General features: G+C 46.8%; 1 protein-coding gene and 1 non-coding gene across 2 annotated transcripts; both read left to right on the top strand.

Moving 5' to 3' along the window:
- Positions 1 to 25541: 25541 nt before the first annotated feature.
- On the top strand, positions 25542 to 25646 carry LOC121103289. The gene has a single exon (XR_005835447.1). It is a non-coding gene; the product is annotated as a U6 spliceosomal RNA (small nuclear RNA).
- A 5893-nt stretch (positions 25647 to 31539) lies between these two features.
- ZNF236 (zinc finger protein 236) lies at positions 31540 to 139041 on the top strand. The gene is made up of 31 exons (XM_040632431.1): positions 31540 to 31685; positions 46486 to 46628; positions 47878 to 48042; positions 57082 to 57260; positions 59550 to 59674; positions 59974 to 60146; positions 62286 to 62429; positions 64925 to 65128; positions 66001 to 66229; positions 78561 to 78833; positions 80046 to 80249; positions 91145 to 91286; positions 91905 to 92165; positions 94789 to 95036; positions 96053 to 96154; positions 96569 to 96720; positions 98091 to 98194; positions 101781 to 101932; positions 103482 to 103694; positions 106041 to 106323; positions 108983 to 109086; positions 110820 to 111185; positions 111935 to 112080; positions 112175 to 112415; positions 112770 to 112949; positions 121349 to 121536; positions 128026 to 128157; positions 130145 to 130336; positions 131374 to 131503; positions 133743 to 133919; positions 134564 to 139041. Exons 1-31 carry the CDS (start codon positions 31631 to 31633, stop codon positions 134686 to 134688), a joined length of 5532 nt encoding a protein of 1843 aa, XP_040488365.1. The 5' UTR covers positions 31540 to 31630; the 3' UTR covers positions 134689 to 139041.
- Positions 139042 to 143450: the final 4409 nt, after the last annotated feature.

The following is a 143450-nucleotide window of genomic DNA, read 5'->3' as shown; positions in this document are numbered from 1 at the left end:
CAGCTCGTTGACCGCGTCCTTGTTGCCTGGTTCACATGCATGTCTTTGATTCTTTTCTGATTAAAACTTAGACACTTTCATTACAGAACATTTAGAGAATACAGAAAGCATCAAGAATAAAATCAGGGGTGCCTGGGTGGCTCAGTTGGTTCAGTGTCTGACTCTTGATTTCAGCTCAGGTTATGATCTCAGGGTCCTGAGATTGAGCCCCACGTCGGGCTCTGCGCTGGTCATGGAGCCTGTTTAAGATTCTCTCTCTCTCTCTCTGCCACTCCACGGCCTCTAAAAATAAATAAATGAATAAAATCAAAATCCATGAAAGACGGTTACCCAGAGGAGACCAGCAGCATGGATGTGACTTTTCAGAACAGCAGGCTGGGCAGCCGGAGGGTCCAGGAGGTCCTTCTGTCCTCTGACACCCTCCGAGGGCCTGCTTCCTGACCTCTTTCTCTCCACTCCATGGCTGGGTGTCCGAGGCATCGCCTCTGCTGCTTCTCCACATTCAAGTACAGGAGGAAAGCGCTGTCCTCTGCTCCATCCCAAAGGGCTGCTCACTTCTGCCCCCAGGCGGGATCGTCCAGCCCACCAACTTAGGGGAGCCCTGACTCAGGGTAATTGTCATGACGGCCGTTTTAAAATCCCAAAAGCTACCTTGATTTCAAAAAATGCCCTGTAAATTCTTAGTTTTAAGATCATTCCATTAGAGTAAGGCACAACAGAAATGAGAAAAATGTTCTAATTCTACTTTTTTAAAGGTATTTAGTCAAAATAACTTCGTCTTCTCGACAGTCTTTCAGATCTTGTGTAATACCCGGGGCCGCGCTTTCGTGAGCGTCCCATGTTAATTGTGGACTGATTGAGATTTTTAAAAAGACTTTATCTGGAAATGCCAGGAGCAGCACTCCTGCCAAAGTGTTGTTTGTTTACTGAAAGTGTTGTGTGGTGTGGATTAAGACCTTCACATGGTGAAGGAATGTGAAGTAGGTCTCTTGCTTTATTGTCCAGCCTGGTTTCTTGCTGCCTGTTTCTCAGAATGAAGCTGTCGGTCTCCGTGTAATGCCAGTTCAACCTCGACTTCGAAAAGCTCTGCTATAAATACTTCTGGAGTTCTAGTAGGATCTTCTCTTCTATTTCTTTCTTTTTGCACTTGAAATAGATGTTAGGCCTTCCTATAAAAAGAACATTTTTAATCTCCAAGCATCGCACGTAGTGATCGTCCTCAAGTCTTACTTCAGAGAGTGCCTGGCTGTGGGAGGGAGCTATCTTCTCACTACACAGTGTGTAGGACATGCCAACCGACATCCTCTGGGGTGCACTCTTTTCTGTGGTGGCAGAAGGGGGGCAAATATCGTTAGTTTATCAAAGAAACTGAATCTTATCCATCCATCAGATGAGATTAGGGAATGAGGGTCAAAGGTGTGGATCTGACGAGACTTACCAGTGTCCCCAGCTACTCCTTTATTTGCCTTTGCCGTCCCTGGGGTGGCAGGGGGTGGGGGCTGCTCCTATACAGGGTCCCTCTTCTCCCCACGGCTGCAAGTCTTCCCAAGGAGGAGGATACTGCAAGGTGCGCTCTGCACCCACCCAGGGGGGTGAGGGTCAGTGTAGGGCTCCCAGTTTGTCAGGGACCAGGAGTACTGGCCAGAAGCCCTAGGAAGCCTCAGTGCCCATTGTCTGGACAACCTGGGGGGATATGGGGGCCTGCAGCTGGTGTTAGCAGGGCCTGGGAAGAGCTGCAGGCTGGCCAGACATTGGACTGACAGCATCAAGACACCTTCTAGAAAGGTAGACAACTGCTCTAGAAACTACGCCCCTGAGGGAAGGCTCTCCAGTCACTCTCTGCCTTAGTCAAGGCCACCCGATCATGACCTGGCCTAGTGAGGGGAGTTGGGCCTGGCATAGCAGAAGCTGACCCAATTGTTGGTGCCTTGAAGGACCACACAGTGGTGGCAGCTGCATCCAGTTTCTAGAAGCTTCACAGTGTGAGCCATGGGGCTTGTGCTGTAAGCAGTATCTTCGCATGTTCCCTTCTCTGGATGTGACTCCCAGCATCTCAGGAAACAAGCCAGGTCTTGATTCTCATACTGGCAATGGAGCAAGACATGTACCCCATCTAAACCCTGGGCGGTTACTTCAGCCCCTAAATGCCGGTAGCACTGGTGACTGCAGAGCCCACTCGCATTTTCATTAGCGGTCGTCTTGACGACAATAAAATACACACGCGTACAAATTACTATGGCAACCACTGTGAAGTGTATAGTTCAGGGGCATTACATTCACGTGAATGTGCAGCCGTCCCCGACATCCATCTCTAGAACTTTTTCATTACCCCAAACTGAAATTCTTGCTATCTTGTTTTATGAATAATTTCTTCTGTTCTGCGTCTTGCCAAATATACGGTAAATCTCTTGAGAACAGGACAGAGTGTTCACAGGGCCCAGCACGTGTCCCATTTGCAGTGGGAGCTCCAGGGAATATTTGATGGCTGTAGTGTGCGTCTGTATGGAAGTCTGCTTAGCTCTCAGCTTTTCAGCCTCCTCAGCCACAGAATCCCGTGTGTTCCACTTGACTACAGCTCCCAGGCTGTAGCAGACCGGTTCAGCGCTGGGCCCCTGACCAACAAGGACCAGTTATGGTCACTCTTCAAGGCCTCAATTTGGGACAGTTTAACTTATTTCAGTATGTGTTGGGAAATGTAACACTGAACTGAAAAACTATGGAATCCCCAAACTTGCAGACAGATGAGACTCTGAGATGAGATAAAAGAGAAAAAAAGAATGTACATGTGAGAGAATGTGTGTGTGAGAATGGGTATGTGAGAATGTGCTTGAGAGTCTGTTAGCAAATGTGTGTGAAATAAAATGTGTGAGTGTGTGTAAAAAAATGCATATTTATAAGAGTGTGAGGGTGTGAGAATGTGTGTGAGAACTCTGTTTAAAAGGGAATTGTGAGTGTGAGGGTGTGTATAAGAGAATGTATATGTGAGATAGTGTGTATCAGTATGTGTGAGTGGAAGTATGAAATATTTGTGAGAGAATGCATGTATGAGAGGGCGTGTGTGTGAGATAATGTGGACTGTGCATGTGACACAGTGGTTGTGAGAGTATGTGAGAGAATATCTGTGAAACAGAATCATGTGTTGAATCGTGTGAGAATGTTGTGAGAAGATGTGAGATACTATCTGCGTGAGAATGTGTGAGAGAATGAGAGTGTATATGGTAACATGTGAAATAGGTTGTGAGTGTGTATGCAAGAATGTCCATGAGAATGTAGGAGAGAGTTGTGAGAGAGATAGGATATGTGTGTAAGGGTGTGTGTGAAAGTGGTTTTAAGAGTGTGTGAATGTGAGAATTGTGTGAGTGTATGTGTTGAAATATGTGAGAGAATGCATGTGTGAAAAAGTATGAGTATAAATGTGAGGATGTGTGAGAATACTGTGTGAGAGTGAGTATACTGTGTGATTATGGAAGACAATGTGAAAGTGAAAATCTGTGAGTGTGTATTTGAAAGAATGTGTGTGTTAGAGTGTGTGTGATAGAGTACAAGAATGTGTGTTAGAGGATGAGAGTGTGCAGGCAAGTGTGTGAGGGAGTGGTTGTAATTATGTGAGGGAACAAATGTGTGTGAGAGAGAACGTGTTAAAGTGAAAATATGTGAGTGTGTAAGAGGATGCATATGAAAGTTGTGTGTGAGAATGTCAGTGTGAGAGTGTTGAGAATGTGAGTGTGGGAGAGTGGGCTGTAAGTGGTTGTGAGTTTGAGTGTGTTTGAATGTGAGATTGTGAGGGAGAACACGTGTGAGTGAATGTGTGTAAGAATGTACATGTGAATGTGAGAATGTGTGAGTGTATATGAGAGTGAGTTTGTATGTGAACCAAGTGTGGCAATTAGACATTTCTTCTGATATTAACCCACTATTTCTTAATATCATCCCTTTTCACAGTTATTTTTTGTTTTTCCCATGATTTTGACTCTTTGTTCTTCCATTTTGCCAGAGCACATCTCTGGGAGCCTTGCAGACATCAGGAGACTGGCGTGTTCAAACGCCTGCTCTGTCACGCCCAACAGCAGTTCACTTAGACATCTAGTACTAGATGTGATTGTTTTCCCTCGGAATTTGCACACTGGTCCGTTTTTGTCTTGGAGAAGTCCAATGCCATTTTGATTTCTGAACTTTCTAAAAGTGGCCTGTGTTTTTTCCTTTCTCCTTCCTCTGGGGAAATCCAGGGATCCTGCCTTTATTGGGACCGTTCTTAAATTGCATGGGATCAGGACTCGATGAACGTTCATTCATTGGGTAGATACTTGGGTTCTTTCAATGTGGAAATTCATGTCCTTCAATTTGAGGAAATTTCCTGGGGTTATCTTTTTTTAAGATTTTATTTATTTATTTGAGAGAGAAGTGAGAGAGAGAACACGATTAGGGGTAGAGGGAGAGGGACAAGCAGACTTCCTGCTGAGCTTGGAGCCCACATGGGGCTTGATCCCAGGACCCCGAGATCGTAACCTGAGCCCAAGGCAGATACTTAATCGACTTAGCCACCCAGATGTCTCTCCTGGGGTTTTTTTGTTGTTGTTATTTCCTCCTCCATGGTGTTTTGGGTTTTTGGGGTTTTTTTGAACTTCCATTTATCAGCAGTTGGACACCTTGAATTTATCTTCTAATTTTATCTTCTATTTTTATGTCTATTTCCTTAGTCTACTTTCTGGGAGATTTCTTCAGTTATATCTTTAATATTTCTATTGAGTTACTTTGTTTCTGTTTTCATATATTAATTTTGAAGAACTCTTTTTTATTCTTCCATGTTTCTTTTCTACAGCAGCTTGCTCACGTGCGTGGATAAAACACTTTCTCTTACCTTTGCAAGGACATTAAGGATAGAAATATTTTGGGAAGTTTTCTTTGGCTCCCCGCACTGTCTTTTCTTCTCTCTGAGTTCTTTTGCTCTGTTTGTTTTGTCTCCGCTGGAACATTTCCCCAAACGTGTGGCCATGTTTAGTTGTTTAGTTGTCCATGTTAACACGCGTAAGCCACGAGTGGACAGTGAGTTAAAGCTGGCTGGGAGTTCTGTGGTTGACTGCTGGTTCTCAGTCTAGAGCAGCAGTCAGCAAACCTTTTCTGTAAACGAGCAGACAGCTCATATTTTACGCTTTGGGGCCCATAGAGTTTCTGTTGCAACCACTCCACACTCGCTCTGCTGTTGTGGTGTGTTGTTAACGCCAAAGAAACCACAGACAACACGAAAATGAATATGTATGGCTGTGTTCCAATAAAACTTTATTTAGAAAAGTGAGCAGTGGGCAGGTTTGCCAACTCCTGGCATGGTGCCTCCCCCGTGCCCTCAGCGATCCCTAGAGTCCTTGAGAGCAGAGCCTCCCTGAACCGGTTTCTCCAGTCTTCGGTGTGGGTGTGGGTGTGCTTGGTTAAGTAGCTGCCAGTACACACAAGCTGAGGGAGCAGAACTGGGAGTTCCTGTAAATACCAAGCCTGTTTGCAGGTTTCCCCTTCAACCCTGCTTCCAGAACCAGACGGTGCTTCCAGATCCATCAGCCCGCTTCTGGGCAGCTCCTGGGAAGCTAATGTGGCAAAAGCTTCCTCCAGTCGCTAAGGCGTGTGCCACTCGTTCATCTACTATCCATCTCCCCAAATTGTATTACCAATTTACCACGTCTATTTTCTTTTTTCTTATGAGTTTATAACTTTTTTCCCTTGATTTTGGTATGACTTCAGGAGGATGCCACAATATCACGTGTGTCCAATCTGCCATGTTTAAAGAACATCCTCCCGGGAAGTCTTGCCATGTTGACAAAGGTCATGGGGAGAATGAGGTCAGGGGAAGAAAAACCTAAAAAGAAAACAAAATGGGAAAGAAGAGAGGATGAAGACCAGGAAGTCAAACATTTGAGTTTGGGTTTTTTTCCACTAAACACAGAGCAGGGAAATGTGAAAGCCTCTTTTAGTTGAGTCTTCATTCTCTCAACATTAAAAAAAAAAATAACCAGGAAAAAATAAAATAATAAATAGCACCGAGAGGTACATTTTGCCTTAGAGACTGGAGCTGAAACACAGAGAGTTTTCTGCAACTCCCCTTCTCCATGTTTGCATTCAGAGGAAGCCAAAAAAATCGTACTAAACATGAAATATGACTTTCAGAGACCATTACTTCTGACAATAGTATTATTTCTGACAATATTGCAGCCTTTTTTTTCTTCCCCAGGAAATTTTAAGGCGGGAGTCACACTGAGATCAGATGTGAAGTAATCATTGCTTCAGGATGACATAGGTGTTAATCCCCGCGGTCATCTGCCAAGGTGTCCTGTTATTGCAGCCATGCAGAGGGAGCGCAGGGCTGCTATCTGAGAGGCTCCCGAATCGGGATGTAATGTCATTGTGACTAATTCTATGCAGATAAAATGGCATGGGGCTCTCTCAGGATTAAATAATTGAATCTTGAAGTGCTGTTCTTTAGAGAAAGAAGAGAAAATAGTAATATTCCCAAAACGAAAGCATCTCATCACGCCACCCCCACCTTCTGTCTTTCATCCATCACATGTACATGGAGGTGTGCGCACACACACATGCGTGCACATGCACACACGCACATGCATACACATGCACACACACCCGCGCAGGTGCCCACGCATACACATGCACACATACATGCACATGCAGGTGCACACATGTACACATGTACGTGCACGCGCACACAGGTGCCCGCACACGTGCACACATGTACACACACATGCCCTCATACAGGTGCACGAGCATGCACATGCGCACATGCACACAGATGCAGGTGCACACATGCACACATGCACACACATGCACTCACACACAGGTGCACGAGCATACACATCCACACATGCAGGTGCACACATGTACACATGTAGGTGCACGCACACACAGGTGCCCGCACACGTGCACACATGTGCACACATGTACACACACATGCGCTCATACGGGTGCAAGAGCATACACATGCGCACATGCACACAGATGCAGGTGCACACATGCACACATGTACACATGCACACACATGCGCTCATACAGGTGCAAGAGCATACACATGCACACGCACACAGATGCAGGTGCACACATGTACACATGTAGGTGCACGCACACACAGGTGCCCGCACACGTACACACATGTACACACATGTACACACATGCGCTCATACAGGTGCATGAGTATACACATGCGCACATGCACACACATGCAGGTGCACACATGTACACATGTACGTGCACGCACACACAGGTGCCCACACACATGCAAACACAGGCAGGTGTGCATGCATACCCCCAGACTTAATGTTTTTCCCTTGTACAGAGTTCTGTTACCTGATTGATAGTTCAACTAACTTAGAATTTTAATGCACCTGAATGTTGACTATGGAGAAGTGTTGGAGGTAGGTTCCCTGGACCTGATGATGAACTTCACAATGTAAGGTGACGGAGGGTGAGTGAGAAGAGCTGTAGGAAGGTCCGCCACTGCATGGTCCCTCCTGTGGTGGCACACTATCACCATTCCTTGGGTGTGAGCTAGGGAGTTCAGCTTGACCTCGGGGTTTTAAAGGCAGAGATAAGCTCGTTAAATCCCAAATCCAGACCCTAACCCCACTCCCTATTTATTAGATGAGCTCACTGCAAATGGAAGGTTAGCAGTTTGCTCAAGGTCACCCGAGAAAGTGATGGAGCCAGCACCCGAGCCCAGGCGCAGTGGGTCAGGAGTCCAGTCATGTCTAATGCGGCTGCAGGCGCAGGGGCACCAAGAAGTCTCAGCCTCCCCCAGGGATGAGAGTGAAAGCGGCAGGGGGAGGGGGAGCATCCAGTGGTGCTGAGCTGATGCCTCCTAGGACCCGAAGACCTAAGTAGCAGGGCCTGGCCGCAGGCTCTTCATCTGAGCCCTTAAACAGGTGCGTGTCCTTGGAAAGCCACCTGACCTTCTGGGTCTGCGGCCTCGTCTGCAACGTGAGGAGGGTGGGCCACGTAATCTCTCAGGCTCCTTCTGACTCTCAAATTCTGTAATTCAGACGCTTGTTGTCTACAGACTTGGTTGTGATCTGTTGTTCACTGAAACTATTTTCTATAAAAAAGAACAAGCTTCTGTTGTAAGAAAGAAAACCCTGTCAGAGGCCAAGCTATGTAAGTTCCAGGGATGTTTCCACTTTGCTTTCACGAATACACTTAGTATCATGTCTGATTTCAGCAGCTCCCGGAACTGCTGGTCTCCTGCCTTCAGCCCTGCGCGGAGTCCTCAGCAGGTCCTGTAAACCCTATGGCCCTCGGCCCTAAACATCCAGAAAATGCCTGCATCTGCCCACCCCCACGACCACGGCTCTGGGCCCAACCACCTGCAGGCCCTGCCACCGCTGGCCCATGCCTCCACACCTGCCCCTCTAAGCCACAGGGCAGGGCAGCCGCGGTGAGGGCCTAGCGCATCAGCCGATCACGGTCCTGACTTGCCCACCGGCACACAGACGTCCTGAGGCACAGTTTCCCCTGGTCCTCACAACGCCGGACCCTCCTCTTCATCGGACGTCAGCTTCGCCGTCTCCTTCTGTTTCAGTTCTCCGGTGCTTGCCCCGCGAAGCACTGCTCATGCTTGCTTGTTTGGGGGCTTGCTTCTGCTCCGTCTCTGCCCACAGAATGTCAGCTGCGAGGTGGCGGGGTCGTGGCTGCTTGCTCACTAGCTTCTCCCAGCCTCTGGAGTCACGCTGGCTCCAGTAGGTACTCGGCGTGTGAGCGCGTGACAGCTGGCCAGGGAGCGGAGCTGGGACAGTGCAGATTCCCTGCCGCAAGCCCTTTACTCTCAGAGCTCCGAGCTTATTACCTGTGGATTCACCTTCAAGCGTTAGGTAAAAGAAGATAGGCGGAATTGATTTTCATAGTTAAGAATTCACAAAAGATACCTACTTGTTATTACGTTTACATTTCTTTCCATCTTGTTCTAAGTTGTGTATTATCCATCAACCAGCTGATGCTACTAACAGCCAAATGAAGTGCAGTTTGTGTTTTCTCCATCATCTCGTGTAATTCCTGTGGGATCATGAGCATCTCTGAGCAGAGCACCTCTGTCCTCTGTCCAAGGATGACATAGCACCATAGCACCAGCGGGTCCACCTGCCCAGCAGACCCCCCCCCCCCTCCACGTTTTCCGCTGTCCTGGCATCCGCGTATCAAACAGCTACTCGCCTGCACAGGAACAGAGTCAAGTAGGAGGCACCTCACATTGGGTGCAGGCGACAACAGCACAGGCCAGCGGAGGGGCTGGGGGCAGGGACTGAGGGCGCCCGGCGTGGCCGAGACTGAAGGTCCAGGGCGGCATGAACCTGGACGGGAATCTGCTCACACAAGGCAGGATATCCCCACAGCCCACGTGTTCGCGGCACAGCAGGGGCTGGACACCGGGGAACTCGTGGAAGCCAAAGCAGCATCTGTTTATTCTAAACCCCAGAAAAGCTGCGTCCGAAAGCCAGGGATCTCACAGACAAAGGGAGACATCGGCAAGTGCCCGGGATCCCGCTGGGGAAGACAGCAGATCAATACAAGTGACGGTGAATAGCTGAGTTCTGGTCCTCTCTGCGGCTGTTGAACCTTGAAGGGAGACGAGATGGAATGTGCGGATTCACCTGGAGCCGGACAGATGCCGAAGCCCAGGGGTGCCTGCCGCATCCGAGTTCTGGAGTGGCAGCAGGCCGCCAAATGCTCCTGAGGTGCCAGTAGTGGATCGGAAAGGTCAGCGTGAGTCCTAATCTATTAAAGGGGAGGGAGTGATGCGTGGAATCTTGGGTCGTGTACAGAGCCTCGTTCTTTCAGTGTGTTCTGGGGACAGCACACAGTCAGTGTCTCCTGGCTTGACTGTTTTATGTTTGTCTTACCTTTGGAAGGTTCTGGAGAAGTGCTGCCCCTCGCCGTCCCCCACGTGCACCCCGGCCTTGTCCCGCACCCCGCACCGCAGAGCCCCTCCCACCGCAGCCGGCACCCGGATGTCTGCTGCAGAGACAGCCTCTCACTCAGGGCTCGGTCAGCGTAACTGCAGAAAACCGTCTTCTTTCCTCTTTCGCTCAGTGACTTGGTGGAAACCAGAGGAAAGAGTAAACTGGAGACTGTATTTTGACACAATGGGGAGGAAGGAGCAGCCCACGGAGGACAGTGGCATGGTGTCCAGCCCTGTCCACAGGCTTCCACCCAGAATGCAGTTTGGGGAGTGGGGGTTGCGTGTTTATTGCGTCAGTAGCTTGGAATCTCTCCCCCAGTTATAAATATACCTCATTTTTACTTGAAAAATAACAAATATTTTATCCAAATATCTCTTTAATAGGATGTTATATACTGATTTGGAAAGAAATGAAAGTTTCTGGCTTTCTCTTTTAAAAGGGGTCATACGCTGGCATCCAAGGAGGGCGAGATACTTTCACCTGCACTTCTAACCTTCCTTTCTCTCGTGTTCTGTTCCGTGTTGAGTCTGCCCTCCCCTTCCCTCGGCGGCCTGGGCCTCCTGCTGATTATTAACGGAGACTACAGGTAAATATGTGGGAAAAGACACCTTTGAGGCATCTTGATATCTGCACAAAGTCTGACTTGAGGAAGATGGGTGATTCATCGATGTGGTTACTGTGCACAAATTGTTTTTTTCTGGACGTAACACTGGTACATTGTCTTCAGACTCCAAGAGGAAATCGCTTGTGATATGTGGATGAAAATAGAGAACAGGCTTCTAACCAGGACATCATGAGAGCTCGTGACGAATTTAAATCTATGCACAATAGAGCTCATTCACACTTCAGGGCAATTGAAATGTCAAATAATTCTTAGAACATAATGTGTGGCTTGTTAATCCCTGCAGAAGTCTTCATGCTCTTTGTGGGCTGCAGAAGACGGACTTGGAGCAGGGTGGAGTGGGATAGGGACACTCGTCCAGAGCCCCTGCCTCCGGCGTGTGCCCTGCGGCACCCAGAGCAAGCACTTGCCAGTGCGTTTCTGGAGCAGGGGGGAGAAGAGAAGTGGGGCCCAGCATCGTCACAGGTTAGAAACGTTCTACCAAGTTTACCATTGGAGGAGACAACGAAGTTCGAATGAATTGCTAACTAATCACTTAGCCATGTTCCTAGGGATTAATACATAAAATACTCTTATGGACGAATAAGAAAAAGGCCACTCGTGACTCCACTCCAAAAGGAGACTGTCAGAGATCTGAACAAGTATTCACAGAAGAGTTGACAAGGCCGGCGAACAAATGGAAAACACCCAGATTCACAGGCTGCTAAAGAAACGCAAAACAAAAATATGGTAAAACATGCCTTTTGGGCTCCAAAGAGCATAGGTTTCCCCCCTAAGTGATAATGCCCAGTGATACTGACAGTCTGGGAAGGGGGCCGCTGTGGGGTGCTGGCAGGGGCAGGCGTGGGCCCACTGTCTAGAGTGGGCTCCTCGCGGCCACAGATGCAATCCGCTCCAGCAGCGTCGCAGCCGAGCTCGTGCGGTTTACCCCCAGGAGGAGCGGGGTGCGAGCATGTGGCTGCAGCCCCATCACCGTGCTTTCCACAAGATGAGGACCTAGAAAGAACCCAAGTATCAGGGGCGCCTGGGGGGCTCAGTCAGTGAAGCATCTGTCTTCGGCACAGGTCATGAGCTTGGGGTCCTGGGATCGAGTCCCACATTAGGGCTCCCTGCTCAGTGGGGAGCCTGCTTCTCCTCTACCCCTCTGGCTGCTCATGCTCTCTCTCTCTCTCAAAAATAAAATCTTTTAAGAAAAAGAACCCAAGTAGTAGACGACAGGCAGGCCGCAGAAGCAGCTGGCCGTTCTTGCTTCCCTGTTCCTCCCACGGTGATAGGACATGGTCATGTTTATATTTATTTTTTCTTTTTGGATTCGTGTGCACCAAGTTGAAATCATTGGAATCCTGGGTTCGTGAAAAATTGTCAAGGTCTGCCTATGAGTGGGTGTGTTGGTGAATTTGTGTCTCTGTAACCACATCATCAGTGCCCGCAAGCCCCTCTCGGTCAGCACGAACATGAGAAGCTTGACAATAACCCCTCCTGGCTGAGGGCACTCGGGCTTATTCTCTCGCTGGTGCTTCTCTTTATGTTGTATCAGGTTATATACGTGTGTGTGTGTGTGTGTGTGTGTGTGTATTCCAGGAGGTAGATTTCTAGATGATTTTTACTTTGCAGAAACAGTAGCATGCTGTATGTCGTGTCTGAAATCTCTCTTACATATAGCTGTAATTGTTTCGTTTTGAGTACTTCTACTTTGTGATTATATAATAATTAATATGTTAATTCACGTTCCTGTCGATGAGTGTGTGAAAAGTTTCCAGGTTTTCTCTCCTGAGAACAGGGCTGCTGTTTGAGAATGCGTGCGACAGTCCCATATACGTCCACAGGTGTACGTTTGCCGGTTTTGTCTGTGGTTAGTTTTCTGGGGCTGTCGTAATGGGGTGGGGTCAGACAGCAGGACCCCTTCACTCACCGGCTGGAGGGCAGAAGCCTGAAGTCAAAGCAGGGCTGCGTTCTAGGGGAGGGATCCTCCCTTGCCTATCTCAGCTTCTGGTGGTCCCTGGCGATCCATGCTCCCATTTATATTACATGTTTGGGATGACAAAATTTTAGAAATGAAAAACAGATTAGTGGTTGTCGGGGGTTAAATATGCAGGTAGGGAAGGTAGGTGGACTATAGGACAGACTGTCGATGTTTATAACAGCAACGTCCACAATAGCCAGACTATGGAAAGAGCCCAGATGTCCATCGAGAGACGAATGGATAAAGAAGATGTGGTGTATATACAACAGAATATTACTCAGTTATCAAGAAGAATAAAATCTTGCCATTTGCAATGATGTGGATGGAATTAGTACTATGCTAATTGAAACAAGTCAATCGGAGAAAGACAATTATCATATGATCTCACTGATATGTGGAATTTAAGAAACAAAACAAACGAACATAGGGGAAGGGGAAAAAAACAGAAAGAGGGAGGCAAACCATAAGAGACTCTTAACTATGGAGAACAAACTGAGGGTTGCTGGAGAGAGGTGGGTGGGTGATGGGGTGGTTGGGGGATGGGCATTAAGGAGGGCACTTGTGATGAGCACTGGGTGTTGTGTAAGACTGATGGATCACTAAAATCTATACCTGAAAACAAATTTACCTTATATGTCAACTAACTAGATTTTAAATAAAAAATTGAAATTAAGGAAAAGGCTGTAACGGGACTCTTCAGTGTCCTGACCGCGGTTGGTGGCTACACAAGCTGTAAGGTGGTAAATTGAGCAGAACTTTGCACACACCCCACGTGTAAGTAACACGGAGCCTTGCGTATTCTGGTTGTGATACTCTCTCATTTGTCAAAGTATTAGCATCCAGGATTAAAAAGTGAATTTTTTACCCCAATGTTTGTTAATATCTTTTTGGAAGAATTGTTTGCGGTTAACTCTAAGTAAGCAAACAAGCAAGCTTGGCCCCTCCCACGGGGGTGCTGCACAGACTTGCTCATTAACAAGCAGCCGGAACAAATACTCACTACGCAGCATGTGGAGCGCCTGCTCTTGTGACTCTTAATTAGGGTCTCGTACTCACTACCCCTTCATTGTGCCTCTGCCCACGGCTCTTCAGTAGGTGTGGCATTTCCCTCAAGATGACCAGCGACGTGTCTGTGAAATTCAGCTGCCCGGGACAACTGCCCATGGAGATGAGGACCCCTCTGGGGACCCCAAGTTCAGTAAGATGCCCTCGAGCCAAATATACCCACCAGACTTGGCGGCAGTCCGTCCAACCACTGTTTTCCAGTGCAGCAGTAAATGCACCTGAACTTCACCTTGTTCACACAAATCTTTATTTCTTTTTTTTTTTAAGATTTTATTTATTTATTTGACAGAGAGACAGCCAGCGAGAGAGGGAACACAAGCAAGGGGAGTGGGAGAGGAAGAAGCAGGCTCCCAGCGGAGGAGCCTGATGTGGGGCTCAATCCCATAACGCCAGGATCACGCCCTGAGCCGAAGGCAGACGCTTAACGACTGCACCACCCAGGCGCCCCCAAATCTTTTATTTCTGATGTGCCTCCACGTTACATCAACATAGTGCCACGTGGAAGTGCAGGGGGGTCTTCAGGTGTTCCTGGTCCCCTCCCACTGGTGACTCAGGGCCATGTGGGTTCTAGGATGGTCTAGAACCAGGAATGTGCCTGGAAGACACAGCTTGGTGAGATGGGGAAGGAACACACTTACTGTCTGTGTCCTATGTTGAAGGCTATGTGAGCATTTCCCACGGGTGATTAAATGCATTCTCTCGATTGCATGAGCCCAGCTATTAGCCCTCGATTTCCAGCTGAAGAAATAAAGTCTTAGAGTGGCCATGCACCTTGCCCACAATCACACAGAGCTAGTAAGTGGCTGAGCCCATCTGCATACGGGTATAAACTAGGTGTCCTGAACGCTGGGTCAGTGTTGGCAGCCTCTTCCTGTGGCTGCTTTCTGAAGCACGGAGCAGCCCCAGCAGCCCCTGAATCATCATGCTCCCCCTGGCAGAGTCCCCAGGGCTGCCTTTTTCAGTGGGCTTGTCTCCTTCCTCTGCAGTCAGTGCTGTTGGGCTCCTGTCCTGCTCCTTCTCCTATTTGGTGAGATTGCTGGGTGCAGAGAAGTAACATTGCCCTTAAACCGTGAGAATTTGAACACTAGGCCAATGGCTGCTGGATGCCTGGGGCCCCGTTTTGTTGTTATTGGGGGACTTTATTTTTATTTCTGGGTTTGAAGTCCCATTTCAGATGACCATGGTCAACAGAGGGAGAACCATGCTGGATCTATGTCAATGCGCCGCAGTTCACGCCAAGGTTTACTTGGTTAAAAACCACCCCAAAATAGGGTAGGAAAGACCCTTGGACTTTCTTTCCATCAGCCAGGCAGATGGTTCTGGAATGCATTTCCTAATGTTCCTCGGAAGGTCCCCGGTAGGGTGCATGGTGGCCCCAACTGGGGAGTACATGGCATTGGGCTTCCTTACCGATTTCCGTTCCCTAGAGTCACACTTCCAGGTACAGCACCCGTATGGAGGCCTCTGTTGCAGGCTCTGCTTTCGGTTGAACCAGGCTAAGACACCTCTGCTCCCAAAATTCTCATTATATAGAAAATGAGGGAGTGAGAAAAGGAATTCTTTTGTGCTTCATTGGTGGAGGAAAACAAATTCTGTCATTTTCCTTTCCAGGTCATATTTGAAATTTCTACAACTCTGAAATATCCTGTGTCTCACTTAATTTTTTGACTTTCTCCTTTTGCTTCCAGAGACATGGTCAGCGGCTGATTGAATGAGGTCACTCGGAGAGCTGAAGAGTGTAAGTCCCTGGAGAAGTGACGCAGCTGGTGAGGTGGGCTGAAAGGCAGAGCGAGGCCAGGGCTCCGGGACTCAGCACGGCAGCCAGTATGGCAGCCGGTATGGCGCCACGGAACCCAGGGCTTCCACAGTGGGCCTGGCGGGCGTGACAATGGCTGGCCTTTCCTGGAGGCTGTCATGCTGCCGTATATACTCTCCGTACACCACTGACATTCATGACAACCTCTGAGGGAGGCGTGAAGACCCTCCCGGTTCCCCAGACAAGAGACAAGGCCGGGGCGAGTCTTCAGCCCGTTGGCTTTCCCAGTGCCCAGAGCTGGTGGGTCTGGCTCCTGAGGCTGGGCTTTCGGATGAAGCTTGGACTTGCGATGTTAAGAGAAAGATGGCAGCTATCTCGTTTTAGACTGAAATTCCCATAGGAAGTTTTCCGTTGGGTTTTATGGGTCTTCGTTTCTGCTGCTAAATGTGTGGCTGGGGCCACATGGTGTCCTGCATGCAGTTGTCACAGTAGCCTCAGACGGGCGGGTCTGAGGCTTCCTCCCTCCTACCGTTCTGTTTCAGATCTCAGCTGAGGATAAAGCGAAAACTTCAGTTTCGTTCCTCTTGTGGCCGCATGTCAGACCCCCGCTACTTCCGCACACTCCCGTATGTAGCAATTTCCTGCGTCTTCAAGGTAAGCTTCCAAAATCATTGAATCATAAAAGTGTCAGAGCTAGAGAGAACATGAGCCCTCACTTATTTTAGATGAATAAACTGAGCCTCAGAGAAGTTAAGAAATGTTAACACACAACAAGTGAATGATGCATCACCGTAAGAGCTCTGGCCCCTGTCAGAAGGATGGCTCTGCCTCTGTGCTGTCCCCGCTCAGAATATCTCCCGGAAAGGTCTGGTATGCCACAGTTACATGGTGTTCACTACACATCATTTGAAATTAAAGCTCACCTTTGGTATAGGCAGCGTGTCTCAAATGACAAGACCTACCTCTGAGAGCAGTAATTATGTTAAGGTATTGTTATGGAGAGAATGTTTGTGTTGCTTCCCCCCTCCCCCCAATTTATGTGTTGAAACCCACCCTCCAGGCTGATGGTATTAGGAGCTGGGGCCTCTGGGAGTGATTAGGTCGTGAAGGTAGAGACCTCATGAATGGGATCAGTGCCTAAGAAAAGAGGCCCCTTTCACCAGGTGAGGACACACAGTGAGGAGACAGCCGTCGCAGCTCAGAGGAGTGCCCTCCCCAGAACCTAACTGTGCCGGCACCTCGATCTTGGACTTGCAGCCTCCAGAATGGTGAGCAATCCATTTCCGTTGTGTACGAGCCTCCCTGAACAGCCCCGCTCCTTGGTATTTACCCACAGGATCTGAAGATTATGTCCACGAAAACACCTGCACACAGATGTTTATAGCAGGCTTATTCATTATCACCCAAACCTGGACGTGACCAAGAGGTCCTACACAGGTGATGGATAAATAAACTGGGTCCATCCAGACCACGGGATGTTATCAGTCCTAAAAAGAAACGAGTCACGAAGCCAGGAGAATTCACGGAGGAACTTGAAGAGCATGTCGCTAAGGACAGAGCCGGCCTGAGATGGCCACGAACTGCGCGACTCGAGCTCAGTGACGTCCTGGGAGACGCAGAGCTATGGGGACGATCAGTCACTGCCTGGGGTTCAAGAGTGGGAGGCCGGGAGAGGGGTGAATAGGTGCAGCACAGAGAAATTTGGGGGTGTTGGAACCGTTCTCTGTGCTGTAACGGTAGATACGTGACACACACTCATCAAAACCCGTAGAACCAAGAGTCAGCCTCAACGCAAGGCATGCAGTTTGGTTCATACGGACGTGTCAGTATTGGTTCAGTCACCATCACAAATGTACCAACCAATGCCAGATGCCATTACTAGCAGAGACCGCTGATGGGAGGGCGTACGGAGCTCTCTACCAGCTGCTCAATTTTCCAGTAAAGCTAAAGCTGTGAAAAGAATCTAGTCATTGAAAACCCCCTCCGAGTTGTTGCTCAGTAAGTAGCGGTTATCTGTTGTTGTTACAGCAGCCAGCGTGTTCCTAGCTCTGGTGTAGCCCGGGGTCAGGCGGGCCCACTAGATGGCTCTGACCGCCCTGCCGCTGAGGACGTGCTGGTGGTACAACCTACCACCAGGTGGCGCTGCTGCCCCTCTCCCTCCTTTCTCCCCCTCCTCCCTTTCTCCCTTCCTCCCTTCCCCCTCCTCCCTTTCCCCTTCCCTCCACCTCCCCTCCCTCTCCCCCATTTCTTCTTCATTTTCTCAATTCTGTTCGTCTTTCCCTTTTCCCATTTCTGTGTGTGAACTGTCATCTCTGGCTCTAATAACATGAAGGTGGAGCCTAGCCCCGTTCTTCTGGATGAGCACTGCCCACCCCGGGGGGGCCAGGGCAGGGCACGCAGCAGGGGCACGGACTGACATTAGCCCAGGGCAGCCTCTGCACCTCGTGGGGAGCCGCAGTGACTGCACAGCGTGCTGGCTGACCCTGTGAGGCTGCCCTGGCTGGGAGCAGCTGGCCTGGGACCCACCGACACACCAAGTGAAGGGAGTGCAGTCCCACCTGAGCTCTTAACTGCCCCACCCGCAGCCCCTGTGCCTCACCCCACTGTCCAGGTGGCTCTCCCGCATGGATTCCCATCCACACCCTGCCTGTGGGGTGAACCAAGTGTGTCCAGAGTTTCCAGCACGTTGCTCCTCAGACCTGGTTTTGCTCTTGGCTTCCCAGCCCCGCCTGGGGTACATTCACACCCAGACCACCTCCCCCCTCCCCCCCTCCCCGTGTGGATCCTGAGTCTGAAGGGCCTTGCCGCCTCCTACAAATCCCCCTGTCTGAACAAAGGGATTAAAATCCTGAAGTCTAATGGGGGAAAAGAGACACTCAGGTAACCAAAGCAAGCTATTAGGAAACCGATGGCTGCAGGACGGAGGACGCCTCATGCAGAAGGGGTCAGGGAGAAAGCTGGATGTGAGAGGCATGGGAGGCCATGAATATCACTACCGTGGGGGTCACAGATGGCAGGGAGACACCCAGGTTTAGGAAGCCAGAAAGGGCTCTGGAGGTGAATGAGAAAGGATCATGAATGACATGATGGAAAAACTTGAAATCTCCTTCGGCTGGGGAAAAGACTGGTACATGAAATTACAATCAAATTAAAACTTGAATTTCCTGATAAAATATTAGTATCTATCTGATAAAATACCTGTATTTATCATATAACATATTAGTATTCAGAATATACAAAGAATTATAAAGATCAATGAAAATACATAAAACCAAATTTTTTAAATGGGCAAAAAAAACCAAAACAACAGGCAAATCACCAAAAAGGAAAAGCAAATAAGAGGTTCAGCCTCACTAGAAATTTAGAAAACTCAAAACCTCACAGGTTGGCAAAGACTGAGAAGCCTGGTGGTACTTGATGGGGATGAGGACAGAGAGCACCAGGAGTTTTCAGACACAGCTGGTGAGAATGTGAGTTCTTGCAGTCACGTTGGAAAATCATGTTAAACCCCAGCAACTCCGCTCCTACAGCCCAGAATATTTATATCCACAGGGAGACATGTATAAGGATGTTCAGAGCAATAGTATCTGTGGTAGCAAAGAAAAAATCAAAAATAGCCTAAATTTCATCAACAGAAGAGATTAAGAAAATTGCAACATAGTCATGCAATGGAACTGTTTGCAGCCATGACAATGAGGACAATACACATATGGGCAGAATGGTACTGCATACAGCTTCGAGATGCAGACAGGGTGAGCACATGAAGAGTAGCTCTGTGTCTGGGGCTGACTGCCTGGAGAGGGAACCTGGGGGGCAGGGAGCACATGCAGGGCTGCTCACAGCTGTGAGGGTGTGTGGCGCGACCCCTGGGCATGACCCTTGAAGTTGTGCAAAATAGTGGCCGTGAGGACACAGGCCTCCCAACTGTGATGTTGGGGCAGGTGCGGTGATGAGCGTGCAGGTGTTGGTAGCAGTATTTATGCACTTGTGTGCAGTTTATCGTTACATGATGTATTTTAAAACAGATTTTAAAATCCAGAATGCAGGAATTGGCAGCTCCTCGGAACAGTTTAGCTTAGAGTGAGAAGGTCAGGTTTGAATTTTGGAAAGCTCACTGCAGGCACGATGGGGGATGAAACTGAGAGGCGTGTTTAAAGCCGGGGCTAACTGGGAGCTCTGGCGGCCAGGCTGGGGAACAAGAGATGGAGCTAAGATTAGCAGAATCTGGTGACCAACTGTAAGGAATGTTCCAGACATCGCTGTCGAGACAGCAGGGACCGTGCAGGAAAGCCAGCAAACCGTGTCCTGGGAGCCAATGTCCTTATCCGGGACTCGAGCTTGGCGGGAGGAAGGCCAATCCAGGTGTGGTAGGACGGCTTTGAAGTGATGCTGGCACATGGCTGTGGGAAGACCAGGCAGGTGCTGGAGAGTCTCCACTTGCAGGGAAGGGGAAGGGGCACAGCCCGAGCAGCTTGAGAAACGGAGAGTGCGTCGCCAAGGGTTGCTGGCTGTGACACCAGCCGGACTATGGGGAGCAACCCAGCGCCAGGTGCGGCTGTGGGAGACGGGGAGTCAGCTGAGCAGGTGAGTGGCCACATGGCGACCAGGCCTCAGGGAGAGCAGGGCAGCCGATGAAGAGAGCAGAGCTGTGTGGGCCCCACTTGGGTGTTCTAAAGAGTTCTGGGGACCTGAGAAGGGAAGCCCGGCTGAGAGTGGCTTTAGGAGATCTCTTGTAAGTTCTGCAGTGGAGGTGAGGAGTAACCGGGTTGCTGCACTCCACGAGTGTGATGGTGGGTGGGCCCTGAGGTCCTCACAGAGACCAGGGGATGGACAGGAAGGGTCAGCGGTGGCGGGGCTTCGGAACCTCCCCCTTTCCTCTATCACTTGGCCCCAGGGTAAGCTTCCCAGGCAATGGGCTGACTGTGTTTAGGATTCAAGAGGAATGGGGTAGGGTGCTGTCCTCTCTTTCAATGTGGCTGCCTCTGTGCACTTGACCTCCCCAGACAGGGGCGCAGGCATCACTGAGCTGCATAAATGAAGCTGGGGTCTGCTGGTGAATTGTTGGCACATTTTTGTTTTTATTATAGGCAAGTGTGACTCTCACGCCTGTGATCCACGGGCGAGCAGGGAGTCCTGGAAATGTACCTGTTCAAGGACCTTTACCCACTATCCCAACAGGCTTTTCTTAAAAAAACAGTGTGTGAAGTTTTATGGGTGAAGCATAGAGCAGTGATAGAATATTAAAACTGCTTAGGGACCTCAGAGAGCCACTAGTTCAACTTTCTAATTTTACCATTGGAGACCTAGAAAGGTGAAGTGATCTTCCCAGGGTCACACAGCCTGACATTTGAAGCGAAAAGGTTTCTGTCAGCAGCCGTGAGGATTCTAGGGGAGAAAATGTACCGGAAGTGTGTAAGCTTCACAGAGCACCTGCTGCACAACGTGGGCCGTAGAACGTTGTGAGCTGAGTGTGCGTGAAAAGGTAGAGCTCACGGTGCCTCTGCTGCCTCGCACTTGAGCAGGGGCGGCTGGGGGTGGCTTCTGCTGGCTGGGCGAAAGGTGCAGTTGACATACAGCCTCTTATTTTTAGGGGAGACTTGAACAGATGCCCCCGAATATGAGACATGATTAAGAACACTTCTGTGTTTTATCTACTCAGGAGAAAAAATGATCAGGGCCTTGCTCCAGCACAGAATGAAAACAAGCCTCTCTAGTTGCCCGAAGAACCGGTCGAAGGTGTCAGGCAAGGCTGAAGGCGCCTGAGCTCAGGCGGTTGCTGCAGAGCAGCATTCCTATGGAATTTGCCCGAAGGGCGGTCCTTCGTGTACAGATTGCACTTTGGGAATGCTAGTTTATGCCACATTCCTGTTACTGCTCCGGGGTGTTTTCTGGAAACAGAAATTCAAAAGATTCGTGAGTGTCGTTGAACAACGTAAGGTACATTTTGTTTCACTAACTGGGAAGGATGGCTGCAGATTTGGGGAAGAGTCTACGCGGCTGTGTCAGGAGATAGATTCAGTTGCCCCTTCCTGGAGGGCCTGTCACCTTTTTCCAGGATGTGGCCGCTGGTGAGTCTGCAGCCACAGGATGCCCAGCGCTTCTTCCTGTGCCCGAAGACAGCTTCCTGGCTCCGTGAGGCGCGAAGCAATAAAATGAAGAAGAACGTCGCCGGATTGCGGGTCCGTGATCCGCGTGCCTGTTACACGTCCTACTGCGTCCTAGAGTAGGGAACGGGAGTCGCAGTCGAGCTAGGTATTTCTGCATGACCCTTGGTGCAGGTGCGTAAGGGACAAAATACGACCTAAGACGCCAAGGGGCACGGAGATGGAGCTGGTGCGCGTGCGGATCGCGTGGACCCCCTCGGGCTGCAGATCAGAAGGGGTCTGGGGAAGAGCTCTGCTCTTTCTTTTCGCGAACCTTGAGCAAGAGAGTGACTTCACTCGGGCCTCGGCGTCCTCGTGCATAGAAAGGAATAGCACTCCTTATCTACCTCAGACTGGATTATAAGGATCAAGTGATAGCACAGACAGGCATTTTCTAGAAAGGGGATAAATAAGTATTATTCGGGGAGACTGCGACATTTCAGAATGCCCCCAAATTGAATTTAAATGAGTCATTGTCCCTATTGTTAGGATAATGTGAAAATTTTCTTCAGGATTTTGATGTTTTGCCTATTCTTTCTTTAGCATTTCAGAACTGAATCTATTCGTACCGTTTGAAGAGTGGACACTGAATCTCTGTAGTAAGTAGTCTTTGGCATAAAGAACCTACCAGCTGCATTCTCTTTTCAACACCATTTTAACTTTATGGTAGATGACCTCCATGTCCCCCCATTTCTCTGCTCATTACTTTGGCAGACACAGGAGTGACAGAGCTTGTCTTTCATGCGTCCTTGAAGAGGGTGACATGGTGCCTGGCGTGTAGTAAGCACCCAGCAGACGGTTAAGGAGGTAGGCGACAGATGGCAGGTGGACAGATAAACCAGAGCAATCTCGCACATGATCCCACTGCGGACTTGTCATCATTCACAGTCGTTCTGCCCTCTGGTGTTTTAGAGGCCCGGCGCTCATGGCAAACTTTCTTTTCCCACCTGTTCCACTCCATCACCACCACTGAGCATGTCCTGTGTCCTCATTAGGCCTCATTCTTTCCTTATTATTCAAGACATTCACACATCATTCGCTTTCTTATTTGAATGTTTGAACATCATTCCTCATTTCCTATCCGCTGATTGTGCTTTCTGAAATCACACTGTCAGGCGGGAGATCGCGCCCCCTCCTTACCTCCCCAGTCAGCTCTGCCAGTCCTCGCAGGCCCCCTTCCATGTGGACTGTGCCCATTTTCTTGGGCTCCTGTGTGCTTCTGAGAGAATCGCGAGTCAGAACCGATCAGTATCACTATGAACTCCAGCTGGACTCAGCAATCAGTAAATTCATCTACTCACTGTCTTATTATAGCACTGTTGCTTCAATTATCATGTTATTTCCATTTTCCTTGGTGTCAAACTAAGTCAGTTTATTTCTGAAACTACTCCAAGCAGCTTCAACATCGGGTGGATTTCAGAGTCTAGTTCAACATGCAACCTGTGCGTTTAAGCGACTCTGGAGTGAAGTTAAATTCGCACTCCCAGATATTAGTTTCTCAAACTACGAGGGATATACTTTAATTTGCTCATCTGGTGTAGGAAAGAGGATGCAGCTTTTGGAGACTTAGAAGCCTGCTTTCCAATCTGAACTCCAAGACTTACTATGTCATCTTAGGCAAGTTATTTAACCTCTTTCAATAAACTTGTAAAATGGGACTATAATGCACACTGCTAGTCCTGGGGTAACTAACAGAGATTAAACATGTAAATGTGCCTGGTGGCACATGATGGATGCCCAGTGCTGTGTTTTTTTCTTCTTCATTACCCTTAGCTGGAGCCTATCTTGGAAACTGAGAAACAAAGAACAACAACAAATTGGGACGTAGCTGGTGAAGCGTCTGCCTTGGGCTCAGGTCAATATCCCAGGGTCCTGGGATGGAGTCCCACATCGGGCTCCCTGCTCAGTGGGGAGCCTGCTTCTTCCTCTGCCTCGGCCACCACCCCCCCCCAGGCTTGTGCTCTCTCTCTCTCTCTCTCACACACACACACAAATAAATAAATAAATTCTTTAAAAAAACCCAACAGAACAACAACAGACTGAAAAGCCCGAACAGTATAAGACTTGGAAAGTGTGCTAATGCTGAACCTTCCAGCAAATTCAAGAGGAAGGAGCACGTCAACATTCAACCTAGAAGACTAGTGTTAGCCTAATACAAACACCAGAAGAACACACTATAGGAATAAAAACAAAACCAGAAGAGCTACAGGCTGATACCTCTCATGAACACAGATGCAAAAGTTCATAAGAAAATGTTAGCAAGTGCAATATTCATTCGTGACAGAAACTCTCAGTCTAGGAAAAGAAGGGAATGTCCTCAATATGATAAAGGGCAAGTCTAGAAAACCTGTAGCTAATATCCTAATTAATAGTGACAGACTGAATCCTTTCCCTCTAATATCAGGGGGAAAAAGATGGTTGCTGCTACTATGTCTACCCGTTAGTACTAGAACTAGTCTTAGAAGTTCTGGCCAGTGCAATAAAGCCAGAAAAGGGAACAAAAAATGGCACCATGTTGGAAAAGTAAAACAGTTTGTTTTCAGAAATCATAATCATTTATTTAAGAAAACTTTTTTGGAATCTACAGAAAAAGCTAGTATAACTTTTAAATTTAGCAAGGTTTCTGGATAAACGACCAATATAAAAGAATAAAGCAATCAATTTGACACTAGATAAGCAATATGTTTAACATGACATAAAAAGTATGAACTACTGAGGAAGGATATATTTGACAAAGGATGGACAAGACCTGAGCACTGGAAACTACAGAACACAGCTGAGAGGAATGAGAAGAGACCTGAGTAAACTGGACGAGATACTGTGGTCATAGACTGGGTAACTCCGTATGGTTAAGGTGTGAATTTTTCCCAAATCAATGTATGGATTCGAAGCAGTTCTGTTCAAAATCTCAGCTGGCTTTTACATTTTTTTTTAATTGACAAGCTGATTTTAAAATTCAGGAAATGTGTGTGGCATTGGAGATAAGAGAAATACAAAAAGTAATAGAACAGAATAGAGTCCAAAATAGACCTGTACATATATGATCAACTAATTTTAAACAATGTTGACAAGGCATTTCAATGGAGAAATAATCATCTTTTTATCAAATCATGCTGGAGCAACTGGATATCATGTTGAGGAAATGAAACGCAACCCTTACCTCATACCATACTTAAAATCAACCATAATGGAGAAAGACCAAAACGTTAGAGCTAAAACTTCCCAAAGAAAACACAGAAAATCTTAATGACTTTGGGTTTGGCAAAGTTTCCTTGAAATGACACAAAAAGCATGGAACAATTGATAATGTGAACTTCGAAAAACCCAAGGACTTATGTCATTCAAAAGACGATCTTATGGAAATGAAAAGGCAAGCCAACTACTAGGAGAAAATATTATAAAACATATAGCCGACACAGAAATCGTATTTGGGGTATACAAATAACTACATCTCAATGAGATGACAAACAATCCAATTAAAAATTGGCAAAAGATTTGAGCAGACACTACATCAAGGACAATCCATGGATAGCAAATGATCAGATGGAAAGATGCTCAATCTTTAGTTATTAGAGAAAGGCAAATAAAACCCACAGTGAGATATCATTACACATCTACTTGAAGGACTAAAACTCAGAAGGCTGACCATACCACGTGCTGGTGAGTAAGTGAAGCGACAGAGTGTACTATGTTGCGGGTAGAAATGTAAGATGGCATGACGACTTCAGAAAGCAATCTAGCAACTTCTAAAACAAGTGAAAGGAACAGCTACCATTTGACCCTGCCACTCCTAGGTATTTACCCAGGAAAAACGAAAGCATGTGTTGTGTCCATGCCAAGACTTGACGCAAATGTTCATAGCAGCTTCGTCCGCGCAAGGTGAGGCACGTGGAACATATGTACGACCCTGAGAGCACAAGCTGCCTTGTTCTAGCACCGTAGTCTGGGTCCTGTTTATAATAGTTAAAAACCGAAAACAACCCAAATGTCCATCAACAGGTGGGTGGGTACAGCAATGGTAGTGTATCCATAAAATGAAATACTGTTCAGTGTTCTCTTTGGCAGTACGTCTTATAAAATCGGAATGATACAGAGAAAATTGGCACGGGCCCTGTGCAAGCATGACACTCAAATTGGTGAAGCATTCCATATTTTTATAAAATAAGTAAGTCCTGAAAATGTAATGTGAACACAGTTAATAACACTGTATTGTATATTTGAAAGTTGCTAAGAGAGTAGATCTTAAAAGTTCTCACCACAAGGAAAAAAACTTGTAACTCTGTGTAGTGATCGAACTAGACTTATCAGGATCATTTTGCGATATATACAATTACATATAATTGTGCTCCACACCTGAAACTAATGTTATATGTAAATTGTATCTCAATAAAAAAAAAAAGAAAATAACTACTCAGCAATAAAAGGAATGAACTATTGATTACTACAACAACATGCGTAAATCTCAAAATAATTATTCGGAGTGAAAGAAGTTAGGCAAAAAGAATACATATCATATGATTGCACTTAAATAAAATTCTGGAAAATGCCATCTAATCTATAGAGACAAAAAGATCAGTTGTTGCCTGGGAATTGGGGATCAGGGAGAGGGGGTGAGTGCACAGGGAAACAAGGAAGTGTTTGGGTGATAGGATATGTTTGCACCTTGATTGTATTGATGGCTTCACATTTGTATATATATGCCAAATGTATCGCACTTTACCCTTTAATATGTGACGTTTGTTGTACATCAATTATATTTCAACAAAGCTGTTACAAATAAAATGAGGCACAATATGAATTTAAGACATGAGTCCTGGGGCGCTTTGGTGGCTCAGTCAGTGAAGCATCTATGGACTAGATATTAAATCTATTAAATATATTAGATGATTGATACTTTTCTTAGATATAGTAATGATATCATAGATATGTAAGGAAAGGCAAGTATTCTTAAGAGATTCATGCAGAAGTAGTTAGGGGAAAAATGTGATGTCGGCAGCTTATTTCAAATAGCTTGGCAAAAACAAAAAAACAAGAAACAAAACCCCCACACACAAAAACAAGACAATAGAAAAATAGATAAAGCAAATATGGCAAAAATATTAAGACTGTTGAATCTAAGTGTTCCGTCTACAGGAGTTCATTATACTATTTTTTCAACTTTTTTGTATGCTTGATAATTTTTTCACTAAAAAGCTGGAAAAATTAACCAAGTAGATTTGAAAAAGAACCAAATTATAAAAGATAAATAAAACGTAACTGAATTATCAAACTCAATGGATAGGTTTAACTGAAGTCACGGCAGAAGATAAAATTGGAGAATTGCAAAGTAAATCTTAAAAAAATTATCTAAGATGCAGTACAGAGAAAAAGAGAACATATGAAAGACAAGTTAAGAAAAATAGAGAATAAAATGAGCAGGACTATTGTAAGTCTGGCTGGAATTCCAAGAGAAAGAAAAAGAATGGGGCTAAGGCCATCTTTGTAGATATAATCCCTGAGAATTCCTACTGAATCCCTGAGTGTATAAACAAAAAGAATCCACACTTAGGCACACTGTGATGACTCTGCAAGGCACCAATGGCTGAGAGAAGGTCATAGAAGCTTCTAGCGAAGAAAAATGACCTGAAAAAGAAAGAAGACTGAGAACCGACTCGTCATCACTTACAACAAAAGATAAGCTAAAAGTGAGTATTTTCAGTGGATTGAAAGAAAATAAGTGTTAACCTAGAATTATCTAACCAGAAAATGTATCTTTTAAGAATGAGGGCAAAATAAAGACATTTTCAGGTAAACAAAAAGATAGAATGCTTGCTGCTAGTCATGTTCACTCAGTGAAATTGCAAGTGTATATATGAGACAGAGAGATAGGAGATGAAGTTTGGAGACATAAGGAGTATAGAGGACAAACAATCGGAATATAAGTAAATTGGAATATATAAGTATATCTACACAAATTAGACTAAATAAAACAATAATATCTTCTGCAGTTTCAAGTAGAATTAAAACACCAAACAATAGTTTATAAATTAGAAGAAGGGTAAAGATGTTAACCTTCTACTTTCATAAGTATCATCTTGAAGTTTCTAGGTTACCCTTAACAGAATAAGTATATAGCTTTCCAACTAGCAAAGGGGAAAAAGGAGAATGAGAAAAAAAAAAAAAATCCAAAAAAAGAAAAAAAAGGAAAGAAAGTGGAGAAAAGTAAACTTAGCTGACATGGGACAAATTGAAAGCAAAAAATAATAAATATTTTTCATCCTATATTAAAAAAGAAATCGACACCAGAAGGCATGTCTGTGAAAAAACGAACAACTCCACATGACCTGGAAGTCTGTCGACAATGGACTGAATGAATGGATGATGAACTGTGGCGTAGTCGCACAAGGAAATGTTATGCAGCAGTAAAAATAAACGAGCTACAGCTATGTGCACCAGCATCAGTGAGTCTCAAACACAAGACAAGACAACGATGCAAGTCACAGAAGAATTTGGAAAAACTCTGAGAAAGTTGAAAAGCTGGACCAAAGGACCAATACTTCATTTATTGAAAGACATCTAAAAAGACTGTACAACCAGAAAGTCAAGGGGATGATTGTCTTAGTGTCAGGAGAGCAGATACCTCAGGAAGAGGGTGCCCTAAGGGAGTAGCACATACGGGTCTTCCAGGGTGTTGGCCCTGTTCTCTAGCTGAGCCTTGCATGGTGATTCTGGGAGCCTATGTTTTATGTTCCCTCTTTTTTGTCTGCTTTAGTAATCAATTTAAAAATGAGATGGGGGGCGCCTGGGTGGCTCAGTCATTAAGCATCTGCCTTAGGCTCAGGGCATGATCCTGGCGTTCTGGGATCGAGCCCCACATCAGGCTCCTCCACTGGGAGCCTGCTTCTTCCTCTCCCACTCCCCCTGCTTGTGTTGCCTCTCTCACAGGCTGTCTCTCTGTCGAATGAATAAATAAAATCTTAAAAAAAAAAAGAGAGAGAGATGGAAGAAAAGATCAGCCCCCCCGTGGAATCCTCTGAGACATCCAGGAGGATTAGTCTAGAAATGATTCTACATACAACCTACCAAGACTGAATCATGAAGACAGAACATTTGAACAGACCAATGAGTAAGGGGATTAAAACAGTAATAAAAATCTCCCACCAAAGAAAAGCCCAGGAGTAGATGGTTTCACCAGGGAATTCTACCAAACATTAAAGAATAACATGAATCCTTCTCAAACACTTCCAAAAAACTGAGTAGAGGGAATACTCTCAAATTCATTTTATGAGGCCAGGAGTACTCCGATACCAAAACCAGGTAAGGATACAAGAAAAAAACAAAACAAAACTAAAGGCCAACATCCCTGATGAATATATGTGAAAGTTCAATAAAATACTAGCAAACTGAATGCAACAGCACAAAAGAATTGTACACCATGATCAAGTATAATTTATCCTTGGAAAGCAGTGCAAATTAAAGTGATACACCACATTAATAGAATAAAAGATACATGTTCATCTCATTAGATGCAGAAAGGACATTTGATAAAATTCAACATCATGATAAAAGCTCTCAACAAATTGGGTATATAAAGAATGTATCTTAACATGATAAAGTCCATCTATGACAAACCCACAGCTAACATCATACTCAATGGTGAGGTGTTCAGAGCTTTCCAAGATCAGGAATAAGACAAGGGTGTCCACTCTGACCAGCTCCTATTCAACATTGCACTGGAAGTCCTAGCCAGAGCAATTAGGCAAGAAAAAGAAATAAAAGGCATCCAAATCATAAGGGAAGAAGTAAAGTTGTCTCTGTTTACAGATGGTAATGTGTGCATATGGGTGGTAAAAAAAAGAAAACAATCCAATGAAACTACATAGGGATACAACTGTTTACTATGGATAAGTGAGAATTTTGTAACTAATCACATCTGCTTCCTGAGCTAAAAAACCTGGAGTTGAATTTCCTATTCACCTTTCATAACCATAGGACTTTACTAGTTTAGGTACTTTATTCCCTTTGATTTTCTACTTTCTTCCTTTATCCTGATTTCCTCATCTATATTTTACTGATATAAAGTGCTTCCAATCATTTTCAGAACAGAATAGGGTACATTCATACACATTAACATCCAAATTGACTTACAAATGACCCAAGATTATGATCTGCCATCTTCTCAGCCTTATTCCTATGCTAGCCCTGATTGCATATGTTAATACTGTCATATTTTGTCTAAATTTATGTGTATTTGTTTTGATGCAACTGTGTACATGGGATGAACAGGTAAGCAGATTTCGTTTGCACCTTGGACTTGCTTACAGTCTATGTACCTTAATCAAATTACTAGGCCCCTCTGAACCTCAGTACCATCATCTGTAAAATGGCACCTTGCAGGATTATGTAAAACACTAAAATGTAAGCAGTTAAAAACAGATGTAACAATTGCCATTTGTTGGCTAGCTGACATTGGAGGTTAACCTCTCTGAGCTTGTTTCTTTCAGATAGGATTATCTGCCTAGTTTTTTCAGTATTTGGATGAATATATGTAAACAAAAGGAAACATATAAAGCACCCGACAAAATACTTTTTTCTCCTCCTTTTGCCCTGTTCCCTCTACCTGGGAAGCCCTTTCTTACCATCTCTGTTAGAATGCAAGCATTTACTAAGTTTCAGTTAAAAGAGTGTCTTTCCTCCGGTGATAGGTAGTAAGGAGGGCACGTATTGCATGGTGCACAGGGTGTTATACACAACTAATGAATCATCGAGCCTTACATCCGAAACTGGGGATGTACTGTATGGTGACTAACATAATATAATAAAAAATCATTAAAAAAAAAGAGTGTCTTTCCTATTTATTTTTCCAACCATATTTATGTTGTCCTCAAATTTCTCTATCAACTTTTCACATCTCTATACTATATTGACTAATTTTGTCTTTCTTGTCCCATTCCAAGATTTTTGGGGGAAGACATTGTTTTCCCTTTGTATTCCCTCAAAGCACCTTGCATGCAGTTGGTCATCATTATTTACTGCTTTGGATTGATTTTCCGGAGGATACTGTTAGACTCCTTTCTTTGGCTTACTTGAGCAAATGATCGTTCCCTGTGTTTTAATGTAGTCTCTCAAAGCCTCCCCGACCTCTGTCGTCCTGTTACTGTGTCACAATTTTGTGGAAGCTAGTATGAGCAAACAACAATAGAAATAAAAGATGCACACATCTGAAACTGTACATTTTAATGTATTACACCAGATGATCGGGTCTTCCTCCGTCCAAGACCCTGATCTGTTAAGTGTGGGCTCCCGGGACTCTGCCCCTAGAAGAGAGTGTGGGGCGCGGATACGCTCCGAGGGACCCGGGAGGACCATGCGCCTGGTGTTTCCTGCACTTAAATGAACACCCTAAACACAGGTGAGCACACCCGAAGCACCTGGCACATCAAGGACCCTTGCTTTGCCCCTTCTCTTCCACCAGCATAGCTCCTCCTTACCACCTGTGCCAGTTCAAAGGGCACCTTTCTTATTTTCCGGACGGCTGTCCCAGCTGGTAACTTCGGCTGGACACATACTGAGTTACCCCGTTCAGGCCAGGGCCGAGGGGGGCCGAGGGTGACCACAGGCCGCCTGCTCCCCGCAAGCCGGCCGTCGGGGCCAAGAGGTATTCAGGGTGACCACGGGCTGCCCGCTCCCCACTCATGCCTTTCGTAGGGGCCGAGGCGGACCCACGGTCATCACGGACCACCCGCTCCCCGCAGGTCGGCCGTCGGAGACAGCGGTAGCCAGGTGACCATGGCCGGCTGTCCCTCCGTCCGCACCAGGCCCGAACGGCGGAACGCGCATGCGCACGGCGCCGCTCCCCGCCCCCACCTCGCGCCCGCGCCCAACGCCCCTAACGCGGCCCGCCGAGTCATGGAACCCGCCGAAGTTGGTGCGGTTCTAGCTCTCCCGTTCGCTCAGTCGGGCGACTTCCCCCCGTGAGGCCCGCGGGCACTCAGACGGGGTTTAGCGGCCGCCCGCCCGGGCCTCTCCGCCCGCCTCCGCCACTCGGCCGGGCGCGCGCCGCGCCCCCGCGGCCGGTCCCCGCGCGTGCGCGCTCCGCCGAGTGTATGTGTGTGAGTGTGTGTGCGGCCGAGGGGTGGTCCGCCGCCGCCGCCGCCGACGATGCCGCGGGGCCGCCCCCCGAAGCCCAAGGAGAGCAAGGCGCGCGGCGACACCGGTAAGCGGCTCTGGCCCGGCCGGCCGCGTTGTGCCGCTCCGCGCGAATATAGTCCCCGGATGCGGCGCGGAGGGCGCCGGGAGCGGGCCGGGCCGGGGGCGGCGGGCCGGGGGCGGCCAGCGGGGTCGGGGCCGGGGTCGGGGCGGGGGCCGCATGCCTCGCCCCGCCGCCGCCACAGCCGCCGCCGTCGCACGACTGGCGGCCGCAGGGCGCGGGCGGAATGATACCGGCGCGGTACGGCAGGCCCCTCCGCCGGGCTGGGCCTACTTTCCTGGGCCGGGCGGGCGGCGGCGGGGCCGGGGGCGAGGTGCGCGCCGCCGCCCGCCGCCCTCCTCCTTCCTCCCCCGGCCGCCCTCCTCTCTCGGCCTCCTCCCTCACCCTCCTCCCTCGCCGTCCCCTCTCGCCGTCCTCCGCCAGCCCGCGGGGATCCGGCCTCCCCGGCCCGCCCGCCCGCCCAGCCCGGCGCTCCCGGGCGGCGGGAGGCCTTCCTGAGGGAGGCGCCTTCCCCGGGGCGGGTTTCGGGGCCGCCGGGCCGGGCCGCCGTCTCCGGGGCCCCGCGTCGCGTGTGCAGGCGGACGGGCGGACGGTCGGCGGGGCCTTCCGCACAAGTGGGCCGGAGGGAGAGGCGCCCCGGCTGGGCCTGGTCGCCCTGGACTGCCGAGTGCGCGCTCGCTTGCGCGGCCCCGGCGGGGAGGCCCGGGAAGGACCTCGGGCGCGCGGGCCAGCGGGGGCGGGCCTGGCGGGCTCCTGCAGGGGCCGGGGAGGCTGGGGGGACGGGGAGGCCGCAGAGGCGGCTGCGTGTGAGCTGGGGCCGGGAGTGGGGATGGAGGGGATGGGCTCCTGGTACTCGTCCCCTCGCTGGCGGGTTCCCGAGCTCGGGGACTCCGGGGTCCCCTGCCCCTGGGGAGGAGTAAGTGGGACTCACTGGAGGGCTGGGGCCTGGCGGCGGGCTCTGCTTTTCAAAACGGAGAAAGGTCAGATCTGGGAGCTGCAGATCAGAGTGTTTGATTTTGCCCTTCATCGCATTTAGGAAGAGAGGGGCGGACTGGGAAGTGGTGTGAACTTACTGACGGGACGGACCCAACTAGGCATCATTACTGCTGTTCTCTTAGCCATCAAGTTAGCAGACACGTAATTAAGGAAATGTTAGAATAAAGAGCATATGCATTTCAGCAAGACTCGACACACCTCGCCTAGCTTTTCAGGAGCTGAGATGTTGGCTGGGGAATAACGCAGGTGTGCGGGTTCCTAGTTGGACGGTAACAGCTCAGAATCCGGATTAGTGGCTGCTGGTGTCTGCAAGGAGACCCTAAAAGCCTGTCACTGCTCCCGTGTTGGCCTTATTTTGTTAAGTGTTTTAATTTTTGTTGAGGTTCCTTCTGCCAGAAATAATGTAAGGTGCGGTGCCTCTCAGTTACTTGGAAGAAGGTGTAGCTTAGACCGTGGAAAATTTGCATCGACTTAAGGCTGGGAACATAATCCCCCAGTCTCTCCCATCTTCCCAAATGGCATCACAGTTCACCTGGGTTTTCAAGCCCCAAACGTAAGAATTTTCTTTCTCTTATTCCTCAAGACGATTCATAATTAGTCTTGCAGCTTCTCCCTCCAAAATGTATTTCCAGTCAGCCCTACTCTTCCCAGGTCTGGTGCTCCTGGCTGGTTCAGCCTTCCTGTCTCCAGGTGGCTTTCTCTGGGAGCCTCTCACTGGTCCCAGGTAGCCTTGCCCTATCATAAGTCCATCACCCTCCTCCTGGAGGAGCTCTTTAAAATGTAGATGAAATGGCCACACCCTGATTAAAACTCTTCAAAGGATTTCTCATTCCTTAAGGTAAAATCCACATTCCTGTGGGATCCTAATTGATCTGGCCTTGTGGAGGGCTCCTTTCCCTCCGGCCTTGCTGTAGTATTCTGTTCTCTGGGATCCTGGTGGAGGCCACATTTGTGGTGAGTTGAGGCCTGTGCTCTTCCTTTTCTGAGAATCCACCTGCCCTTGCTCATTCCTTAGGTCTCAGTGCTTCAGCTTCCTGAGAGGCCTTCTCAAACCTGTCTGAAAATAACTTCACCCCAGTCTTTCTCTGCCACTGTGGTTCTCACAGTGTGGTTCCTGGAGATGCTTGGAGGGCTCTGCAGAGTAAATATTTTCATAGCAATACTGTTTGGTTATTTCACTCGGTTAGCATGTGCACTAATCGTACGAAAACTATTAGGGTTAAAATTGCTGACGCCTTTGCAGGAACGCAGGCGGCTGCGGCACCCAACTGTGAAGCTGCGGTGTCTTCGTGCATTTCACTCCAAAACAACATACTGAATATATTCCAAGTAAAATGATTTGCAGGAAAATAGAACACAACATACTGCAACAGAGAGAATGCAGAGGCAGACATGAGGATCCACTTGTCTTCTACTAAGCCAGACTTTAAAAAGATTTGTAAAAGTAAAAACTCTTCTTACTGCTCTTTTGGCGGATATATTTTTCATAAAACCGTATTTGCGTTAACATACAATAGGTTTGTTTTTAAATGAATATTTTAAAAAGTGCTCAGTTTTAATTTCTAATTAGGCAAGTGACGATATAATCTGTATACACCTAAGGTCTTTGGGGGTCCTCAGTAATATTTAAAAATGTAAAAAGACCCCGAGATCAAAATGTTGGAGGACTGTTGCTCTGTCAGTTCACTGTCATAATAATGTCCCTCATTATCTGAAATGATTTTGTTTTCTGTGTTACCATTATGAATTGTATTCCTAAGAAGAACCTGGAAGGTCGGTGGGGCTTTTTACAAATGGGGGGAATAAAGTTCAGAGAGGTTAAGTGATTTGGAAGGTCCACCCAGCTAGTGCCAGTGTTGGGATTTGAGTCCAAAGTGTGCATTTTATTATTTTGTCTGGATAAATATAAAGCCCTACATATGGGTTTATGAATTTATTCAACAAATATGTTAAAGCACTTCCTGTGATGGGTGGGCAGCGCTAAGGGCGGGGTCACAGATTTCAGCACCAGAGAACAGGATCTCTGTTGTGGCTCTTGAGGACCATGATGATGGCGGGAATACTGTGGTGGCGGGAATACTGTGGCAGCAGATCGCAGACACTTGAAGTCTAGGATTCCCAGAGAAAAGGATGTCAGAATGGAGACCTCAAGAAGAGATGAGGAGGAGGCCCACTGAAAAACATTTCTTGGAATAATAATTCGCTTAGAACATAAGTACAGTAGTCACCCGTCTCCGTGGTTTCAGGCCCCTGTGGTCTGGAGCAGGTGGTGCTCTTTCTGACATATTGTCAGAAGGTCACGGTAGCCTAACCCTGTGTCACAGTGCCTCGCTTGACGTCCCAAGAAGAGGGGTTGCGTGCAGCACAGTAAGAGACTTAGAGGGAGAGAGACATTCACTCAACTTCTACAGTGTGTTGTTGGGAGTTCTCTGTTGTTACTGTTAATCTCTTACTGTGCCGATTTCTGAGTTAAACTCAATGATAGGTACGTGTGCGCGTGTAGGAGAAAACAGTACAGCTAGGGTTCAGCACCCTGCGGTCTTGGGCATCCACTGGGGGTCTGGCAGTACACCACCTGTGGATGGGCTCCTGAGGCAAAGGAAGTGGGGGTCAATGGGGGCCGTGTTTATTGGGCAGTTGCTTGGTGCCTGGCACTGTCCTGGGGATATAAAGAGTGAGATCGGACTTTTTCTTTATAGTACTTATTTTAGTTTACTCTTACTAAGTAGTAATGTGACCTTGTTGGTCTTGTGTGGTTCCCATTTGTTTTTTCCAGCGCGGTGGTACAGATTTTTTCCCCGAGCTTATACCTTTAGCCGGCCTCCTGCTCAGTTTTTGTTTTCTGTCGGAGGAATATTTGTAATACTTCATTTCCAGAGAGCTGAGACAAACAGACCTTGAGCCAAATGAATAAACAGTCCTCTCTCGCTCAGATGATCAGTTCGGGCCATTTTAGCCGTGGGTGACATTGGGAACTCTGCTTTTCTCCAAGGGGGCTCGACTACTAGGATGAGAGCTAAGAGCCGTGCAGTTTCGCATACAAGGTGGCAGGGGTGCTGCCAGGTTTCAAGGTGACTCGTGCTTCAGAACTACTGGCAGGGACGAGGGGAGGACAGATTCTGCATAAACTAAAAACTTTCTAACAGTATCGGTGTCCAAGGATGTTCATTCTCCGTAATTGAACTTTCTAGGTAGGGAGAGACTTGGACTTTACGGTATTTTGAGGACTTTAGGTAACACATCAAATTTAGAGATTTTATGATCCTGGAATAAAGTAGTGAGTTAACAGGAGTTCAGAATCTTGGTCTTTCCCACAATAAAAGAAAAATATTTCATTATAAGGATTTATTAAAAAAAATCTTGGCCTTTAACACAAATACAGCCTGGGAAAACGATACGAAGCTCTAATTCTTCGTGAGATGAAGTCAATTCAGCAGTTTTTAAAATCGTGCTTATCCTACACCAGGGTCTTTCTATATTCTCTGTGTACAGAAACCGTGTCTGTGCCAAGCAGTTGGTGTTTCCAAATTACTTTTTAGTCTTAGAATTTATTACCCGAAATAATTCAGCAAGGTCTCAGGTGGTGGTTTTCACTCTTGGCAAACATGATGGAATTACCTGGGGGAGCTTTTGAAGATCCCTATGAGCAGGCCTTGAGTCCAGGTGTCTCTAAGCCTGTGAGGTGGGACCCAGGCATCGCTGCTCTGAGGGCTGCCCGGCGGGGCCGCCGTGTGGGCAGGGCTGCACACCACTGGTCTGCAGCAAAGCAGTTCTGGTGGAAGGGCAGGAGATGGAGGGGTTCAGCAGCCCACACCACTGCGGTGCCTTCGCCCGAAATCTTAGCGGAGTTGAAAACTATTGCTTTAGTGGATTAAAAGGAGTATTTTGTATAATAGGCGGCATGAGCGGACAGTGTGCTCTTACTACAGGTCAGACAGCTAAGGCGAACTCGGGAATCAGGTAAAGGTAGTGGGTGACCGGTAGTAGTCGGGTCTGGGGATTTCCGAGAATTGCCGAGCTCTCGTTTGGTCCGCAGCGACACGCTCCTGCTCTGCTCCAGGCAGTTATTGCCATGGCTTAGGATTTTTCAAGAAAGCCAGATGTCTGCATTTTTTTGAAACCTTTATTATTGTATTTTAATAATTATGTTAATTGAATAAAACATCTACAGAGAAAAGTGCACAGGCTTTGATGTGCTTCTTGAATTTCCATATGTAACCAGCACCCAGGACGTTGGCAGGATCTCCAGGTTTGTTCGTTCCTTCCCAACGACTGCTGCCCTCCCTCTCCGGCTCCCCTATCCTCTTCTGATACCACAGGGTAGTTTGACCTGTTTTCAAACTCAATTGAATTCATAGTGTGGACCCTTTTGTTTCTGGCTTCCTTCATTCAGTGTTTGTTTTTATGAGATTATCCCTGCCATTATTTGGCAGAAATAGGTTCATTTACATGGTTTTATATTATTCCATATATAACGTACTGTCAGTTTATCCTTTCTACTGAAGGTACCTGAGTTGTTTCCAGTTGGGGGCTCTTACGTACACGTGCTGCTATGAATTTCTGCATTTCTGGGTCATAACAGACACTGTCAAACACAGTTTTCCAGTGAATGTACTAGCTTCTCCTACCCACGGTGTCGGAGAGTTGCATTTACTCTGTCCTTTTTAGCATTTTAGCCCTTCTGGTATGTGCAGTGTTATTTTGATTTTTAACTTGCAGTTTTGTGCTAATAAAGACCTTATATCTATTAGCCATTTGTTCTCGTTTGTGAAACTATCATTTAAATCTTTTCCGATTTTCCTACTCGGTTGAATCTTTTATTTATTTTTTATTATTTTAGTTAATAGACTACTTTTTTTTTTTTTTAAATAATGATTTTTTATTATATTATGTTAGTCACCATACAGTACATCCCCGGTTTTCGATGTAAGGCTCGATGATTCATTAGTTGTGTATAACACCCAGTGCACCATGCAATATGTGCCCTTCTTACTACCCATCACCGGTCTATCCCATTCCCCCACCTCCCTCCCCTCAGACCTCATTTTTTCTTACCACCTTGTTTGTCTTCTTATAGATTAGCAATTTTTAACCTGTGGTACCCATAACCTTTGGGGTCATAGCTGGCTTTCAGGAGGTCCACAAACCACTTAAAAGTAATTGTAGGATTTTTTTCTGGAAAAAGATCTATAGCTATTAAAGAGTTGGTGACCTAAGAAAGATTAAAAACTACTTCTTTAAATATACTTTGGTTTGTCTTTCTTGAAAGGCATTACCCTGAATTCAACCTGATATTCTAATAATATTATTAGTTATTGTTTATATAGAACCTACCGTGTATAGGCACTGTTTTAAGAGCCTTACAAATACTAAATCATTTAATTCTTATAATAGTCCTATGATATAGATACTATTCTTAGTCCCATTTTCCAGATGAGAGAATTGAGGCACAGAAAGGTCAAGTAATTTTTCCAGGGTTACACAGCTAGTAAATGGTAGAGCTAGAATTTAAACTTAAGCAATTTGGTTCTAGAGGCTGTGCTTTTTTCTAACAATTCCTTTCCATGGGACCTAACCAACACAGACTATAGAACTACTATTTTCCATGGTCTAGATATTTATTTTAGCATGGCCATCTTCATTGCATCATTCAAAAATTTTTTTGACTTAAATGAATGATGATGTTACATTATTCTCAGCTAATTGCATTTTGCTTCTGTCAGTATAATTTATCACTTGTTGGTTAGAACCTAGGATCTGTTATCATAGTAGATGGTTTTCATATTCTTTTTGAATTACTCGTCATACTTTTAGTGTGTATTATATTCATGAAAGATTAAAGGGTAGCACTGTATGCAAAACTTGACCCATTCACAACTTACTTTAGTTTTTAAAATTTTTTGACTATTTTTAGTGAGATAGTGGTCAAGTTTCATTCTTTTGCATGTAGCTGTCCAATTTTCCCAGCACCATTTATTGAAGAGACTGTATTTTTCCCACCGGATGTTTTTTCCTGCTTTATCAAATATTAGTTGCCCAAAGAGCTGAGGGTCCATTTCTGGGCTCTCTATTCTGTTCCATTGGTCTATGTGTCTGTTTTTGTGCCAGTACCATGCTGTCTTTGTGATCACAGCTTTGTAGTACAGCTCGAAATCCGGCATTGTGATGCCCCCAGCTTTGTTTTTCCTTTTCAACAGTTCCTTGGAGAATAGACTACTTTTTATAGCAGTTTTAGACTTACGTTAAATTGGGCAGATAGTACCTAGTTCCTGCATACTCCTTACTCTCCCCCCTCAGGCTGTCCCCTGTTATTAACATCTTGTGTTACTGTGGTACATGTGTAACAATTAGTGAGCCAATTTTGATACATTATTATTTAATAAATTCCATAGTTTACATTAGGGTTCACTGTCTCCATAGTTCTGCTTGCTCTCCTGGCATAGTTGGAATCATACAATATGTAGCCTTTGCAGACTGCCTTCTCTTACTAAGCAATATGCATTTAAGATTTCTTCCTGTGTCTTCAGGGCTTGACAGCTCATTTCTTTTTATTGCTGAATAATATTCCATTGTCTGCATGCACTAGAGTTTATTTACATTGGAAGGATATGTTGGCCGCTTCTGGTGTTTGGTAGTTATAACTTGCTGTAAACATTTGTGTGCAGGTTTTCAGCTCATTTGGGTCAATGTTGAGGACCACTGTGCAGGATGGTACGGTGAGACTGTGTTTAGCTTTGCAGGAAATTGCCAAACTCCTGCAAAGTGGCTGGGCCATTCTGCATTCTCACCCGCAAGGAATGAGAGTTCCTGCTGCTCCACATCCATGTCCACGTTTGCTTGATTTGATTGATTTTTTAAAAATTTTAGTCTTTCTCATAGGTGTGTCCTGGTATCTCATGGTTTGAATTGCAGTTCCCTTATGAGATATAATGTAAAGCATCTGTTTGTATGCTTCCTTGCCGTCTGTCTGTCTTTGGTGAAGAGTTCTGTCTTTTCATTATGGATGTGTAGGAGTTCTTTATATGTGCCGTATAGGAGTTCTTTGTACTTTCCTGTTCACTCTTTTAAGGGTATCTTTTCACGAAAGAAGTTCCTAATCTTAATACTGTCTCATTTATCAGTCCTTTCATGTTTAGTACTTTTGGGACCTGTGTAAGGAATCTTTGACAATTGTAAGATCATGAAGACATTTTCCTATATTTTCATCTAGAAGCTTTATTGTTCTACTTTTCACCTTTAAATTGATAATTCGTCATCTACTGTTAAAGGGCATTTGCATTGTTTTTATTTGCTGGCTGTTGTAAATAATGCTTCTGTGAGCATTTTTAAACATGTGTTTTTGGTACACCTACGTACACATTTCTGTGGGGCTATACCCAGGAGCGGAATTGCTGGGTTACAGGTCTGTTCAGCTTTGGTCAATGCTGCCAAATGGTTTTTGAGAGATTGTAGTGATTTTCATCCTTTCTAGTGGAATATGAGATTTCCAGTTGCTCTGCATCCTCCTCAGTCCTTGTTTTTTTCTCTTTTTACTTTTAGCCTTCCTAGTAGATGTGCAGTTTACTTTTCTAAAACAGTATTTTTTGTTTCATATTTCTCATACCTTGGATTTTCACAGCGACCCCGTAAGTACGCAGGATGGAAATCATCCTCATCTTTGGATGAAGAGTGGAGCCGAGCAGCAGATGATCTGCTTTGCAGAGACCTTAGGAACCACTTGGCAGGACTGACATTCCTAAAGCTCCTGACTCCCAGCCCTGCTTTCATCACCATCTCCCTAATCTGTGACCAGTAACCCATGTTTTAATCTATAGATACCATTTTTTTAAGATCTGTACATTAAACATAGTATCCCTGTGCATACATACTTCATTGGAAATTGGGGCAGAACCTTGGCCTGGGCTCTGCACGGTGGTCTGTGGCACCCTTTAGCTCTATGTGATTGTTGCTGCAGTGCTAACATAAATTGTACGTTTGTGGAGACGAGACACAGAATAATGGCAGCAAATAGATCAACAAGAAATTATTCTATTACATATAGAAAATTAGTTTTTTGCATTGTCTAAGGACGCATTATTCTCAGCAGTACACTCCCGGATTATTCTCAAAAAGGCCCTGTTACTTTTAGGCCTTGGGCCTCCAATTATTTTAGCTAGGTGGGGAGGCTGTACTACTGGAGGTATTATTTTGTTATAATTTTAACACACCATGGTTTTGTTAAATTTGGATAATGTATATGGTGTCTAAATATACATCCACCTGAGTTTAAAGTCTTCTTTAGAAATAAAAATTTACAGGTAATAAAAGCAAATATTTGAAAGAGGATTGATATTCCTTTTAAAAATAAGAGACAGTGTAGTAATAGGCTTGAAAGGGAAACTCCACACAGATACAAATACTGACGAAGTGGGCATATTGAAAGCACACCTGGGTAAAGGTGAACTTTACTGTGGGAACATGAGCGACCTGACCCTGTTAGGGACCATTTGGTGAGTCTCTGACGAGGTATTTATCTTTGACTCTGTGTCACAGATAATATTTCCTATCATTTATCATGAAACCAGTATCAGTGTTTCAGACTCTAATTGTCTCATTGAAACTTCTCATGGTTTTGACAAGCAGGGTACTTTGGCTTGACTCTCAGTTGAATGTATTTTATACTGAAAGAACCTAAACAGAGTTAGGCTTACAATTGATGTAAAATATTGTTGATAAAATCCAGGTTCATGTGCTGTTTTTACAGTAGGCTCAAGGTTGAAATTGGGGTCTCATCTCAGAAATCATGACCTTGAGAGGCATGGAAGCCTGATTAATAAGGAGAGAGCCTTGAATTATGAGTTGAAAATTACTCCCAGTTCTGCCCTAATTGTGTGATTTTGACCAAGTGGCTAAAGTTCTCTGGGGTCTTAGGTTCCTTAGCTATACAACAGGGGGAATGGAGTGTATAACTCACCTTTTCCCCCCAAGTAAATTGTATTTCTTTTTTATCTAACTCCTTTTGAATAGGTAATACATTGTAATGCTTCAGAATTTAAGAAAAATGAAAAGTCCCTTTCCTAGCCCTATTCCCCAGATAGTTACCTTTTTTACAGGTAACCAATGCTATTACTTTTTTCTGTAGTTTTACAGGGGTATTTTATGCACATACGAGCACGTCTGTGGTATATCTGCCCCACCCTCCCTTTTTTTTAAAGGAGTGACGCACCTAGAACATACTGCTTTTTTCACTGACTACATTTTGAGGATTACTTTTTTATATGAGTACATTTCATTTCCAAATGAATAGTTACTAATAATAAATACGTTTGAAAAAATAATGGGCGAAATTCAAAAAGTGCCAGTCTTCCCTGGTAGTACACCTCCCTGGGTGCAGGCACCTTTGAGTTGACAGATGTTTGTTCCTTCTTAGAGGGAAGCAGGTGCTTGTGGCTGGTGCTATGAACTCGAGCACTTTCTTTTCTGACAGAGATTCTACGGAGAAAATAATGTAGATGCATTTCAGCTAGCTCCTGGGAACAGCCAAATGGCTAAGGAATATCTGTACCAGATGAGAATAGTTAGTGGGTACAAAACAAGCTGGACGGATACTAACTTAGGTAATTTTGAGGTGAAGGGCATGAGTCAGGCTACAAGCAGAGATTAGATATGCTGGTCTTGGGTGCTTCGGACGCCTGGGTAGAGACCAAAAAAGTCATTAGCTTTCATCTTATCTCTGACTATTCGGTAAATATTTGCTAGGTGCTCAGGATGTGCCGGGCTTTGTGCAAGGCTTTGGAGATACAGTGACCAAGTAGAAAGGGCTCACGGGCCCAAGCACTGCAGAGTTTTACCTGAAAAAGTCCAGCTGTGCTTAGACCTGAATGCTGACCAGTGTGGGAGGAACAGGAGAAAACAGGAGAAAGGAGAAAAGAAGAAACTAGAAAACAGTAAAAATAACACACACACACACACACACACACACACACACGAAAGTAAAGAGGAGAAAGCATGGTAGCTGAAGTGGGACCCTTCTTGAAGTAGGGGCAACAGCTGTCAGACTTACCGAAGGTCTGTTTGGTGACCTCGGAAAGCATCCTAATGTCAGAATGGAAAAGCAGAGAAAATGCCTCCATGGTTAGAGAGGTGGGCTCTCGGGGACAAGATGTTGGAAGACGGGGACCTGGGTGGCTCAGTCGGGTAAGCATCTGCCTTTGGCTCAGGTCATGATCCCAGGGTCCTGGGATCGAGCCCCACATTGGGCTTCCTGCTTGGCAGGGAGCCTGCTTCTCCCTCTCCCTCTACTGCTCCCCCTGCTTGTGCTCTCTCTCGCTGTGTCAATAAGTAAAACCTTAAAAATTTTTTTAAAAATGCCTCAGCAGGATTTATGGGTAGCTGGGATCTTCAATGCATAGTGCTTAAGGATTTAAGTCAGGAGACGCAAGTTAGAGTTAAATCAGTGGAATGCTATAAATGCAATGGGTTTTGTTGAATCATCGTGTCATAGAGAGGCGTTGTGTGTAAGAGATCAACTTAGCAGGGTGGCTGGCTTAGTCAGTGGAGCGGGCGTCTTGATCTTGGGGTTGTGAGTTTGAGCCCCACATTGGGTGTAGAGATCACTTAAAAATCTTGAGGGAAAAGAAAAGTTCATTTTAGCTCTTTAGATCAGAGATAAGGACAGACCTTTGCCATTAAGATTTAGCTGCTGGGGCTGCTTTGCTGCGCGCGCTTCTGGGAGAAGAGCAGTTCATCAGACCGCTTGTCCAGTCCCCACTGTGGACCGGGCCTGAATGTCGCTGTGGCAGAGATGGTTACGGAGGGGCGGCTAGGGCCTTGGGTGGCAAGGCTGAGCATTAAAGAGATGGCCGTGTTCCTAAATCGTGGGTAGACTCGTCTCAGTAGCCTCAGGAACACTCGCCTATTTTAATCTGCTCAGCTCTGAGACAGGCTTTCTGATTTGGGGGTTGGCTGATAGTTATTGTTTTATACTATTGAGAATCTCTGCGTGAAGAGTTAAATTGATTTTGAAACGAGTCTTCACATTTTTTTCAAGAAAAACAAAGGTGCTCAAACAATTTTTGATCTTTGCAATCAGTTTGTGTTTACATTCGAGAGTGAATTTGAGTTCTTGGTATCAGGAAGGGTGAGCCGTTGAAGAGAATGTGGTCACGCCTCTGTGTGTGTGTAAGGTGACTGTCGGGGAAACCGGCTGGAATCAGCCTAGAGTCTCCCTGCGTTCCCGAAACCTCACAGTGACCCCTCCCCTGCCGCTGGGGGCCGGCCGAATGCTGTCCTGGATGAACTCCTGGATTTGAGCACTGCTGAATGCACGGGGCCCGTGCTTCTGTTGTGTGTGTGGAGGGGGGCTGCAGAAAACACCTGTTCTCATTCGGGAGGCGTCAGGAATTGTGGTGTCACCATCTCACGGAAGTTCCTCTGGCTGCTCCTAGGAAATGCAGCCGTGCTCAGGAGGGCACCAGGAGGCGGCCGTGGATCTGGCCAATCTTACAGGGCTCCCTGGCCCTCAGAAGTCTGGCGGCCTCTGTGGCTGTGGCTTTTACCCTCCCCAACAACGGGCGATGCCTGGACAGGGAGAGTTTGCATGAAGTTTTCACAGGGCTCGTGGATCTCCCAAAGCGTGTCCTAAGGATACATCAACTTCGTAGACCTCTTTTTGGAAAACACATACCCTGGGGACCAGCAATTTGAATGAGCTTGAAGAGGTGATGGGCAAGAGGGGTTTTATTAAGGCCTTGGACGCCACCCCCACAGAAAGCAAAGTGTGGATGAGAGAGCCCACCTCGCCCTGGGAGAAAGGCTTGGACTTCTCAGTGCAGAGAAAAAGCACAGTTACAAAGTTGTTCCCCCAAAGCAAAGTGAAGGTCTGGAGATGCTGTGGATTTTAAAATTATGCACAACGTGTAAACTAAAGCATGTTTTTTTTCCCCTTCAATTACACTTTAATTTGAATTAGCATTGTTTTAAGTTTGTCTTTGAACCAAATTAATACTGTATTATCACTGCGGGAAGGGACTTAGTGAAAATGTGATTTTATTATGTTTTGAGCTTTGTTAAAGAGGGAAATCTTGTTTCTTAAGATAAAAATCTTTTTTGGAAAAGTCTTAATTCATAAGCAAAACAATGTCATTTTTGGTTTTAAATGTATAGTTTCTTATCTCTTAGGGTTTTATCTATTGGTTGCAGTTAATTATATCCTTTCTCATTTTGGGGTGACATTAAGCAGTTTCAACATAGAGGCTGTGGACATTGTTTCATTCTACATCCTGAAATTGCCTTTTAATTTTGCTTTTTAGTGAGGAGCTCTCTCATGACTGTGTTCAGCCATTAGGTGGAAACACTCGCTACTGAATTTTTAAAACACAATTTTCAACAGATATTTTACTTGAACATTCCCAACCTCTAAGCTATTTCTTTCCATAGTATTAACTTTCCCAAAAGGAGTACTATACCAGTTGATGTGGTCCCAGCAATCATTTCATTGGGGCCCAGAGAGCATAAAACATTTTGTTACTAATTTAATTAAAGTGGAAATTTTGAATACATGGCCTTTGGATAGAATGTGGATACAGTGAGGAATAAATAGAATATAAGTTACGTGTATCTTTTCTGTGGTGGCCCATTCTGTTTCTGGGTGAAGTTGTTCTATTGAATTATATTAGTGTTTCTTGAAACTGCAATGTGCTTTCCTCAAGGATCTGCTGTAAGAATTTCTGAAGGGGGCTCCAGCCTTCTCCTTGGCGCTCTTCTCCCACCTCCTCTGTGGCCTCTGCCACCTCCCGCCTGGAGAATCTCTCAGTTGTTGCTTACCGCACATGCCAGTGTAGGGGAGGGGGCCTTGTGGCCGAAGCTGGACTGCAGGCTGTTTTCTCAGAGGAGGGGATTTTAAAGGTCTGTTGAAAATTTGGAATGCCTGTGTTTACCACAAGGACGTTTGAGAAATAGAAGACTGTCCGGAGCTTCCTTGAGTCTTGAAATCAACCCTACTTTACTGTCCAGATACAAAGAATTGTATGTGATGTATTTCTCGTCTTTGTATCATTAATATGTGTTATATATTTGTGCCTAAATTATAAGACTGGGAGTTTATTATTTTACGTAACTGTAGAGGTTTAAGACATCTTTATTTTCCGAGATTCTTGATAAATTTTTGTGATTATTACACTTTTATTTGAAAATACTTTTATGTTTATAGCTGTTGACTTATGTGGGTCTATAGAAGCACATCATGAAGCCTAAGGATTCTTCAAAGCACTGTGGACAAAGGTTTTCCTAAACCCTAACCATATGGGAGAGCAGAAGTTTTTCCTCTCTGACTTAATCTCCCTCTGCAGCAGTTTTCAGAGGTAGATTGAATTAGTGAATTAGTTTTTATGCTTCTACTTGAGTTTTGTTTGCTGAGTGACTTAAGGTGAACAGTGTGGGTTGCTGATGGACTCTCAAAGCGACTTAGGGATGAAATGGGCTGTGATTTCCAGCGACTTTGAACCATATTAAGCGTGAAGGCAAGGCTGAGAGACATCATGGCTTTTGCATGTCTTTGGGTGGATGTCAACTCAGGAGCTTAGTTTCAGATTTTTAAAAAGCCTACCAGCAAGTGCTTATAATCCCGTTGTCCTGTGCCTCAGTCTTCCCAGCATTTCTCAATTCTGACTTAAAATCATGTCCTTTCAAAAAATTGAAGATATCATTAATTTCTTCTAAAATTCTCTCGTAAATCTGACATAATTTGGTTTCTGAACAATAACCAAATAATTTATTTATGTGATGAGAATAACAACTGGTATTTATTGTCTATACTTATGCAATTTTATAGATGGAGTTTTAACATTGAATGCGGAGAACACTAATTATGCCTATCAAGTTCCAAACTTCCATAAGTGTGAAATCTGTCTGCTATCTTTTCCAAAAGAGTCCCAGTTTCAACGCCACATGAGGGATCACGAGCGAAATGACAAGGTATGTATTCTCAAGAGGGATGTCAGAAATGTGAGCGTTGAAACTGGAGGTATGGTGACAATCAGCATGTCAAATACAAATTTTCCTTGTAATTTAGATTTCTAAATTGTGGGGCATTTTATCTTACGTGAGTACGTCCCCCGATGCTTTGTGCTTAGTCGTAGTCGTATCCTAAGCCTTATGTTGGTTAATGAGATCAAGTGAGAGCTTGTCTAGTGAATCTCTGTGTTTAAGTTCTGTGTCCATGGACGAAGAAATCATCTGAAAACAGGACGTTCAGTGGTTCGCTTTCCCTGTGCCGCATGCAGAATTGTTGTATCTTGATGTGTTTTTCTCCAGCAGGGAGTATTATCCTGAAGTGGTCTTGCATTTAAAAATGCTATTCCAGAGATTTTAGATTGCATTTCAGCAGGGAGTAACACTGTCTTAGAGATTTGAATCCTTTTTTGCAGGGCCCCTTGTGGGCTAGGTTAAGAGTATTAGTGTCTTAATGGAATGATCTGCCTGATACATAGAAAGTGGCAGTTAAAACTACCCTTAAAAAACGATCGTTGACTTTCCCTAGGTTGGGTACGCCGGTGAGGCATTTGAGGTCAGGAGAGTGCCAGGGACCTCTTCTCTAGGGAACAGGACACGACTAACTCTGGCTTTGTTTTCAGCGTGAATATGATACAGAATATATGTTCATATATAATATCACTAGTCCTGATATCAACTGGTATTACCCTCCTAATTGAAAATCTGAAAATACTGACTCTTTAGTGTCTGGACATTCAGAGAGAAATACCAGTGGTTATTTTATCTTTCTGCAAATAAGTGGCAGAGTACCTTTCATTTGGGGAAAATTTTAGACTGTGATAAGCAACTCTCTTATAATCTAGTAAACGGTTTTATGACTACTGATTTTACTTGAAGTGATTCTGTTTAGAGCAGTGGAGTTGGTCAGAAAAGAAGAGAAAAATCCACCCCAGCGAGTTGAAGTTTCTCACGTTTATTTTCATAGAGACTATATCCTGATACATTTATATGCAGCATTTTATTAAAGATATTTTCTGCATTCCTTATAATCCTTTGAGAAATTCCGTAAGGAGATCTGCCGTGTCCATTTTGGATTTATTGACTTCAGGTCCAGAAGAGACTTGAGAAGTTCCTTAGATTGTCTGTAGATTATGGTACTTGTGAATATTGCATGGCATTTATTGTGGAAAGATTGTATTTCAGTGGCTTCTTGACTTTTCTCTCCAAATAGCCACATCGATGTGACCAGTGCCCCCAAACATTTAATGTTGAATTCAACCTGACACTTCATAAATGCACCCACAATGGGGAAGATCCTACCTGTCCTGTGTGTAACAAGAAATTCTCCAGAGTGGCTAGTCTCAAAGCGCATATTATGCTACATGAAAAGGAAGAGGTAATTATTTTGGCCTATACTTTGTTCATGGATTTTTAAAGTGCATCTAATCCTTAGGGGGATTTTAGGTATCAACTAGTTTAAAAAGCCTTTTGTATAGATTTCAAGGAGTTAATTATCATTCAGTGTGCCTTGCCTAATTCTCCACTTCAGGGACAAGATGTTTCATTTCTGGCTGTCAGTACCTTAGGGCAGACACTTCAGTGTGTAGTATATTTGGAAGACCCACATGTGCCCAGGTAGGATTCTGCAGTGGTCAGAAGTAGACGCTGTCTCGCTGAAGACGGTAGTATCTCCTCACTTGGCTCCTGGATCCCCTGACTTGTGGGAATGTGGGAGAAGAGAAGAAATTCACGATGCCCCCCTGCAGTTTATACACCAAAGTGAGCGGTTCTGAAAGGGCCACAGCTGTAGTCTCTGGACCGCACTGGGGATGACAGGGCTACACTGCTGATGTGTGAGCGGGGGCTCCCTGTTGCCGGGGTGGGTGGGCCTAATTTGAAGTAAAATGGCTGTTGCTTTAAAAATATTAACCCCCATATCCCTGATTATTATTGTGTCAAATTAGGAAAATGCAAACAGTAGAAAGGAGAATATAATAGTCACCTTTAATTCTACTGTTCAGGGCTGGGTTATAGCAAACTGGTATACTTTCTTCCTGAGACAGAAAAACAAATACAGTTTTTAAATTTTGAGTTCATACTTTCTATATATGTTTGTCTCTTCTTTTTATATATGTCTTTACCTTTTAATATAAACTAATTTATTTTTATCTTTTAAAACTTATTATATAAATAATGTGTGTTTATTTTGGAAAAAAATTAGAAACTAAAGGTTAACAAGAGTAACATTAGAAGAACTAAGAATCACAACATTTGGACAGAAAGCACACATCGTCTTTCAGACTTTTTTTTTTTTTTTTTTTTGCTATACGTGCTTTCCATAATAGTTTATTTATTTAAGAATAGCTTTTTAATTCAAAAATACTTATGCTACTGTTTTGTAACCTGCCCTTTTTCCTTAATATATTTGTAAATCTATCTTTCCCCATTTCACTTACTATGTTATAAATGTTTCCCCATGTCAGCATTTTAAATTACTTTATTATTCTCCTGCATCTGTACATAGCATAATGATATGCAGTCATTTCTTTTGTTATTTAACATTTATTTATACTTTTTAAAATTATACACAGTGCATCTTTATATGTATCTTTAATTATTTCATTAGGATAGATTCCTGCAGTTGGATTTACTGAATTAATGCTACTTTTTCAAGTTCTTTGTAGAATGCCACATTATGTTCTAGAATGTTCTAGAAAGCCCGTGCTGCTTCACACCTTCTCCTGCAGAGTGTAGGTATTCCTTGTCCCACTGATTATTTTTTTGTTTTTGCTTTTGTTTTTTGAAAAGCAGAAAGTGCTTGTGTTAGGTGGTATATTGAAATATTCCGGACTGAGTTCTACATGCGCACAGTGAGAGATCCGAGTAGAGGAGGGTGCAGAGCATGATTCTCTCCTGCTGGGAGCAGCTTCTGTGCCCTTCCCCGGGCATCCGGGGCACATACACATCTGTCTGCAGCCTGTTAATACAGGCCTTTGTCTTCGGTGAGCTGCACCTTGGCTCTTGCGACGCGTCCGCGCCTCGTGCAGCCGTCTCATTCTTTCCAGCAGCACACGGCATTACGTGGTGTACACACGTGTCATAATCCACAGGTTGCCCGGCAGACACGTAGGTGGTTTTCCGCCTTTTGTCTATACAAACAGACCAAGCTACAGTGAGCAATCTATTCATTTACAGATAGAGTCTGGTTCTGTGACTTGCTTAGAAATACTTCCCAAATCTGAAATGATCATTTCTTAAAATCCCACCGCATCTTGTAGCACAGGCCCACATGCGGTGCAGCACACGTCGGAGTGCACACCGATCCCTCTACCGCCAGTCTCTCCTTCCGGGACTCCCGCGTGCCTCCCTGCCGTCCTCCACCGTGGGGACCGGGGCCCTAGCACTGGCACGCTCGCTCAGTCCTTTGCTCTGTTCTGTCATTGTCGCTGGAGTCGTTTTGCAGTAGCCTGGCTCAGCCCACTGTAAGTCAGCCTACTGAATGTCACCTAGGATCTGAAGGACATTCGGGGCTCTTGGGTTCAGCCCGCGTCCTGTTTTAGGCCCACCCCTTTCCTGTGCGGACTGACTGCCCTTGACCTGGGTCCAGTCGGTGTGACCACAAAGACAGCCCAAAGCAGAGTGGGGTTGAGGGCGACGTGGGGGGGGGGGAGTGAGTTTCGATATCTGGATAGTAACTGACTATTACGAGTCAAAGTGGTACGAACACGGAGCATCAGAAGAGCCGAAGCTGCCTGTACTGTCTGCCTGGCCCTCCCAGGGTCCCCGGGGCACTGCCACCTTCTCGTGCTTCATCTTTGCCTTTGCTGTGTTTCTGTGCATGATAAGCAAATGTTCATATGCTTCCTGTTTTCCTTTTCTGGTTTATTATTAATGGGAATGTTAGAATTTTGCCTCATTAAAGATCAGTTGGTACTTTTACTTTGATTGAATTAAAGTTTTAGATTGTTACAGGGGAAAATTGAACATGTTTATAGTATTGAATCTTTATCGTCAGAACATCTCGGTGGCCGTCCACTCTTCCCCGTGTGATAGGTGACAGAAACCGGATTGGATGACAGGCACAGGGAGGGTTAATCAGATTCAACAGCCCATAAAACCCCCTGGACTTAGAAACTCCAGTGGCTATCCTCTAGGGTCCCCTCCCTCCTCGGGAGCTTTGTACTGTCGCTTTACTGTCACTCAATAAACCTCGCTGTGCTGCCCACCGAAACCCCCCCAAAAGACAAAAAAACATCTCGGTAGTGTTTTGTTCATATGGATCCAGTATGTTATTTAAATTCTTAAGTGTTCAGGATTTTTATTGCTGTCATTTAGGGGGTCTTTCTGTTCCGTGTTTGTCATTTGTCTATGGGAAAGGAGTGTGTTTTTGTATGTTAGTTTTGTAGCCTGCCATCCTACCAGGTTCTCTTTGGGGTTTCAGCTCTACAGCCTCGTCTACAAATAGATGTTCTCTTTTCACTAGCGTGGGGGGGGGGGTCTAAAATAAAATCAGCCGTTGATCCTTATAAGTCATCATACTCTGTCGTGATAGCATATCCCCCTGACTTTTTATTTTGAGAAATCTCACACTTGAAAGGTTGGTACAATGAATACTGGAGAACAGTGAATCCTTTACCTGGATTGATGTTATTAAAATTTGCCAGACACCACCCTGCCGCCCCACCCCATCGTCCTGTTACTGCTTCACCTCTAAACACTTTCGTACGTGTCTCGTGAGGACAAAGACGTTTTTCCTCATGATCACAAAACTGTCCTCAGACCCGCGAGTCACTGTTGCTGCCGTCATTCATCTCGGAGGCCCTCACCTGGAGTGAGGGGTGAGGACTTGCTGGAGGTGACTTGTGAGCCGGAGACCCAGCTCTCCCTTTGGCCTGAAGGTGAGGGCGGGAGTGAGTTCAGGGGGAGGTGAGGATGAGGTTCAGGCGGGGACCACCTGGACAGCTCCTCCTGGGCCGCAGCGGACTTCCCGTGCTGAATCCCTAAGCTCTTCCGCTCAGGCCAAAACCTGAGGGTGGTTTTTTGTTTTTATTAAGTGCTTCGATCCCTGCAGCGAGCTAGTACTTGTCTGACTAACTTAGCAGTCCCGGGAAAAGCTACCGCACTGAACTGGGCCCTGCACAGCTTTTAAACCCGGCATTTCCCGTGCCACGCTGACTTTCGCTCAGTCCCTGCTTTCAGCCACCACGGCTCCGAAACCCACCTTCACAAAGGTAGGGATGGAGCTCGTCCTGCGCCCGGGGTGCATCTCCCTTGAGAATGTCAGTGACCCTCGCCTCCTCCGTGTGTGTGTCCTGGAGCCGCGGGGCGCCTGGCCCAGTGCCTGGGACGCTGGCCCGAGAGCCTGGTTCGTCCCTGTGAAATGGAGCCACTGCTCTGTCGTCGCCAGGGGAAGACACCAGGCGGCTGGCGATGGGCGCGGGAAGCCCGCCTGGGGAAATGGGAGCGGAGCCGGGTCCGAACCGGGTACACGCGTTGTATTACATGGAACACGTGGGCCGTTGCCGAGAAGGAGCCTGGGCACCCGCGGCCAGCTCAGCGTGTGTGAAGCCCGCGTGATGGCGTGAGAGAGGCGTCAGGACAGTGGGGACGTGGGTCTGGGCTGGGAATGGGGCAGGGGTGTGCGGCTGCTCCGGTGGGGACGGCTGGGGCGCGTGCTGGCCTTCTTCAGGGTGCCCGCAGAGGGTGGCGGTGGCAGGGAGGGCTGTCCCCTCCCAGGGGCCGGACTCGCTGTGCCTCACGGTGCTGCTGCTTCAGGGCTGCCTTCTAAGATCAACTCTGACTTTCTCCGTGGCGCGAAAGGGGAACAGCAGTGATTTATCATTTCCAGAAATTCTTAGTTTCTTGGACATTAGTTTCAAAAATCTTCCCTTGGTTGTATTTTCTCTTCCACACACTTTGTCCGTCTTCTTTCCCCTGTTGTTCCTCCAGATGGCTCACCAGGAGTCCTTCCCTCTGATGACTGTCTCCTCTCTCCCTTCCTTGGCTGGTATCTGGTTTTGTGGGTTTGAAGCTGTTCAATGACATCATCTCCCGGAAGCCCCGTTGTGCAGGCAGCTGGCCTCACCTGACCCTCGGTGTCATCGGTGACACCCCAGCTGCCTTTGCCTTTCACAGTCGTGGTTGTGAGAATGTCAGTGTTCCATCATTTGACTCTTTTTCCCCCCCGCAAAAAAGATCTTTGAGAAACATGTATTTCCTGATGAGTAGACTTTACATTTCTGTTACCGTTGCTGTCCTGTCTTCTCTGAGTGTGACAGACTCTGAGCTCTCAGATCAGTGAGTGATCATCAGAGAGGAAGGGGTGGACAGTCAGTGGGCTTCAGTGGAACGGGGGTCTGCAGCAGGTGGCGGGAGGAGTGAGGATGCTGGCCCAGAGCCATGGCATCTACTGCTAGGAGACGGCTTCTAGAAGCTGGGGAAAGATAGTCACCTGACTTCGTCATCCCACACCGGCGGGAATTCCTGATGGGGTTTTTCCAGGGGCAGAAGCAAAAAGGCTTTGCTGTGCTAACTTCAGATGTGAAAATGCATTGGCCTCTTGTGAAAAATAAGGCGCTCTTTTCTTAAAGGTGGTGTTAGGGCCCAGGTTCGGAGTTTTCCTCTGTCACTGGTCTGGCCTTGTGCAGTTCAGAGCGGGTGGGGCCGCTGTACCCTCCAAGGCTGTCCGGGATCCCCCCTGCCCTCCTCTCTCTCTGAATCTTACCTCTGAGATGTGGCTCAGTGAGAAGGGGGAGGGAGGGCCATGCTTCTCCTGAGAGGCCCAGTCTGCAGGTGAGAGAACACAGACCTCACCCAGAGTGGTGGGAGTGGAGTTTTTAGTCAGTGAGCCCTACGCTCGGGGAGGCAATCTAGTACTGTGTAAGAAAAGAATAGATGTTGGAACACGAGTGTTAGTCTCTTCCACGTATGTTGAAACAATACAGTTTTGGCTACCTTTTTCTGTTTGGCGTGTTTTTATTTCTCAGTGACTTGGTATGAATATGGTACATTAGTAATACTTAGAGGATGAAGGCCTGACCTTCGGTCACATGCAAAATAACCTGTAAGAATCCAGCCAACATGCAGAAGCCTTTCTATCCCAGCCCCCTACCCCCTTCCAACTGGTTTCACCCAGTTGCCGGAAGGCTGTGGAAGGCAGGAAGAAGGCTGGCAGCTGAGGGGCCTCGGGACTTGAGGGGCAGTACGGCAGCGAGCTCCTCGGGCTTCTCTTCCTGCCGTATGCCTGGACAGGTTGCTGGAGGAGCCCGTAGCCTTCTGCCAACAGGCGCAAATGAAAAAACGCTTCAAGAAACCTAGTTCCCCTGAGCCAAAACTGGCAAAAGACCGGGTTTACCAATAGAAAATCTTTTTGACGATGCCCCCCCCACTCCAGCCAAACACCGACTGAGAAACTGCTCCACCAGGCTGTGAATGGTCTGCCACCCCATCCTGTCCCGTTCCTCAGAGACAGGTGGCCCTCTGATCCCGGACCGCTGGGGATTGAGTACGGAGCTGATCTTGCCTCCCTCTCCTGGCAGAAGGAGGTAGAACCCAGGTTTCCCCACGATGGTGTTAGCAGAGCCAGGCTGGAAGCTGACCTCTCACACTCCACCCGGCAGAAGCAGGCAGAGTTCTGGTTCTCTGCCAGAGTAGTGCCGGTGGGTCAGCGGGGCGCTGAGCCCCTGACAGCAGTGAGATTAACCAGATGACGCAGGGCGGACTGGTCCGTACCGTGGTCCCCCCTACCCCCCCCCCGCCCCGGGGTGCGCAGGGCCCTGCGGTCAGCCCCCACCCCAGTGTGCTGCTAGCTGCATTAGACAGAGTTACCGCCTGCTGAAAGATAAGCAGAGATCTAGGCTCTCACAGCACGATACCCTCAGTGTTCAGGATACAGTTGAAAATCACTCAGCAGACCAAGAACCACAATAGTTCCAACGGTAATGAGAAAAGATAGCAGATTCCAGTACTGAAGGGACCCCGATGTTGAAATTATTTGGCAAGGATTTTAAAGCAGTCATCATAAAATTGCTTTATGACTTGTTTTGAAACAAATGAAAAAATGGAATAGAAGAGAGAAGAACCAAAGGGAAATTATAGTGAAAAATGCAGTGAACATAAAGAACTCAGTTGAAGGGCTTGGCAGTGGAGTGGGGAACCTGGAGGCTCCTGAGGAAGCCTGGGGCAGGGGGAGGGCATTCCGTGCTGGCGTCTGGAGGGTGTGAGTGAGGGTCTGATAGATGGGGCTGCAGGGAGGGGTCACGCGGTGGCCCCTAGTGGGGAACTGGAAGGGCAGGTGTTACAGGGGCAGCGGCCTCAAGACAGTATTTATCATATTTTCTACTCTGACCTGTAAAAATTAGACCTTCAGCAAGATGGGGGCTGATCAGAATGCCATGCATTTCCCTTGACGAGTTCTGCTTGTCACTCTTCTGTGATGGAAATTACCCAGAAGGGTCCGTTTCTAGGGGAGAAAGCAGTCACTACTTCTAGCCTCCAGGATTGATGTCAGCTCTGAATATGGAGAATGCAGGACAGGGGAATGTCCCTTAGCGGTCAGCGAAGGAAGCAAGGTATCAGGCTCCTTGCTAGGGCTTCCTCAAGTGTCACCAGCTGGTGGAGCGGGTGGGGGGCACGGCCAGGCTCCTGGGGCTTTCTGGGTGTGAAGCAGAGACAGATTTGACACTCTCCACCGTGTGCTGTGTTCTGCTTGTGGCCCTGGGGTACTTGCCCTTGCTTTTGCCAAATAAGGGAGCTGTGCTCTGAGAATGGACAAGTGTAGATAGCTCCTGAAATATAGTAATCTGATCATTTGGTAAAAAAGTAAGTAAAAAGAGACGGGTCTAAGCCAGAGCAATGAAAGAATAAGGTGAGGACAGGACAGGTCTGGGGAGCCAAGTTTTATTTCACAATTACAAGAAGGGACACCTGGGGCAGTCCTGAGTGAAAATGAATATTTTGCCATACAAATTTAGGAGTGTTTTTGTTTTTGTTTTGTTTTGTTTTAAAGAGATGCAGCAAACTTTGATAGGTATTTTTTTCTTTTTGACAGTTTCCTGAAAAGAGTTTTCTTTATTATCAACAAGATGCTGACAGTGTAGTAGCTCATTATTTCCTTAGATTATTATATAATAATACTAACTTAAAGTTATTTAAGTTGAAATCATTATTGGATTGCTCAGAATATTCCCTTCAGCTCGTCTTTTTTTGCCAAAGATGCTCTCAATATCGATGAACTACTCATTTTAATGGGGTTTACTCACATTTACAGGGCTGTTATGTACAGGAATTAGAAGAAAGTCTGGTGGAAGAGCTAGCTCAACTTTTAATATGTAAATAATATTTTGGATATATTTTCAAAATAAAATACATTAAAATAAAATTTATTTTATGTTTTTTGTTGTTATTTGGAAATAACAGTTTCTGTTCATTGACAGGTTACACTCATTTTCTTCCCTGTGTTTGGACAGTCTGTGTTGAGAATGGTTTAAAAACCTGTGTGATGGGACTCTGAGTCTGCTTGTCCAGCTTCGTCCTCAGCCCACGGTTCCTCCTGCCGAGAGCCAGGCTGACTTCTCCCTCTGTGCCCTGGTCTCTGTTGAGCGTCTTACACGCGTCATTTTATTTAACTTTTGGATAACGCTTTTGGGGCAGGTGCTGTGACATCCCCGTGGTTAACACCCAGATGCCATAGCTAGTAGTGAGCCAACCCAGCTCCGGGACACATGGACCGCTGTTACCTAATGGACAGAGGAGTCATTTAAAATTTAGAGTAGCCATATTAAAAAAGTTAAAAAACAAACCAGATGAAATAAATTTTATTTTAATATATTTTATTTTGAAACTATATCTAAAATACTATTCACATGTTAAAATTGAGCTGTTTTACGTTCTTTGCTTTTCTCAGTAAGTCTTTGAAATCCTGTGTGTATTTTATACTTTTTCCACCACGCTATTTAGACTACACCTGTTTCAAGTGCCGGGCAAGCTGTGTCTGGACTGAGTCCCTGACTTCTCCATGAGAGGCTGCCTGTGAAACACACTGAAACAATGATAAGTGTTTCCATTCAAAAATTTATGGGCTGTCATTTTGTTTTAAGGTAGTCTATTAACTCTAATCTTAATCCGAGTTCTGTCCTGACCCTTCTGTGGCCATGAACACCTCAGCACAGGTATTCCAAATGCCAGGTACCCAGCAGCCAGTATGTGCTCAGAAATGGCACCGTTCTCTCATCCGCTTCCCTGTTTCTTTTTCTTCCAGTCAAGATGATTTTTATATATGCATATTTGGACATAATGACACATTTTTCGAGAGTGAAATAGTGTTTGTTCCAGAGGAAAGTGTAATTTGTGTATTGACCATTTGCAGTACCAGTTGTTTTGGGACGTCATGGCTTTGAAATGTTTGCGCCGCTCACGGATGGTCTTTGCTTTTTAGAATCTCATCTGCTCGGAGTGTGGGGATGAGTTCACGCTGCAGAGCCAGTTGGCCATACACATGGAGGAGCACCGCCAGGAGCTGGCCGGGAGCCGGCTGCATGCCTGCAAGGCCTGTAGGAGAGAGTTCGAGACGTCCTCCCAGCTGAAGGAGCACACGAAGACTCATTATAAAATTAGGTATGCGCCTTGACTTGGGCTTGGTAAAAAAAGAAGAAATGCATACAACATATTAAAAATGGGTGTACTTCGCTATGATTGCTTAAACATATCATCTGCTTTAGAAACAGCAACACAGCGGCTGAGCTGGTGTGGTGTCCGGAGAGCTTTTAAAACGTGTAGTCCTGTGTCCGGTAAGAAAGAGAAGCTCAGAAATTTAAAGTAGGCATCAGGCTGCGGGAGTAGAAATTGTTAGCGAGTATCGTAGTGTTGAAAGTTGTAGGACAAGGTACGGGCAGAACGTTTTCGCAGGCGGGTAGTGGGGTGTGTAGAGCAGACCCACAGGGGCCAGAGCGGCACCTGTTTCACACACGGGTCTGTGTGTGCCTCCCGTTTAGAACTTCTGTGTTCCTGACACCACGCTTAGTGTGCATATAAGCCTGTGTGAGTAAAGCTTAACCATCGCAAGCAGCCCTGTCAGACGAGGAGGCTTTACGTCCCCACTTCGGGGCTGAGCCGCTCTACGTACAGGACCGAGTTACTTTCCACAGTTTTACAGCTCGGAGGCTTCGAGCCTCAAGGATTTAAACCCTAATTGCCTGGTTTTTGAGCTCATAATATTAGCAACTGTGACTGTATTTAAATACATTTAATGTATTTATTTCTAGTAAAACCTAACGTGTCTTTCAAAGTTTCATATCTGGTTTATTCCTAGTTATATGTATTTTTCGAAGCGTCATTTCCTCAATGAAATGAAATACAAAGCGCCTTCTGGCCCCTCGTGCTCCGGTCCCTGCTCAGTTGTCACACTCGTGGGGCGATCTTAGGAGTGCGTGTACTTTCTAACAACAGCTACGACCACAACCACTGTTTCCACACTGGTTAATAACGCGTATGAACCGCGTGAAGACTTCGTAGGATTTGTTACCCTCTCAGCGCTGTGTTGTAGCCCCCAGGGCCTGCACTGCCTCGCCCTTCCCGCTCCCTCCGCTTTGTCTGCAGTTGGCTGATGGGCGTCCCGGGATCCATCGCGCTAGGTTTTGATTGGATGGAGTTTTAACACAGGCAGTGTGGGTGTGTCTCCGAGGGTTTTGGAAAGATGACGAACCTCGTCTAGGTGTCAGCATGCACTCAGCTGCCCTGGCTTCTGGCCCTTCTGGGATGGAGGGACGGGCCAGCCAGATAGCCTCATCCTCGTGGGGTGCTGGTTTATTCAGGAGATGAGTCAGGGTGACGCTTCGGGACAGTGCTTGTGTGGGGAGGAAATAAGACTGGATGGCTCTGGCGCGTGCCGGCCGGGCGGGCAGGTTGTCGGGCTGTTCGGGCCGAGCTGAGAAGGGTGTTTGAACTGAGGAGCAAAGGGGAGAGCAGTGGCCACAGCCCAGCTGCGGTGAGGAGGCTGGTGCTTGGGAGCCCGCTGTGGAGGGGGTTGCTGGTGCTGGGTGTGAGGGAGGCAGAGCTCAGGGGCTGAGGGCCTTAGGCAGCCATCCTGGGAATGAGGATTGTATCCCAAGGGTGGTGGGAAGCCTGCCCCAACTTTGCCTGTGGCGTGGCTGCTGGGGGTGGCGTTGAGGCAGGGAGGCCCGTGAACATCACAGCAGACGGTGGCGGTGTGAGGACTGGAGAGTGGAGAGGCCTCAGTGTCTTTGGAGGTGTTTTGAGTGAAACCAGTAGCTTTTGGAGATGGACTTGAAAATCAGGGTGAGACAGAGGGAGAATTTGGGGCGACTCCTGCGGTTTAACCTTGCCCAACTGGGAGCTGCTACTTCTGTCTGGGAGAGCAGCCGGTGGGGGATGAACAAAGTCCTGTTGGGTTCACCCCAGCTCGCAGCCGCCAGGGAGCCGAGCGCAGAGACGTCAGGCAGAGAGAGCGGTGTCTAGGGTTGGTGTCAGGGTTGCTGGAGGGAGAACTTGGAGATCATCAGCCTGTGGATGGTGTTGAGAGCAAGGAGACCGGCGGGCGGAGCAGGACGCGGCAGCGCAGGGATCGTACCCACACACGCCTTCGCGTCCGAGCAGCACGGGTACAGCCGTGTCCAGAGGGACGTTCTCACCTCTCCCCTCCAAGAAAACAAAGCAATGTTTATCTTTTCATTAGGTCGGGAAAAAGGAATTTTATGGTAATGAACACACAAAACAGCTGCATGTCTGTGTGTATCTGTGTGTGTGGACTCACACTTCCATGTGATTGATTTCTCATCAGAGTGTGTTCTGAGCACCAGTCAGCCACACTTGCTGGCAGCATTTCAGTTTTGAAATTGTAATACAGAGGTGATGACTTCATCAATATTTCCCCCTGTGTTGTACTAGGGTGTCAAGTACAAGGTCTTACAATCGGAACATCGACAGGAGTGGATTCACGTACTCATGCCCACACTGTGGAAAGACGTTTCAAAAGCCGAGTCAGTTAACTCGTCATATTAGGATACACACAGGTATGAAATACGTTCCCTTTGGGGCGAGTTATGATGCGGCTTAGAGGAGAGAACATGTGCCTTCGAGCTAGCTAGACCTGGAAGGCAATGTTGGCTTTTCTGTCCTTTGCTCTCTGACCTTGGTCTTAACTTTGAGATTTTGAGTAGGCAGTTAGATGCATGAGTCTACAGTGTGGGGCTGTGTTCTGTCTGGACAGCCAGGTTTGGGGTCTTGGGTTTGGGGGTAATGTGTTTCTCTTTAACCCATAGGATGCTCACCCAAGTGGAATTACATTTTGATCGTTTTTCTTCCTCTCTAGGTGAAAGGCCATTTAAATGTAGTGAATGTGGGAAAGCTTTTAACCAGAAGGGGGCATTGCAAACTCACATGATTAAGCATACAGGTGAAAAACCCCACGCCTGTGCCTTTTGTCCTGCTGCCTTTTCTCAGAAAGGGAATCTGCAGTCACACGTGCAGAGAGTTCACTCGGAGGTAACTGTCGCACTCGGGTCTGTGTAGCGCTCGTGGGGCTGCGGTACATGGCTCTGGAGTTGATGAGTGAGCCTGAGAAATGCTTTTCTACTTTTAAAATGCAGATTTAGAGTTTGTGCAGAGCAGACTTTGTTTTAAACAAGAAAGCAAACAAATATATATATATCTGTATGGATATCTTTTTGGCTTATGTATGGGAGAAATATAAAATACTATCTTTTTGTGGTCTTATGGATGCTATTATGGCCTTGATGAATAAATGTTTGAAAATAATCATAATATGTCTGCTAGTTATGATCCATCGATCTGATTGTTAACATTTCATTCCTTTAGCAAACTTGAAACACAGACACTATCAAGTGTAAGAAATTGAAGGAAAAGAAATAAATTGAGGAAAAAATACTCCTCTTACTATTATTATTGCCAGACTCAGCCCATGGCCTCCTTCACATTTTTACAGCCAGAGCCCTGGTCTGTGTATTTCCCTGTGTGTGAACTATTTCAGTGAGACTGATGGTCACCATTTCTTGTTGTCTGCAGGTCATACCAATTTGTAAAACGTCTGGAAGTATTTCTCTTAAGCAGGTTAACCTTTGCTCTTTCCTGATTTGGTGTTTTATTTATAGTTTAATTGTAGAATATAAATTAACATTTAAGCGACACAAACACTTTTATCACAGATCATTTTATTTTATGTAACTGTTTTGCAGAATGAAGACTCATATTCTTAAAAGCAAATGTGTATCTTTTTAATTTTTCGTTGATGGCTTCAGTATCACTGAAATAAAAAGCCCTGCATCCTTCACATAGTTTATAAACACATTCAGCCTTCCATATGCGAGTTACTTTTTTTTTTTTCAAGTATTCTGTTTATTTATTTGACAGAGAGAGAGAGGGAGAGAGCACAAGCAGGGGGAGCAGTAGGCAGAGGGAGAAGCAGACTCCCCTCTGAGCAGGGAGCCCGATGTGGGGCTCGATCCCAGGACCCCGGGATCATGACCTGAGCCGAAGGCAGAAGCTTCACCAACTGAGCCACCCAGGCGCCCTGCGAGTTACTTTTTAAAACTAAGTTTTCTATTCTAAGACCCAGACACGTGAGGAGGAACACATAAATATTAGTGAGGCAGTGATCGTGTGGAGTGAGGTTTCCTTTCGGTCTCAGAAGAGTAGAAGGGGCCTGTACTAGTTATTCTGGGGGTGCTGCCTCTGTGCAGACGATTGCTGTGGGATGGCCGTTTGCTTGCCTGGCAGCCAGAGAGACCTCGCTGGGCCCCCCGTGCAGCCTTATGAGATTCTCGCCAGTGCTCCTGAGGTCAGGAAACCCCTCCAGGAGGGTGGGGGCTCACCCGGCACCCAGCCTGAGACCCCCTGGGATCTGTGTTGGGGCAGCTGGCCATGTTCCAGAAACGACCTCTAAGGATTGGTTTGTAAATATTATCCAGTCCTATGATGAACCTAAAGCCTTAAATTTGGTCCTTAACAAGGTGCTAGAAATGGAACAGAATGTCCATGTTTAGAGAAGGCCAGTCTGTTTTCAAGCCAGACTTCATAATTATAGGAATAATTACTGCTGGGCTTGAATAATGGCAAAGGAATAGTTCAGACACTTTCTGTGTACCCGGAGGTTCTGCTTCATTTCCCTCCACTCTGGGGTCCCCCTGTTGGCTTTATCATAGTTGTACAAAGTAGTTACTGATATGAGGTATTGGAATTGATGATGAAAACTTACACAGTGCACGGTCCTCCTTCCCAGTGTGTATGTGGTGGCAAGCCAAAGACTCAGAGTGCTGCTTACACCTGTGTTATGTTGGTGTAACCACTGACGGAATTGAGAATGTAAGTCAGCTATCTTATTTTCACCAAATTACAATAACTGGAAACTATGTCTTTTTACTTCCGAACCTGTTCTAATTTACAGAAAAGACTTTGAAATTTCAATTAATTTCACACTGGCAAGGTTGATGCAAGAGTTGGGTCATTGATTTTAGAGCTATCCAGTTGGAAAGAAAAAGTAATGTTAAATGGTTAAATTGTTTCTGCCATTTTTAATGGAATGGTAAATTATGATTTGCTTAATTTAAATATTTTTATCTACTAGTTAATTGTAAAAAAATCGTTTCTTCTTTTTTGTTCTTTAAGGTCAAGAATGGCCCCACCTATAATTGTACAGAATGTAGTTGTGTATTTAAAAGTCTAGGTAGCTTGAACACTCATATCAGCAAGATGCACATGGGCGGACCACAGAATCCAGCAAGCTCTACGGAGACCGCTCACGTTCTAACGGTGAGTCTGGCAAGCTGCTTGATTGGGGGATATAACCTTTTACCAAAATTGGTCATCTTAACTGTGACCCCTAAAATGGAATATTATTTAGAATATTATTTAGTACCACAAAGGTGCTATGAAACTTTTCTATAAGGAGGTAAGGGTACTTTCTTATTTTTTTAATTAGTGAAAGAAAATCGATCTGTTTAAACCTCACAATAGTATCAGATGATCCTGAGTTATGGACTGTCATCTGAACCAATGAAATTCACACAAAATGTAACCATGAATTTATGAAATTGTAATTCCTGCAGTGTTATTGATGAGTACTATTGAATATTCTTTATCCCTGCGTCATGATTGAAGAAGCAGTTATCCTTTTAAAATAATATTTCTCCACATCTGATGGGACAGTGGCAATTTTTCCTGAGGCCCTGGCCTTTTGGGAAACTCAATTGTGTAAAGGTGTAGGACACACGCTCCCACGCTTGTGTTGGGTTCTGGTGGGGGTCTTCAGCTCTGCCTCGGTCTGTTACCTCTCCTCTCCTCGCAGTTGGTAGGCGGCGGCCGAGTCTAAGTGCACAACAGTGGACCGTGCATTCGCACGCTCGTGAGCTGGCTCTTGGTGGTTTGTGTCGTCAGCACCTGCCCCCCCAGCGTGGAAACTCATTAGTGTTTAGTTCCCGAGCTTTACTTTCGCATTTACCATTTGTGTTTTCTCTTTTCTCACAGTATTGGCAGCTTGGGATGGTTCCTCACCTTACTCCTGGTGAGGGAGCCTGTCGTCAATAAGTTCTAAAACTGGAGAATGATTAGAGTCTAATAATGAAGTCTTAAATTGTATTTTGGATTGTTTCTTAAATAAGATTTCCAATGTGTGAATCAATCAAATACTAGATTTTCACCATTTTCTTTGGCAATATGCAAGTCAGTATGTAGATGTGGTGATTCACCTGGAATAATCAGATCATCCTAAAATTTTGTATGTTCAATAAAAACCAGAAACGTTTGGAAACCTGGAATCTGCCCTACGTTTTACCCGAGTTTGAGTGTGAAAGAGCGTCTCAGCCAGGTGTCATGTCTGGGAATCACTGCTCAGCCCCGGGGCGAGTTCTCTGTGTGTCTGATTCTGCCTCTCACAGTTCCTGACTCTAGGCCTTCTTGTGCCACTTTCGAGGGTTTTCTTCAACTCAGTCTTATGACTCTTTCATTGAAATTTTTTCAAGCTGCTAAGACTTTTAACTTCTGAGAACGTTCCTTCGTGATCTGATTGCCTCTTTCTCTTCTGGTTTGGTGCAGTTTCTTCTGAAACCTAATTCGTGTTTCATTTTTTAAAGTTCTCTTCTGCTGCTCGAGTGATGGGCCTTGGGTCTCCCCGCACCCCTTCCCGTTCCACATGGCCTGTAGTGCGTGGAGTCTGGTCTGTGTTTGAGAACGAGGCCCCAGTCCTCTGTGTGGGGGCTGTCCACGCACGGATGGAGCTGCTGGGTGCCCGGGGAGCCAGCTCTTAAATTTGGGGTCCCTGGTGGCAGGATGTAGAGACGTTTTGTTTCATTGGGGAGCTAAGGGCCACAAAAGGTGCCCCAATTCTCCCCAAGTATTCATTTTTATCTCTTTTAGAGGTGATCCCCCATTTTGTTGCCTCAGGGTAGGTGCCCATCATCCCTTCTGTGGGGAGAGAAGGCTTATCATCAGTCCTAAGTATTTTTCTGTCACTTCCATTTTCTTACTTAATAGACTTTCTTTCTTAGAGCAGTTTCGGGTTGACAGAGGAGTTGAGCAGAAAGTACAGAGAACGCCCACATACGCGCCCCCACCCTCCCCAGAGCCACAGAGCGTCGCGTGGTGCCCGAGCCTTGCGCTGGTGTGGCGCCGGGTCCCGGCGGTGAGTGAGCGCCGCTGTACGCTCAGCGACGGCATCCCCGTGCGTTAGGCCCGCCCAGGTTGTGTGTCCTGCGGCCACCTTCGCACATCACACAGAATGCCGGCTCTGACTTCCACCTCCTTTCCGCGTGGCGTTTCGCACTCCCGAGTGTCTGGGCAGTCAGAGCAGCTCTCTCCTTGCATGTTCTCGGCTGTGGCTTTCCCGAGCATTTATGCCTCCGGTGCCCCTCTTTTCCAGAAATTTCCTGTATTATTTTGTCCACAGTGGTTTCTCTCTTGTTTTCTTTATTTTGTAACCCTTTTGTTTCTGTGTTTTACTGGACGAGCAGGGAGGTGAGGCCTGTGAGCTCACACCCCCACCTTGAGCTGATGTCTCTCCTGTCACTCAGGAAACCTTTGAAACGCGTGGTGCGACAGTTCATTCAATATGTTCCTTTAAGAGCCCATAGTGTGCCTAACGTAAAAGTCAGTGAGGCATTTTATTTAAAATTTATGTTTGGGATATTGTTAGATTTTAATGCTCATAAGGAAGATGTGCCTGTTCTTTCTTTTTTTTTTTTTTTCCTTTAAGTTGAAGTACAAATTGATGTACTTCTTACGTTTTCAATGACAATGCTGCTGCGTTTCAGGCCACGCTGTTTCAGACGTTACCTCTCCAGCAGACGGAAGTTCACGTCACGTCTGCGTCGAGCCAGCAGAATTCACAGGCCGTGACCGACGTCATCCAGCAGCTCCTGGAGCTCTCGGAGCCGGGGCCGGCGGAGTCCAGCCAGCCCCCGCAGCCCAGCCAGCAGCTCAGCATCACCGTGGGCATCAACCAGGACATTTTACAGGTGAGGCGCACCTTCCTGCTCTCATCTGTGCTTGTCCGAAAAATATGTGGGCAGGGCTTGTCCAAGTAAAGGAATCGTCATTAGATATGCGTCCTAATTGAAAACATTCTGTTGGAACAAAGTATGCTTATGGACAGTGCAGAATTCTAAACAGTTAATCTATAAATTTTAAAAAGGTTTAAAACTTAATTTACTCTGTAAGTGATTTACTTAAGAAGAAATAAATAGGCTTTTCAGAACTTCTTCTCTCTCCTGTAACTATTGGAGTCAGTCTGCCTCTCTCAGCAGCATGTGAACGGGCCACGCCCACGTGGGAGAGGAGAAGGAAATGGGGCAGAGCACGCTTTTCTAATTTTTCTACGCCAGTCCAGCTTTAGCCTCAGGTCTTTCATTTGCAAAGAGAGCTGGCCTGCATTCTCCTCCCTGTTTAGTAACCAGCTGTACAAACTAACCTGTCACCTACCTGTACATTTGGGGTGACAAGTTGGTGTAAAGAGTCTCGAGGACATGACAGCCAAAGTCTTAAGGGTGAGCCCACTGTAACTTAAAACAGTGATTCCCAGATCGGTTTAGAGAGAACCAAAGAGGTCTGAGGTAAAGTTTCTAAATGTCAAATTAACTAATTCCAGTTCCTTTTAATTTACCATACTGTATTTTGGGGGGAGGTGAGCTGTCAGCTTGCAGAAGGGACATTTCAGCTTCAGGGAGTTGGGGGTCTAGCCTATAAACGGCTGTTGGCAGCGCAGATTTTTACTGCTAGTAGGGCGGAATTAGGATTCTGGGGGCAAAGCCTGATTGCATCTCTGTAATTGATTGTGGCAGGCAGATTCGGGCCTCCCGCCTCCTAACCTGTTAGTTCTGTTCTGTCTCAGCAAGCCTTAGAAAACAGTGGGCTGTCTTCAATTCCAGCTGCAGCGCACGCTCACGACACCAGCCACGCCAGGACACCCTCGGCACAGGGCCAGAATCCCGACACCCCTCACGCTTCCAGCGAGCAGACCCACCCCACTGAGGCAGAGCACGAAAAAGACCAAGGAAGCCCAGAGAAGTTGGATAAAAAAGAAAAAAAAATTATAAAGAAGAAATCACCATTTCTACCTGGTAATTTTAATATGCTTTAAGGTTTACACGTTTTGGAAGGCATATTGCTTATTTTTTCTTTTGAAGGCGATATGTTTGTTGAATGTTCTGATAGTATCGACCTATTTGTTTGATATTTAAAATTAAAACCTCGACAGTTGTAAATTTGGGCTGCCTTTTTCCCTGTGATTAGTGTGTCCTCCTGGCAGTCCCCCTGGCTCGTCACCAGGTCATCTTGGCCGCTTCTCCCTGCAGCCACATTCTGGCCACTTTTGCCCCTTCTTCACCACGGCACTGCCGTCTCCTGACTTGTAAGCGTGGCTCCTGGGCTGGACCCTCAGCTGTTTCCCCCGTGCTCCCCTCCAGCTCCGTGGTGTGGGCTGTCGAGCTTTCCATAACCTGCCCCGTGTGTGCGGCCAGGCCCTGTCCTGGACTTGGGGACGCAAGCTGATGTCACAGTGAGGCCGGGCTCCCATGGTGTGCGAACAGGCCATCCTTCCCATAGGCTTTCTGTGATGGGAGTGTCTCCTTTCTCCCCTTCTCTCCCGCTGTCTCGGAGAGCTCCGGTGGTCATTGAACCAGAGCAGAACCTGGAGGAGACTCTGGGCTCTGCCCTTCCTCTTCTCAGTACTCGGAGCACTTGGAATGTTTCTGACCCTGCAGTCCCTCGTGTGGACCGTTGTACGGCTAGAATACATTCTGTTTGTCTCTGAAGATCCCATGGGCTTCAGTATGGCTCTTGCACAGGCCAGGCATCATTAAATCCTTCCCCAATGAAATAGGTTTCTGTCTTTTGGGCAAGAGCGTTCCTCTAGAAATGTTTTCTTAGTGACTCTGACTATTCTGCTTCTCCCAGGTGTCTTGGGGAGTGAATGCTTTCTTGCTGCAAAACGTGGAATTACGAACGCTCTCATCTCTGCGAGCACTTCCTTCTGAGCGTGTCTTTTCTCAGTGTTGACCTGTGGTTGTGAGATCCCTGTTTCCACCTGAGCACTTCCTTCTGAGCATGTCTTTTCTCAGTGTTGATGTGTGGTTGTGAGATCCCTGTTTCCACCCGAGCACTTCCTTATGAGCGTGTCTTTTCTCAGTGTTGGCGTGTGGTTGTGAGATCCCTGTTTCCACCCGAGCACTTCCTTCTGAGCGTGTCTTTTCTCAGTGTTGACGTGTGGTTGTGAGATCCCTGTTTCCACCCGAGCACTTCCTTCTGAGCGTGTCTTTTCTCAGTGTTGGCGTGTGGTTGTGAGATCCCTGTTTCCACCCGAGCACTTCCTTCTGAGCGTGTCTTTTCTCAGTGTTGACGTGTGGTTGTGAGATCCCTGTTTCCACCCGAGCACTTCCTTCTGAGCGTGTCTTTTCTCAGTGTTGGCGTGTGGTTGTGAGATCCCTGTTTCCACCCGAGCACTTCCTTCTGAGCGTGTCTTTTCTCAGTGTTGATGTGTGGTTGTGAGATCCCTGTTTCCACCCGAGCACTTCCTTCTGAGCGTGTCTTTTTTCAGTGTTGACGTGTGGTTGTGAGATCCCTGTTTCCACCCGAGCACTTCCTTATGAGCGTGTCTTTTTTCAGTGTTGACGTGTGGTTGTGAGATCCCTGTTTCCACCCACAGAACATGGCAGTTCTACTCCCCTTTTTCCCTGATCTGTCCCCTCATCCCCAAGTGAAACACAGGATGATAGAATCAAAGCGGTTTATCATCTGGGGATTCCTGGTGTCCAGAGAGGAAAGAAGGGGGAAAAGCACCTTTTCCCCATGTTTTTATTTACGATATGAAGCCTTCTAGGTTGTAAGTTACCTTGCGTTGTCTTTGAATATCTGCTTCTTGTGCTCCCAGTAAATGGATGGAAATTCCCAGCCTGTGAAGCCTGTCCTGTGAGGGAGCGCTGGCTGCCATCTGTAGTTCCTGCGCTAAAACCTTCAGAGGCACTCTGACCGGGCTGCCCACGCACAGGCTTCTCCAGATCAAAGGCCAGACTTGCGCAGGACCCCGAGCAGGAGTGGCCCCGTAGACGGAGGAAGGCGCGCTCCATCCTGGCCGCCACTGGATGTTTGCTCGTGCCCTGAGCATTGGGCAGCGGTTTCCAGATGGGGTTACTGTTAGTGCATGTGATTTTAATGGGGAGCATTCCGCCTGTAGAGGCCGCAGAGGTTCTGGCCGTTCACTTTTGAAGTGCCCGAATAAATTACATACGTGCATAGACTACTGAGCAGGTTCGTGCGATTCTAGTGAATTTTCCCTTAAATGTGATCCTCAGTACGAGTTTAGAGCCAGCGTTTTTTTTCTGAGTGATCCCTCACGTGTCATGAGATAATTAGTGGGGGTGCGTTTCTGTAGAAAGGTGTTTCTTCTGATTAAAACTTTGTAGGGAGAAGAACACATTTAATGTAGTGACTCTTTCTGGGACTAGCTGTGCAAGGGGAGTTGAGGGCCGGTTGGCATCCTGAGCAGATGTGAGTGTAACCTCTTCTTAGCAGCTCCAAAGTCACCTGGTGCGTGTCCCACGTTGCACGCGCTCTGCTGTTTAAGCTGTCACTATTCGGCTTACTTAGTTGAGTGAGAGAGAAGGGTTTAGTAGAGTTCGTTTCGTTATTTTAAGAGGTATTTTGTATATTAATTCAAAATTTAGCAAATGCTTTTGTATTTATCGTATGACTTGTGACATATAAATCATCATTACAAAGTTTGAAATTTATTGCAGTAAAATATTGGCTCTCTAGAAATCACAAGGAAAGGTGTTTTGGAAAGCTGGTGACTTACTCTTTTAAGGATGACGATGGTACAGCTATTCTGTGTAGAAATCTTTCTTAAGGCCACAGAGATTTTACCTTCTTAGACCAGAGTCTTTTTTCTTTATGACACATTTTTGAATTTGCTTGGCCAATATTCTTTTTTTTTAATTTCACTTAATTAAATACCTTTTTTATTAAAAAAATGGATAATACCCGTACTTACTTTTAAATCAGTTAAGTTATAAAACCGTTCTCTTTTATAGAATGTATGCTGGTGTTAAAACAAGAAATGCTGTCTAGAAAACATTACTTTGGTTACTGTGTTCTCCTCATACTTCTGCAGCATTTTCATGTGCAACAATTTGAGTTGGCATGTAAGCAACTTCTCTTGTTGTCACTTATCTGTATTTGGGGAGAATCACACCTGTTTTAGAGAAAAGTCATAATGTGCAAGAAACTCAAAGCAGTGTTAAAAAGATCGGTGTGAATGGCACAGAAAAATTCCTTCTTTATAAATCGTTAACTGAGCTCCCTGGCAGGCATTGGAGAGCAGCTGTGACGGCTTTCCTCTCCAGAGGGACACCTTTGAGTCATTTTTAAGAACTGTAGCGTCAGGCTTCTGGAGCACTTTCCAAAACTTCTGAATTATTTCTGGAGCTACGTAGGAGGGGACGTGTTCTTGTTGAAGACCCAACACTTTGGGCTCCCTTCCAGGGTCACTGCACCCCCAGGTGAAGCCTGCAGTGCGTGCATCTGTCTGGTTAGAGGTGCATTCTGAAGGTGCTGGGGACCACATAGGGCGCTGTACTGAGGAACAGACCCAGTGGACCCTGCTGGCCCATCTTTGCCTCCCTGGAGTCGTACCAGCTTGGAGAGGGCGATAGAGCGCATCCTCCGTGCAGGAGGGTCCGGATGTCGGACTGCTCCTTAGTCACGTGCTCTGCACCCTGCTTGCTCTGACTGGGCTCCTTCACCATTTGCGGAAAGGCAGCATGACCCCTCTCGGAAGCAGCGGACTGGTTGTTTCTTGTCGGGGCAGCACTCCCAGCATTGCACGAAGCAGAGGCACGACCATATGTAGTATAAACCAGGAGTCCTGTGTCTTACCTTTGATCAAAGGCATGAACTCCTGGAGGTCTGGTGCTTCAGGCTTGGAGTGAGTGCTCTGAGGTGGATGGGATGAGCAGAGCTTCTTCCTCTAGGCGAGTAATCATGGAAAGGAGGAGAGTGGGAACTCCCCTTCTGAGTGTCCCTTTGTAAGGGACAGTGAGAGCTCGCAAGAGTGTCTGCGAGCAGGCCAGATAAACTTTGGAACTGACACATTCTTTCTCATTCTGTTGCAAAAAGCTTTGTGGGTCCCATTGGCACATCCAATGGCGTGCCTTCCGTCTGCTGGAGATGCTTGCCTTTCTTCATCGTGCACCAGCTCGGTTATTCTAAGAGAATTTTAAACTTCTCCATGAGCGGCAGTTAGGGGCTGCCTCACTGAGTGCTTGCTTCCCTCCCGCTGGGTGGTCACTGAACAGCCAGCATTCCAGCCATCTCCTAAGTACGTAACTGATCACAAGCTGCTTCCTAAGGACTGCTCACCATTGCTCACCATTCTCAGGTGGACTAAGCTCTAATGAATCAGGTATTCTATTCAGAATACCCTCAGCGGAAAGATTCCCTTGTTTGTTGAGAGATTCGACAGATCTAGAAAGCAGGTAAGCGGTTCTCCTCTGTACTTTTGCCACAGAAGGCCCCAGACGCCCGTGACCCAGGACAGCCATCAGTGTGTGAAGGACATGTTGGGTTCAACAGCGAAAACTTGTCCTATCTAGCAAGTTTCGAAGAACTCGGATCTCCACGGAGAAGAACGCACGCCGCCGTTACCAAAGCTCCCGTCCCGTGTTACAGAGCACTGGCTCTCGAAGCCCCATCTGAGAAGAGAGCTCCGTGAGATGCTGGAAGAGCTTCTGGCAACCTGTAGAGCAGTTTCATTGCCACCCCCACTTGCATAAAGCGTGTAGCCCACCCGTTTTCAGCATCCGACTAGGCCCAGCGTGGAAGCCTGCAGTCCCTCTGGGGAAACTGGAGTGTGCCCAGCAGTGACGTCAGCTGTTTTGTGTTCTCTACAAACATGGCTTCATCTTCACCCTCATTTCCAAACCCATGTTCTTCATCAGAAGTCAGTTTTTCGTAACAGCCAACACAGTGGCCTCTGTGTTAGCTTTTGCTGCTCTGAGAGCCCTGTAGGCAGTTTCCAAATGTGAAGTGATCCTGAAAAACCCAGTAACGTTGGAGGAGATGTCATCACCATCGTGAGTTAGGAGCCTCAACCTGACACCAGCACCCCTTACACCTGCTGTTGCCTCTTGAGCGTCCTTGATCTCCTCGTTCTTAATTTAGTCCAGCCAGCTACAAATGACACGCTCTTCCATTTCCGGCTTAGAGAATCTAGCCGGGAAGTCAACAGCGTGCTCTCGATCAATGCTAAAAACCCAGGCGACTGGGACTGGACACAGCAATTCTACTAGGCTCATTTTATCAGCGTGTACGATTCAAGTGAGTGGTCGCACGGCTCTTCCTGTGCCAGTTCTGTTGGCATGTGGCCGGGCGGCCTATTTATAAACCCCGTCACTGGCCGTGCAAGGGACATAAGCCCACCCACTTGAAGGCTCTGACACGTCACTGCTGAGAGCGTACAGTGAGGGGTTTGTAAGATGCGGCGGCACGAGTGCACCAGTTTGGAACGCGCGGTGCCCGCGGCGAGCTTTTATTCGCGCATTCCTGCAGCCTCTCTGCTCTGTGCCTCACACCGTGACCCACCAGCCGAGTCTGTGGCCTCGAGGATTCAGAGGGGCAGACCTCCTCCCCAGGGTTTCTGGCCACTGCTGACAGAATGCCAACAACAACAACAATAAAAACCAGACTTAGGCCATGTTGTGAAATATTCTATGACAAGGAGTAAGGGAAGACTAGGGCTGCTTTCCTTCGTTCGAAGGTCTGTCTCTTCGGAGATCCAGCGTCTGAACCTGAATCCCAAGAAAGGAGCGTCTCCCTGATGAGTTAATGTTGAACAGTAGTTAGGTCTGAGTATCTGTATTAAATTAATGTTTTGCTGCTTGAAAGCAGAACAACTTTCTGTGACTGTCATTGTCTGTCGCCTGGGCTGGAGCTTCTGCAGCACCTGTAGCCTCAGGGGAAATCGTTCGTCGCTGGAAATCAGCCAGGTCCCTCTGTCCTGTGTCTGAGCCAGCACTTGGATGCTGCCCCAGAATTGCCTGACTGTTCTCTGAGTACAGTGGGTGCCCTCTGGCCCCACCGAACAGTCCACAGGCATCTTCCCGTCCCTCAGTCCTGCTCCCACCTGCAGGGCTCGGGTCCCTGTCCCCTTGTCACCCTTGTCCTCCAGCACGGCCACAGCTGACGTGAAGATGGAGCTGGCTGCATCGCAGTAGGTGCTCTTGTGAGGAGCCTGACCGAAGAGTGAGGAGGACACGTCTCGGACACCTTTGTTTTCGTCCTGCTGCAAATCTCTCGTGGCGCGCAGTTTTCCAGCACCTTGCCCTGTCGGCCCCAAGCTTGGACGCGTGCTGGTCCCTGCCTGACATGCCACACTCTGGCCGTTGTGGACTTTAAGCTTCCGGAACTTCATTCCTGGCTCTTGCTTCTTTACCTGGTAAAAATACCTCAATACAGGCCCTGCTGTCTTTTGAATGCAGAATTTCTTTTATTTATTTTTTTAAAGATTTTATTTATTTATTTATTTATTTATTTATTTATTTATTTATTTAAAGAAATTTTCTTCACCTAACATGGGGCTCAAACTCACAACCCTGAGATCAAGAGTCGCATGCTCTTCCAACTGAGCCAGCCAGGCACCCCTCGAACGCAGGCGTTTCTGAGTGTTCTTACCCCCATGGGATGAATCTGCATGGTGTCTGCCTCGTACACGAACGCAGGGGCGAGTCCCAGCACGTGTGTAGCCTGTCTCCTTGCAGGGCAGGAGCATGCCTGCAGGGGTACCTGGTAAATGCTCTCCTTGAAGTCGGGCTGGAGGACAGACTTTTCCTGAGAAAAGTACGCTCAGACTCTAGAATTACAGACTTCAGTATGTGCCTTGACTTTCCACTGACTGGCACCTGACCTTGGGCAAGTTAGCTAACCTTTAAAATGTCAGCTTTAGGGGCGCCTGGCTGGTGACTCTTGATCTCGGGATTGTGAGTTCGAGCCCCACGTTGGTTGTAGAGATGACTTAAAAATAAAAAAAATCTAACAAAATAAAATGTCAGCTTTGTTATCTTTGACATGGGGCAATGACAGAAAAAATGGGAGAGAACCGAATGAGAAAATCCATGGAAGCCGTGTAGAATGGTGCCTGACACATGGTAACTGACTGCTTGAAGGAATACATATATTCTAAAATTATTATTATTATTTTTTAAAGATTTTATTTATTTATTCGACAGAGATAGAGACAGCCAGCGAGAGAGGGAACACAAGCAGGGGGAGTGGGAGAGGAAGAAGCAGGCTCGTAGCGGAAGAGCCTGATGTGGGGCTCGATCCCATAACGCCGGGATCACGCCCTGAGCCGAAGGCAGACGCTTAACCGCTATGCCACCCAGGCGCCCCGAAAATTATTTTTTTAAATAGGTAGAAGTGGCTCATGTCACATAATTCAAAAGATCTAAAATGGTGTATGGTGAACAACCCCTGTTCATCCTTGTCCTCCACGAACCACCCGCCCCCCCCCGGCCCCAGAGTCTGGGCGGCCACTGGGCCGTTTTTTAAATGAGCAAGGGCATATAGCTATATATTATGTATTATATTGGTTTTTAGCAGGATGGGGGGCATACTGTATATGTATATCTTTTTTGCAGTTTACTTCCCCCCCCTTGCTATCTTATTTTAAAAAATGTCTAGGGATTATTCCCTTTTATGGATAAATAATTATTTAGATTATTTGCAGTCTTTTGCTAATACAAACAATAATAAATATAAATTTATCTAAAACCGCTTTGACTCTAAATACTTCAGTGTGTATTTCCTAAGGCCAAGATAAACTGTCTTAGATAATCATAGGACGGTCATCAACATCAGGGTGTTAAAATTGGTCCAGTCCACAGATCTTACTCAGATTTCATTAGTTGTATCACTAATGTGCTTAATAACAAAGGAAAAAAAATTCATGCATGCTTAAAGAATTGTGGTATGTATTGCTGACTTCCCTTCGGGCAGTGGTGTCCATTTATTCTCCCGACGACACGTAGTGGAGTGCCTGTTTGCTTGTAGCCTTTTGAATGGGTTGTTGTCCAGATCTGCGGATCCTTTTTACTCATCGATAGGTTAAAAATATGGTTTCTTGGGGCGCCTGGGTGGCACAGCGGTTGAGCATCTGCCTTCGGCTCAGGGCGTGATCCCGGCGTTATGGGATCGAGCCCCACATCAGGCTCCTCTGCTGTGAGCCTGCTTCTTCCTCTCCCACTCCCCCTGCTTGTGTTCCCTCTCTCGCTGGCTGTCTCTATCTCTGTCGAATAAATAAATAAAATCTTAAAAAAAAAAAAATATGGTTTCTTACTGTTGTTTTAATTTCATTTCTCTTATATGGAGTCAGAGCTCGAGCAGCTTTTCCTGTTAAAGAGCCACCTGCATTTTTCTGTTTGGCTGACTCTTGACTTTATTTGCTGTAATATATTGAGGATGACAGTATTTTGAGAGCGTATAATTCTCTTCTAATTGTCTTTTTTAGTTAAAAGGGAGAAATGTGTTGTTTTTCCATAGCTAAATTTGTCAATGTTCCACAGATTTTGGACTTGTATTAGACTCAGACTTTGACGCTGACGTTATGGGAAATAACCTCTTTTATCCAGCACTTCCCTACTTTCATATTTTAAACTAAAATCTTTGACTCAGTTTTATTGTTTGTTTCCAGGCGGACACCCCACTGTCCAGGCACCATGCCACCGTTCCGTTCTTTACAGCCACAGACCCGTATGGGTCTTGTCGGACTGTGTTCTGGGCACGAATCTGTCTTTCATTCATGTGCTCTGGTAGCTCTTAGAAGGCCTTCATGACTCGCAGGCCTAGTCCTCCCCAGTACACCGTTTTCAAAGTGTGTTTTTGGCGATTGTCACATACTTACTTTTTCATGTGTACTTTACAATTGTCTGCTAAAGTTCCAGAGCTCTAGTTATTAAAAAATCCTATTGCTATTTGCATATAAGTGATTTAACCAGTGAGAATTGATGTCTTTATAACTTTTAGTCTTCGTACCAAAGAATGGGGTGTGTATTTCCATTTATTCAGATCTTTTCTTTATATTTTTTTCATATTTTAGTGGTAGTTTAAAATTTTCACCTGGATTTTGTTAAATATGAATGATGTTGATTTCCAGGTATTAAAATGCGGACCTATTTCTTGGTTTTAGTTTTTTTTAAGGCATATAATCATATCATTTATAAATAATGATTTTACCTTTTTCTTTATAGTTTATACTGTATATTTCTGTACCTTATCTAATTTCATTGGCTTGTATCACTATAACACAATAAATTCATGGCCGTGATAGTGGACTTTTTCCAGACTGTGATAGGATTGTTTTTACTATTTTCCTATTAAGTCAAATGTTGTATTGAGATATGTTTATTCAGCTCCTCCTGTCTTTAGACAATTTTTTAAAAAGACTAGATGTTAAATTTTTAGTAATTGCCTTTTCATCTTGAAGATGATTCTAATGCATGTTTTTCCTTTTACATTTATTCATGTGTTGGAAGAGAAAGGCAGTTGCCCAGCACCAGGGGCAGTTGCCATGTGGGAATGCGAATCTGGTTTTCCAGGTCTTTCAGTTTGTCAAAGGGTTGAAAATCTGGATTTAACTTTTTTTCTAATAGTGCGTGGGCCAAACAAAACATACGCAGGCCACATTTGGAGACATCTGCAGGGCTGCTAGTCTGTAATTTCCGTTCCAGGCAATTCCCAGAAATAATTAGAACCTGGTGACAGTTTTATGTTATGTCATCGTAGGTAATTAAAGATAAAAGTTTTCATTTTTGCCCAGAAAAAACCTGACGGGGTGGGGATTTCCCATGTTTAGCTGATAGGTACTCTAGTTCTCCCACCTTTTTATACCTTCCTTTTCTGATTTGTCATAAGACCATTAGGAAATTACTGCACTTTTATGACTTAATTTTTATTTGTTGGTATTAAACAGTCTTTAATTTCAGAGTTCTGTAATATAAAAAATATCACCATAAAATAAATGTCTTTCTCTCCTTTTTAAAGCCACGTTTCTTACTTCCTGCTCTTTTCCTGTGGTTTGTCCTGGTTTCCATTGTGGCACTGTTTTTAAAAAAATGTTCTTTTTTTAATTGTTTACCTAACTTCATTTCCTGTGTTAATTAGTCTTGCAAAGAGCATTGTATTCAGAAAAATACATTTTCTTTCCTTATAGATTCACTTAACATGAGAATTCCTTGCATTTACTGATAACAAAGAGAAGCACACATAAGATTTTCCCCTAATAAAGCTATGTCTGTACAGACACAGTTAAATAAACAGTTAACAAGTTAACAAGTTAATTTCATTAACTTGGCCAAAATCTGTGTAATTTCAGGTGGGTTCTTTACTTCGTCGTAGATGTCTATTTAATTTCAGATGAGTAAATCTAATAAAAAATTATGAAAGATAAAAAGTGATCCTGCTGAATTTTGTTTTTAAAATTTTTATAATTTAGAAATCATTTGTTATATTTCCATAAATTCTGCTTGTGATTTTTCTTCTGATAGGAATAGGTTTTTTTTTTATGTTTTTTTATTATATTATGTTAGTTACCATACAGTACATCCCTGGTTTCTGATGCAAAGTTCGATGATTCATTAGTTGCGTATAACACCCAGTGCACCATGCAATACGTGCCCTCCTTACTACCCGTCATCAGCCTATCCCATTCCCCCACCCCCCTCCCCTCTGAAGCCCTCAGTTTGTTTCCCAGAGTCCATAGTCTCTCATGCTTCATTCCCCTTCTGACTATCCCCCCTTTCTTTATCCCTTTCTTCCCCTACCGATCTTCCTAGTTCTTATGTTCCATAGATGAGAGAAATCATATGATAATTGTCTTTCTCTGCTTGACTTATTTCACTTAGCATTATCTCCTCCAGTGCCGTCCATGTTGCAGCAAATGTTGAGAACTCGTTCTTTCTGATAGCTGAGTAATATTCCATTGTATATATGGACCACAACTTCTTAATCCAGTCATCTGTTGAAGGGCATCTCGGCTCCTTCCACGATTTAGCTATTGTGGACAATGCTGCTATGAACATTGGGGTGCATATGGCCCTTCTCTTCACTACGTCTGTATCTTTGGGGTAAATACCCAGTAGTGCAATGGCTGGGTCATAGGGTAGCTCAATTTTTAACTTTTTAAGGGACCTCCACACTGTTTTCCAGAGTGGCTGCACCAACCTGCATTCCCACCAACAATGTAGGAGGGATCCCCTTTCTCCACATCCTCTCCAGCAATTGCTGTTTCCTGCCTTGTTAATTTTTGCCATTCTAACTGGCGTAAGGTGGTATCTTAGTGTGGTTTTGATTTGAATTTCCCTGATGGCTAATGATTTTGAACATTTTTTCATGTGTCTGTTAGCCATTTGTATGTCATCATTGGAAAAGTGTCTGTTCATATCTTCTGCCCATTTTATGATTTGTTTATTTGTTTCTCGCGTATTGAGTTTGAGAAGTTCTTTGTAGATCTTGGATACCAGTCTTTTATCTGTAGCATCATTTGCAAATATATTCTCCCATTCCGTGGGCTGCCTCTTAGTTTTTTTGACTGTTTCCTTGGCTGTGCAGAAGCTTTTTATCTTGATGAAGTCCCACAAGTTCATTTTATCTTTTGTTTCTCTTGCCTTTGGAGATGTGTCATTAAAAAGGTTGCTTTGGCCGATGTCATAGAGGTTGTTGCCTATGTTCTCCTCTAGGATTCTGATGGATTCCTGTCTCACATTGAGGTCTTTCATCCATTTGGAGTTTGATAGGAATAGTTTTAAACCTGATTGAAAGTTGAGTAATAATAAAGTTACAAAAGAATCTTTTATATTTGATCACGAATGAGTGTATGCCATGCATACTGTTTCTTTGTCGTAACTGTTTATGAGTGCCTTTTACAGCACAAAAAATCACCATCTCCTAATTATTTGCATGTGTATTATTTTTATTCATGACATCAGATAGATTCAAACAATGCTTATCCCAACTTCTTTCCTTCTCTTCATATTCTTTGAGTTAATTTTGGAGTCATTTGCTCAATCTGCTCTTACTCACATTTACGGTGGACTGAGTTTATGTCACCAGCTGTTGATTTGTATCACCCGTCCAGTTAGCATTCTTACCTCTCAAAGGCTGTGGTTTGTGTTCTCATGGGACTGTCAGATTTTCTGCAAGATTAAATCATAGTCTTCAGTAAGTTCAGTGATCATGGAAATTTCAACTTTCTTCATAATCGATCATCTCTCTTCTGCTCTGGCAAAAAGTGTATAGCTTTTCATACGTATGCTGTGTTGTTTTAATCCAACCCTAGGAAGACATTCAAGGGTGTTAATATTTGGTATCATAGCTGGGCTGTTGCTGGGTTTCATTTGGCTGCAGGTTCAATCCGTGAGGAGAATGGCGTTCGGTGGCACGTGTGTCCCTACTGCACCAAGGAGTTCCGGAAGCCTAGCGACCTGGTGCGCCACATCCGCATTCACACCCACGAGAAGCCCTTCAAGTGTCCACAGTGTTTCCGGGCCTTTGCTGTGAAGAGCACCCTGACCGCTCACATCAAAACACACACGGGCATCAAGGCGTTCAAGTGCCAGTATTGCATGAAGAGCTTTTCCACCTCGGGGAGCCTCAAAGTACACATCCGGCTGCACACAGGTGCCACGGGGCTTCTCCGGGGTCACGGGGTCACCGTGGTCTGCGGAGAGTCGCTGAGCACTTCGAGGGCTCGGGTTCCGTTCTTTAATAAGTACTTACGATTACCCCCTAGAGGCTCAGTTCGGGGTGCATACTGGTGAAGAGAGCCCATGGGACGTTGATTCTCAGGGAGCTGAGGGCTTCATGAGGGAAGCATTAAGCAGAACCACCTGGGGTTGAACGTACGGGGCAGAGCCACGAGAGGGGTGCTTGTGGGCGACCGCGGCTGGATGTAGACGAGGTGGGCCTTTCTGTGGAGGAGACGCCTTGGGGGGCATTTGTCCTGGGGCCTTGGGCAGCGAGGGAAAGCCTAACACCTACTCTACCTTTCGGGTGTTTTGTAATCAGTATTAAGGCATGAAAATATTCATGTTTAGGCAGTAATTTTGTTTATAATAGTTTTATTGAGATATAATTCACAGATCATAAGATTTAAAGTGAATTGTGCAACCCACACAACTATCTATTTTCATCATTTTTATCCCCCTTCCCTCCCGGAAGAAACTCCATGCCCATTAGCAGTACTTCCCCACGAACCTGGGGTTCCTGGGCAGAGCTGACCATGTGGGTGAGGATTTGAAAAGGCTAAAATGCATCAGTTTTGTTATGTGCCCTAAGTTCTTAGGAATCTCCAGTTTCATTTACCAATGAAACCGTAAGTGAAGGAAGTATCCTTCAGGAAAGCGAATTGAGAGTGGAGAGTGGCCAAGAGGAGATTATTACTGTCGTCGTCATGAGCAGCAGCATTGAGTCCTGCTTGTTTGCTGCACGCTCAGAGCTGCTAAGTGCTGCTTTGCCTTGAGCGTGTTTGGGCACTGCAGTCAGCCTGGGGGCAGGCGCTGTTATTCCAGTTTACAGACGGTGATGTGGGAGAACGCAGTCTCACGCACTCTAGTATTCTCGAAGACTGAATATTCGAATATCGTAAGGTTTAAATATTTTACAATGCAGAGTTAACAAATGTTCTTTTTTACTTAAAATGCTCTTAGTACATCTGAATATGCACTGTATGCAAACAAAGGAAAATAACTCTAATTTATAATGTCCCTGAAATTACAAGCCTGAAGCGATGACTGTTAAATCAGTGTTAACGTACTAGAATTTTATGTTGGTGTTAGTTGTCGAGATGTATTTTCTTGAAATAATTCTACAGTGTACTTTTATTTTTATTAGGGGTCAGACCTTTTGCTTGTCCTCACTGTGACAAAAAGTTTCGCACCTCAGGCCATAGGAAGACTCACATTGCTTCTCACTTTAAGCACACGGAGCTAAGAAAGATGAGGCAGCAGCGCAAACCTGCAAAGGTGCGAGTCGGCAAGGCCAGCGCTCCGGTCCCCGATATTCCTCTGCAAGAGCCGATTCTCATAACTGACGTAGGTAAGGTTCTCTTCCCCTTTGTGCCGTGCGAGGATTACATAAATATCTCGGTCTACATGCTTTTAAGCATGGTGTTGATGAGGTTTTTGTTCGGCATTTTTGCTTTATGGCCTAGTATGTTCCACAGTCAAAATGAAGATCCTAGTTCTGTCTAAACTACTGCTCAGATTGTGTTCTTGGTTAAGGAAGAAATGATGTGTACAAGTGAAGGTATTAGTATGTAAGTTCTTACTGAAGAAAGATTCCTGCCTCAATGGAACTAGCAAAGTGGTCAAGTGTTCTTTATGTGTAATACGCAATGCCTTTTGTTATTTTTATATTAAGATCCCTACATAGTATGTAACAGATTATTGTATGGCTGCTTTAATCTTTGGACTGAAAAGAAAAATTGCCAGCTTTTAAGGTTTTTTTTTTTAGGCTCAGTGTTATTATGATCCAAGTAAAGTATGATTTTGTTAACTAACTAAAAAGAAAACATGGCGTATGAGAATCTTCGGAAAAATGATTTTTGTAAGTGCTAAACAAAATTAAAGAAACTTCATTAAATTCTGTGCTAAAACTTTTACTTTTGTGCAGTTCCTGTAGTTCATTATGTCTTAGGCAAGATAATCCAGTCTATGAACAAAATTAACACCATGTATAACTGAATATAAACAAAGGTTAAATGTTGTATAAAGGGGATACTTTAGATTAAATTAATTATACTCTGCTAATAAGATGATCGACAATTATGAATCTTTATTTAGGAGCATAGCATCAGATATATAAACCAAGAACAATTAGAAGTAAAGAGAAATATTCGAATTCTGAAGTATAGTGAAAGATCCTCAATTAGGTCGATTTAACTAAAGAGTGAAACTAAAGAAAATTTGAAGTACACATGTAACAAGGGATATTTTATAGCTTTTTAGAATCTTTTACTCTCTAATACATACTCTTTTTAAATATACATGAAATAGAAAGTTGATCAGGTCCTAGGATATAGAAAAACTTGAAATTTTCAAAAGTAGATATTGTACAGGACACAGTCTTTGATTTTGGTTTAGTGAAAGCATAATAGAACGTAACTAAATGTGTTAGCTATAGTTCAAACAGCTAACACATTTGAAAATTTAGACGAAACAGACCTTTTCTAGAATAATGTACTTATCATAATTGATTGTAGAAGAAGTGGAAAACTCCAAAACAGACAAGTTGGAGTCATCCTCCCCAAAGTATTGTTCTCTGATGATTTTATGTCTGAGTTCTAGGCTTCCGAGGAGCTATGATTCTTAGGGCATTAGTAGTTCAAAGCCTAGAAACTCATCTAAGCTCGCATGGGAGGTTAGAATACTGGGATGTCCTTGTCCGCTTTTGGTCGCTCACAAAGCAAAGCAACAGACCAGTTTTACTTCATGTGTATTTAATCTTTAATGTGTAGGTTCTCAGTGGTTTGTGCTATACCTGAAATGCAGAAAAATCCCTTAAAGTCAGGGCAAACTCGACATTTATTTAGTGGCCCTAGAATTATCCTTCATGCTTGAGAGTTACCTTCAAGTTACCAGTTTTTTCAGGTTGCCATTAATCAAATTAAATACCTGTGGGTTTCTTGACTTGAAGTTTGTAAAGCCTTAGTTGAATTAAACTACAGTCCTAATACTCCAGACGTTTTCTAAGGTTAAATAGGGTACATTTTACTTTTTGGTTTCATAGATGCTTGTGAATCAAAACTTGGACTAATAAGCAGAATTCTCCTTTGGTCTGGGCTGAATGAGATACATGAGGGAAATGATTCATACAGTGGCTTCACATTGTAAAATGTAAAATATTGTAAATATTTATTTTCATGCTTAACTTCATTATTATTAAGTTTATATTTGTGTCTGTCTCTGCTTTCAGACTCTGAGATCCTTGGGGCTCTCTAGAAAAGACGTGACTTTGATAACCTTTGGGGGACAGATTTTGATAAAAAGTGACAGAGTTTTAGCATAGATTAGTTACAGTTATTTGACTTCATTGGGAGATGAGCTGTTCTAGTTCAGCCTAGTTACTTAAAACACAATATGTCATTTAGACTTAGACTGTCACTTAGAAAAGTATTAGAAGGCATTAAAACGACCGTACCAAGTCATTTAGTCTGCATATGAAGGAAGCGCTGTTGGTGGTATAGTACCATATGGTCATAAAAACTTTTAGAGCTGTATAGGAACTTAAAAATAGTCATTCCAAAACCTCTCTGTATTCCTCATTTGTACAGATGAAAATACTAAGATCTAGAAAGAGTTACAATGTTGCTTTTAGCATATACAACCAGTTTGTACTCATGGTAGAACTAGAATTTGGATCTTCTGACTTCTAGGCCAGAGTTGTGTTCAGTAAAATTCACTTCCTCCGCACACCCATTACCATTGCATGCCCAGGCACAGCAGTGTGGAAGAGCACACCATGATTTTCAAGTAGTCATTGTGTCTTGGTATGAAGCAGCAGCAGTTTTTACTGAACTTGAATATTGTGAAATTTATTGCATGTTACGGATTGTATTTCACTAGACGTTCTGTCTTATACTCTAAATGTTTTCTCTTCTAATTCAAGAGCTAAATTTTAAATACAACTATGTGCAGACTGGGGAGGTATTGGAGTCAAGCTGATCATAATATTCAGAGGAAGTTCATGATTACCATCATAAAAAGCTGAGAGACTTTAATATCACTGGATCTTCTTATAAGAAATACTGAAGGATTTCTTTGAGTGGAAGTAAAAGAACAATAATTAATACCATAAAAACATAAAAAAATAACATAAATCTCATTGGTAATGGTAAATATGCAATCATAGTTAGATTCTGCAATATGGTAACAGTGGTTCACTTGACTTACAATTCTCATTTAAAAGTTTAAAAAAAGGGAAGATAGTAAAAATAACTATAACTACAGTAATCTGTTGTTACATAGTATAAAAAACATATAAATTGTAACAGCAATAACCTAAAATGTGAGAGGGAGGAGAAGTAAAAGTGTAAAATTTATGAATTCTATTGAAGTTATTATCCATTTAAAATAAGGTGTTATAAGTTTAAGGTAGTCTTTGTAAGCCTCATGGTAACCACAAGGAAAAATCCTATAGTGATTACACAAAAGAGCATGATAAAGAAATTAAAACATACTGATACCAAAAGGCATCAAAGCACAAAAAAGACAGCAGAATAAGAAACAAGGAACATTGGATCCAGAAAACAATTAATAAAACGGCATTAGTAAGTTCTTACTTATCAATAATTACTTTAAATGTAAATGGATTAAATGCTCAAATTAAAGGACATAGAATGGCTGAGTGTATAGCAAAACAAGACTCAGTGATATGCTGCCTGTAAGAGGCTCACGTTAGCTTTGAAAAGATACACATAGTCTGAGAGTGAAGGGATAGAAAAAGACATTTCAAGCAGATGGTAACCAAAAAAAGGCAGGGGTAGTTATACTTGCATCAGACAAAATAGACTTTATGTATTTATGTATTTATTATTTATTATTATTTATTTTTTTAGACAAAATAGACTTTAAAGTAGAAATGGTGGAAAAAAAAGACAAAGAGGTTGTTACATAACGATAAACGGGTCAGTACATCAAGAAGATATAACAATGGTAAATATTTGTGCACCCAACATGGGAGTACCTAAATATATAAAGCAGAAACTAGCAGCTAAAAGGAGAAATAAACAGTAACACAGTAATCATTGAGGACTCTAATCCTCCACTCTCAACAATGAACAGATTGTTCAGATAGAGAATCGATCAGGAAACAGCAGCAGACTTGAACAATACTATGAACCAAAGGGACCTAACAGGCGTATACAGAACATTCTGACTAACAATAGCAGAATACATATTCTTCTCAAGTCCACATCAGACATCTTCTAGATTAGACCATATGTTAGGCCGCAAAAAAAAGTCTTAGCAAATTCATAATAATCAAAAGTCTCCCAACATAGAAAAGCCCAGGATAAGCTGGATTCACTAGTGAATTTTACCAAACATTAAAGAAGAATTAACATCAGCCTTTCTCAAGCACTTCCAAAAAATTCAAGGAGGAAGGAACATTGCCAAACCCATTTTACCAGGCCAGCATTATCGTCATACCAAAACCAGAAAAGGACACTACTAGAACAGGAAACTACAGGCCAATATCCCTGATGAACATAAATGCAAAAATTCTCTATAAAATACTGCTTAACCAAATTCAGCAGCACATTAAAGGGATCATTCACCATGATTAGGTAGGAATTTATCACAGGGATGCAAGGATGGCTCAGCATATGCAAATCAATCAATGTGATATGTTACATTAACGGAATGAAAGAAAAAAATCATATGATCCCAATAGATGCAGAGAAAGCATCTGACAAAATTCGACATCCATTCATGATAAAAAATGTTAACAAATTAGGCAAAGAAGGAATATATCTCATCATAATAAAGGCCATCTTTGACAAGACTACTGCTAACAATATACTCGATGGTGAAAGGGTAAAGGCTTTTCCTCTAAGATCAAAACAAGACAAGGGTGCCCATTCTCACCACTCCTATTCAATGTAATGCTGGAAGTCCTAACTAGAGTAGTAGCATCTAAAACAGTAAAATATTTGGGAATAAATTTAACCAAGGAGGTAAAAAATCTGTACCTGAAAACTAAAAGACACTGATGAAAGAAGTTGAAGAAGACACAAATAAATGGTAAAGTATCCCATGTTCATGGACTGGAAGAATTAACATTGTTAAGATGTCAATACTGTCAAAGCCATCTATGGATTCAGTGCAATCCTATCAAGATTCCAATGGTGTTTTTTACAGAAGTAGAAAAAGCACTCCTAAAATTGATATGGAACCATAAAGAATCTGAATAGCCATGGAAATCATAAGAAAGAAGAACAAAGCAGGAGTCGTCACGGTTCCTGATTTCAAGCTGTACTGTAAAGCTGTCGTCATTGATGCAGTATGTTCCTGGTGTAAAAACAAAGAGAACAATGGAATAAAATTGAGAGCCCAGACATAAACCCAAACATATATGGTTAACTAATATTTGACAAGGGAGCCAAGAACACTCAAAGGGAGAAAAGTTCCAGAAGAAAACATGGGAACAAAACTCCTTGACATGGGTCTTGTAATGATCTTTTGGATATGACTCCTAAAGCACTAGCAACAAAACAAAAAAATAAGTGGGACTACATCAAACTAAAAAGTTTGCGCATAGCAACAGAAACCATCAATAAAGTGGAAAGACAGCCTATGGAATGGGAAAAAACATTTGCAATCAATGTATCTGATAAAAGTGTTAATATCCAAAATACATAAAGGACTCATACAACTCAATGGCAAAAAGAAAAAAAAATAACCACCCAAAACCAATAAATAAATAAATTAAAAAAAATTTAAAACTGGGTAAACTACCTGAGTAGACTTTTCTCCAAAGAAGATTGTCAAAAGGCTGATGGGTATATGAAAAGATGCTCAACATCTCTGGTCAGTAGGGAATGCAAATTAGAACCACGGTGAGGTGGCACCTCACAGCTATTGGAATGGCCATTATCAAAAAGATGAGATGATGCATGTTGATGTGCGTGTGGAGAAAAGGCAAACCTTGTGCACCATCGGTGGGATTGTTAGTAGGTATAACTGCATTGGAAAATAGTGTAGAGGCTCCTCAAAAAATTAAAACTAGAACTACCATGTGATCCAGCAATTCCACTTGTGGGATATATCCAAAGGAAATGAAAACACTAACTCAGTAAGATAACCACATCCCTATATTCATAGCAGAATTGTTTACAGTAGCCATGAGATGAAAACAACCTAAGTGTCTATCAGTGAATGAGTGGGTAAAGAAATTTTGGAATATTATTCATCCATAAAAAATGAGGAAATCCTACCATTTGCAGCAACCTGGATGGACCTTGAAAGCATTTTGCTAAGTGTAACAAGTCAGGCAGAAAGACAAATACTGTATGATCTCACTTCTATGTGGGATCTAAAAAGAAGAAAAAAAAGAAACTCATAGAACAAGAGCTCAAGTTTGTGGTCACCAGAAGAGGGGAGAAGGAGGGAGGAAGGTGAGGGAGATTGGAGGAAGGGGGTCCAAAGGTACAAACTTCCTGTTGTAAGATAAATAAGCATTAGGGTTGGGACATGCTCCACGGCGACTCAGCTGTGTGATGTCCAGGAGAACTGCGAAGAGTCAGCCCTGAGAGTTCTCGTCACAAGGAGAATGTTTTTTTCTTTTTTTCTTCTTTCTTTTCCTTTAATTGTATCTTTATGGGAGGACGGTGTTAGCGGAGTCTGCTGTGGTAACCGTGTCAGTGGATGTAAATCAGACCATCCTGCTGTACCTCTTAAACTTCCACAGTCGTGTGTGCCAGTGATTTCTCAGTAAAACTGGGGGAGATAAGACATAGGAAAAGAGATTCTGATATGTGGTTGCTTCTCAGTTTTCAAATCACAGATTGATACATACATATTTTTAGAAGCCGCTGTTTTCCGTATATAGGACCGTGTGTGTTTGTGTGGTATCACCATTTTTTCGTTTTGTGTAGCATAGATACTTGAAATATCTTTTCTCTGAAAGTGAGCCAGCCTTTGGTTATCTATTATTTTAAACCTCAGGGCTGTAGTGATTGATCTTCCAAGTTTATATTCATATTTTAATTATATCGATATTAGAGCATTTATCTTTTTTTAACACATTTGTCTAACTTCACATACTAAATTTATTTTCTATGTTATGTATGATACGTAATGTGGGTAAATGTTTGTCATCAGTTTATTTTGTTGTATTTGCATTTTCTTACTATTACAATATGTGAAAGCTCTTCTAAGACTTAAATATATTTTCCCCAAACACTATAACAAGATAAAGCTTTCTCCTCTGTTATCATAGAAGGAATTTAGACAGTTTTTTTTTTTAAGATTTTATTTATTTATTTAGAGAGCAAGTAGGGGAGGGTCGGGGTGGGGAGAGAGAATCTCAAGCAGATTCCATGCTAAGTGCAGAGCCTGATGCAGGGCTTGGTCTCAGGACCCCGAGATAATTGACCTGAGCCAAAACCAGGAGTCAGAATTAACCAACTGAGCCACCCAGTTGCCCCGGAATTTTAGGAAGTTTTAAGGACATTTCCAGTTTGTTTTTGAGACACAAAATTAATCAACTAGAATTTATTCATGCCTTTCTTTGAGATTAGTAGTTTCCTTAAAATAATACATGTATATATTTATATATATATGGACTGATATATGTATCTATATATGACATATAGACATATTTGCATGTCTAGTAGAAATGACATATTATCACTAAGACCGTAGGACATTTATATATGTTTGGTTCACCCTTCATTTTTTTCTTCAAAGATTGAGACCTTGTAATTAGCCTGTGTAACAGAACTTTGTGTTTGTAAAATTACTAGAAGTGAAAAAACATCTGAAAAATGAGGTCTATTATTTTACTGCCTTAATAGCTCAACATAGGGGATCTCTGCCCCCCGACACCCACTTGTGAAGGACTCAGAATCATTTAGGGGTCTGTTTCTAAACATATACGCCTGGACACCACCCTAAAGCTTGTAGTTCCGTGGCTAGGGGGGAAGTCACTGAGGCAAACAGTGTGTAGACTCGATTGTTTGTTGCAGCATTGTGGCAGTATGTACAGTTAGAAGCGCTAGAAATATTCCTCAGAACTCTGTAAAGTGAACGGGATGCATTGGTCCAGTGGAATACCTTACAGACATCAGAAGGATACTGAAGATGATGTCCCATGTAACTGACTTGGAAAGACAGTAAATGTATATATATGAAGTATAACCACAACAGGCGTATGCTTGATCCCACTTGTGTTTGTCTATAACACACTCTTGTTAGAATATACACAACTGTTAATTATGATTATCTCTGAGAGCAGGTTCTTTTTTCTTTTTATGTGCTTCCTAATTATTTGAGAAGGGGCGTTTGTAGGCTGCATGAGAGTTGGAAACAGGGCCCCGGCTCATGGAGCTGCAGGCAGGATGGGCAGATTGAGAGACCCAAGCCAGGCCAGAGCGCAAGGCTAGGGCTCCTCAACTCAGAGCAGAAGCAGTCACTAGAAGTCAGAGTGCCAGCTTCAAGGGACTGGCTGTTGACCGTAGACCCACTGTTATAGAAAAGAAATGATGAACTGGACATTCTGTGAAGTTGTTTATGATGGAGAACGTAGGTTCCAGAAGCAACAGGAGAAAGACTTACATGCTTGGGGGTTGCTGCAGAGGTAGGTGGCTGAGCGGGGAGCCTGTGTAGACTAGGCCTGTCGCGCAGAGTGGCTCTCAGAAGGGCTGGGAGCTGGGAGGCCCTGTGCAGACAGCCAGTGTGAGGGCTCTCGGTCAGATTCCGGCATCCAGCTCCATGCTCTGTGGAGTCTGCGTGAAATTCTCTCTCTTCCTCTGCCCCTCCCGCTCTCTCGCTTGCTCTCTCTAAAATAAATAAATAAATCTTTAAAAAAGAAAAACCATTCTATTAAGTTCAACAAGGAACAAGAAAATGGATTGTCAGATACTATTTATTTGGAGTTTATGATTTTAATGAAGTGGTACTTTTATGCTAATAGTTATTGAGCCTATTTGCATAAAATCCCAAATAATTGTGCCTGAGATTTGCTATTATGCTTGCCCCAAGAGACTTCCTGTGTAAGCACTTGAATGTCACGAATTCCTAAGCTGAGTCGTGACCTGCAAAGTTCCTCTTCTCACTTACCTTTTTGGAGAATATTCACATCTGCTTTCTGTTCTGTTCACCTAATTTATTGTGTCATATTACCTGTCCTCCTTGGCAGGTGTCGTGGGCTCAAGGCTGTGTCCCTGGGACAGGTCCCGTATTCAAGCTATAGCCAGTGGAGTGGGGAAAAGAGTTGGGAGAAGGAACAGTGACAAGTGCTGGGTTTGCTCAGAAAATAGCGAGAGCATAGGGATCTAGAGGGACAAGATGAAGGGTGGGTGGTAGGTGGAGATGGACACTAGCCAGTGTTGGAATGCCAAGCTGAGCGGTCGCGGATTTAATGGAGTCCTTGACAGGAAGCCACTGAAGGCATGTGAGCACATTGCTTACTTCAGGAACAAACTCTTTGGAGGCTAGCATCGTCATGGTGTTTGTCTCCATCAGATTCAGTATGAGGGTCCCGGGAAAGGAGACTCAAGCTGTTCGTTTTGAGTGGGAGCGGAGTTGCTAGGAAAAAGCCGGGGAGCGTAGAACAGTGCTGGAGCTGTGGAGAGAGGAAGTCTCTGAATGGCCCTGATTTGGCTCCGCTTGTGAAAATGCAGTGTGAGGGTTTGTGCTGTGGTTGAACACAGACCACAAGGAAGGTTCTGAGTTCTCTTTGAAAAGTAAATGGGCTTCTGACGCAATCTGATGTAGGAGTGACGTGGCTTAGCCGAGCTACTGAGTTCCCTCTGACTTTGTCATCATTTTCTCCGTTGTTTGAGATTCGTGGCAGCAGAATAGAAACGGGGAAACAATAATGCTAAGTGAAATAAGTCAAGCAGAGAAAGACAACTATCATATGATTTCTCTCATCTATGGAACATAAGAACTAGGATGATTGGTAGGGGAAGAAAGGGATAAAGAAAGGGGGGGTAATCAGAAGGGGGAATGAAACATGAGAGACTATGGACTCTGAGAAACAAACTGAGGGCCTCAGAGGGGAGGGGGGTGGGGGAATGGGATAGGCCGGTGATGGGTAGTAAGGAGGGCACGTATTGCATGGTGCACTGGGTGTTATACTCAACTAATGAATCATCGAGCCTTACATCTGAAACCGGGGATGTACTGTATGGTGACTAACATAATATAATAAAAAATCATTAAAAAAAAAAAAAAGAAACGGGGAAACAGGTTCACAAGGCATTGGAGAAGTAGGATTGCCAGGACTGGCCAATGACTTAACGAGACAGGGAAGGGAGTTTTCAGTAGTTCTGGAAGACCCGGCCCCGTATGACTGGGAGGAGGGGTGTTTCTCGTGTATGACAAGGAGAGTTGGGAGGGGGAAGTAGGTTTTAGGGCAAAGAATCGAGCCGTAGTCTGGGTGTCAGGGGAAGCTGGGACCGCAGCGTGTTGAGAGGGACCTGCCGAGAATCCTCACACGGAAGCGACTGGCACAGTGAAGCGAGCAGGGAGTTTGGGGTCCGGGCCCAGATCCTGGCGGGCAGCCGTGCTGTCCTGGGGGAAGGAGGAGCCGCCCAGGGGGAACTGACAGCGGAAGTTTTCCTCTTCATGTGCCAGGTGAATGTGAAGTAATTCAAAAGGCTCAGGTGTATGTTTGTCCTGAATCGCATATTTAACTCAAGAGCTTGATCAAGACATATTATTACATGGTCAATCTAAGGGGATTCTGCCTTTATTGAAAGTATGTCAAACCTGAAATACTGAAGTTAGCAGTTTTGCCATTCACAGATAACCCTTTAATAAAATTTCTATGAAAATGCTGACTTGTTCTTAGAACAAAAGATCATGATAGAATCATTTGTGTTTTGAGTTTATTATGGTACTTAGGGTGCAGTCTTTATACTGAACAAATAAGGGATTTAGTGTCCTGATTAACCTTCATTTTGGATATAGTTTAGATTCCGTGCCAGCAAATGTAGGAATCCATTAAAAATTGGCTCTAGAACCAAAGGAAGTGACTGCAATGTACAGATAGTCCTTATGTTGGAAAATATCTTACATTAACTTTGTGTTTCCCAATGGGCTTTTTTTCTAACACGATTAAGATAGCATATAGCAGCAACACTGGGATCTATACTTTTAACTCCTCAAAATTTTCATCTTTGGGGGAAAGCAGTTGCTTTTTGACATTTAACTTTTTTAGTAGTATTAACAGTGAATTATTCCTGATTTTCTTTTGGTTTGTAGGTCTTATCCAGCCCATTCCAAGAAACCAGTTTTTTCAAAGTTATTTTAATAATAATTTTGTAAACGAAGCAGATAGACCGTACAAGTGTTTTTACTGTCATCGTGCATATAAAAAATCTTGCCACCTTAAACAACACATCAGGTAAGGTAACAGATTCGGAAATGGAAATGTGGAGGAAATGCAGTGATTTAGTGAGCTGGTGACGTGGAGTAGTAAGGAGAGTAGTGTCAGCTTTGGGTATTTAAAATGTCGCACTTGACCCCAGAATATTTCTTGGTGACTGATACCTTCATTCTTTAGTGTGTCGACCAAAACATTTTGCCCAGAAATTGTTGCTGAGTTTTATTGGCATTCCTCTTATATTTCAGCATTTGCACTTTCTAGGACGCGTCAAACTAGTACTTGGTCTGTCGCGGTACAGTTACGTACTTGAGCAGTTTTTCAGGCGTGTTGATCAGCATTTAGGTTAATGCTCGGTGCTGCAACGGTGAAAAGAAAGCAGAAGCTCAGTCCTGAGAGATGGTGAAATGTCATGAAAACGTTTAGAACGTAGGCGCAGGCTCTCGAGACAGCGTTGTCTCTGCTGTGTGCCAGCTGGGTGGCCTCGGGCAAGTCGCTCGAGCTCTCTGAATCTCGGCTTTCTCACTGCTTAGCTTTAAAAAGTGGTGCTCAAGTGAAAGAATGTACAAGTGCACTCTAGAGTATAAAGCATTATAAAGTTGTAAGAAGCTTATTCATGAAAATTTTTATTCTTTTTAGATCACATACAGGTGAAAAGCCTTTTAAATGTTCTCAGTGTGGAAGAGGCTTTGTTTCTGCAGGAGTGCTCAAAGCACACGTCCGAACGCACACTGGACTAAAATCTTTCAAGTGTCTGATATGTAATGGAGCTTTCACTACTGGTGGGAGCTTACGGCGACATATGGGTATCCATAATGACCTTCGTCCCTATATGTGTCCCTATTGCCAGAAAACATTTAAGACCTCACTAAATTGCAAAAAGCACATGAAAACCCATAGGTAGGTATAATTCTGTGGTCACTTTTTAGTAATCTGTAATTCCCAGATAGTGGTGGAGAGTGTTTTTAAGAAATAATTGTCTTTGATTCCTATAGTATTACGTCTAGTTTGAGGTGTATGGGCTGAAGAAACTTTTATGTCATTGTGTAAGGATCTGTTAAGAGCCACAGACTAAAACGTTAATGCTTTTATTTTTAATATAATATCGAAGTAGTCTATACTGGGCTAAATGCTTTGTAAGCTCTCTTAAAGAAGTCTGTAGTAGCTGAAATGCTAAACTATAGCTGATATTATTATTGGGTCATGAAGATTGTAAAAAGGAAAATCTTAGTCAACCAACCCTGTGATTTCTCGGCATATCATCAGTGTATCTGAATGGTCATTATTCTGTGTTGTTGACTTAAAAAGAACGTATGTTTTGGTGATCACATAAATCCATCGTTAAAGCTAACTTACATTTTTATTTGATTAGAGGGCTATCTCATCTCTTAATGGAGGTGAGCCAAGAAGCCCTTGCAGAATGCATTGCTGGCTGTATCTGGAGCTCATTCCCAGGTGTTTCTGGGAAGCCACAGTAGTCTGTGTTGTAACGGAACGCCTGGATGAGGCGACCACATCCCGGGAGACTTTGAAAGTAAGAGTCACTAGGTCTGCCATCAAAGATATTAAACCTTCTGCTCCAGAACATTTACTTTCAGGCAGTACTTTAAGCCAGATATCTCTGCCTGATGTTACCAACAAAACCAAACCCCAAATGGGAAAAGCAGCTAACTGTGAGAAACGGGTGTGTGGTTTTATCCGTCTGGATGCCCAAGCACACGGATGCCTAAGCACTTAGGACACAGAAGAATTGTCTTCCTTGATGTGGCTCAGTTGATTACTTAGCTGAGAAGTTGAACTGCTGGAATATGATGTTGGTGGTGTCAGTGTGGGGGACTCTTCCAATTTTATATCCAGTTTGTACTTCCCTGCATTTTATGGCTTCACATGCATTTGAACTGGGGAAATAGTGGTGCCTAGATGTTCGGGGTCCTGTGCTCCCTGGTCGCCATATGGGCTGCCTGAGAGCCGTATGTGCTAAGAGGGTAGCACCTGGGCAGGACCTGGCCCGTGACATGCGAAAAAGACTTTTTCTTTGTCAGGAATTCAGGCTGTTTTAAGTCCGTGCACTCGCCGTGGTGGTGTGGGGGTCCACGCCGCAGGCCTTGTTGTGGACGTGACAGCCAGGAGTAGAATTTCTGGGAAGTGGGTGAGCTGGTTTGGGCCGGGTCACCTCTGTTAGGTGGAGTGTCACACTGGCCGCTGATTGTCACAGCTTATGCTGAGGGACACAGGGCGCAGTTACTTTAGGTGGTGAGCGTGTGACATGGAGCTGACAGCGTAAGCACTGGTGGGTCTGTCACGTTGCAGGGCTGGTGTCCTCCTTCTCCAGATTGTGTACACTGTGATCCCACCTGCAGGCAGCGGGGAGCTCCCGTGCTTCATCGCTTTGTTTGAAGTGTTGGGGACTCCTAAAATACCATACACACTTAGGTTAAAAATAAGTATAAAAGGTAAAAGTATAGAAAGTAGTAAAAGTACAGAAAAAGGTTACCACGCAAGACACACTTGCTCCCCAGTGGGGGGTCGTGGAGAAGCCCGGGGTGAACGTCTGGCACTGCTGAGTCGCCATCGTAGTGAGTGAACGTGTCACCGTGCACGTTTTCATACTTGGCTACTTCTATTACATTTTCCCCTTCCTCAGTGAAAGTAGTCGAGAGACAACTATTTTTGATATTAGAAAATGAAGAGATTTTGTTTGGAACTAAGAATGGAGTTCTAGGTAGGCAGGTGGTGCAGTGTGTTCGTGTCTGACCCTGGTACCTTGGAGAGGGGGGCAGACTGTTCACGTCCCCCATACTGTGCGGCCTATTCATCAGGTAGTTGGTTGAGCTTCTGTTTTTAAGTTCTTTGATTCATTCACTGAATTCATTGTTCCCTTTTCTCTTTGGAAGATAAATTGTTGACGCTGCTGGAATGTACTGGATGTGTTTCCTGTATAACAGCAGTGTTAACGTGAACACGGTCTTGCAGAAACAGGAACAGCCGCTCATATGCCTCCTACTCTGTGTTCGGTCACACATAGATTGTTGGTCAAATAAGGGGTCTTTGGCCCCAGACTGCGAGGGACAGCAGGTCACAGGACTCTGCCCCCAGTCTGTACACATAATACTGAAATGGGTCTGTAAGGGCGTTGTCTTATTTTGTTCAATTCTTTGTCTAAATAACTCATTGCAGAATGAGTTTTAATTTTAATTTTGAACTGGGACAGTTTTACTTTGAAATATATGGTATCCTTCTATTTTTCTTTTTAAACTTTATATACTTTGGCGTGTGTTGTCCTTCTTCCTCTCCTTGCTGCTTTCATGTGCCTATCATCTGTGAAAGCGCTTAAAGTCAAAGGAACATGATTTTCCTTTAGAATAATTAATAGCATTTCATTTCAACTGGATTGCCACCCCGGCTTCAAAATAAAATAATTTTCTTAAGTGTTATCTAGTGATTGGCGGCTCGCACAGCAGTACTTCATGGGAGTAGGTTTTGACAGCACCTAACTGTGCGGATTGTCGTTGATGTTTTGAAGATACGAGCTTGCCCAGCAGCTCCAGCAGCATCAGCAAGCCGCCTCGCTGGACGACAGCGCCGTGGACCAGCAGGGCATGCACGTCTCGACGCACATGCAGGTGGAGATCGAGAGCGAGCAGCTGCAGGCGGCGGCGGGGCCCGCGAACCCCGAGGCCATGCTGGACCTGGAGCCACAGCAGGTCGTGCGCACGGAGGACGCGGGACTCGGTCAGCAGTTGACGCATCAGCCTCTGGAAGCAGATGAAGGCAAATATCTCCCAAGTTCTCACTCTTACAGCAGTCCGCGTAGTTTTCCAGCCGTGTGCACTTACTCCTGTCTGGGTGTCTCTCATCTCTGACTTTGAACCCCAGTCTGTGCTGTGTGTGTACACCTGAGAGTTTGCTGTGCTAGAGAATGACACACATGGGACCTTCAGCACCTCCTGTGCTGAGAGTAGCTTCCATTTTCAGTGAGTCTCCATGTGTCTGATCACTAGTGTTGTTACTGTGCAGCGGGAGTCTGGGGCGCGCTCCGGTGCGGGTCTGCGAGCCCTTGTCTCTGGCCGGCAGCCCTCCAGCCTTGCCGTCCTCATCGATGGAGTCTCGCTACAAAGAGCTGTCAGCTCAGCTGTAGCCAGGGAGCTTGGGGACGTGGTTGATGTGTGTCTGTTACGACAGGCCAACAGGCCGGCCGACAGACTGTTTGCCGGCTGCGTACGGTCTTGCAGTATGGAAGCCCCAAGCGCATTTAGTCTATGAGCAGGGTTTGTGCTTTTTATCCTCTGTGTTGCCTGGAGCAATGCACATCCGAAAAGGTGTTAAATGGTCCTTGAATGTCATTGTACTCAGGGTATTTCCTTATAGAAGAACGTCTGAGTCTTAGGAAAACTCTGAAGTGATATTCTGGAAGTATAAAGATAATGCCTTAACTATATGCCATAGGTAAAAAAGTATATATAAATTATACATATATATTACATATTTATATATCAAATTATATATCTATGTTAATATATACATATATTACATATATAAATATATGTGTTTATATATTTATGAATATGTAATTTATATATAATATACATTTAATAAATTAATATATGCATGTAATTTTATTTATATATATATATATATATATATATATGTATATTGCCGTCCTACTGTCTTTTCAAAATAAGGAGGCTAAGTTTTGAAAACTCACGTAAGTATCCTTTTGGACACATTGGTAGATGTAAGTGTCTTTGAAATGTATGAACTCGCCGTCCGTCTGTATTTTATCTCAGATAGGTTCGTGGCCCCGCCGCCCGCCCTCCAAGGGCACATGGACCAGTTCGAACAGCAGGCCCCTCCTCAGCAGTCCTTCGAACCGGCTGGCTTGTCGCAGGGTCAGTGGTGGGTCCTGCCCGGGCGTTTCAGGGGTGGTACCCGGGTCGGGTGAATTTTACCACAGCCCAAAATGTTTGTTTTAAGGCCCTTCTGAAATGTATGATTTCAAACCCGGTAACTTTCCGCGTGGATTACGTGTGCGTGTGTGTGCGTGCGGTGCTGTTTGTGGTCTGCTCGGGTTGTGTGGAAAGCTCCTTAAGTCGGGACGGTGGGGTGGCCGCATGTAGACGGCTGGTGTGTGAGCCCGGCCGGCAAGGCCGTGAGCAGACGTTCTGAGAGCCAGCTGACGAAAGCTAACCCTGATTCTAGTTCTGAAGGTAGAAATCTTCGTTTGTAAAACCAACTTTTGGGGCCTTTTCTTTGGTGTGACTGCAGTATTTTTTGTCAAGCTCACATTTTGTGATTTGTTTCAGGCTTTACCGTGACAGACACGTATAGTCAGCAGCCCCCGTTTGCACCCGTCCAGCAGCTACAAGACTCCAGCACACTGGAGTCTCAGGCCCTGTCCACGAGCTTCCATCAGCAGAACTTACTGCAGGTCCCCAGCTCTGACGCGATGAACGTCGTGAGTGTCCACGGAAGGGGCGCGTGTGGGTGGCGGGCGCGTTCTGTTTTCCTCTGCGTCGTATGTGTGCACGGTCAGCTTCCTGGGAGGCCGTGCTCACTTCTTGTGGCCACGAAGACCACATCATCTGTGAGGCCGAGATGCTCGTGCACGTCTTTTCCCATCAAACACTTATATTTTACCTACAGACTTTAATTCCATGATGTGGGATTTTACCTTTGGGTTAAAAGTCAGGAAAGTCAGTAAAGTGCTGTGTAATCACATGTGAAGGGTGTTTGTGGCTTTAGTGTCACAACCTGAATGTTTTTATTGGTGGAATCTTAAATGTGGAACCTTCCACTTTAGAACGAAAATATAAAGAATGCTGACATACTAAAAATATTTAAACGCATCATTTAAAATTTCTACTTGGTCTGGTTGGAGACGTTTAAGTTTTGGTTTTGATTTTCCCATTTTGGGAAAGTTTTCACTAGTGATAGAAATGATCGGCCAATCAGTTGTTTTCTTTCTTTACAAGCCACCATTGAGAAAGAACAGGGTCACTGTCGGTAGCTTCTCCGAGTGGTAGGCCTGGCCCCTCCTGTGAAAACCTCAGAGCACTTTTTCATAGCATAGAAGCCATGGAGTTCAGATGCTGCATCTGGGTGGGGTCGGGGCGGTGGGCAGCATGCCATTTCGTGGTGGCTCGCCCCTCACGCCAGAGCCCTCTGAGTGCGGCTGCGCCCCCGACACGCTTAGAGCGGACTAGGGGCCCCTCTGCTTTGCTCACGGAGGTCAGGTGAGCCAGTCGCCACACACGGGTGGGCTCGCCACCCTTCAGTCCGGTGCCTGTTGTGCATGTGCTGAAGGTCAGCTGACCTCTGTCCCGTGAGCAGCAGTGTTTTCTGCAGTAGTCAGAAATCCTCGAGCCTGTCTTTGCTCGGTTCCTGCTGCGGTAGCCGGCTTGCCGTCCCTGTGTCAGGAAGGTATGGTGCTGACGGCTGCTCCCCGAGGGCGTGCTGTTGCTCCCAGCGGGGGGAGCATGCTTTCCCTCCCTGTGGTTTGGTGACAAGCGGGGTAGTAGGACCATGTTCACTCTCAGTAACAGTAGAGCAGATGAATAATCTCTTCCTGAGATTATAAAAAATATGGAAAGATCAGTTTCATGCTTGGCTAAATTTTGTATTTAAAACAAATTAATAGAAAGTAAGTATTGAATAAAATTGGTATGAATGGTTTTTATTATTAATCTAGTCAAATGCTTACAATGAGCTACTTGGAGTTTCTCCTTTGAATCTTCATTTATAAATTTCTTATCCTTAGTTGTTTGTTGTTCTGCCTTTATTTATAGATACTCAGGTAGTCTGCTTTATACTTCTGCTAAATTTTAGACAACGCGTTTGATCCAAGAGTCGTCCCAAGAGGAACTGGAGCTTCAGACTCAACGTCCTCAATTCCTGGAGGACAGGGAGGACCAGAGCCGGCGCTCCTACAGGTAGCTGTCTGCACAGAGAGCTCGATGCCGCGGGGCTCTGCTGGCCTGACCACTATGCCCAGTGTGTGCTTCCCCCTTCTGGGCCTTTGCGATTTGCCTCTCAGAAACTCTGTGAACAGGGTCCACTATTATCCCCACTTTATTATGATTAAAGGATGTGAGATGAAAAAGGTTCACTTGCTAAGATTTCTACAGCTAACGTGACAGGACCATGGTTGGGGAACCTGCTCGGTCGTGGCTTCCTGTTACCATGTTTTCAGGAGTAACTGAAATTTACTGTGTGCCTGTTGTTCAGAGTTCTTTGTGGGCTTGAGGTACACCGTGATTGCAAAGACAGTTTTTAAGTCCACCGTGCATCCTTCGTGCACCTGTCCGTTCAGTGGTACGTACTGCGTGCCCTCAGCGTGCCCGCATTGCTCTGGACTCGTGGAGCGTGCTGCCGACACAGACTCCTGGCCCACTCACGCTACAGTGTGCACATTCACAGGAATAAGACACACTTAGTTTTACAAAACTGAATACGACTGTATGTGTCACATACAAAGCAAAATGAGTATTGTGTTTATTGAGATAGTCTTGGCTTCATAATATTTTAATAGTTTTATTATTTGCATAAAATACTTTCGAAGGTCTAATAATTTTTTCCAAAGCCATTTAACAAAAAAAATACTTTATAGTTATTCTTTAAAAATGGCAAGGTGCCTTACCTCAAATGGGTGGTCCTAACTAAGGTTTTTGAAAATGGCTAAGTTTGCTGATGCCCTTCAGCGTATAGTGTCTGAGAGGCCGAGTGACTCCATTCTCGCGTTTCCGTAGGATTTGTTCTTTGTGCGAGATCTCAGCACCTTGACCTGGTGTTCTTGTAGAGAAGCTTTTCCACCTTTGGAAGTGTATTATCCTGTGATCGTCATGAATTTGCAAACACAAAACTGTGTTAGAGCAGTGGTTCCTAATTTGGGAGGATCCATGGATTCTGAGGGAGATACACACAGATGGGCTTCAGGATTTCTGAGACTGGCCTCATGTTTTATTCACACTTTCATCTGTTCAGCGAGTATTCACTTGCTAACGTTTAATTAGGATGTAGCATTGGTATTTTTAGGTGAGATGAATCTAAAGTCTTCTCGTGATTCCTTCGTGACATCTGCTTGGGTGTCTGTGGACTTGTAGGCTTGCATCATTCATTCATGTATTCAACAATTGTTAAGAACCCGTGATATGCCAACCATTGGGGCTATATTAGTGAGCAAAACAGAAGAAAACCCTCCGTGCTCAGAAGTTTGTATGCTCGTGGGAAGAGGTGGTGAGCAAAATGAGTAAGTGAGGCACACGGTAGATGGGATATTGACACGGGCCGTGGGGAAAGAGGAAGCAAGAGGGGCTGCCAGGCGCTGTGTGGCAGCTGATGGGAGAGGCAGGTGCTGCCATCCTGGGAGTGGCCAGAAGGCAGGACCCACCTTTAGGGGATTTATAACAGGTGGAGGTGTGAGAGGAAGGGAACCAAGCAACTGGAAGTTAGAAATTACTGTCCCTGGAAGGGGGGATTTCTTGGCGGGCAGGCTTTGGCGCTAAGGCCAATAAGACTTGGTTTTGTATCATCAAGGTTGGTATTTGAGAAGAGGTGTCATTTTGGTTCGTTATACCAGGTTGGGATTAAGGGGAGAGGTCCAGCTGGAATTACACATCTGGGAGCTGTCAGTGTATAGGCTAACCTTAAAGCCGTGTGGGTGCATGTCCATCAAAAAAGGAAGGGGCGCCAAGGTCGCACCCTTGGCATGCCACTTAGCGGCGAGCAAGGTGAGGAGGGACCAGCCACGAGGCAGGGCTGTGTGTGTGTATTGTTTATGGACGAGATGGTGTCTCACTTTCATAGGATTCTCACGGACGTCGGGGATCCTCCCCCAAGACATTAAGAAACATGGAACCCGTAGCCTATAATTTCATTACATTTTTACCTTTTGCCCCAATATTATGACGAAAGTAGAGACTAGCCAAGCTCCCTGAGATGTGCTTCCTGGGTACACGGCTGCAGAGGAGCTCTTTCTGTGGACCCTGCCCCTGGCAGCTGGGGGCGTCCCCCGTGTTGTGACGGAGCGACCGAAGGCTGTGTGTACCTCCGACGTGGCGGCTCTCCCAGGGCGAGCGCGTCCTCAGTGTTGGCTTCTATGATCTAGGTTGTCGGTGGACACTTGGGGAGAATAACTGTGTGGTCAGCAGAGTGGGCGGGGGTCGTCCATGAGGAGAGAGGAAGCAGAGAAGGGCCCCGTCTCCACGGATGGAGCCTGGTCCTGGGGCGGGAGCTGGCTGGGGCCAGGTGGGGACGGTCTTGCTTCAGACTGTCCTCTGAGGGTGGCCATCTCTCCACAGCCTGCCGGCGTTGTCCTGGTGGTGCTGGATGGCTTTAGTTCATAGGTGTGAGTTAGAGGGCCTTCTCAGCAAGCATCAGACGGCTTAGTGGCGCTCGGTTCTGCAGATGGATGGTTTTGTCCTGCTGCCGTGTGGACCAGAACCAATCTCTTTCTCAGATCAGTCGACGAGTGCTGTTGGCTTGCTTTTCTGTTTTTCATGGGTATCCCCCTAAATCAAGCTCGTATCACGGAGTGAGATTTCCAAGTGTGTTTCCAGTTTGTCTGTCTGCAGTTGGGTGTGGACATCAGAGGACGACGGTTGGCTGCCTCTGTGCGGGTGCCTGGTCCCAGAGACGGGGGTTTGGAATGTGCCTAACGTCCTCCTACAGCTTCAGACTGGGAAATGGGAAAGATTTCTGAATCCTTTTTTTAGTGTTTAATAATATGTGAATAAGAATTTTAAAATAGTTCATAATTATTTCATCCTTGAAGTAATTTTAATATATTCTGTAACTTAGGGGAAGATGATACTGTACATTTACATATTATTCAAAATAGCTCTAGGAAAATCTGTTTTGTAAAGTATTTTATAAGCCTAAAGAGTATATGAATTGGCATTTCCAAGTGTCTGGACTCAGGAGCGATTCTGACCTTGAGGCAGTGGAAGGTTTCACAGTGTCCTGTACGACTTAGTAAAGAAAATAGTCTGTAATAAATTTTTTTTCTGTTAGTTTCTTTTTTTTTTTTCAAGATTTTATTTATTTATTTGACAGAGAGAGACAGCCAGCAAGAGAGGGAACACAGCAGGGTGAGTGGAAGAGGAAGAAGCAGGCTCCTAGCAGAGGAGCCTGATATGGGGCTCGATCCCAGAACCCTGGGATCACGCCCTGAGCCAAAGGCAGACGCTTAACGACTGCGCCACCCAGGCGCCCCTCCTTTAGTTTCTGATTAATCAGGTAGTGTGCCTGCTGGGGATTGCCATAGGATTTACTGAGAATGAAATAATAAAATACATGTTTATGACACACAGATACTCTGAGCAGAATTTGGTCTCACAAGTTACTATTGCTGATGTTTCATCATTTCTTCAACAGTGGAGAGCACAGCTAGCTTCTGTAACAGTTATGCCTGAGTGTTTAGTGATCACGGGGGAGGCTGTTTTTCCTCGGTCTCCGACGTCACACTTGTGCTCGTGCTGTGGACTGACGTGGCGTCTGCTCTCCGTGCTGTGTTTCTAGGTGTGAGTACTGCAACAAAGGCTTCAAGAAGTCCAGCCACCTGAAGCAGCATGTGCGGTCCCACACCGGGGAGAAGCCCTACAAGTGCAAGCTGTGTGGACGTGGCTTCGTATCCTCCGGGGTCCTCAAGTCGCACGAGAAGACACACACAGGTGACTGCCTCACTCAGGGGACTTTGTGGTTTCCGGTGTGTTGATGGAGGGCTGCGGCCATCAGTACCACCTCCGTCCTGGCCAGAAGACGCTCTGTAGCTGTGAGCACTCACTCCCCATTTCCCTCCGTGCCCCAGTCCTCGGCAGCCGGGGTCTCCTTCCGTCTCTGGATTTGCCTGTTGTGGGCATGCCGTCGAAACACAAACATGCAGACACAGCTTCTTTCCTGCGCACGTGTCCAGGCTCCTTCCACACTGTAGGCAGCACGCCACTCGTTTGTGGAGCTGAACCGTACTCCACTGTGTGGACGGATCCCCTTTCCTTCCTCTTTCAGCCACTGTTGGACGTTGGAGAGTTTCCCTCTTGAGGCTCCCGGAAATCATCCTGCTGTGAACCTGTGTATGCAGCTTACGTGGGCGAGTTTCCATTTCTCTAACAGTGGAATGGCTTGGTCATATGGTACCTGTTTAAACCTTTGAGTCGATCAGACTCTTTTCCAAAGTGGCTGCACTGTTTTTGCTTGTCCACCAGCGATGGTGAGGGTTCCCATTTCCCACTCTGGTCCGCACTTGGCGTTGTTTGTCCTTCTGCCGTGACCGTCCCTAGGACTGTGCCGTGGTGTCTACTCATGGGCTTCGTTTGCATTTCTCTAGCGGTGAAGGTCGTGCAGCTGCCTTTCACGTGCCCATTGAGAAGCGGCTCTTCTAGTCCTCTGTCGTTTTTAAATTAGATTTTTTGCAATCTTATTGTTGAGCTGTTTAAGGAGTTTTTACTATATTCTCTATCAGATATGTGATTTGCAGTTAAATATATTTTAAATATGTTGCTTTTATCTGTTTAGTAAACACAGTATGTTTATTTCATATATTAATGTATCTGTTTAATACCAGTGTATTCTGTGTAATGCTTTATTTGAAATAAGAACACACCAACAGAACAAGGGCAGGCTTTGTGGGATTAGTGACAGTTGGTGGTCGCAGGCGCCGGGAGGACAGGTGGAGGGCAGGTCCAGAGAAGGCCGGTTGGAAGGCCGAGCTAAGGAGTCAGCGCTCCCTGTAGCAGAGAGGAGCCTGTACGACTGGAACCGGGAACTGTGGCTGGTCTGCGAGGTGCTTACACAGCCACGGTGGCCTCTGTGGCTTCAGTCCAGAGCGGAGAGGGCTTTCCTGGCGGGCCTGATTTGGAAGTAAAGCCGTGCACAGGTGTTGTAGGCCGTTCCCGCGTCATTGGCTGTGGGAATGGTGAAAAAAGATGGATTTGAGAAAACCTTTCTGGGGCATAATCCACAACATGTTGCCAGCTGAAATGTCAAAGATGGAGGGACAGAGAGCACTTGGCGTTTGTTTACGGCAATGGTCTTGTGGGTTTAATTCCACTAGTGAATTAGTAGGGAGACACGCCACGACCATTTCAGTGTTCCTAAAATAGAGCCAGGGCAAATAACCCGGCTTCAGTTTTGTGGCTTCTCGAACATATCTTTGTTTGCTTTCCACTACTTACGATTTTAAGGGACTGGGCTACAGTTTTGACCTTGTTTCCATTGTCACAGGAGTAAAGGCGTTCAGCTGCAGCGTCTGCAGCACTTCGTTCACAACCAACGGCAGCCTCACCCGGCACATGGCCACGCACACGAGCATGAAGCCTTACAAGTGTCCGTTCTGTGAGCAGGGCTTCCGGACCACAGTGCACTGCAAGAAGCACATGAGGAGGCACCAGGCCGTCCCCTCCGCGGTGTCAGCAACGGGGGAGGCGGAAGGAGGAGGTACTGCCCAGCGTTGACTCGAGGGTCAATAACCACACGCTCGCCTGGTGATAGATTAGTGCACACGCATCTTTAAGTCTCGCTTATTTTCTGGTTATGACAGCAGCATGTGCTCTCTTTGGAAAAGGATTCAGAGAGGGCAGAGAAGGAAACCATCTCACCAGTCAGCACACCCCAGACCATCTGCCGTAGCCGAGCAGATACGTTAATTTCTCGACAAGCAGGGATTCGAGTTGTACGTGGTGCTTGCGGTCCCCTCGATTTTCCCTCCGCCGGTGTCTGTCTCAGACGTCAGCTCCTGGGGCCCCGTGGAGGTCTGTTGTATTCTGTTACGTAATTCCCTATGGATAGACGTGTGCCTTCCGTCCGGGTCTCTCCCTGAGCCAGCAGGAGCCAGCCGTTAGGGAGGGCTTCACCCCTCCGCCAGCCTGCGCGTTCGCTGCAGTCCCTCAGTGCGTCGACGCGAAGCACCGTGTAGCTAGCTCAGTGTCGGACGCACCCAGTAAGGCAGGCCTCCGGGGAGGAGCGTTGTGAGCGAATGAGGTGATCTCTCTTTAGCACATCCCCCGGGTAAAATGCCAGGATGAAGAATGTGCTGTTGTCTGTTTGGACCCTGTTACCCGACGGTGGTCTGTCCACAGCATGAGACCTGACTGTGCACGCAGTTGGCATGTGATGTTTGTGGAGTGAGTGTGACGAGGCAGGGCTGTGAATGTGGGGTTGGCGTGCTCGCAGCCATCAGAAGGCTGGCGGCTCGTTGGCTTCCGTCCCCGGTGGCTCACCCCCGTGTGCTCTGTGCTCACCTGGCCTCAAGGTCACGGTTGTCTCCGGTGCGCTCAACTGCCGTAATAGCCCTGTAGCTTGTTCTTATGTTTTGGGCAAAGTGTCTTTAAAATGTGCCTAACCTACCTACAGACGGTAAGAACTCTGACTTCTCCCCTGCAGAGCGTCTGCTCCCCTGGCCTCTTCAGTAGGTAATTCTGAATGTCGATGTTTCTGACCCCTTGGACTTTGTCAGGACACCGCGCCAACTTTTCAGTCTCATCATTCCTCATAAAGCCTTTATTTCCACTTTTGTCCTGTGATTAGTGAAGTACAAGGAGAGAAGAGTAACTCTTCTCCTTGCAGGGACTTACAGAGCGCAGGACACCACGCCCTGTTTCTGGAACCTGCCGTGTGGAGGGCATTCACGGGGGAGCCAACGCAGCAGCCTCCAGGGCTGAGGATGCAGCTTTGCCGTTTGGATGGGCGGGGGGCTCCTGTGGTGGCCTCGCCACTCTGCTGCGTCTGTGTTCGCTCCCCCGTGATCTGTCGTGGTGCCGTCTGCTCCGGGATCACTGTGGAAGAGCAGCCACTGCACCGGCTTCATGTCCTAGGGGTTGACCTCGGTCACATGTGTTAGGACATGAGTCTGTGTGGCCCGACACCGTTGGCTTCCGCGTCGTCTGTGTGTTGTGCTCCATTTCACTGCCCTTTGCCCTCCTGTGGCTTTGCCGTGTTAATTGGGTTCTCAGAACTTTCCACATTTCATTATCTGTGCTGGTGGGGCTACTGTCTGTCCCCCCCAAATCGATCCAAATCTTATTCTCTCCTCCACAGCCCACCTTCCCTGTCCCCCCTGGCCCCTCTCTTTCCTTCTCTCCTTCCTTCCCTCCCTCCCTCCCATCATTCTCCCTTCATCCTAACAGAAGCAACCCGGTAGCTCTTGTCACTAACGTGGTGCTAACCACTGTCCATTTGGCTAGTTAGTGTTTCTTTTGAGGTCTTATTCTTTCACTTTTTAGTCATCTGTGCCATTCCAACCTCCCACTCCCAGCCAACTTGTTTTTCTTCTGTCAGATTCTAATAGCACCTTATTCTTGTTTTCAGTCAGTGTAAATACATCCTTACATCTCACTGAGAGAATACTTAAATGTATATATTTTTAAGGGTTTTTTGGTAACTAATTAGGACCTTTTTGCGAATTTGTCACTTTGGTCTTCTGTCTTGAGCTACTGATTTTCTTTATCTGATGATAATTCAGTTTTTGCCCGTATTAGTCAGCGAGTGTCTGTGTTTATGAATGCTGGGGACGTGTGTGGACGCTGGTGCTTTCAAAGGAGCTCTCTGCCGGGCTGGTCCTCAGTCTGGCACTGTTGTGACGAGGTGACCACGGTGCCGTTCCCTCTGGGGCCCCAGCTTGGTTTCCCCGTGGACTAGCGGTGGGAAGGAAATGCTTTTGTCCCTAATAGAGCTTCCTGTGTAACTCACTTTACACCCTACAGACTTGTTTGGTTTCATTTTACTTGTTTTGTGAAAACTTAATTTTTTATTAGGATTGGATCCTTTTCCTGTATTTTTGTTTAGATGTGTGTATGGAGGAAGAGGAAGAGAATTCTGAAAGAAGTGCATCTCGAAAGGCTCGTCCGGAAGTCATCACTTTCACGGAGGAGGAGACGGCGCAGTTGGCCAAGATTCGGCCACAGGAAAGCGCGACCGTCTCCGAGCAGGTCCTGGTGCAGTCGGCCGCGGAGAAGGACCGCATCAGCGAGATGAAGGACAGGCAGGCGGAGCTGGAGGCCGAGCCCAAGTATGCCAACTGCTGCTCCTACTGCCCCAAGAGCTTCAAGAAGCCCAGTGACCTGGTGAGGTGAGGCTGCCGCCGTGTTCTCAGCATTCGCGGACAGCGTCTGTGTGCGGCTCGGTGTTGCCCCGTGGCCAGGGAGGGCCGCTGCCTCCCGAGAGGCTGATCCGTGTGTGGAGCGAGGGTTTTAAGCTGTTGTGGATTGTGGGGCTCTTCCAGAACGTTGATTAGAAAGCAGTGTGCTCTGTACATGGCTCGTGCACATGTCTAAACGGTTGTGGCGTCAACAGCCCTCCTTTATCCACAGTTTCAGATAGTTACCCAAGGTCACCACAGTCCCTGAGTGGGCCATCCTCCTGCTGACCTCTGTCACAAGGTCATGGTAGCCTCACACTGCGTCACGCAGCTGTCGTCATCTCACGTCAGCACAGGAAGATGGGGAGTGCGGTCGGTACGGTGCTGAGAGAGGGACAGCGCATTCACCTGTCGTTCATCGCAGGTGTTGTTGGGATCGTTCTGCCCAATCATCAGTTGTCGTAGTTAATCTCTTAACTGGGCCTAATTTAGAAATTCTACCTTACGATAAGTGTCTCGTACGTACAGGAAAAAAACAGTATACATCCGCGCTTTCAGGCGGATGTATTCTGAGATCCCCTGGGGGTCTTGGAACATATTCCTGTAGATAAGGGAGGACTACCAGAGGTAAAAGAAAAAAAGAGAAAGAAAAGAGGAAAGGAAGGAGGGAGGGAGGAAGAAAGGAAGGAAGAAAGGAGGGAGGGAGGGAGGGAGGAAATGAATTATTTATTGAGGATGACATGGTGCTAAGCTGTGTGGGTTTGCAGACCGCATCAGGGACCTGCTGTCCCCAGGAGTGCTGGTCTGTGTGGGGAGCGAGGGCACAAGCACACGCTGGGGTGTGTGACAGTGTCAAAAGGCAGCCTGTGATTAAGGCCAGTCAGCCCGATAGCAGTGACTGGCGTGAGGTCATGTCCAGCAGGACTGGACCCCAGGACCCTGACGGCTGTGGGGAGGCTCAGCCCAGGGGAGGAGGTGAGAGGTAGAGTTTGTCCTGCAGGACAACACAGGATATTTGGTGTTTGTGTTAGGGGAGAGCTCATGGGTGGAAGGTGTAGGGCAGCATGGCGCAGGGAAGAGCAGTTAGGATTTTGAGGTGGGTGACGGAGCAGGCTGCCCTCAGGACCCTCCGCGTGGGCGGGACAGAGGCTGGCGGCAGAGTGGCTCCCGCGTTGGAAGTGCATGTCCAGTGAGCGTAGAAGGTGATGGCTAGCCTGCATGTGGGAAGGGAAGTATGCCAGTGAGGGTGATGGCGAGGTGGGTTAGTGGGGTTTAGAGCGAGCCCACAGGGAGCTGCAGTGTCCCTTCCAGGCACCCCCCAGAAGTGAGGGGGTGCATTCAAGGCTGGGGAGTAAGACAGCAAGGCGTATGGCGAGGAGAACACCAGGCACTGTGATGAAGGACTTGGGGTGCTTTGTAGGTAGGAGTGCAGCCTGGCAGGAGGGGTGCCAGGAGGGGAGCGCACAGGGTAGTTGGTGGGGTGAGCCAGGTCAGCGGGAGGGGGTGGTGGGAATCCCAGGCGAGGCTGTCCTGAGGACCAGGGCTACCAGTGTGGGGTGGTGGAGGCAGCATTGCGGGGATCCATGCACCACTTCAGACCCCTGCATGAGCACTGTGTGAGTACCACATGAGCACCATGTGAGTACTGTGCGAACACTGCATGAGTACTGCACGAGCACTGCAGAGCATTACATGAGCAGTATATGAGTATTGTATGAGCACTGCATGAGCACTACACGAGTACTGCAGAGCACTGCATGAGCACTACATGAGTACTATACGAGCGCTGCAGAGCACTGCACAAGCACTACATGAGCGCTGCAGAGCACTGCATGAGCACTGCATGAGCGCTGCAGAGCACTGCATGAGCACTGCATGAGCACTACACGAGCGCTGCAGAGCATTGCACGAGCACTACACGAGCACTGCAGAGCACTGCACGAGCACTACATGAGTACTATACGAGAGCTGCAGAGCGCTGCAGAGCACTGCACGAGCGCTGCAGAGCACTGCACGAGCACTACACAAGCGCTGCAGAACACTGCACGAGCACTATATGAGTGCTGTGAGCACTATATAAGCACCGCTTGAGCACCGCGGTGCATGTGCTTCTGTGTGCACTTGCGTGCGTGTGGGGCCTGAGCTGGCAGGTGCCGCCAGCTGGTCTCCAGACTGGGCATGCCGCTGACGCCCGTCAGTTTCTGGAAGTTCCCTGACCACCCTAGACTGGGCCCTCAGCACACGGATGGGGAATTGATACCTTATCATTTTAATTTGCTCTTTGGAAATGCTGAGTATGGGCCAGACCCTTTCACGGGGCTTCCGGTCACGTGTTTCTTCTCTGAGCTGTATATCGCCTGTTCTTCCACTGTGATCTTTCTCCTCTTCTCGATTCATAAGCACTCCTTGGTTTTAAAGAAAGCCCTGTTTTCATTGGTCTTGCAGATTTTTTTTTCTTTTGAATTTGTTTGTGGTGTTTTTGTGTAGAGTGAAGATTAAAGGTGTTATTTGGCCAAATGTATTCAGCCCGTACTGACACGTTATTTTCATTTATGTGGATAGTTATGAGGTTGTTTGTAAAGGTATGTAAAATTAAAATGAAAAGCACTTCATTGCAAGTGCTTTCTAATTGCACATGCTTTCTGGCTAGGCATGTTCGGATCCACACTGGAGAAAAGCCATACAAATGTGACGAATGTGGGAAGAGCTTTACTGTTAAGTCGACTCTGGACTGCCATGTGAAGACCCACACAGGTAAGGACAAGCACCTGTGTCACACGTAGGGGCCTTATGATGGCGTTTTAGACTTTTCCTATGTATCTTGCCCACAGAAATACTTTCAGAATCATAGAAAGCTTAAAAATCCTGAACCACAAAGGAATGAGTATACAAGGATTTTTGATTCCTGACTTGGGGGAATATGACCCAGATAACACTGAGGAGAAGGAGCTTGGTCTCAAATGCCAGGTTGTAGGTGGTCTTGTATTTTTATTCAGACTTGAACACCTTTGTTAAAAAAATTACTTCTTAATCTCATTTAGGCCAAAGAGATATGGTTTGTTGAGGTTTTAGAAGATCTGGGGATTTAGCAAATCTCATTAGGGTTCACAGGCAATAATTCCTTTTACGTGGGGGGAAATGCTAGAAAGGAAAAACATTAATGTCCAGTTTTCAATGGCCGTGTTTTTCCCTTCATCTCATTTGAGGAACTGAAGGTTAGTTGTCCTAATGAAAGGATATTGAGGCTTTGCCTCTTGATGTGCACAGGGCATCCCACTGGTTAGGGGGGCCCGCTCCACACCTCTGCTAGGTTGGAGGTCTGTGTCCACTTCTGAAGCCACTCTGAGCCTCTGGTTATCGCTTAGAAATTGGCGTGTGGCGAACTCTCAGGAAATGGTAGAGGATTATGGCTACCAAACTAATTTATCTTCTTGATTTTTGGTTACCAGCAGAATTGACTAAAATGTACAAAACAAATCTCACACATTTACTTAAAGCCCTGTAATTCTTTTCTGATAGATTAATATTTGGAATTAAATAGATATGTGAACTTAGTGTGTCTCTTCTGTGGGCAGTGTTTCTGTCGCTTCGTTAGTTGCCGTGAGCTGCCGAGGACCAGGAGGCGTCCGCTCGGCAGCCCAGGTCCGGTGGGGGTCGGTCGGTCGCTCGCCGGCCGGTGCCAGCGGTGTTCAGGACGACTCACACTCACGGAATTCAGGGTTAGCTCCCAGGCATGAGGAATAGAAAGAAAAGTCTACCTTTCAGGGCTCCTCCTCCACGCTGGCTCCTCGGGTGACCTTTGACACCCCCAAGCAGGATTAGGTCAGCAGGCCGGGGGCCCTCGTCTGGGGTGAGTCCCGGTGAGCCCAGCCTGGTAAATAGAAGTCAGTATTGGTTGCTGGGAGCAGTAGAAGGAAACAGAAGGATCCCTTTGTCCTCCCGGAACCTCCCTGGGGCAGAGTAGGTGGGTGACAGGGCACTCAGGTCCACCTCCACAGCCTTCATCATGCCCTGGACGTGGGAAAAGCGCCAGAGTCCCAGCAGCTGATTGTGTGATCCACACCCCTGGGTCCAGGGTGCTGTCCACCTGTGCGGGTATGTGGGGGGCCGCCGTGCAGAGGAAGAGAGACAGGTGCTGAGACACGCATGTGCCCTTTGTGCACCGAGGGATGGGTGACAGCGCGGCAGGGCTGAGCTGCCCGGGGACGCTGGCTCAGCTTTTGCTGAGGTTCAGGGTGGGCAGCAGTGCCCACGCGCTGCACACGTCCGAGCGTTGTGACAATGCCGGACTCACACTGTAGACCGTGTGCTCACTTCGGAGGCTCTGCAGCAGCACTCTGTCCCTTGCAGGGCATCCTGTGGGAGCACGGGGCTCACCATCCAGCACTCGGGTCCCCAGCGTCAGCACACACCCCCACCCGAGCCCGCCAGTGCTCACGGATGTAGTGTCACTGGCCCCCACTAACCCCCGGCCGGACTTCCCACAGGTCAGAAGCTCTTCAGCTGTCACGTCTGCAGCAACGCCTTCTCGACGAAGGGAAGCCTGAAGGTGCACATGCGTCTGCACACGGGAGCGAAGCCGTTCAAGTGTCCCCACTGTGAGCTGCGTTTCCGCACGTCGGGCCGGAGGAAGACTCACATGCAGTTCCATTATAAGCCCGACCCGAAGAAAGCCCGGAAGCCAGTGACTCGAAGCTCGTCGGAAGGACTGCAGCCCGTGAGCCTGCTCAGTCCGACGTCCACCGACCCAAACGTGTTCGTCATGAACAACTCGGTTCTCACGGGACAGTTCGAGCAAAATGTGCTTCAGCAAGGGCTGGTGGGCCAGGCTATTCTGCCCGCGTCCGTGTCAGGTGAGCCCGGAGCGGGGCAGCTGGGGAGGGGCCCCTCGGCGTGGACACTGCCTGCCTGTCTGTCTGCCGGGGGAGACGCCGCTGGGAGCAGTTCGCCCTAGAGGGCACTGGGAAGACAGAGATTTCGTTGTTCAGATGAGTTCCCTCTTCTCCTTTCATGGAGTCTAGTTCAACACCTCGGCACTTGTGTGAGCTTTTTCTCACTGGTGTCACTGTGTTTGTCCTCAGCACCCTCACAGACTTCGTAGTGAGATGTTATCGATCAGTCCTCGTGGACGGCATGTGTAACGTAGGAGAGTTCTCTGACTGCTCTCGGGTCACCTAGTGCCGGAGAAGTACTGCATTTGAGCCATTTAGGTGTTTCGTGTATTTACGTAGAGTGAATATTTTTAGCTATCAGACATGTCGTGTGGCTTTCGTTCCATGTATGCGACCCGTGGAATGATCGAAGCCTGAAAAAACACGATTATTAGTTGCTGTGTTAATTCTTGGGCTAATCAGTGTAATCTCTTTGAGCCTAGTTTCTGGGTGTGTTTAAGATGGATAATATCTATTTCAGAGGATTTGCTTTGTGTTGAATTAGCTAAGGTGCGTGTGTGGCGTGGAGTAAATACTAGTACTCGTTGACTAGATCATGTTGACGTAAGTGTAGGACTTGGGTGTATAAAAAGCCCTGTGTGCGAATGAGCTGCTTTCCTGTCGAAGGAGCTTGTCCGATAGGCAGCCATCTCCATTGTGTCTCTCTGCAGCTGGCGGTGACTGGACGGTGTCCCTGACGGACGGGAGCCTGACCACCCTGGAGGGCATACAGTTACAACTGGCTGCTAACTTAGTCGGCCCCAACGTTCAGATCTCCGGGATCGATGCCTCCAGCATTAATAACATCACATTACAGGTACGACGCGTGCCGTGGCGTCCCAGGCTCTGATGTGTCCAGAATCACATGTAAGCATGAACTTCCCATGACGAGGATCTCTGTTGCTTTGCAGATCGACCCGAGTATTTTGCAGCAAACGTTACAGCAGGGCAACTTGCTTACTCAGCAGCTGCCAGGGGAGCCTGGCCTGGCCTCACAGAACAACTCTCTTCAGACCCAGGACAGCACGGTCCCAGCCAGTGTCGTCATCCAGCCCATCCCTGGCCTGTCCTTACAGCCCACCGTGACATCCGCCAGTCTGACCATCGGCCCGCTGTCTGAGCAGGACCCCGTGATGACCACCAGCAGCAGTGGTGAGTGAGCGCCGTGGGCAGTTAGGATGCTGGGCTGCCCCTCTGTCTTCGGAAAGCTCAGCATACACAGCAGATGTCCCAAGCGTATGGAAGCCTCCCCGGCGACAAGGGATGTGTAGACACCGTCCGCGCATAGATCGCGGCCCGCACCTGCTCCCATGGTCCTGTTGGCTTCCGGTCACACCGTAAGCCTCTCTTATCTCTCTGCATGAGGGAATCAGAGACAACTGATGTTTTATTTTGAATCTTCTTTTGAAATAACAGTTTCACTATTAAGTATTTTTAATATAAAAAAGGAGAAAATTACTATTTTTTTTTAAGCCTACCTTTGTTCTGTTTTGTAATGATGACCAGGGACTCAAGACCTTTCTCAGGTGATGACGTCGCAAGGCCTGGTATCCACGTCCAGCGGCCCCCACGAGATCACCCTGACCATTAACAACTCAAGTTTGAGCCAGGTCTTGGCACAGGCTGCCGGGCCCACCGCTGCGTCGTCCTCGGGGTCTCCCCAGGAGATCACCCTGACCATCTCTGGTTAGTCACTTCACATTTTAAACCTCCTTTACCCTGCAATTTGACTATATTTTATTTGTTTATGTGTATGTATGTGTGTACATATATATATATATATATATATATATATATATTTTTTTTTTTTTTTAATTTTTGCAAAACTGAGTTTTGCATAAAGCCAGTGCTTAATACATGTTTGTAATGAATGTGGGAAATTCAAGTTTAGTGAAATAGGGTCACGGTTCAAATCTGTTACCAGAAGTTAGCAGTGAGAGTTACTCACGTCCTTCCGGCTTGAGTCTGTTGTCCCGTCACGTTGATTCGGTCCGTGGGGAGCGGGCTGCGGTAGCTTCTTCGTCCGTGTTCCTGCCCCACTAAACTTTTAGGAGGCATGTGACTGGGATGACGTGTGTGTGGGGACACTCTAGATGCCTAGGCTCCTTCTCAGAAGTCGGCACAGATTGTGTAGGACCATGTGAAGTGTGCTGTGGGGCACTGAGAAGTCTATAAAGAGGGAGAAAATATCATCTGGGAGTGCAGGTCACTGGAACTCGGCAAACTAATCCTGTGTGTCAGCCACCAGGCGATGGTGTCCCTGTGTCAGGGCTGCCGCGTTTCTGATCAGATTGTCCTCCAGTGTCCTCAGTTCTCACAGCACGTTCTCCTCTAGCTCAGCCTGCTGCATACGTACCGGTGTGCTTTGCCCACATGATTCTTAGCTGTTCAGTAAATTTAGCAGCAATTTTTGTGACCCTTCTTATGTGCCAAGCACTATTCTAGTATTTTTACAAATATTAATGCATTTAATACTAGTTTATTTAAGCCTCATAGCAACCTTATGAGGTTGTTGTTAAAGATAAGAAAAACATTTTGCTAGGAGGCAGAACATTGTCCCTGGAGAAGCGGGTGTGATGGTGGACGTGGGAGCATTTTCCCTCAAAACATGAGCGGTAGTGGTGGGCAGACTACTGGACCGACCCGGCCAGGGGAGCAGTCCGGGCTAATAGACTCGTGTTTCAGGGAGATTTCTGCAAAATTTATGAGTGCAATAGAAAGAAAATTTATTCAGAAGGAAACCAGAAGCTTTCTTTTTTAGTCTTTATTTTTTTTACTATATGTGACAAACTCGAGGAACCTGTTCTTGAATGGAGTTTTGGTTTTGAGTGACATGGAGTGATTTTAGATGCTATTAGGCAGCAAACATACTAACTTTAAATTTTATGTAATTCAGTAACCTTCCTGCTTTCATTGTATATGTCTGAATTTTAATGTTTTTTATTTTATTTTAAGGAAGTTGTTTGTTGAGCAAATGAACTTTCCTTGAGTGCTCTCCGTGTATGAGGCGCTGTGTTAGTCCTGTGCAAAAGCCCGCAACGCGGGATTCTTGCTTAGAGTTCAGGCACCGTGTTATTTAGCTCTGCATTGTGCTTCTGTTTCTCCCGTGTTTTCCTGTTATTGGTCATGTAGTTATTTTATTGCTTATTAGTATTTTCAAAACAGTAAGGAGACAAATTTAACTTATTTTTTAAAAAAATTAGCCTTAAAGGTTTATCCTGGGAGAAATCTTTAAGTCAGTCGATGACATGAGGTTTGCCCAAACCCTGGACTTGAGACTTCTTATTCTCAATCCTCATTAACGTGCTTGTGAGAATTGGCAACTCACGTGTCAGCATTTCCTTACCCCACACCGAAAAGGCTGTAGGAAAACTGAGTTTGTGGTCACTTGTTGAAAGCATCTAGGTAGGATTTTCAGTTATTTTGTAGGAAGTTGTTTTTCCCCTTAGTGTGTATAATTATAAACTCTTGTCTGTGCTAGAAAAACTTCAGTGAAGTTTTGTGGACGTTTAGCAGTTCGGAGGTCATTTGAAAAAGAAACTGAACATTGGGTAAAAGGCAAGGATGGCTCAGGCCCCCCAAATGATCTAGTTCCTCTGTACCAGAGCCCTGGTATGTGAGGTTTCAGGCAGTTTTCAGCAGAGAATCAAAAAAGTGATACCCATGTACTCTGACCCTTCATCCACGGGCGTCTTGAAGACGGGTCTGCTGTGCTGAGCAGAGCTCTGTGTTTCCCATTTTGCCCGCCACACACAGCTTCTTTCCCAGTTCTGCTTCTGCAGAGCGGGGTGAGGACGCACTGGTGATGCCGCCGAGTGCCCCGTCCTTCTGTCTTTTGATGCGTTTCCCTCCTATTTTGCAGAGTTGTCTTGCTTATGCCTAACTTGACAGCAGATATTTTTTTTAAAGTAACTAGTTTGTGTCCAGTCTCCCCAGCGCATTCCGTGTGGTTTCGTTGACCTGTCAGCAGATCTTCCAGTTCCCCCGTGTTTGTTTCCGTACGGTTTGGTCACGGTGTACGATCAGTGTCACTACGGAAGCTGGCATGCACAGGCTTAGAACGGAGGCCGGTCCCCCCCGGTGGGCGTGCGTCCCAGGCCCGTGTGAGCCCCGAGTGCCGTGCTGCGGGGAACCCTCACCCAGGACCTGCGGCATCGCCGTTTCCTCGAGCCCCTGTGGTGGGAGGTCAGGGGAGGGCCTAGCATCGTTTTGTGATGTCCCTACAGTCCACTTAAACACACATTTGCCACACCGGGTCGGTCTACACATGTGCAAGTATTTTCAACTCAGTTTATGTTGTATTCAACCACATATGTAATTTTAAGTGCCTGAGTACCGAGTTAAAATCGAGCTCCTCAGCACCTCACCATGCGTTACAGCTTAGAGAGTGTGAACAAAGACTGTCATTTAGGGGCAATGTATTCATAGTCTTTTCATTCTTTTCTATAAATATTATTATAAATAAACAGCTTTCATTTTAATAGGATGTTATCATATGTCTAACCCGCTTGCCGGGATGTGAATTAACGTGTGACTTGCAGATATCACAATATTAATTTCCGTTTAGGTCAAGACCTTATTCAGCACAATGCTCACGGAAGTAGTGAAGTAAACGGAAGCATAAGACTGTCAGCTCCTGCTGCCAGTGCTCAGTCCGCAGGGGCCACCCTAACCATAAGCAGTGACCAGCTGCTCGCACAGAGCGCGACCCTGAACTCCTCAGGTACGCAGCCAGCGCGTCAGCACCAGGGACGTGGTCCCAGAGCCTAGTCGCAGGGCTGTGCCCGGTCGCTGGAGAGAAGGCGCCCGTCTTCTCTCACGACTGGTGTGTCCGCTGCGTGTTCCGCCACCTGTGACGAGTGCTCATCTCTCCGTCCAGGACGCAGATCCGCTCTAGGGTTCCCACCAGGTAGTCGTTCTGCTGACGAAGGCGTGAAAGCGAATCGTCGCATTCAGATGCGCGAGGCGCTGTGTGCTGATGTGCGTGGGCACTTCGAGGACTCCGTTTCGAAGCTGCCCCTGCCCCCTGCGTGGGGACCTGCCTAGCTCATTGCTCTGTGCCCCGCAGCGAGAATCTCCTGGCGCCTGCGCATATGACGAGAACACGGTTTTAAAAAAGACATCTTTCTAAGGTTTTGAAGTGTAGACTTGGACAAATGAAAGCAAATGAGCTCCAATACAATTAAGTTACAGATTCACAAGAACTTGTTAGCGGTTTACAATGACACGCCTGTCTCTTTTTCTTTATCTTGTAGAGATTTTATTCATTTCTTAGCCCTTTTAATTTTCCAACTTTTTCATTTTTTGAGAAAAATTTTAATTTTTAGATGTATTTGTAGCTACAAGAAGGGTTTTTTTCTCCCATGCTTATTTGAAATGCTTTCTTATGCAGTAATTCATTTCTTCAACAAAAGGCTAAGTGTATTGTGTGGTAAGAATTGTACCCAATCTGGGGAGATGACACTGAGCAGGACAGACATAGTCCCTTTGCATTTAGGATCCTAGAAACCGATGAAGCACAGACATTATTGAAGAATCCGTAAAGCATTGTAAAATTATGGCAGTAATGGCAGATAAAGGACAGCAGGTCATAGGTCACAGGGCATGGACCTGGTGGGGACGGCTTCTGTGAGAGTGGGGGCGTCTATCCTGAGTGGTGGCACGGTGCCGAGCAGAGGCCCGTGAGCTGAGGCAGGCTGGCATATGGGGGGAGGGACGTGGGCCACGGTGGAAGAGAGCTTTTTGTCCTGCCACCCGCCCCCCCTCCCCCGGCCGGTCTGCTAACGTGTGTGAGGGCACCTGCGTGGTTAAGGACTTTGTCAGAATCCTGTGTTGGCAGATCCCAGCCTGGATTTCTGGCCTGTGATGTTTCCATAGCATCTGTGCTCTCTGTTTCATGGACCAGTGTGGGTGACTGTCGTGGGCTCTGCTCTGGAATGGTGGCAGTTCCTGCTCTCCCTGGCCCACTTCCCTGGGGAACGTACCGGCCGGCAGGGGTGGAATCGTGTGTCCGTCTAGAAGCTCCGCTTGACCTGTTTAATGAGCCCTTGGCAAATGCATGGAAAGACAAGTAGAGTTTTAGGTGTTTTAATTTAAATGGAGTAGTTTTTTGTGCTACTTTGGTGATCCTGGATGTTTGCTGATGCAAACACGACGTTGTTGAAAGCGGGAGATATTCTGATCAGGGCAGAGAACACTTGGGCTCCGAGGGCTCTGCGGTCATCTGGTTAGTTAGACGTGAGGATTTTACCCCTTGTGTCGCCCCCACACGCAGCGACGGAGTGTCGTACTGTGGGGAGGGGTCTCTCTGTGCAGCAGGAGCTCGGAGCAGCAGTAGTGCGTAAGGCCACTGTGTGTCCTGCACTGATGTTTCTTCAAAAAGCACAGCGTTCCCCTCTTCCGTGACTTAATGCTTGTCTCTCCTTTAGACTAACTGTCTTAGAGCCAGCTGAGAACACTTCTTTCCTTTGGTGTAATTTGGTGCCCTTATTTAAAATTTTTTTCCAAGAAATTTAATGAACTAAAAATTGAGCTCATAATTTAAAATGTTTAATGACGTAACATCAGCTCTTATAAATACAGGGTTAGTTTTATACGAGCAGGTCAGTGGTATTATGTCCTCAGATACCTTTCGCATCTTTGAATAAACCTGGATGTGGGGAGAGATTCTTCATATGTTGAGCTACTCAATCCTTGATAGCAGGCAGACATTTTTAGAGGTTTGCACATCCCACTGGGACTAGTTATAACGGAGCTGACCCGTAGGTATAACACTGGTCAAGAGATTGCATCTTACAAAAGTGACGTTTTCCTGAGCATCAGTCACTCCCAGGCCTGGCTTCAAGCCACACCACGCAGGAATTGAAACGAAGATGATTTTGTGATTAGACATGCCTCTTCTAAGAAAAACAGTAAAACAAAAACTCTCAGTGTTTGGAAGTGCCACTTTGTATGGCCCTTAGAGCCCAGCAAAGGTATCTGTGACTGTGGTCATCTGGAGTTCTCTCTGGGCATGAGATGTGCTTGAGGCTTTCAGCCTCTGGGACAGCTCTGGCCCTTTGCATCTTAACTGAAGCAGTGAAAAGAACAAGGGCCTTACCTTTTAGGGGCATAGAAATACACTGAAGTACCACAGAGTTCCACTTACAAGACAGAAGCATGGGCTTCCGTCAGATGTCTGACACGGGGTCAGAGGCCACTTCACAGTCTGACCCTGACGCATCCACAACAAGATCGGACACACGTGGCTTTCTTAGGACGTGGTCACACGTGATGTGAGTGCCCTTCCAGAGGCAGACGGTGTTACTAACAGAGGCTGGAAGTTTAGCACAGCTTTTTAAGGAATTTATCTCAAATGGGCATTATCTTTTTGTTCTTAACCTTTGTCCACTATTAATATAATTTTGATGAATAAATTGAGTCATACTTTCAGTGGAAAAAGCCACAATTCTTTTTTTCCTTCCTTTGTAAGGTTATTTTAGCCTTTATTTCTTCTAGATTTAAGTACAATCAATTACTTACTTCCCAGCAGTTCAGAAGTCTAACATTTCCCATTTGTGGGTACGTTTTATAATTAAGGAGGACATTCTCCCCACTTTCTCCTTGGGGATGAATGGCCCAGTGATGTGTCTCCCTGTTCCTGCAGCCTCTCCCAGCATACACACACACCTTTCTTGCCACATTTTTATCTCAAGAAAAAACTGATCTCATATCCTTTAAACTACTTATGAAACTTTCCAAAATTATCATTAAGCTTTCTCAGAAACTATGAAAACTTACCCAACAATGATTTAAGACAGTGTCAGGTTTGATGACCATAAGGGATTTACTAATCCTTTAGAGATGACTTTTTTTGATCTAGAACCATAAATGAGAATAGGACTTAGATTTTTGTGATGTGGCCCAGAGGACTTGTGGTTTCAGAGCCGGTAAATGGCGGACTGAAGGTGAGAGTTTGCAGTCCGTGCTCAAGTATTCATCCTTAGTTTCCAGGTTGAGAGTATTTAGTTTGAATTAAAACTGTGGTTTCTAGAGCTTTAAATAAATCTTTTTCTATATAATTAAGAACTATGTATTGAACAAATGTAATTATAGTTTTTAATTAGTTACTCTATTGCATGCTTAAGAAAACTTTATTTTTTTCCTACTCGCATCACCTGTTTTTGGACCATTTTGAGGACAGAAGTTCTACTTGAACTGATATCATCTTCTTGGTGGAAAAATGTCTTGAATGAGGAACATAGCTGAACAGTCATTCACATACTGTTGGTGTAGAGATGTGAACTCCAGTGCTGGCTGAGGTCAGTGTCCCCACTGACCTCTGTGTTGGGATTCGCTTCAGCTCAGCGACACGCAGGCTTCTGTTTTCTCTTCGGATCTCCTGTGCCGCACAGTGCTGGACCCCCTCACTGCATTAGTGATCACCAGGGAGTCCGATTCTGCTGGTGGGGAGCAGAGAACAGACATTCCTTTATTTCAGGAGTTCGGGTGAGGTTTGAAGTCTTGGCCGTGTGAGTCGCAGTGAACCCCCTTAGCATTTGGTTTCGCTCTTTGTAAATGTAAGTCCGGTGAGCCTTTCACCATGTGCTTCTCTCGACCGAGTGCTTTGACCTCCCAACCCCGGTCTTCACCCTAGTGATTCTGATTGACGTCAGTGTGTGGAGCTGGTCGTTGCCAGGTTCTCGGGATTCTTCTTTTTAATCTCCGTCTGCTCACGTTAAAATCATACGTGCATGCTAGTCTGCAAGAGTAAGGGTGCGTGGAGGTGACGTTAGGAGAACACGAGGTTGACCCAGGTACTGGTAACTGGAGTGCTTAGAGCATACACCCTCCACAAATCCACACTCCTCCGGTCCTAGCGTGTCCCAGCAGCCCACTCTGTGCAGAAGCTCAGTAGGGCGGGAGGGGTCTGACGAGGTGGTCTTTGGAGCCCCGGTGGCTGCCGCAGAGCAGACTCCTAGCCTCCTAATGGTTATACTGCTTTTGAAGGTTCCAGGTCTGTGCAGCACAGTGTGGGACTCCAAGAGTGTGGATCTATGGAGGCATTGTATTTGGAGGACTCCAGTTACAAGTAAGTAACCTAGTTTCCCTGTTGGCCCTGACGTAGAGCAGAGGCTCTGGACTGGTGTGACCCAAGTCACAGCAAAGTAGCCACAGGAGTCTCTTTTTGTTTTGTTTTCAAACCTAATTAGGAAATAGTGTTGTCACTTTTTGCTTTAGTTACCATCTCGGTGTCCGTAGCACTTAGCCCAGCGGCCGACACAGTGGATAAGTCGTGTTTGTTACATGAGTGGAAGGATAGATGGTGAGAATTGTGTGCGTGCGTGTATGTGTGTGTGTGTGTACACGCATGTGCATGTGTGTTATGCTTACAAGTAAAAACAAAAAATTGTTTTCTGTTGGTGCCCACCACAGGACTTTGATAATCCCGTGTTCAGCCCATCTCATTTGCCAGCCGAGTGCATGACTTTCTGTTTTGTAGAAGAAAAGGCCTTTCTTTGCCTGATTCTGTCCCAGATATCTTTCTTTCTCTTATCATTGGCTATAAGGGGAAAATATTAAAAAGTCTTGTTGTCTTTTCCAAAGAAAAGTAAGATATCATGCAGGATAAATTAATATTTAAAGGGTTGCATGAGGTTTATTTCGGGGTGAAGGGGGGCTAAGCAGAAATGGTCACACTGTAAGCCATGTTGCTGATCGATGCTTGGTGGGTCCCACTTGGTTCCTCTTTTTAGGCTCCTCTCTGGTCCTAGACGGGGACAGTGTCCTGGAAATTCTTGGCAGTTTCTTTCTGCCTTAGCAGTAGTGACTAGGACTGTAAGGTCATATTTTTACTCTTTCACTGTGTTTTTCTTGATATTATACGTAAGCAGAGTGTATTTATGCATAAAGATATTTAGAAACTGTAGAAGCCTGGCCGTAAAATTGGAATGAGAGATTCTATAATGATCTCGATGTCATTTCAGAAACTTAGCGATGTCAGTGCTGATTCTGACAGATTAGGTCCTTCATAAAACCACCCTCCCGTCCCGTTACGCGCGGATTTTCCCAGCTGTGCCGTTGACGTGCTCGCTCCTCTTTCGCAGAGCTGAATGCCACCACTGGAAGCCTTCCTTCGACAACGCCGATGTCTCCATCTGCCATGTCTGCTCAGAACCTGGTCATGTCTTCGTCGGGAGTGGGAGGAGATGCCAGTGTCACGCTGACTCTGGCCGACACTCAGGGCCTGCTCTCTGGAGGACTGGACACGGTCACGCTCAACATTGCTTCTCAGGTAGGGCGCCGCCCTTGCTTTCGCGGGGGGGTCGTGGCACCCTTTAATTTCTTCTTTCCTAAATGTATACGCTGAACATTGTTTTCAAAAGTGAAGTGGTTTTTTTCTGATTAAAATACAAGTAACGTGTTAAATGCAATAAGAAGAGAACAGGAAACTTCAGGTAAAGCAGACGACTGTTTTAAAAAATCCACTAGCCAGATGGAACCACGATTGACCTTTTAGTATATCTGTCCCTCCGAACCTTTATGTGCAGATAGACAGAGACACGTGTTAACATCTCTGCAGAAGTGAGCTCATGTATATGTCATGTAGTCTGAACGTCCCTCTTACTACACCGTGAATACCTTCCCCATCAGTGACTTCACTTTAATTTTTTTATTTTTTGATATTTGTATTTATTAATTTTTTTAGAGAGAGAGAGAGAGAGAGCAAGCGCAGGGGTTGAGGGGTGGGAAGCAGAGGGAGAGGGATAGGCAGGGCCCGACCCCATGACCCTGAGATCATGACCGAGCTGGATGCTTCACCAGCTGAGCCACCTGGGTTCCCCCTCCCCCTGCATCAGTGATTTTAGCAAAACAAAAGTTTCTTCGTTGCCATGCAGCATTTAGTTTTACGAATTTGTTGAGGGGCACCGTGTTGCATTCGGGGTTTCGGGAAGTAGTGTGGAAGTTCTCACGCTCTCGGTGACATATGGTCCTAGGTGAATGCCTGCAATGTGCTGGATCGAAGGGTGTGCATTTTGAATAATGCATTGAGCTGAGACGCTGGAACACTTTTCAGAGTTTAGTTAGAAAAACCATGGTAAATGATAAGGAAGAGTCATTGTACTGACCCTATCTGGTCGTTCCCCTTTCCATACACCTGCCCTGCTGGACACATGGCAGGATGTGGCCAGAAGCAGGATGCGTTCTCGTGGCTTGTTGGTCTCCACTCGGGCTGCCCACACAGGACGAGGAGTTACAATCCTGGCGTCCAGGGCAGGAGTGGTCTGGCCCCGTCACAGCTGGCCACAGGGTGGCTGTTTGGACTGGATTCTAGTCCTTGCTGTTTGTAAGGAAGGGGCATTTCCCTGCCCGCCCTGGGCCGCGGAGCCAGTCTTGGGTGGTTTGTACCCAAGATGGTTGTGCTTCCGACGCCGTCTGGAGAACCTTCTCGGGGCAGCAGTGCCCTGCTCGGCCCCAATCCCTGCGCCCTGCCTGCGGGTCTTCCCTGAGCCAGCCTGGGGCAGGACTGGGGGCCCAGCAGCCACCCAAGGCACTGAGGAAACACACGCCCAGCAAATATTTACAGACTTTAAAAACGGAACCCAGCAAATACTTTCACTGCAATTATAACGATCGCTAATTTTCGAAGTGATATAATTTAACAAACAGAAAACAAACATAATCATAGAAATAAATGCCTCTGGCTTTTCTGATCAAATCTGGCCCCACGCTGCAAAAGTTATTCAAAGGCATTAAATTTCATTAAAATTTGTATCTTAAAGAATTTTTACGTCACGACTACTTCTCTAACTACTGTCGTGCCAAGTGTACAGCGCCCTATACACTTGAGCAGGCACTGCTGCCCCGAGAAGCTTCTGCAGATGGCGTCGGAGTGCAGGGCTGCGTATGATGGTGTCAGCGCTGTGATGAAGTCAGGCTGCCACGCACAGGGTGGTGCAGAGGTGGCCAGGGGTTCTGGCCCCACCGTGGTCCATCAGCAGGCCCTCCTGGTGATACTGCTTAAAAGAATTTCCAGAAGGTTCATGTGCTGCTCCTGTGGCTAAAACCCTTCTGTGGTCGCTGCTGCCTTCAGCACCAAGTCCACGTTTCTTTCCGTGGCCTGGAGGAGTCTGCTGTCTGCTCACCGGCCCCCGCCCCTTCCTGCTGGGTCACACCCAGCACAGATTACAGACTGCACTGGCTCTGTGCTCGCGGGCCACGGCACGCCACGACAGGGAGTTCTCCATGTCAGCCGTCCTCTCTGTCCTGCCGCAGCGTGGACGTCCAGGCTGGTGGGGTTTGAGAGCAGCAGGAGGGGCGGCGCTGAAGTCGGTCTGGAGAGATGGCGGCTCCCGCCTGCGCGTCTGCGGGTTGTCTCACCTACCTATAGTATCTGGCTTACTTTCCAAAAATTATCAAATCAAAAATTTAAACCCAAATTGATTAATTAGCATACATCATATAAAACAGTAGTATTAAAGATCTCCAATAGAAATCCTGTGTTTTATTGGAATCTTTTCTCTTAGCTGCCAGACTTATCTAATACTCTGAAAATGTGAAAAAACCAGATCAAACCTGTCTTAGCATTATGAGTGCTATTTTTCTAAATACAATGAATTATCACACAAATAAAACCATCATTTTATTGGCAAAAGGTTAATGAACATATATGGAAATGCTTATAAATATGTAAATTATTAGGATTGTTTATGGCCATAAAAATTTGAGCTGGAAATCAAAGGTGCTTGTGAGAAATTAACCATTCCAGAAATAATTGTTCAGTACAGTGGGAGGTAGTCACTAAGAGGCTCAAATATCGAAGGGTTTAATAAGTAATCCCTTAACGCTGTTCACAACACGTGCTTCTTGAACTCAGGACGTGAAGCGAGAGCAGTGAGAGGGGCCACGGGCAAAGGCTGCAGCTGGTCCCACGTGTCTGCTCTGAAACTCACTCAGCACGTGGAAAATTGGGGCCTCCCGAAAGCCGCCAAAGGGACCCAAGAGTGTGAACCCGTGAATTATAAATGTTAAAAAGACATGAAAATAGTATACATTTATTGTGTACCATTTTTCTATGTTTTTGTTTCTTTAGAACGTCCATAAGAGAAAATGGAGGTAAAAACACGAAGGGGTGCAGTCTTCAGTACTTACTCACGTGGTGGTGGTAGGTGGCTCGTACCCAAGGGTCACAGTTGAGTCTGTAATAGCAGAATGTTTGGAAAGTATGTCTGCAAGTAGTCGTAATTTCAGACTTGCAGACAGCCCAGCTAGAGAGTGTTAGGTGGGGTAAACGACCCTTCTGACGCACAGGAGAGTGGGCTTATTTAAACATATAACTTGCTGAAGTCGAAGTTAAAATACAGCGATGGGACACATACCTGCATTAAAAAGTAGCTTTGTAGTTACTAGGGAAATTATTGAAAGAAAAATTGGTAAGTCATAAAGATTTCTTTTTCAACTACAAACTTGTGATGAGTTTTTCTTTCCAAATTTTGGACTGTTGGTAGCAGGCTGAGGATCGGACCCCTACATCTGACAGTTTGGGGAGGAGATGCAAGCGTTCACTTAAAAGTCTGTTCAAGGGGGCGCCTGGGGGCTCAGTCGGTGAAGCGCGTGCCTTCAGCACAGGTCATGATCCCAGGGTCCTGGGACCGAGCCCTGCATGGGGCCCCGGCTCAGCGGGGAGCCTGCCTCTCCCTCTGCCTCTGCCCCTCCCCCTGCTTTGCGTGTGTGTTCACTCTCTCTCCCTCTCTCTCTGTCAAATAAAGAAATAAAATCTTTAAAAAAAATCTGTTCGAGAAAGCAAAGTGATTTTTTAGTTCCTGTTCTGAAAACAAAAATAAGTAACTGATTCTTGAAGTGAATTCTATTTTATATGAATTCTTATAGGTTTGGTGGGGTTTTGTTTGTTTTTTACTTTGTTAGAATACAGATAATTGGCCTGGTACAAAGATTTAAGCCTTGGTTGTTAGATACGGAAATGTGGTTTTTTTGGGTCTTGATAAGAGTCACAGTGTGACCGTGGGCTGCACCGGAAGTTGGCAGGTGCCGTGACGCCGGAGTGGCTGGAGGTGACGTAGCCCGGCTGCTAACGCTTTCCCGCTTCCTTCCTGGGAGTGCCGCGGCGTGCCTGGCTGGTTCGGGATACCTGGACGTGCTTGCTGAGGCCGCATGCTGTGTACTTGAGTTCAGGCGGAGTTGTGTAGGGCATGGAAATGAGGAGCTCTGAGAGCAGATCGCTGGCGAGGTGGCAGAACAGGAAAACGTGGAATGAGGCTGACTTAGGGGACATGGTGGGGACTCAGGTCGGCTGTCACACCGACTCTCGTCCCTCAGCGTGGCAAGGCTTAGGGATGTGCAAGCAGCATTTCCCAAACTTGGTTGCACTTCAGCATCTCCAGGCTCACCTTGGAAGGGTGATTCAGCAGCTGTGGGCGGCCTGGGAGCTGCTCGCCATCGCCCCGGGCCCTGCTCCCCTCCGCCCTGTGCATGTGGGAGTGAGAATTCCTGTAGCTTCTTCCCCAGGGTAAACCAAAACATAGCCAAGAAATAAATACACTACACATAAACCTACAAACCAGAGATAAAGGACTTTCAGATGGCATCATTTTAGCAGACTCACGTCACCACTTCCTGGGGTGTGGCTCATTGTTGAGCATTTATTTTACTAGACGCTTGATTTTTAAATCAGGTGTATGCGTTAAGAATACTTAATATTAGCAGTTGAAACACCAGTAATAAGCTAGTAAGTTACATTGTATTGGGAGTTTTTTTAATGAAACTTTTTATTTAAGTTAATTGTTGATAGTCCGTTTTAAGAAACGATACAGACAGATCTCATGTACCGTCTACCCAGCCTCCCCAGGTGGTAGCATCTTACAAAACTGTAGGTACAATATCACGACCAGGTATAGTCATTGTTACAGTCAGTCAAGACCCAGGACCTTCCATCCCACAAGGGTCGCTCATGTTGCCATGTGCTCCCCCTCCCCTCGGCACTTGCTAATCTAAGTCCTCACTTCTCTACTGTCCTTTCCCCATGATAAACCTGCGTAAGCACAGTCTCAAAGGCCTTAGCTTTCCTTTGAGGATATACGAATTTATTGAGCCAGGAGTGGTTCTTACGTGTACCAGAATTTCTGGCTAGCAGTCGTATTTATCTTTGATTCATAAAATTAGGGAGTGTGAATTTATTAATTTTGACTGACACCATTTTCCAAGATTGGGTCGTCTGGTAAGACCGGGGGCAGAGGCAATGAGTAACAGGTGTGAGATGTGACTGGTACTTGAAAACAGCGGTACTCTACTAACTTCCCGCGTAAGGGGGGTGGCAAACATGAAGCTTTATTGGAATGGCTAGGAGCTTGCCAAACTATGCCATGTTTGTGTAAAAAACTTTGAGAAATGGAGATACCTAAAGCATCATTCCACTTTTCTTAAAGGTGCGTATGAAAAGCAGAGAATGCAAATCAATTTAAGAAGCTCTTTTTCTCTAGAATCCCTCATGCTCTCCTTGTAAATTTACATTCTGCCCCATGTTCTACCCCATTGCCTCGGGGTCCCTGTGTGCCTGAGGACGTATCTTTCCCCTGAAAAGTGGACTACAATCCCTCTGATGCCTTCTCAGTCCATTTCTTACTGTCCCACGCCTACTCCAGTCTTTATCTGACCCATGGGAGCTGGGCTTGCCCCGGAGATGTGAGGAGCACCCCTCATCTTTGGCCGGGGGCACCGGGGCCGTGGGCCGTGTGCTCTATGACCAAAGTGCTCTTGCTGACTCTGTGCCCCTCCCCCTGTGCATTGATGTCAGCTCTTCAAATCCTTGTGTTCCACGTGTGTGTTGTGACCACACGTGACGTGTGTGAGAATCAGCGTTGATTTGGCAGGTGTACGAGTTTGTGTGGCTTCCAATTTGGAGCCTGTTGTCTGGCCGGCCTGGCTAGACTCCCCTGTGTGCATGTCTCGTCCCACCCCGCCCCCTCCATTCTCTCTTTCTGTCCCAGATCCACCGTGGGTAGTGAGGTGTGCTGGAATGGTAGTAGGACTCAAAGTAGTTTGTGTGGCTTCCCAAGATGGCGCATTTGTAAACAAATAAGCATTCTTTATGTTTACGACCTGAGATATACCGTAGAGACTGCAGCGCCCGCTCATTTATTTAAAGTACAGGATCTAATGGTCTTTCGTGTATTTACAGAGTTGAGCACCCATGACCACATCTAGTTTGGGAACATTTCATCACCCCAGAAAGAAATGTGGCACCAGGAGCAGTTAGCGTTCACTCCCCGTGCCCCCCTCCAGCCCCAGGCCCCTGACAACCACCAGGCTACTGTCTCTGTAGGTGCACCTGTTCTGGGCGTTTCACATCCCTGGGTCCCCCAGCACGTGGTCCTGTGTGGCCGGCCTCCCTCCCTCAGCATCCTGCGTTCAAGGGTCATCGTGGCGCGGCCTGTGCCACACACCCCAGGCCTCCTTTGGGCTGAACCGTATTCCGTGCTCACGCACACCTCGTTTTGTGCACCCACCCCCCAGCTACTGGATGTTGGGGTGGTCTCCCCGTTTGTGGCAGCGGTGAACATTTGTGCGCGAGAGCTAAGGGGGAGCGGGTTTCATTTCTCTGGAGCACACGTGTGGGAGTGGAGAGCTGGGTCCTGTGCTGCTTCTGTGGCGAACTGTTCTGAGGACCCGCCCACGTGTGGTCCACGGTGGCTGCACCGTGAGAGACCTTGTACGTCGCTGCTGGATGGGATAACGTCACAACTTCTGAACTGTCCGTCTTTGGCAGGGTCAGCAGTTCCCAGCCTTACTCACGGATCCCTCGCTGTCGGGCCCAGGGGGCGCGGGTTCGCCGCAGGTCATCCTGGTGAGCCACACCCCGCAGCCCTCCGCCGCTGCGTGTGAGGAAATCGCCTACCAGGTACGCCACGCACCTGCGTCCACGCTCGGCCGCGGGCTGTAAGGGACGTGGATTGAGAGGGGCTGGGGGCCACTCCTGGGGGGCCGTCTCCAACCGAATGGGGGTGAGGAGCGGGGGTGGAGCCGCGCCGGCCTGGGGGTCAGCCTGTGCTGAACGGTGGGTACTGCCTCCTCATTCCACGGTTTGTGGTTTGCTGGGGCGCGGTTTTTGTGCCACAGAATAAGATGTAGAGACCAGTCATGTGTGAGGCGAGTTTTAAATTTATTCAATCTCCTTCTGCTTGCCTACTGATCAGACTTCACATGGCCATTTAGTTCCCTTCAAGGGTTTTCTTGTAACACCCTAGCGGATTATTTTAGGTCTGGTTGTACTTTTTTGTATGCACACACGCGTGTGTGTGCATGGCCTATTTGTGATTTGATTAGTTTTTTCCTTAAAATGTGTGTTTTGAGGGTTTAAGACATTTGGTAAATGGTGGTTCTAAATATAGAAGAGTTTAATAAAAACTCTTCCCTTAAAACTTTTCCGAGTTAAAGTACGGATAATACACGATCACTGGCTCTGAGCAGCATTAGTTTATGCAGTTTGAGCAAATGAGTTTCAGGACAATAATCACTGGTTTTTCAATGGGACGAGGACTCCTTCTTTATAAAGAAATCAGACAGGGTCAGCACGGGGACTTTCCCCAACCCCCGCTCCTCCAACTGGAGGCGAGTTTGTGTCTCGGGGTCTCCGTGGCCCCGCGGCAGCTCCGGGACGCACAGGAAGGGCCCCCAGGACTCGGAGCGCGCTGGTGGACATGGGCGCAGCGCTCTGGCTCGTCGTGGCCTTCCGTCAGTGTAGCTCCTGGGGACACCCGCGGGCGCCCGCGTAGAACGTTCGCGGCACCGCTGGCTCCCGGCTTCTCTGAGCCCGTGCGCCTGGCCGGCTTTCGTCCTGTGTGCGCGTCTGAAGCTCTGGAGCTGCCCAAGTCTCCTCGATTCCCACGGCTTCAGACTTTTCTTTGACTCGCAAGAAATAGATTTTATGCACTGACCTGAACACGTCACCATGTTTCTGTGGTTTCTTTGCTTCACACACATACAGGCCTCACATGCAGACACACGTACACCTGACAGGAACGTCACCCGACAAAGCTCCGTGGTGGCGGGTGACAAGACTGCGTCATCTGTGCGCTCCTGATCTCTTTTGTTTGTTTTATCCCTTTTCTCATTCTGTTCTTTTTTTATCATAGTATAGATGAATGATCTTAGAGCACCTTGTAGAAATCTTCTGTTAACTATTTTTCTTTAAATTTTATCCATTTCTGTATATTAGAAAGGTATGAAAAGTACTTGATAAACTAGAATAAAAATGTTGACAAATCCCATCAATTTTTGTTAAAATTACTTATAATTTTCTTTCACTAAGTTGTCATATACAAGTTTTTATCTGCAACACTAAGCTTATTTATAAAAGCTAAGTAATAAACCCCTGCTCTGTTTGTTTTTGGGGTGTTGATGGCATCCCATTACAATGATTTGAAAACCTAATTGGTTGTGATTCAAAGTTTCGGGAAATGCTGTAATCCAGTCAAGAGCTAACACACCTTCTGCTCAGGATTACTGGCCCTCAGTTTGCCGAGAAAGCAGTAGCATTTGGGGGCAGTACCCTTTATACCTGCGTAACCTAACACTGCCCCACTAACAGCTCCATGCTATTAGTGCGTGCCCCTGTACTCAGCACCCCGATATCGGTTACCAGAGGAGGACACAGGGAGGGAGCAGCCAGGACAGTTTGCCCTGGAAGGCGACATGCACGGAGCACCGTTCTGGTCGCTGAGCTCTGCTGGGACTGCAAGAGCAGGCCGGTCTGACCCGCTGCCTTTCCCGGGGTGACAGCGCGCAGGGGAGGCTGGGTACACCGCGTCAGCGTTCATCTGTCATCTTGTCGTCCATCCCTTTGCAAACCTCAGCCCCTGAGGAAAGTCAGGTTTCGCCCGTTGCAGGTGGCGGACGTCTCCGTGGCGCAGGGCGGGCAGCCCGAGAAGGAGGGCCGGGCACACCAGTGCCTGGAGTGCGGCCGCACCTGCGCATCGGCCGCCATGCTCCTGCAGCACAGCAAGGAGGTGCACGGCCGGGAGCGCATCCACGTGTGTCCCGTGTGCAGGAAGGCCTTCAAGCGCGCCACGCACCTCAAGGTACGCTCCGCTGCTCCGGCCCCGGTCCCCGCGAGGGAGGGCTACCTGGTGGTGTCTGTGAGTCAGTAGAAGTCATGAATCTCGCTCGCAGAAAGGAAAGAGTAACACACTTTCCCATTTTTTGGAGCAAAAAGTCAGTGGGATTTTAGTTGGAACAGATCTGCTGGGTTACATGTTTGCGTGCAGTTCCGATTCCGTGTCTATTGGGACTTAAAATGACATTAAGATACCATTTCTCACCAACCAGAGTGGCCAATAGTAAAACACCCGCCAGCACCTACTGGCCGGGCTGTGGGGAAGCAGGAACTCCCCTCTCCCTGGGGGCCCGCACTTGGCACGGCTTTCTTCAGGGGACCGGGGACCCCTCGGCAGCCTGCTCTGTACCCACCTTGAGAATGGGGTCCGCGTGCTGGGAGAGGCGCTGGGTAAACTCTGAGACATGCACACAGTACGTGGGAGGGGGAGGGAGGGCTCTGGGAAGGGCGTTCCAGGGCCGGGGTCAGGGCACAGGCCGTGGTGGGGGGCGTGTACCCGGCCAGCGCTCCTCGTTACCAGAAGTGGCCTCATCTGATGGCTTGTTAGCCCGTCATGGATCCCAGCCTTCCTGCCGCACAGTAACCTGGATGTCCGCCCTCCAGACCCTCAGGCATTCGTGTGCCTAGGTGCTTTCTCTGCTGTGTTTTCTGGCAACCCCACTTGATCTCCCTCACCCACCCCGTAGCGCCCGTCTAGTCTTGAGAAATGCTTCAGACAGTTCTCAGTCGAGGCCCATCCCCCCAAACAGCTGACCAGTGTTCCTAAAAACCGTCGAGGTCCGTGGTGCCAAGGGAGGGCAGGGGCCCCGCGCACCTGCACAGCTGGTACCCGGGGGTGTCCGGGGGCCACCCTCCAACCCCGCTGAATCCCCGGGGACGCTCATCCCTGATGGGGCTCGGGTCGTCCTTGCTGCTCATGTGGTCCCGCGGTCGTGTTTCCTGTTGCAGGTCTGTGAGTCCCGCCACGATCTCAGTCTTTCTTCCTTTCTGTGTGTGTAACAGGAGCACATGCAGACTCATCAAGCCGGCCCTTCGTTGAGCTCTCAGAAGCCCAGAGTGTTTAAATGTGACACCTGTGAAAAGGCGTTCGCCAAGCCCAGCCAGCTGGAGCGGCACAGCCGTATCCACACAGGTAACGTGAGCTGCGTGCTTCCGGGTCAGGGTTCTGGAAGCTGGCGAGAAAATGAGACTCAATGTGTAAATACTCATCTACAGCATAATGTGTTATTTATAAAGCTAGGTCCACATATTCGTTTTTTTCCCTCATTTTTCATCAATGTATCATGCTAACTTTTCAAGTAAAAGATTTTGCGGTTTCCTTGGTGACCATGGGAAGTAGAACCATAAGGGGGTGCCATGGCCTCCGGGGACCTTGCCTTCATCGGGATCCCCCCACCCCCACCTCCGGGCTCCAGCTCCTCCTACTCTGGGGGGACGCCACCCTCTCTCCTCCTCGGACATCTTCAGACTGTTCTTTGCTGCCTTCCTGTCACCACCTAAACTCAGGTCAGGTTGCTCAGGTCTGTTGTCTCAGAGGAAAAACCAAGAACACCAAGACACAAATTCCCATCTCTCTGCCTCTTGGCCCATCTCCTGACAACTCACTTGAGCCCCTGCCTCTGCTGCCCCGCGAGGCTCACTGCGGCTCATGCGGAAACACCACCATCCCAGGGCCCTGTCTGCTGCGGCCTGTCCTCTGGGGTCCGACTGCTGGACCTGCCTCCTGGTCTGGTGGGCAGCCCCGCGTTCGCACAGAGCCACACGGAAACCCTGGGAGTCTGGCAGACGGGACCCTCTAGTTCTCCGAGCACCTCTGGGTGGGACCCTGCTGTCCTCTGAGCCGTCCCACCCACGGCTGCACACCCTCGTCCTGCGGCACCCGGTCGTGGGAAGCCTCGGGGTCCCACACTCACCTCGCCATCTGGAGTCCCGCCTCTGCTCCCTGAGCGTCCTCTCTGCTAGTCCTGCCTGCCCAGCCCCTGTCTCCCTTGGCCTGGCCATCTCTGATTTGCCTGCAGGTGTCAGCTTGGACACCCCTCCCCAGGAGGCCTCTCTGCCCCCCAGTCCCCCTGGCTGGCCCACGGGCCTCCTTGTATTGCCAGCAGGTGCTCCCCATCAGCGTCCTTCCCCAGCTCTCGGGCCCTGGCGTGGTCAGTGACGTCCCTGCTTGTCAGCACAGACCCAGCACCGCCCAGGTGTTTGGCAAACAGCTTTTGCATGAAAGACGATGATGCTGTACTTCTAATGTACTTACTCGAAAACATGGTTTTAAGAAATAGAGACCACCGTTTGCCTGTTAGCATGCGCGAGGTGCTTCCCAGGGTTGGGAGAACCTGCTGAGGGCATATTGCTGTGGGCCCTGCTTCTGCTGGTTGGGTACACCCCCCCCCCCCAGTGTGCATGCTGCCCTCAGACAGCAACGGCCCCTGTGCAGCCTCTGGTCCCTGCAGCTCCCCTTCTGCCTCTGGCCATAGAAGCCTCTGCTTTGAAGGGGTGCACGTGGGCCCACCAGGGTAATCTCCCTGTGACTCAGCCCGTCACCCGACTCGTGGTGGAACCACCTCAGTGACTTCCTCATCCTTCGGCCGCTTTAGGGCTCTGGCTGGCGTGGGGGGCAGTGGTAAGCCCTCCTGTGTCTTGGCACTGGGTGGGAGGGACAGACTGGGAGTGACAGAGGGTGACACCGGGGAAGATGCAGAGCAGGTGCTCCTGGAGCAACCATGTGAGGCTTCATGCTGACACGTGGTCCAGGGAGGCCACGCAGGGAATGGGGGTGACGCCTGACCACGAGGCAGCCGTGCCCAGTCGATGGGAAAGAACCTCGTAGGCCCAGGGGGAGGGCTTGTGCCCCAGGGGGCCTGGCAGTGGACGAGTGTGTGGGGAAGAGTGAGGGACAGCGAGCGGTAGGGACAGCGGGCCCCAGAGGGCGCAGCGGGGCCAGGAGTTGGGTGATGCTGGCCTAGCCTGGCTTCCGGCAGGAGTCAACGTGCCCACTTCCTTCCATGTTTCATCCCTCTGTATTAACCTCAAAGCAATTACAATGACATTTAAAAAAATATTGGATAAATTATCCTTTTAATTAAGTGCATTTGACATTCTTATATACTTAGTGTCATTTTGCTTTACTGCCCAAATTGTCTTCAGAACACTGTTTAAACCATATGTGCTCTGTTTTTATTTCTGGATGCTTCTAGGAGTTTGAGTAGCTTTTGATTCAAGTTTTAGTCCGTGCCTCAGGCGGGGCAGTGTTGCTAGGAACCTGTGAGTTAGCAGTCTGGGGTGGGAGGGCTGGGAAACTCCCGTCCCTTCTTCAGCGCTTTTCGTCTAGTGCGGTCCCGCCAGAGACGCTGACACGACACTGTGTCCTCCAGGAGAGCGGCCGTTCCACTGCACTCTGTGTGAGAAAGCCTTCAACCAGAAGAGCGCCCTGCAGGTGCACATGAAGAAGCACACGGGCGAGCGGCCCTACAAGTGCGACTACTGCATCATGGGCTTCACCCAGAAGAGCAACATGAAGCTGCACATGAAACGCGCGCACAGCTACACGGGTGAGACGCACCAGGCGGCCCCTCCGCGGGCTTCGCTGAGGGGCAGAGGGCAGAGGCCGGATCCGGGTGCATCCGGGCCCTCGGAGCGCGGCTGTCCGCTCGGGCCCGACTCCACCGCGGAGGCTGGTGGAGGGGGCGGGCCGGGGCGCTGGGCCACGTCTCCCTCCGGCTCCTCCGGGCCCTGCCGCGTCTGCACGAGGAGGGCAGGGCCGCTGGCTGTGCTGTGGGGGAGCCCGCGTGTGTCGGCGTCTGAGGCCGGGGTCGTCCAGGGCAGTGCGGTCTGTGAGACGGGACGGGCCGCCGTGCGCCCGCCCCTGCGCTCACCTCCGCTCTAGCGCTCTGTTCTTTCTGTTAGGAAGGCACGTTCTCGTGTTGCTGTCATTCCCAGTCAGCGGCTACTGCCGACCTCACGCTGATGTGACCCTTGCGGTGGGAGCGTGCGGAACAAGGGCTGTGTTTATTCACGTTCGGAAAGTGGGGGTTGCCACCGACCTAGTTAGTACACCTGCAGCTCAAGTGATTCCTTTTCTTTGGGGTGGAATGCAAATCAATTTAGAAATTTCTTGTCTCGATTTAAATTGTCTTTATTTCAACGTGAGTCCCCGTGCTGCTGAGTGTCTGAGACTCTGTCCGTCTGTGCGCAGGCAATCTGCAGGAGCCCGTCATCCAGCAGGAGCACGGCCCTGAGGAGCTGAGCCGGACGCTCCACCTGGAGGAGGTGGTGCAGGAGTCCGCGAGCGAGTGGCAGGCCCTGGCCAATGTGTTCTGACGCGGCCCGTCCCCACCTCGAAGGCCGTTTCTGAAGTTAAATGTGGTGAGGAACGGAGCCCTTGGAATTCCTGTTCTGAAACTTCCAATGTTAAAGATGTTACTATGCTAGTTTGTTGGCTATAAAATTATCTCCAGAATCATTGTCTTCAGAGACTGATAGGAAACACCTGGGAGCAGTGCACACGCGTCGTTGTCGTTTGTCTACAAATCATTGAACTCAGGTATACACTAGGCAGTTCTGCCTTCTCCTCGGCGGCCAGTGCGTCTGGTTACAAAGACGTTAACTGGATCTTACTATCATCGTAGTGTGACCTCTTTGTATTAGCAAAGACGAAAGTTAACATGGAAAAAGTAAGATAGATTTTTCTTCATGCTTTCTGTTATAAGAAGCATAGCTTATAAAACAAACATAAAATTGGTGCATGATGTTCAGAAAAATATTAGAACACACAGGGAAGTGTTTTCCATTTTCTTTCTCTGTGCATTTTGAAATTAGAAATCGACTCTTGTTAGTCTACCGTAAGTTACTAGAATACCTGGAGAGATGGCTGGACCGTTCTCTCTGCATTATGATTCTCGAACCATTAGCTACAAGAATGCAGCATCGGGGCATAAACGGGGCGGGGGGGCACAAATGAGGATGAAAGTGTCCTCGCAGGATGGGGGCGGGGCCGCACTTGCTTTTTTGTAAGTCCACCTTCAGGTCCCCGGGTTAGATGATCGCAGAAAGCACAAGCCATACATCGCAAGCAGGCGAGAGCAGAACTGTGTCCTCGGAGCACAGGAGCCGCGGCCCCGCCCCCCGTCACGAAGCAGCGTGTTCGTAGGTTAGAGATGACGCCCCGTCCGAGCCCGCGTTCCTCTCTTCACGCATAGGCAGGTGTGTCGTTTATTTCAGGGAGCTCTTTACTGTCATCAATGGTGCCACATTGAACACGTCCCAAACCAAATCCCCCCCCCGAGCCGGGGCAGAGTGTGCGTTGGTCCTACAGCATTCCAAAGACGGAAAGTTCTTTACTTCATGTGAATCTCTCCTTCAGAATTATTTATATGTTCTATATATAAATACACGTGTACATAGACAGGTATATGGGCCTCTGTGTGGCTGAACAGTATATTTTGTAAATAGAAGCACTCGTCCCGATTACAGAGAGAGCGCATCCGAGTTCTGACCTCCCCACGAGCACTTCAGATCAGTATTGTAGTCCTTGTAGTAATAAATGGGTATCTTTTCCATTGTAACATACAGGTGGGGTTGTTTTGCTTTTGTTTTTTTCCTGAAAAATAATTGCCTTTATTTTGTTTCACGGCCTCCCTGGTTTCAGAAGAGAGCAGTTTTATTATAAATATTGTATGGACTTTGTATATTAAGAGAGAAGCTCATTTCAGATTCCTGAAGAAAGAGACATTTTCACTGTTATTTTTTCAAAGGGCATCTTTTGATTTATTGTTGTTGTTGACTTTTTGGCGTATGTACATAAATAATATTGATGATGATATAAAAACTTTGGTTATGTGAAAATATTTAAGTCAGAAAACTGTTAAATAATATTACTTTTTTTTTCAAACTGCTTTGTGTATTGTATATTTTTTTAAGGAAAAAAAAAAGCCTTATTTGACTTATTCTTGTGATACTGGACTTATTATATATCCTGAGGTTTTCCTTGAATGTCAGTGTAGCTGGCTGTAGTCCATATATTCCGAAGAATTGTAATTGTGCCAGAGTTTTAAAGATTCTGCTTTTAATGCACTTTTCTTTTATAATTTTGTATTAAAATATTTTAGAAATGTTGATTAATTTTGGTGAACAGATATCTCCAAAGTTGAAATTATTGGAATTTAAAAAATTGTGTTCTTGCTAGGTTATTTATTTTGGTTGTAGCATTAAATGTCATCTCTCAGGACAAGTCTCTGAAAGGGGTTTATTTAATTCCTAATTGTACAGAAAGCATAGCTCAGTGGACTGTATTGGTGACCGTTGCCTGCTTAGGCCTTACCAGGTGAATCTAAAGCCTACTTCTATTTTCATCAAAGAAAAAGGAAAAAAGATCTGTCAATGATTCATTTTGTGAGTTTTCTCAATTTATTAACTATTGGCAGGCAAACACAAGACATTAATATATTATTTTTATTTCCTTCCTAATTATAAAAGCTGCTTCTTTGCAAAACATTCCTTGAAAATATAAGGTTTTGTAAAGGCATAATTTCACTTGAACCTTTGGTGGAGTACAGGTTGATCTTTATATTTTACTGGCTGATAAATGTCTTCTGACGAGATTTCTAGCCTCCTGCATAACCAGGGTTTTGAGAATAGATAACTGTATTTTTAGAAATATCTCATCATAGCATATCTGCTTTGGAATAACAATAAATAAAAAATGAAGTTAGGAAGTGTGATTAATTTTTTTTTTCTTTTGAAATATTTACTATATGATAGTTCGGCACATGAATTAATTTCAAGTTCAGATCATTTTATAACAGAGCAGAACTTTAATGGTGTTTTCCTTGCCTCCGTGAAGTCCAGACATAGAAACTAACCCTGCAAGGTCTGTCTCAGGAGCTTCGAACTTACAAAGTCAGGATACGGGTCACGGACAGGCACGCCGTCTGTATGAGCTACAAGCGTCAGTCCTGTGTTCAGTCGCCCGCGTGATGGGCCCTAGTGAGCGATACCCTGGGCGTCTGAGTACCGCGGAAGTTCACGACTGTCTTTGACCCAGTTTTGTGGTGAGCTGCCCGTGAAGCCGTCCCGTGCGCTGAGGGAATGAGCCGCCTTTGCACACACACTAGAGTCCCGGGAGAGCTCCGGTGCTGTTGAGGTAGCCGGGGGCTGGGACGCGTAGGAGCCGGCCCACTGGGGAACGCAGAAGCGCTCCTGTTTTCCCAGAACGGCGACAGATGAACAAAAACGTAACCTGAAATGCCCCTGCCCTGAGCGCTCCTGGGCCTCCACCGATCCTTCACGGGGTGCACGGGGGAGACCCTTCGAGGAGCAGAGGCGTCCCTCACAGCGTGAGGCCCTCTGACCACGTGGTGCTGACGGACCAGGCACCTCTGCCCAGTGAGGGATTCCCGCTGTTCTGTCGAGTTTCTCTTCCGTCCAAGCGCAGCAGTTCACGGGGCATCCGCGCTCCCCTGCCCGCTGCTGCTCGTGGGGGAATGTGAATTTGAGCCTCACGACTATGCCTAGTGTTCTCCGCTCTCGTCTAAACTCTCCTGCAGCATTTATGTGCAAGAAATGCATGTGTCAGGACAGGTACAGGATTTGTTTAAAGTGTAAGTAGATCTCTGTTCTTCCTGCGGATTTTCCTCTTTGCTGGGAAATAGGTGTAACTCATGAAGATACACATTTTAACATTAAGTGATCACTCAGATTTATGGAAGTAACATTGTTTTAAGAAAATATGTAAGATATATAGGACTGCTTCCTGGGTATTATTTTTAGAGACCTCTCCTGCCTGCTTTTTGCTTGTTTTTTTTCCCCAGAGGTTTATTTCAAAGTCAATATTGTGCCCCCCCACCAAACAAATTAATCCAAGCGTCGACCATTGCTAATCTGTCTTTTTCTCAAGTCTACCATGTAAAGTGAGGCCAAGGTGAAAGCATGTAACCGGCACTTTGTAGTCGTCTAGATTTCTTCTCTTTTTGCCACTTAGTCTCTATTCACGCAAAGTCGGTGTTTTGGCTTTTTAGAATAGAATTTCAAAAGTGCTTACATTCTCATCTGGGGCCTCTCTATCTTTACCTTATTCTAATGAAAATTAGCATTTTAAAACCTAGTTGCACCTTCACTGATTAAAAAGTGTGGGCATGCAGAGTTTTTGTAACGTTTGAAGCCCTGTGTCTCTCCAGTAAGACGTTCTCTTTGCCTCCGTAAGGTTCACAAGCCGAGTGTCCTCTTTGTCCCGCTGACCCAGTGTGAACCGGCCCCCCTCATAGACAGGCGCTCCGGTAGTTTCTCAGATGGATGATGAGTAAAGTATTTAAAGCACTAAAATAAAGATTAAGTGGCAGGAACAATAGGCAGTGATCATAAAAGATTTTGCTGTTTAATCTTTTTTACGTGTAATGATTACGGCATGAAGACTTTTGTATTAAATCAAGATTTGTAAACCATTTGACAAATTCTGCAGTGACATAGGGATTCGTTCTCGATTCACCACTAAAGAGAACTTTTAAAATCAGTTCTTTTTTTTTTTCAGAAGAATTCTTTTTTTATCTTAAAAATTGTTTCATGGTCTATTTATACATTGGATGATATTTCTTTAATCCAATTTTGTATTAGAAACGGATAGTTATGCCAAGAGCCACTGTGCTGGCTTGAAGAATAATAAAAATAGTTTTTGCATTATTTTAAAACTCCTGTATATTTACTTATTTGGGTTTGGGGTGAGTTACAACTGTTTAAAGATGGATGTTTTCTGTAGGCGACATTTACAGTGAGGTTAACCCAACACAGCGATGGTGAATTTGTAATGAACTGAGATCCGTGGGGTTTGAAGGGTGTGAGAACGTCTTGTTTTCTATTCTTGAGGGTAGTTGTCCATTTCCTCTTCCTTGTGAGGTAGTTGAGAGTGACTGGTAATGAAATGGAACTCGATCCCAGGATCAGTGTGTCCGTTCGGGAGACGTGTGGGAGACTGGACTTGCCCAGAAATGCCAGTGCAGTCAGTTTACGTTACAGCATCAGATCCTCCTTAGAGATGTATTTCCAGACTTCCAGTGTGTGAAACTTACGGAGTCATTACCCTGTTGAAAGAACAAATGAAGGGTATCTTTTGTCCTTTGTCCACCTTACTCCCGTAGCACAGAAGCAGGGACTCCATACATTTTTGGACGGAAATACCTAAACTGATTTGGGTTTTTCTTTTTCCTGCACTTTGCTCAGATGGAATGGTAAATCGTTTCACTGTGTCTGTTGCTTGTTTGTAGGAGGAATGTTCTCTACTAACTTCTAAAATACGGTGGGTGGGGGAGGGGGTTTCAAACAGAATGATCCCATTATGGAGAAACTGTTCCTTGCAGAGGATTGCCTCAGCTCTCTACAGTAGTGCTTCTGCAGGTGAGTGTTGCTGGCATGCTTGGCTCCCGGACGATGTAGAGAGGATTCCTATATAAACGCAAAGGCGTGAGTTTGCAAGGCATCCTGCGCGCCAGCAAAGCGGAGGGGTGGGGTGACTGGGGACTTCCGGTCACCCCAGCCCTGGCGCTGACGGCTGGCTGTCATCGGGCCACTCAGTGAACTTCTCCGGGCCCGTCCCCTTGCCTATAAAATGAGTTGATTAAGTCCCTTCCTTCCGCTTGTCGTCCCATGCCCCTGTACGTGTCTCGTGTCTGCCCTTGATCTGGATCTCTTCTTCCAGGCTGTTTGTACAGGACACGCGTCGGGAGGCCGAGCATCTTCCTGGGCGCGGATGCCTCGTGACAGACCAGTGTGATCACGGCGTGTCTCCCTCCGAGGCGAGGTCAGTTCGCTGCCTTCCCTGAGTTCTAGTTCCTCCCCGCAACACAACCCCTGTGCCTTGGGCATCGCCTGGCCCGCCTGCGGTCGCCTGTGGGACTCAGGTCTGGGACTACCCCACTGCGGTGACGCGTAATCCCCTCTGTCTCTGACCTGGGAACCCTCTGCTGCGGCCCAGGAAATGGGCTTCTTGGGAGCTGGCGGGTCGGGGAGAAGCGCGCAGGCTTCGCGGTGGCCGGCAAGGTCGTCCGTTCTCTGGAGGCCTTGCGACGCCCCTGGCTCAGCTTACCGCGCACGTGGGGGTTTTGATCACCGGTGTCCATGCTGACTCACTGCGCACCGTCCGTGCCTATCGCTGGGAGATTTCATGCTGTGCTGTACCTTGAAAGCCTCAAAGTCCCTAAGGACGAAGTGAAAAATGGAAAACGTGGGCCACCGCACTCGCCGCTTCACACTCTGGCGACAAATAGCCGTCTCCCCGATTCCATTATTCCCGATCAATCGCAGAGGCGCTCCTACGCCTCTGCTTTAGTATCAGAGCAAAGTAATCCGTGGTTACCCTGGTAACCAAGCTGTGTGGGAAGGAATTCCTCTAATTAACATCTTGGTGTGATGTCAGCCAGTTTCTCCGCAGTTCTGGGTACAGTGGACGACAGCTGGCCGTCTGTGCCAAGACTCTCCACTCTGCACCTTTCCTGATTCTTTTTGAATCATCTTCCTCAAGTTTAATAACCCAAAGTCCTTATCCTTTCCGTGTAACCCTGTATTTTTGAAGCGGCTTCCAGTTGACATAAACGTCGCAGGGAGAGCACGCGGAAGGCTTTATGACCCCCCGCCAGAGACCCCGTTCGGGCGCTGCCCAGTGTGGCCAGTAACGTCCTCAGATGCACGGACGCCATCCAGGGTGGAAGCGGTACCCTGCTCTTGCGGCCGTGGCACGCATTGCTGTGACGTTCCTGAAAACCACGGGCCAGTCGTGCAGCAGATGGTCCCCCAATTTTTCCTCCAGGGTTTCTTCACGGTGCAGCTTTGGTCAGAACATCGCAGACATGATGCTGTGTTCTTGTTTCTTCTTAACGAAGGTGACAGTCGTGTGCGATTGTCCCGTCGGTGGTGCCGATGTCGGCTTTCCTCAATCATTTCCCCTCAGGGCAGTAGACGTTTGTGCGGGACCGTGAAGCGTGGCCCGCCCCCGGCGCCTTCCCCAGCCCCGGCCTGGTGGTGAGTGCCAGTCGCGCTATTTCTACACTAACTGCCTGCGCTCCCGTTCGAGGAAGAGCTTCCTGTCCTCGTTCTCAGATCCTGTGTTCATGCTGGTGCGGCCTTGGGGGTTCCTGTCCTACTTCATGGGCTGCGGTGTGTAAGGATCTACCTTGATGCCCCAGTATGCCCAGATTTGACCAGTCGAGGCCCCTCCGGGCAGCTCCTGAGCCCTTCTGTCGTGGCCACTTTGTTCCTGGAGCGCCATCTCCCAGCGGACACAGCAGATCGCGCTCTTGCTGTGTCTCTGCCCGGGAACCAGCCGTTTTCCAAGGAGCCCTGGTTCCCTTCTGTGGAGAGCAGCGTCTAGAATCCAAGANAGGAGGCCTGCGGCTGCCGCTGGGAAAGGACAGAGCGGGGATGCGCGGGGGAGGGCGCGCTGCCACCTGCTGATCGCGGCCCCTCCCCGGGCTCCAGCACCACCCAGCACGGTGGGCGCTTTCCAGCCCTCCGCGTCCCCCGCGCTCCAGCCCCACCCTACATCTGCTTCGCTGCACTGACGCCTGCCCTCCTCACAGGCCGGCCTGCCCGCCCCTGCCCGCCCCTGGCCACCCCTGCCCTCCTGGGGGGGGAAAGGGAAGAGCTGCCTGTTACAACAGCCACGTTCACTAATGAGCATTCTGGGGCCCCTGCTTCGTCTGCTGCCCTCGCAGTAGCCTCGACGTGCCCCTCTCTCTGCCGTCTGCTTGCCAAGGTACAGAAGCAGTGTCCCTGTGGGGACTAGGGTGCTCCGTGCCCAGCTACGTGGCCGTGGCATTCGTCGTCTTAGCTGCTTCTGCCACGTTCGCTGTGAGGAAGCAGCCACGTAGCTGGCCTCTGGAGGCGGGGCGGGTCCTGAAGGTGCAGGCACCCCAGTGCCTTCTTAGAAAGCGGACTCTGGTCCAGGAGGTGTGGGCGGGGCCCAGGACGGCGGGTGAGCCATTCCCAGGGGTGCACAGCCCCGCCCGCCTCCCTGGCGCACCCGCACCCCTGGTGTCTGTCTTCCCTCAGCAGCCGCGGAGGCCCGTCACCGACCGCTCTGCGTCCTGTCCCTGTGTCCACGCTCTGCTCTGGATCTGCCCTCGTTGGCTTAGCTCAGAAGCTGGCACTGGGCTGGGGTGGGAGCCCCAGCCAGCACTGGACACGTGGTGGAAGGATCCGCCATGTGAAGAGCACTCCTGGGTCTCCACTGTGGATGCGCTCCTGGAGCCATTAGGATCATGTGGTCCCACAGGGTGGGACGTGGGCTGCGGAGCCTCCCTCTGCCTCCACGTGGTGAGAGTGAACTCGCCGGCCGGTGAAGGAGCTGCTGACCGAATCCCCGTTTCGCGGAAAGCAGACCAGTGGTTCTACTTCCACTTCAAGGAAAGCTGTCCCGTGTGTCATGTTGGCGCCCGATGGCTCACAAGCGACACAGCCTTCGCGGACCATGCGTGGCCAACTCTGCCAACGTGTCACATTGTTGGGAACTGCGGTGACTACTTAGAGCAGAGAAATTGAGATAGGAAATATGCTGTCGCCTCCCTGGGAACGGGGAGGAGAGGGCCTTCCTGCCCAGTCCTGGGGTTAATTCTAGCATCTTCCCAGATGGGGGCGTGGGAAGTAGTGTTGCTGCCAGAGAAGGGTACACAGCCGCTGTCCAGGGAGCCGCACCCCCCACGGCCCTGGGCCGAGGCCCGCACTCCCTGCCTGGCTGTCTCCGGAGGCAGGACTCTGGGGAGCAATTCTGCTCCCCACGGGGCCGCAGGGTGAGGTCCTCAGGACAGGAGACGCCAGGCGTGTGGCACACGAGGAAAGGGCACGTGAGGAGCCGCGAGGAGCCGAGGAGCTGTGCCCCGGCCTGGGACCCGGCCTCCTGTACTCGGAGCCCCTCGCCCCCGGAATGGCCTTCCGGGACCCCGACGGCTGTGCTCCTGTCCTTCCTTCAGCCCGAGAACTGTACCCGCAGTCCCCGCGCTCTCTCCTCACGAACCCAAGTGCAGGGGGAGCCCACCCCAACCTCCAGAGCCGGCATGCCCTGTGGCACCTCGTCTCCTGACGCAGCGTCCTCTCCACGCCCC

The sequence above is a fragment of the Ursus maritimus genome, unplaced genomic scaffold, assembly GCF_017311325.1.
Source record: "Ursus maritimus isolate PB19 unplaced genomic scaffold, ASM1731132v1 scaffold_18, whole genome shotgun sequence".
Taxonomy (NCBI): Eukaryota; Metazoa; Chordata; class Mammalia; order Carnivora; family Ursidae; genus Ursus; species Ursus maritimus.
The sequence above is the reverse complement of the archived record's forward strand: the minus strand, read 5'-3'. Positions and strand labels throughout refer to the sequence as shown.

What these genes read in the sequence shown, in the direction of transcription:
- ZNF236 (XM_040632431.1), top strand. Translation starts at nt 31,631, where the DNA reads ATGCCGCGGGGCCGCCCCCCGAAGCCCAAGGAGAGCAAGGCGCGCGGC. An exon ending in CACCTTAAACAACACATCAG is followed by an intron (nt 91,287 to 91,904) that starts GTAAGGTAACAG and finishes TATTCTTTTTAG; the next exon opens with ATCACATACAGGTGAAAAGC. An exon ending in CCATGTGAAGACCCACACAG is followed by an intron (nt 109,087 to 110,819) that starts GTAAGGACAAGC and finishes GACTTCCCACAG; the next exon opens with GTCAGAAGCTCTTCAGCTGT.